This window comes from Dermacentor silvarum, chromosome 9 (assembly GCF_013339745.2).
Source record: "Dermacentor silvarum isolate Dsil-2018 chromosome 9, BIME_Dsil_1.4, whole genome shotgun sequence".
In the NCBI taxonomy this organism is placed as follows: Eukaryota; Metazoa; Arthropoda; class Arachnida; order Ixodida; family Ixodidae; genus Dermacentor; species Dermacentor silvarum.
In genome coordinates this window covers 103,147,855-103,292,033 of record NC_051162.1, presented here as the reverse complement: position 1 = coordinate 103,292,033, position 144,179 = coordinate 103,147,855, and the positions used below count along the sequence as shown (strand labels likewise).

The 144,179-nt window shown below is 44.1% G+C and overlaps 1 protein-coding gene across 3 annotated transcripts; it reads right to left on the bottom strand.

Annotated features, from left to right (window-relative positions):
* Positions 1-30,642: 30,642 nt before the first annotated feature.
* On the bottom strand, positions 30,643-127,549 carry LOC119463441 (uncharacterized). 3 transcript variants are annotated; one of them, XM_049655759.1, is made up of 6 exons: positions 127,161-127,549; positions 40,598-40,692; positions 38,091-38,361; positions 36,156-36,380; positions 34,047-35,546; positions 30,643-30,828 (listed from the first exon to the last, which is right to left on the bottom strand). In XM_049655759.1, the coding sequence occupies exons 2-6, from the start codon at positions 40,665-40,667 to the stop codon at positions 30,804-30,806; spliced, it is 2,091 nt and encodes a 696-aa protein (XP_049511716.1). In that variant the 5' UTR covers positions 40,668-40,692; positions 127,161-127,549; the 3' UTR covers positions 30,643-30,803. The 3 variants fall into 3 exon arrangements, with proteins under 3 accessions (XP_049511716.1, XP_049511714.1, XP_037580217.1); XM_049655757.1 differs by having other exon boundaries at positions 30,643-35,546; XM_037724289.2 differs by having other exon boundaries at positions 30,643-35,546; positions 38,097-38,361.
* Positions 127,550-144,179: the final 16,630 nt, after the last annotated feature.

Here is a 144,179-nt window from a genome sequence, read left to right as displayed (position 1 = left end):
GCCACTCCAGAGCTCACGACCGGCTGCTCCCGGCGATGAAAACGGTGATAAAAGCATGTCGCAGGGTATGCCCAGATGCGTTTGACCACGAGAAGTGTCAAAGCATATTGTGACAAAAAATACCGTAATAAAAAAAGTGAAACCGTAATAGACACTGTTTAGTATGGATTGCGGTTTGACGTCACGGCCTCTATAGAGAAGCCACGTAGCCTTATCTCAGTTCCCTTCCGCCCGTGAAGTGGGTAGACCACGTGCGGTGATGACTGCGGAAGAACAACGCATCTACGAAGAAAACGCTCGTGAACAGAAGCGGGCATGTGCACGGCGAAGGCAGGCGGCACGTAATACGGACGAAGATCGTGCCGCAAACGCCAAGCGTATGCCCCTTTTGTTTCCCCCCTACCGACTCCACTCTCACCGAAATTGTAGACGATTTCAACATAGACGTGTCTCGGCCAGATGGGAAGTGGTTCATGGCGTTTCTCTTGCAAAGGTTCGACATTCAATGTTACACAAACATCCGTGTGCCCACGACGCGTCTTTGGTCGTGTATAACCCTCACATACAGCTCCGCTGGTCATCCACCTTGACAGACTGGAATGAGTTTTATTTAAAAAAAAACAGGCCTGCGCGGCACACGCAGCATAGTCACAGCGTAAGCTGGTGGAGCGGCTCAAGAGTAGCTCCAATTCGGGCCCCACGCCCAACAGGGTCTTCGCGGCAGTCTGTTCGCCTCGTTTTGACGAGAACAACCTGAACTGTCCTCCCGGCGTCAAGGGCGAGCTGCGGCTTGTAATGCTCTCGGCATAGCAGTCTGCTGAGCCCGATCAAGCCTTACAACTGCAACTTACATGTCGGGCACGATGCGTTTGCAGACATCTTAATTAGATGACGCCACCATTCTGGAGGAGGCTGGCGATCCCGTTTTTTTTATTCCACACCTCGTCTGAATGGCATCAGGTCATCTGCGCCTGAACTCGATGCGTTTGCAGGCGCCTTAACTAGATGGCGCCACCATACTGAAGGAGGCTCGGATCGTCTGCGCCTGCTTTAAAGGTTTTTTTCAGGCACGCGATAGCAAGCGCTTGCGTGGCTCAGTGGTAGAGTATGTGGCTCCCACGCAGCGCGCGGAGGTTCGATCCCGGCGGCAACCGTATACTTTTTTCGCATTTCCAGCGATAGCGGTTACGTTTGCCGGACGCGGTCGGCGGAGGCGGCAGACATCATCGCGAACCGAAATGGCTATTAGAATGAGCCCATAACAGCTTACGCTGTAAAGAAATATTTCTTCTTGTTCAAGGGGGTTTCAGATGGAGGGCTTGATGAGCTAGGGTTGCGCTAACGCATTCATCGGTAAATAAATTTTAATTTGACAAGAAGGCGCACAGGTTCAGGCTTCTTGAGAACAATCAAGGAAAAAGACAATCAGCGTATTTAATTTCAAACTTTCTTCAAAGCCTTTTTTACTGCATACACTGATAGCGATTTGCTTTCTATAAACGCTTAGTAACATCTTCACTACCCCGCTGGCATCCCTGGAATATTGTGTTACATTGTGCTACAAATTATTCGACAATGCATTCGTAGACGCGTTATATTATCCCAGCATGCAAAAATAGTAATAAGGTTCCTTTCGGCTGTCGTAGTTACCAGGTTGTTTTGAGACTGCTGAGAACTTCGAACATCTATTGTGTCACTGCGATCAATTTCACCCGGAAAGACAAACATTATCGAACGCATTGCGATGACTTGACGATCGGCCGTTGTCCGCGCAGGCGCTCCTTGAAGACCGTCCCCATCACTCGTCGGCCTGCAAAGCTGTGAAGGCACTGTTGTGTTTCTTGAGGGCGACTGGCTTATGTGAACGCTATTGAATTGCTCAGGCCCTCCGCGTGCGTGCGCGAGCTCACCGTGTCCTTTCTCCCCCCTCCTCTCTCTATCTCATTTTTCTATTCCCTCTTTCCCGTCCCTCACAGTGGGGTAGCCAACCAGACGCATTTCTGGTTAACATCCCTGCCTTCTCTCCTCCTCCTCCTCCTTAGTCGCTGAAATCTCGCACGCAATACAAAGTTCTCTAACATATTATATGACTGCAGATATTAAAATGTATTACCTACCAGATGCATTTCTCCCCCTGGGTACGACGCTTAATTTATCTGGGGTTCGTTGATCCATATGCTGGCGTGTATTCGCTATAACGTGAAAGTTTGTTATTCGCATACCGTGTTCAAAAGGCACCATCCCTGTTCCGTAAATATAAACAACAAATGATGATATAACTTCTAAATCAACAGAGTCATTCACTAAGGGGGACTGCGTCCCATTCCCTGAAGACGCACATTTTACGATTAGACGTTCTCTGGGCGCTTTTTATTTCTTACGTAGCAGTTCAAAACTAGCGCATATTCAGTTTTTTTTTGTATGATGATCACTTTTTTGTAAGGAACCCTCTTTAACATTTTATTTTCTAATAGTAAACTTGTAATACAAGCCCTGGTTTGCGTATCTACCGTAACCCTACTTAACACTCCTGGAAGAAAATTAGGTAGTCTGAGATGTGCCTTTGAATGGACACTAAATATATGAATTGTTTTGGTTGTGTTACTATGTCATCGTTCTATTGGCGCCAGAAATGCCACAATTACCACGGATAGAAGCTTGATGTGCCAGAGAGATGCAAAAAGTAAAAGCAGGTGAAGACGACGCCTATCTGTTGCCGCACCATCTCATCGTGCGGTCACCGATTGTGATGGTGTCTCCTCGCACCTAGTAATTTATTTATTGGTAAAGATGGGGCTACATTGTATTATAATTCAGCCATACGCTGAATTAGGCACGATTCGGGAACTTTTACTCATCTCCACCGCTCAAGTTCTAAAAAAAGGGCTGAAATCCGTGAAATAATATTAACTTACGGTGAGGATATTTCACCGCAATATTGAGAAAACTGAACATTAACCAGGATTAATCTTATAATCAACATATTTCACAATAATAACAAAAATTGAGTTTTAAAACAATACTTAAACAGTCTAAACTGTTTAAGTGTTTCTTTTTAGTGCCCTTTGCAGCCTTTCCTGTTAGATAAGCTGTGGCTTCATCAAATCCGCACGCAATTTTATTTGCCTCAAGATTCTACAAGGTGAAACTTTACTAAGTGCATCGAGTAGCCAAGCATGCGATGATAACTTGATATATTTAACAAAAATGGTAGTAACAATTCGAGTAAACTGATCACTTGATACTCTTGATATACAGCGCCGCAATCGCATAGGAGCGCTAGTAGAACTTAGAAACTAAACTAAGGTCACGATATACACGACACGGAAATACGTTAGAATGATTGCAAATTGAAACCCTCATGTACCATAATGATCGCAATATATTTACCTTGGAATGTTTTTTGTCATTTTGCGCTGTCTCCGAAATGATGCCCTTTTGGTTCTTTCCCACTAAATAGAGTGTATCAGTGCTTTCGTGATTCTCCGAATACATCATCCGGCAGCAGCGAGCTTATCCACCGATGCACTAAGCTCCAGCTAGTCATTGAATACTGTAGCTTTTGGAAAAATGAAGGTCTTGCAGCTGCTGGAATGCATAGCATCACAATTCCGGTCGTGCACGTCGTGATGCCTGAATTCTGGCAGATGAAACTTTCGAGTCAAATTCATCTCGCACCGCAATGGCTATAAAATAGGTGTACGGAAATAAAGCTTTTCATTAATATGGGTCTATAGGGACCCTATGGCTAATGATGCTTCAAAGGACACCTCGAAGTAAATTGTTTGCACACACCTATAACAAGATGACAGTGCTTATATTGTAGGCCAGAACCTTATAACAAGAAAACAAAACATATTACGATGCGACACTAGAACGCCATAAACGTTACACAAGATCATTAGCAGTAGCGATTAGGCAATGACCAAGTGACGTGTGATATGCCAAATAAAAGCAATAAGAAAAAAGAAAAGTGGCGTACGCCTCAAAAATGTTTTACAAAGCTTCACACCATTTGCTAACCACCTTCACTATCTCAATTCAGTTTCTCGCATGAGTTGTTTTTTTTTTTCGTTTCCACAATAAGCAGTAGTACAAATGTACAACTTCTATGACACTCTCACTGCAATGTGAGCTAAAGCGCAAGTAAACAGGGACACAAAACATGCCTTCCGCCGATAAAAAAAAGGCTGTTCTATTTGCGAAAAAGGCATGCGAATAAGGACACCTACCTTCCGCGGATTCTCCATTTCGAGCACCTCCAGTGATGTCACAAATCCTTCGCCCTCCAAGTATCCACCGGCCTTTCCGGCTTCGAGCATGACGACACCATTGCGGGCGCTCTCCGTATGAGAGGCGTTGTTCTTGAAGACGAACACAGCTTGCCAGTGTTTGAGAAAATCAAGGTCGAACAACTGCGTGCCTTCTGTCCCCTCAGATGATGAAGATAAGGTTGGAGATGGAGATAAAGCTCTCTGTACAGTGCCACAGTATTCCGAGTAAGACAGAGGTCGGATGTACAGGTACACGTCGCAGTCGTATTCGACTTCCGGATTGGCCAATTGCACGCAGGGGTACATGCTCGCTGGCACAAAACCAGAAGCCGGACTCGCTCCAACCGTTGATGAAGTATTTCGGCATCTACGTTTCGTTAGATCTCCAGCAGAGGAACCTTTTCGGCCGCTTGAATAGGCCGGCGTAGAAGAAAGGCATTGCTGAAGAGAGAAAAACGAGCCCTGTCTTGTGAAAAAAGGAACTGAATGTAAAAGAAACGACTCACTTGTAAAAAAAAAGTCACACTGAGAACACACTGAGAGAATAAGATACAAGCTGACGGCGCGTGATAAGTAAACGACAAGATATCCTTCGTACGTGCCGAAGGGCTTGATCTGACGAGCGTTGCTAGCCAGTTAACACTCGACTTTCGAGAGGAAATGATAATCCTTTATCTATGTGGATGTTTTCTGCTATTCTTAGTGCTCCCAGAGCACCCTCCTTGAACAGCAGTATAAAAGGAAGCTCTAGCCCGAAACGTCAGAAAGTTGAGCACTCTTCCTTGACATAAATTTTTATTGCTCAAGACGCGATGAGAGGCATTCAGGCCAGCAAATGCAACTTGAATCGGAGACAAGGAAATCTGCTTTGCATGCCGTTAAACCTTCGTCGACGTATCGAGAGTGGCGTAAAAGGGCGAGATTATTATACTAGTGCGCACACATCCAAAACCGGCTACTTCGCATGCCAAATCATACGAGTGGTTGACAATTTACATTTTCGCAATACCTCTACGGAAAGTACAATCAGATTACCACCTGAAACTTACTTCCATTAGCTCAGGATTTAAGTACGGCATTTCATGGTGCCAGTATCCCGAGGGCATGGTAGTTAAAGAAGTAATAAAACAAAAACTTGCTTCCGCTCATCGAAAAACCAAAGAAAAAGCGAGAGAATTAGCGAACTCCTGCGATTCGGGTACATGCGCCTGAAGTATGCGCATCAACCACTGTTCCCAGAAGTAAAAAAGAAATAGTAGCGCATTTAGTATTGCAAAATCAGTAGGATTCAGCTGATTCTTTTTTTTTTGCACATGGGTTCTTCTTTCTGGGGTTTTACGTGCCAAAACCAGTTCTGGTTATGAGGCACGCCGTAGTGGAGGGCTCCGGAATAGTTTTGACCAGCTGGAGTTCTTTACCGTGCACTACGACGCAAGATCGCGGACGTTTTCGCATTTCGACTCCATCGAAATGCGGCCGCCGCGGCAGGGATACGATCCCCCTACCTCGTGCTCAGCAGCGCAACACCTTAGCTGACTGAGCCACCCAAGTAGATGGAATATATCATACCTGGAATGTCATACCTGGAACATGATATAAAAACGCACATTGTTCAAACCTTCAGACGAGTTTTCGAAGGGGCTCGCGTGAAGGCTGGAACCTGAAGTCTGAAGTGGTGAGTGTGATTTGAACTATACGGTTAAGCCTATATTAAAACAGGCAAATATTTCTCTGTGTACAGTAAATGTTGGTCGCCCTTTAATTATCTAATAAAAATACTTCTGAAAAAAAAAACGAAAATTTCACAAGTTGGTAGTGTATCTTGCTATTGTTTTTTCTGGAAGACGCCCAAAAATCTGGTAAAAGTTGGAAGATAACCTGTGTCCTTAGCGATAAATCAGTAACTGTGACACCACTATCATCAAATGCTGGGCGAATAAGGGGAACCACAAGTTATAGCCAACGTATCGGCTGATGAACTTATCTCTATCAGTACCAAGGTAAGTCTGTGACAAGTAATTTGCTCTGACGGAAACAATACCCTTGTCTGAACGTTGGCTCCAGGCTCAGGCATCTCTCGTGCGGCCAATATTTAGCATGCCCATGAACTCCCTTGTCTTATTTTGGATTCCAGTGTATGTATGAGATGAACTGCATTTATAAACTATGCAGTTCGCAGCGTACTCCAGGATGATCAAGGGAACCGAATTACGAAAACCTTAACGTGCTGTCAAGTAGATGGGGTCGAAAGCATTGCGTCTATGACATGTTTCCGGCTCCCGAATCACTTTCGACATAGGCTGCGAGCAAAAGCACAGCCTCCGCGATGAGTTTCTGTTATCCAGAGAATGCCATTATTGGGGCGTGTGCGTGGACACCACCTACTCCTAAAAGAAATGCTTCACGTAGTTTCCCGGTGTCTTCACATGTTTCAGATCACTTGTACGGAGACCTGCGTTTTTGTTTGGAAATATTAAGTGGCTTTTCGCGTGGCGCTGCTGCATTCTCGCTCGAATTTCTCATCAAGGTCGTATTTTATGGCCCGTATCCTTCAGCATACAGCTTGACAGTGTAATTTTCATGTTCGAAACACTGACTTTGAATTAGCCTTCGTCTGCAGCTGCCTTAGCATCCCTCCCGCGATTACTTAAGATCTAATCTCGAAGGCCATGCTTTGCCGCTCTTCATACGAGGAAACGGTCATGACCCCCAGGTTCTAAACATCATTCGCTGCCAACGCAAGGACCAGGGCTAATTCGCATTTTATTCCTCACAAAACGTGCATGTAACTCTGATAAAAGCTATAATGAACGATATGGACAGTAAAATGCAATTATTCTGCGAACTTTGAGCAAGAACAAAGCTGCAATTAGCGCGAAATCTATTTTTAACGTAAATTCAGTCGTCTTCGAACAAACTATCTAGTAAAACATTTTGGGGATTTCGATAGACATATCTACATTGCTCAATATTCACTCGTTAATTGCGTTTATTTGGCACTATGAGCATAAATTGGTTATAACCTTTTTTTAATTATGGGGTTTTGCGTGCCATAACCACTATCTGATTATGAGGCATGCCGTAGTGGGGGACTCCGGAAATATGGACCGCCTGGGGCTCTTCAACGTGCACCTAAATCTATGTACATGGGTGCTTTCGCTTGATGCCCCCATCGAAATGCGGCCGCCGTGGCCGGGATTCTATCCCGCGACCTCGTGCTCATCACTCCAACACCATGATTATAACTGTCACGTCGCCCTCCTGGTTCGGTCTCTCTTTATGAAGGAATAGAAATACAACTAGAACACTGTATGAATGCTTGCTTAGAAATGTTCGCATGTGCACACAACTTTCTTCGCGTATAGTTTTTAAGCCTTTGAATTTGTACCGCGAAACGCGTAACGGACTAATTTTTTCTCGCGCATTCGAAATACACTACGATGCTATCATGTCTGCAGGTTCTGTGTAGGTCGTACTATACACATCTTTTTTAGACGCATATTAGTTTGAGATGTTCAATTGGTTCAATAGCGCAGTTGCGTTAGGCGGAGGGCCTACAAGAATGCGGATGCATGCTGTGATAGCGGTACTCCACCTAGCAACCGTGTCCACTCAGACAGACCTCAAATGGCAGCTGAAAAAGGTCTTCGTCTGCCCAGTTTCCGTGTAACCGATTTATGTTTTAATAATAATCGGATACTATCATGTCTGCAGCAATTTACTTTTAACCATTAATATGTTGACTAAGGCATTTGCGCTTGGCGTACTGCCTAGAAAAAAAGATCACGTATGCGGCACTTCCTCACACGTGCGCCTGACCACCGTCGTTTTCGGTGGTGCTGCTTGTGTAACGTCGTTTAACGTCCGCACCAGCTCCGCTGTACATTCACTTTCACAGATTGGAAGTGTGGCGATTTTTTATTCTTATTACTTGCTGGCCCGTTGCGTGCACGAATTCAAGGAAGTTGCTTTCGCAAAAGCCACGATGCCATATTTGGGCCCTTATCGTACAATCACTTAATTCTTGATGCGGAAGTGTCTCCACAGCTTTACCGCTTTAAGTAGGAAGAATTGCTAAACTTCATTTCTGGGGTTTTACGTGCCATAACCAAGATCCGATTATAAGGCGCGCCGTAGTGGGAGACTTCGGACTAATTTTGACCACTTGGGGTTCTTTAACGTGCCCCCAATGCAGGGAACACGCATGTTTACGTAAAATGAGGGCATGCCGGAGGTTGCGTAACCCGCAACCTCCGACATGCCCCCATACATGTAAAACTTCTAGCTTATAAAACGCTCGTCAGACCTAAGCTCGAGTACGCATCCGCCATTTGGAGCCCACGCCCGTCTTACCTTGCCACTTCTCGAGAAGCAGTTCAAAACCGCGCTGCTAGATTAATCCATTCCGCTTATCAGTACCACGTTAGTGTATATCATCTTTAAAAGCAGAATCCGGCTTATCAGATCTCTATCTTCGCTGTCGCATTGCCACGCTGTTTTTGTTCCACAAATTCTTTTACAGTTCTCTCGGCCATCCACCTTACATCGCACCGCCTGCTCGCATACACCTTCGCGTCGGCCATGAACTTAAAGTGTCCCGCCAACATGCCCACACCGTTGCATTTTCATCTTCATTTTTTCCGCGTGCAGCATAAGAATGGAACGGCCTTTCCCACCAAATTGCAGCAATCGCTTGTCCATCAACTTTCTTGAAGGATGTAACCGATTTTATTCGTAAGTTACGTCATGTGGCTATGTTGTAAACACACCCCTCATGTAATACCCCCTAGAGGGGTCTTTAAGGAAATAAAGATGAACGCACTCATGGACAGTGGAGCGTCTGTGTCCATCATTAACCAGAAAAGAATAGACACCAGCCGTCTCCACAGTGGGAGGACCCTACGTGTCCAGGGTTACGATGGGGCAGTAAGCTCCCATAATGAGTGGGCGTCTGTAGTGATTGAATTTCAAGGACATTGCGTAAAGAGCGATGTGCTGGCAATACCTGACGTCATCTATGACATCCTTTTATCTCGCCCTGACATGAAAAAGCTCAAGATAAACCTTTATTGGGATGACAGGGTATTGGTTGAATAAAATGCTAAACTGACGAAAAGCGGAGAGACACCAAGCCCTCTAAGATTAGTTCACTGTGAAGAACACATCAGAGCAAAGTATCCAGAGCTCGTATGCATAGAAAACTATCCTCCGCCGATGAAGTTACATGCAGTTCCCTTTGAACTCGCAGACAAAACAGTGGTTCGGAAAGCCCCATATAATATGTCAAGAGAGAAAAAAGGCTTGGTTGAAAAAGGAGCTGCAAGCAATGTTAGACGCCGACATCATCCGATCATCAATTTCACCGTTTGCTTCACCTATAACAATCGCTCCTAAAGACGATGGCACTTTTCGTCTTTGTACCGATTATAAGATTCTAAATCGCCAAACAGAATTGATACCTTTCCCGATGCCAAAAATTGATGCAATTATCGATGAAACTGGTGGTTGCCACTGTTTTCACGGATCGATCTCTGCAAAGTTTTTTGGCAGATTCCCTTGACCGAGGAGACCAAAAAGTACACCGCATTTGTTACGCCATTCGACTTGTTCGAATATAATCGATTGCCTTTCGGATGGAAGAATTCCCCAGCGTGGTTTCAAAAGATCATGAATGACATCCTGAAACCATACTTGGGCACCTTTTGCAATGTTTATATAGACGACATAATCGTTTTCTCGAAGTCAAAAGATCACAAAAGTCACATTTCCTTAGTTCTCTATGCGCTCAGCTTTGCACATCTGAAAGTAAACATTAAGAAAAGTGCATTCTTCCAAGAAAAAGTGGTATTTCTAGGCAGGGAATTTGACGGCTGTACCAAAAGCACAAAGCAGGAATCCGTTGAAAGAATTTTTAAGTTGGTGAAACCTTACGACGTACATTCCCTTCGTGTCTTCCTGGACCTCTCTGGACACTTTAGGGCCTTTATAAGACACTATGCAGTCAAGACACGATGCCCCACACGATTGATGCAAAAAGACGTACCATTCCTGTGGAATGACGAGTGTGAAGGTGCCTACCGTGAGCTAATAAGGCTTATATCATCCGACCCTATTCTCCGTATTCCTGATTTCTCGCTACCCTTTGTGTTCAACACTGATGTATCGCATTATGCAACTGGGGCAGTGCTCTATCAAACTCTCAAACGAACCTGACCACCAAAGACATCATGTGGTGGGATACTACAGCTATACATTGAAGCCTGCAGAAGTGAACTACACCACCACCGAAAAGGAAGCACTGGCCGTCTTGAAAGCTGTTCAGTATTTCCGGAGATACCTAGAAGGAGCGTAATTCACACTTTTCACTGACCATCAGGCATTGACACACCTTCTTGATATGGCACAACCACGAGGACGAATTGCAAGGTGGGTTAACTACCTGCAACAATTTGACTTCGTCGTTTCGCATCGCCCTGGTCCGCTGCTCACCGATGCAGATGCCTTGTCCAGATTGCTCATCTATGAAACAAGCCAACAGCCGGAACAGAGAAATTACGTGAATCTGTGGGAAGGCACAGAAGAAATGAAAGAGATCGATGGAAAGTACCACGTGCCACCGACAATGGTTCCGAAGATCCTTCACCTTTACCACGATACTCCAGAGTCAGGTGGGCATGATGGGTTTTCGCGCACATATAACAAGCTACTGAAGCAGTTTACATGGCCAAGTATGAAAGCAGAGATCAGCAACTATGTACGGACATGTCACACATGTCAAGTAAACGAAGTGAAGTACAGACAGGTGACAGACGTCATGATAATCCCGCAGCATTCGCGAGTCCCCTTTGAAGTCGTTCACTTGGATTTTGCAGAGCTAAAGAAAGCGGGTGAAGGTGTCAGGAACGCAGGCGTTTCTACTTTGCATAGAAGAATGCACCAGAATGATTACGGCTAAGGCAGGAAAGGAAGATGCCCACAGCGTCATTGCTCTTCTTCAAGCCGAATGTTTTAGACACATGAAGACCATAGCGTGTGACAATGGGCCTGCCTTCCGTAGTGCTAAACTAGCGAAGTGGACTCGAGATCACGGCATGACTATCAAATTTTGCTCGCCCTACCACCCCGCCGCAAACGGCCTTGCAGAGCGTGCCATCCGAGATGTGAAGCAATTTATAAGGATGTACCGAAAGTTTACAAGTGGGTGGAAATGCTGCCTAGAGGCTGCTGTGAGGCACCATAATCGGTCATACACCCGTGGCTTGGGGTGCAGCCCACTTTTTGCCGCCTCAGGAGTCACGCCGACACTTCCTGCGGATCGCAAACTGGGTATGCTTGGTGAGCTTCAACTTACCGAAACAAAGAAAAGCGCGCAGGTGGAGGATATCTACAAACAACGCATGAAGAGAAAAGTTGACAGAAGACGCAACAACGAAATGCCACACATAGAGGTTGATGACAAGGTCCTAATAAGAAAAGGCGTTGGGACTTCAAATGTGAAATTTCATGGACCCTTTTCTGTGGTTAACACGGCGTCACAGCACGGCATCCTGAAGACAATATGGTATCTGGGAGCCTCTGGTAAAGAAGAGTGTGCCTCCATCGGAAATGTTTTCAAGTACCACACCAGGAGGTGTGAACAAAGACAGCCAGGGAGGGTGAAGCGTGCCGAATTTAGGCCACGAAAGAAGAGGAAGAACAAAGGGGACGAAGGAAGAGGAGGACGAGGAGGGCAGTTTCAGTTAGAATAAAGTGGCGGAAACCATCCGTCAGTATTAAGCTATGTGTTCCTTTAGTTGTGTTTACTAGGAACGCTACAATGATTAAGTTGTGCAAACATTTCTTGGTACCCGCAGCCCTGACTAGATGACAGTAACGTAGATCAGGAGAGAAGAGAGCGTTATATAACGCAAGCTTCTGCGGCTCTAGCAATATGCGCTGACATTTCCGCAGGATACCTATGGTTTCGCTCAGTTTACTGTAATTCTCATTTAGTCGGCGTGGTATTCTCAGGACTTGTACTGGTGAAACACAACACTCAGTGTCCTTGCAGACGCCGAAACTTCTATTCTGACATTATTTAAACATAGGGAAGTAAACATTGTGCATGATGTAGATTAGGCCAGGAAAAGGGCAGCTATTGTTTTAGCGCAGTTAATTCATAGTCAATTCTTTACTGTCCAAGTCTGTAGTCTCCTTAATGCGTCATTTGCCGATGCTATGATGGTATCAGCATTCGTTAGTGAAAAGAATAAACTCGTATCGTCTGCTTAAATTACGTGTTGTACTGAGCTGTGTATACTTACAATATCATTTATGAAAATAATAAACAGAAGTGGACCGAATATGTTGCCCTGTGGTACAACATATCTATTTTTTTCTTCTGTCGCAGACAGTTCTTTCTTTATGGACGCACTTTCAATTAATCAAGTATTCAAAACTTTCAATTAATCCTAAGACAAGTCTATGCACTTGATGAGTTTTATGCACTGCACTGCATGAAGATCTCATCTGTAGAATGTGCCTAAAAATAACAGCAATCTCTGATTTATTTTTCAGTTCTGCTAACATGAAATAGGCAAGGAATTCACTAATGGATGATATGCCGAAGAACTGGCTATTATTTATGGGTGATGCTATGCAAGCATATAACGATACTTTACAGGTACACACACTGTGCAAGTTACAATTTACTTTTAAATGAGGTACAGGCATCAGAAAAAAAAATGTTTATATTCGCGGATAGAGTGGTGCGCAGAGTGTTTTTCCAGTGTGAACCGTTCTTCATTTTTAAAGAATACATTGTAGCACAGCATTCTGTTTTGTGTACTGTGTTTCATGCAGAAGTGACATCCTTGTTTCACTCAATGGCGGCACATTGCCATGACATCGATGCTCAGTGGAGATGTTTTACTTACAAAATAAATGTGACTGGCGGAATTCACCTGATTGGTGTAAGCAAAATGCACTAATCGGCCAATCAAGCTGTGATTGCTATGGTTAACATCCGGAAAAACTACCTGTGCATCACTTTATACGACAATATATTCTTTCTTTCTCCTATGTCCTTTGCCTTATTTAAAATAATCTGTAACTGTCGATGCACCTTGTGTTACTGTAACCGCTGCCAAAAAATTTCAGCGAATCTCTATTAAACGTCTTCAATTATTCTTGTTAAGGATGTCCGTTAGCCTACTCTTAGCGTAACGTTAGCAGGACTTACTGGAAAACTTCTAGACGTCGATGGCTACGAAATGTATTTATCAAGACCGCTACTAGACTTTAGAGTTATTCGTTCAAGACATCTTTTAGACACCAAATAAATGCTTCTGTGCTTCGTGGGTTGTACTGGCACTGTCATTAGTTGGATTATCATCGCAGTAGATCATCTGACATGGTATAATGAGAAGTACCAGCGTGTAATCTGCCACAACAGTACGTGGCGTCGCCTCTCTCATCCTGCCCAAATTCATTTCTCCTACCTATATACGGTATGCCCCACGAAATTCTGGTTGATCGTTTCCATAGGCTCCTCTCCGACGTTGTGCAGTCGCTCCTTTCAGAATGCTGTCCTATTCACCGCATCACAACGACTGATCATCCACATTGCAATCATCCGCTGGCCGACGGCTTTACAGAAAAATTTCTTCGAACTTCCATTGTTTATTGCTTACGACTACTCAAATCTCGTTCCTCCGTTTGTCACTTGCCTAACACCGCCTCACAATCGATTACCGGATAATAACCGTTCTTTCCGCTTTCTCAAATGTTCCTTCGTTAGCCTTCCAGGATTTTGAAACGAATCACCCGAACCGTGCTGATTCGGCTGACTACTCACCTGTTTCGGCGGAGGGTCAAGACACCGAGAAGTGCGGACGACTCGCCCGCTCTTTGACATCCTGTGCTCAGGGCCGCCTAAAACAGTGTCACGATGTCAGCTCACGTGCTCGATTTTACTCTGTTGATTCGCGTGTGGCAGTGGGTCCCACCTATACTGCCTTCTCGCTTATGCTCCCTGAAGTGTGTTTTTCTCGAACGGGGTCCCCACTTAAATACGTGGATGAACCTGTAACGCCTTCTTCAGAGCTCCGTAAGTACAGCCGCTAGAATTTGCGCGCTTATAACCTAAAGCCCTATAAAATTTCCCTTCCTCGTTCTCCCATTAGGTCCTCTACGCCGGGGGCTATGGTAAGGTAGTATTGAGAGGGCTAGCGAGTCACGTCCCCATCACGTGGTTCGGAGCCAGTTCGGCTAGCTTGGAAGACTTGCTTCTGCTGCTGCATCTTATTGCCAATTCATGAGCTGAACAAACTCATTTACATCCGCTTTTTGGGCTGATATCGAAGTATGGTATCGGATGCGAATTATGCTGCAGCGATATAAATTTAGTACTCCAAGCGCGGCTGATTGTGCCACCTTAATTGGCATTCGTATGGTAGCTGATTGCGAAATTCAGCAAAACTCCGCACTCCATGTCAATCTGACCTCTCTTCAATGCATTCTGTCCACTGTAAAAATATTTCCTTAGAGAAACACATATTTTCTGACAACTCCCTTGTCAGGAAGTGTATGTAAGGATGTGTTTTATAATTTAGATTTTTCTGTTATTTAATAAGGTCCTTCTGTTTTACTTTATTAGAAATTGTGTGTTTGAAAACAGTCGACTGTTTTGTATTAGAGAAAAGTTACGTTTCCTGTTTAAAATGTTGTGCTATTTTAGTATTATTTTCTTTTTCATTTAAGAAAAATGTATGTTTGAAACAATTTTTCATATTGAGCAAAAGAAAAAGTTCCGCTATCTGTCTATTTTTCTATTATTTCACAGTTTTTTTTCTGTTCCACTGTACAGAAATGTGATGTGTAAGGATACTTTGTATCGTGATGAATAGTGAGCAAACCAGGAATGTCGCTGAATCCAAAGTTTCAGCAAGGGCATTTCTCTTCATGAGGGCAGTTGCCGCCCTGACGAAGAAAATTTCACTTGTGGGAACATTGGCAACAGCTCACATTCCTTAGTTGACCACAGTTTATCACTTGTAGCCTCCACCTTCCTGTGAACTTCTGTGCGGTTCGAATTTTCTATCGCGCGCCACAGAATCATTACAAGATAACATATATTCTCTAAACATGCAGTATTTCTCAAAACGACAATTAGCCCAACTGGTAACAGCTGAAAATGTTTAACGGTAGCCCAAAAGGCAAGTGTCACAAGTAGCGATAGTGTGTGTCACCGCTATTTCGAGTTTACTAAGAGTTTTGTGTTGCTGCTAACTATGGTCAGCACTTTTTTCTTTCAGAGGCTGTAGGAAAGAATTTGTAATTGAGGTCATGGTAGAAGATAAGGATTTCGTTTTTCTATTTACAGCAAGATATCCTTGGACAGTTAAATATGAAAACAGGAAAATAATGGAGCTGCTTATGCGCACTAGGTTCAGAAAACAAATACCAGTTTTTCTTCATTTGTTATAACAGCTGAAAACTCATTCTCCCAGGCTATAGATAAGCTTGCGCACGTATGCATATAGAGGAAGAACTGGAAAAAAGTACATGCCCTTTCAAAGCAAGCTAAGCGAAGTAAATAAATACGCACATATTTGTGCTTAATAGGCACTGATACACAATTTACTGAGCTCTCCCAACCTTGATAGTAAAAGTTTTTTTAATTATTGACCTCGTGTATTCATGCACAATTTCGCGACACACTAGCATCAAGCTGGATGTGCAGGGTGTGCAGGCATCATGCTAGGGGGGCAGTGTATATTATGCCACAGTGTCCAGATAATGTGGAGCGCACATTGAAGAGATGTGCACATTTTCAAAATGTGAACTTAATCGAACGTTTTTTGGATGTAAAGGGAAACTGTTGTGGAAAGCGAGACATTGATTTAAGTCTATCCTCACTCAATGGAAAATAGCAAGACTGTTCTCACCAGAAAATTGTTTATATATTCTTATTTTAACGCTTTTTTTCTATAAACCAAGGCACTAGATAATCCATGAAGGCACGCATGATAAAAGAGCAGGTGGCAGCTCTAACACTGTAGTAAGTGATGCTACAAAGAAGCGCCAGGGTACAGTTGGTTTCGTACAATAATAGAAAAGTGTTTTATTTATGGCTAGATAAAACACATGGAAACAAAACACAACAGCGAACTTCTTCTTACTGCATCAAGCCATTATTGTACTGAAACTATACTCAAAGTGGCCTCAGCATTACGTTGCTGAAGACTTGCTTTCAAACTCAATCTCGAAGACACCTGAATATCGAGACAGCTTTCGGCGTAAGGTCGTGCTGCTTGCTTGGGTGATGCGCCTAGGTTACTCCCTCAGGATGGCAGGTGCGACTGACCTGAAGAACAACTGCGGTGCTTTATTATACATATGGCAGCAACATGATTGTACAGAGCTTATTGAGGCACTCTAGCGCAACATTCTTTTTGTGATGAATAGTCAACAAAGCCATGCTGTTTGTGCGTATGTGAGTACCGTGTGCGAAGCCACTTACAAATATTTTCATTAAACCGGCCAGATGGCTGCTTATTTTGAGGTAACTGCAGAATATTAGTACGTGACCAGTCAGTGGCACCGTATACACTTTGAAGCAAACAGCGCTCGCCATGGGCCAAAATGTACACGCACCCACACGCACACACACACACACACGCACAACACATACAAAACACACGTGTAGACACACATCAAAAATACAAAACACATGCACGCAAAAAACACACACAAGGACATTACTCCTTGTTCGTTTCAAAAATGTTGAAGCCTATACAGAACTTTGCACTGGCAATCATCATTTCATTGTTCTCAGTATGCATTAAGAGAGGTGACATGATGAATCTCAGGGTAATTTGGGCATCTGTGGTTTTATTTTTGAAGTAGTGCTAAGCATACAAAAAAGGCACATTCAGAATGACTATTGCTTCATTTCAAAGGCGCTAACCGTCAATGAAGACAATGAAAGCAAAACATTCCATGTGGCGTTGCACCGTTCAGCTGTAGGTATATCTTACACCCTCCCACTGTGTTTTCTTACTTTTGTGTCATAGAATGTCCCTTATTCATGACAATATTAACAAACCGCGTGTGCCACTATGGTAAAGCATTTTTGAAACCATTCAGCCAGTTTTATTGTCATTTTAAGAACGAATATCTCCATCTTCTCATGACTACTTTTCTTGTAACTCTTTTAACTATCTTACGATTCACTTTAGGGCACATTTTGAAATTGCGGAACTAAAGCAGATCAGTGCAAAGTGATGCTTCTTTGGCGAAAATAGTAAATCTAGCACCACTTTCGAGATGATGATGATGATCCATCATTCCCAGCAATACGATTATCAACCTATTTACGTCAAGTGCAGGACGAAGGCCTTTCCCAGCGGTCTCTCATTACACCTGTCGTGCACCAGGTGACCCGTCTTATTTCTTTCGAGGCTATTGGGATGTCCCACCTTCAAAGAAGCAATAACATGTATGGGCACTCCAGCTTGTAGCTTCCAGAATGCATGCACGAAACCGTTCAGCATGAGTTGAACTAACGCTCCACTGCATATTCTAGCAAACTTTGGAGACAAATGTCTCGAAAGTGATGCTGTCTCTATAGTCTTGGAATTTCTGCTGCGGAGCAATCGCTTGATTACTGCTCGACCTCAATTTGCAAATTGGACCATATGCCGTAAAGAGAATATCTTAGCCCTAAAGAGAATCTAGCGGCGCTGCGGATGACGTCATCGGCGCAGCTGGCGCGGTGCCAACTCGCGCAGGTAGCCAGGCAGGCGTGTAGCGGATATATCATCAGTGCCCGACATAAGTCGTTACTAGGAGATACGCATAATCATATAAGATAAACAATTATACAAACACGAACAGAATAACTACATAGACAATGACGGCAGTAATGAGAGAAAGTACGCTCACGCGAAATACGGGTTAACTTCGTGAAACGAGGGTCGTTCTTTTTTTCTCGCAGCCACTGCAAGAACAACCTTTCCGAAAAGCTGAGAATAGACAATAAGCATTTCTCAAGCACACTGGCTAGTCCTTACGTGTGCTAAAACAAAAAAGTACAGCTAAATTTAAAAGCCAGATCAGACATGCTATCAGAAAGCCCAACGTACACTGGAATGTCAGAACACGTAGTTTCTAACTTTTATCACTGTCCGCCTGAATTTTTTTGCGGACATTGCGGGCTTGTTCGCTCATGAACAAGCGGAAAGTATCGGGTAAATGAACACTTCATGCACTTTTTATGAAGCACTTGAAAAGAAAACCGCTTACCGCTTAATACTGGCGAAAGAAGAAACGGAGCAGGGAAGCCTTGCTTTGACTCGAGGGACAGCCATCTTGAATATTACGCGGGCCATCAAAGCAGTGCCGAAGACAGCGCGTTGTACATGATTACGCAAAATATAAACGCCGTGCACATAAGGGAAATATTTCTAAAATGTTATTTTAGAGTTATTTATGTATTTCCACTATTTCATAACGCTTATGTTTAAAACTCGTTTTGAGTCGATATACAGGCTGGAGATCGAAAACTACAGAAACTTTAAGTTAGTGTTTTTAACAAGTTTCTCAGAGCAATCACCGAATTTTTTGGCGGCACAGGAATTATCTGTAAATATTCTTTGAAAGCACAGCAATTTTTTTACAGTGTACGCTTCTTATGTTACCCCAACGAGTGCGGAAAATGACTTCCCGATGGCCGAGCGAAGTCGGCGATCGTCGACAACCGGATCAGCGAATCAAGCTCGTCGGCTTTTACACATTCATGACTCGTCGAAGGTTCTAGCCTCATCACTGGTACCTGCGTGCTTTCCGGAAAGTGCTACACAATTCGGGTCACGCATACAACGTTGTTACACAAGGTTCGTTGTCAACAGACAACGGATAGAACCATCGGTAACATTCGAGAAACTTCCGGTACATGCAGGCGCAGGCGCGTCCTGAGCCGTTTAACATTTGTTAGTCGGTGAAAAAATGGTCACCGAAGAAAGTACACGTGTCAATTCGCCCCCTGCCTAAAACCATTGTCACGATGCTAATACCAAACACAAAATCGAATAACCAATGTACCCTCGATAAAAACAACAACAACAAAGCAACAAAGTCCCGAAGTTCGTCAGCGGACGTAGAAACCTTTAAGACGCACCACGTGGACGATTTCAGGCCATGCGCGGTGCCGCTGTGATTGCGATTTGCCGCCTTTCACGACCTAGTAGTCCCGTGCGGCAGTATTTCGGATGATTTTGTAGGGTTCAATATAGCGTCTCAGTAGTTTCTCACTAAGTCCTAGTCAGCGTATCGGGGTATAAACGCAAACATGGTAGCCGGGCTGCTGTTCCACATAGCGTCGTCGAAGATTGTGATGTCGGTTGTCCGTCCTTTTTCGCTGAGTCATTGCCATGCTTGCTGAGTCATGGCCATGACTATGACTTCTACCACCATCCTTTAACGTTTCCTCCACTTAGTACCTGCGTCCGAGCCCATTTCAGTGGTTTTTGAGCGTTAAGCTTTCTTCACTGAGTCAGTATCATTTTCGCTGACTCATGCTCCTGAGTATGACTTCTACCATCATCCTTTAGTGTTTCCTTCACTCAGTGCACGTTAAAGAACCCCAGGTGGTCAAAATTGATCCGGAGCCCTCCACTACGGCGTGCCTCATATTCAGAACTGGTTTTGGCACGTAAAACCCCAGAAAGAACATTAGTGCACACGTCCGAACGCATGCCACTGGTTTTTGAGTGTTAATCGTTGTTAGCTGAGTCTAGCTTGTTCTCAGAAAATTAAATTAAAAAGTTTTGTTTTCACTCGTTTCATGAGCGTTCAGCTTTTTCAGAAGCTCGAAGCTCGTGCCAAATACTGGCACTACCTCCCAATTACAGCCGCATGTTCATAACTTTGTCTTTGTCCTCCCACCAGCAATTCCTGTCACAGGCGTGATCACAAAAATCAAGCCATTGCTGGGCACTTCCTGTGTACGACCAGTCGTAGACCTCAGGCCTGACAAATTGTGTAGGTGTCTTGCTCATTTGCGGAAAGTTTGCTTGCAGCATGAAATTCAATAGTTGCTGCTGAAGCTCACATTTCGTCTCTTGCAGCTTCAATATATCGTGCATCAGCGCGCTTACACGGTGACCCTCTAAGTCACGGTTATGAGAGGTTACTTCCGCTTTCGTTAAGACGGGATTTGTTGCGCTGGAACCGCGAAACTCGCAAGAACGCGCGAAGTCTGTGTCATGTTGAGGATCGCTCATGGTAATCTTGAAAGCCCTGGCCCTGGCCAGCGTTCTACTTCAGGGAGTCAATCTTACAGTATAGTAAAAGTTACGTATGATCAGTGCTCACGCGAACAGAAACGCTCTTCACCGTCAACTCAACGTGCGACGTTCACAGGCTTATCGCGCACAAATGTAATGTCGGTGCACATTGTCCAAGGAAAGTGGGAGTGGCTCAGGCGAGTAGCACTAGGTTCCGTATCCGACTGCGCCACATTTGTAACAGAACAAGTGACCAGACCAACAAGCCGGCCATCATTCTTTATTGCTGTTGCTAAAGAGCCCCCAAATTTTCGTCACAAGGAGCACCTTTCCCGCTTCTTCTTCCTTGGCCAAGTTACACTATTTCTCTTTGCCAAACTCGCACACCTTTCGTAACTATATAGGATTGGTCAACCATCACGACAACACGCATGTCCGGATGAGTTCTTGGACCTGTTCAGGCGCGGTGTTACCAAGCATTAGTGATCGCATTGCGAAGGCGCAATTGTTTGAGCCCTGTTCGCGGGATATTGGACATAAAGACAATTGCTACTAAAGTGCTTTGTTCGCAGTTTATTCATCATCATCAGCCTATTTATGTCCACTGCAGGGCGAAGGCCTCTACCTGCGATCTCCAATTACACCTGTCTTGCGCTAGCTGATTCCAACTTGCGCCTGCAAATTTTCTAAATTCATCACCCCACCTAGTTTTCTTCCTTCCTCGACTGCGCTTCCCTTTTCTTGGTATCCATTCTGTAACGCTATTGGTCCACCGGTTAAGCTCCTAGTTCCTGTCCGATATATTAGCACCGGTTGATTGCAATGATTATACACTTTTCTTTTCACCGATAGTGGTAAGCTCCCAGTCAGGATTTGGCAATGCCTGCCCTACACACTCCAACCCAATTTTATTCGTCTGTGGGTTTTCTTCGCATGATCAGGATCCCCTGTGATTAATTGACCTCGATAAATGTACTCTTTTATGCACTCTAGAGGCTGTCTGGCGATCCTGTACAGGTCACTATAAAATTATTCCACTGCTTTAACTATGTCGTCTAAATTGCTGATGATATCACCCTGCCTATCTTTCAGTGCATACATCTTGCCTTGTCCTATGTCAAGTTTTATTCACACTGATTTCATGCTGCGTCCATATTTTACGGCTTCCTCAATCTTTCCCATGTTATAATTTTGAATATCCCTTACTTTCTTCTTGTTGATCAGTTTTTGACAGTTCCGCGAATTCTGTCTGATCTCTTGAGTTTGACACTTTTATGCTTTGTAGTTTGTTTATTAGGTCCTTTGTTACTTGGGAGAGCTTACCTACTGGTTGCCTTGGTGCCTTACCTCCCACTTCAATTGCTGCTTCTGAGATCACCCTAGTAACGGTTTCATTCATTACCTCTATGTTATCCTCGTCTTTGTGTTCTGAAGCTGCATATTTGTTCGCGAGCACCAGCCTGAATTGGTCCGCTTTTACCCTCACTGTGCCTAGGTTGGCCTGTTTCTTCCAGACTAATTTTACTCTTTCTCTCTTAAAGTTGAGCAAAATCCTAGACCTCACAAACCTGTGGTCACTGCACTTTACCCTACCTAACACTTCTACATCTTTGCGCAATCGCAGAAAGTATGAAATCTATTTCATTGCTTGTTTCTCCTTAGGTCTTTTCCAGCTCCACTTACTGTTGCTGCGTTTCCTGAAGAAGGTGTTCATTGTTCGGAACGTATTCTTTTCCGTGAATTTTACCAATATCTATCGTCTAGTGTTTCTAGAATCAATGCCGTAGTTTCCAATTGCTTGCTCACCAGTCTGCTTTTCCCTCACTTTTGCAATAAGGTCGCCCATGACTACAGTGTACTAAATTGCGCCTTTCTCATCGCTAATTCGATTTCTTCATAGAACCGTTCTATTTGTTCATCATCGTAACAGGAGATGGGGGCGTAGGCTTGTACTACTCTGATTCTATACAATTACGACGACTACTACTCACTAATTAATGTTGTAGAATTCATCAATCTTGGCCCCTATGTCCTTATGGACTAGAAATCCTTCTTCTTTATGAGGTTTCACGTCCCAAAACCAGTTATGATTATGAGGCACGCCGTATTGGAGGGCTCTGGATTAATTTTGACCACCTGGTATTCTTTAACGTGCACTACAACGCAAGAACATAGACGTTTTTGCATTTCGCCTCCATCGAAATGCGGCCTCCGCGGCCGGGATTCAATCCCGCTACCTCGTGCTCAGCATCGCAACGCCTTAGCTGACTGAGCCACCCCGGCGGGTGACTAGAAATCCTACCCCCATTTCTCTCTTATCTGGAAGACCTCTGTAGAAGAGGACGTGGCCGTTAGTCAGCAGTGTATAAGCCTCACCAATTCTTCTAACCTCACTACGGCCAATAATACCCCAGACAATGCCAGATAATTCCTCAAATAGCCCTGCTAAGCTAGCCTCACTCGAGAGGGTGCGCGTGTTGAGCGTTGCCAGGTTCTGTTTCCAGTGGTGGCCTGTCTGGACCCAGAGATGCTTAGCACCCTCTGCCACGCGTCACACGTCTGACCGCCGTCTTGGTCACGTGGTCCGCAGCCGCTGCGGACTGAGGGCCACGGGTTAATTGCAGGAGTCATGAGGGAAGTAACGGCCGAATACTGCACCAGGGAGGTAAATTCCTGTTCTGGTGAGGGGGTGACTTGCCTATATAATTTCGTTGCAGCTGGACTACATATAACCCATTAGCAAAATGCAGAAACAGCGCGACACAGGACAAGTAAAGAGCACAGAGCGTCCTGTGTCGCGCTGTTTCTTTATTTTTCTAATGATGAACCAACCAGCCCCTTTGAACACGCTGTTAGTATAGCCAGGGTCTTCAATACTTTTCTCGAAGAAAGCATTGAAGGACCCTGGTATAGCCCAACTAGATCTCGGCAATTTTTTGTGGTGTCAGGCGCCACTCGATGCCTGAAAATGTAGGGGGCTGAAGGAGGATTCCAACTTCCGACCTTCAGATTTGAAGCCCGATGTTCCATCTCTGCTCCACGCCACCAGTTCTACAAAATGCAATCGATTGCAAAGCTTTCTGAACCAGCCGCCTAGGCACGTGGCGTTAGATTTACCACACCTAGTGGCGCGTGTGTCCTCGAACCTTGGGGGATTCTGAAAACATTCAGACACAACTCAAACAACCATTCAAACGATGTAGCGGGCGCGTGGTCATGTGAGGAGCTATTATGCATTTAGTGATATCATGGACACGCCGCATGCGATGTCGGTTGCCAAAATTCCAGAACTATCTCGAGAAATTCAGTAACTCAGAAGAACGGCGCCATGGGTGGGCTTGAAGGAGGGGAGTAGCATGAAGCGCCGCATTTTGGCATTCCGCTTTGCTGTGTGATATCAAATGGACTACGCATTATGTGCGACTGCACTGTACAGGGCCATTAGCAAGCACGACCTCGCAATATCTTGAACCAGTGGAAGTTTGGAAACTAAAATTTCGGGTGAGCGACGCCACGCATGACGTGCAAGAAGAACACGAGAAGACCGTCTGAGCTTCGCAAATACAAAACAAGATAACAAGAGCGAAAAGATATCGCCTCCCTCAGTGACGGCTTGTGTGACTGCATGCAAACATTAGTATGTATTCATATCTGCCCATGGCTATGTACAGGAGGCACGATGCCTCAAAAATTTGACAGTTAATTATCCTTACGTGATTTGAATGCGAAAGCATTATGACATTTCTATTTAAGTGGATACGTCCACCATACGTGACGTCATAAATTGCCACCTGTCCTTGACAACTGTACTTTAATTCACCTTAATGCACCCAGCTCTAATTTGTACCAAGCTTAATGCACCTTGCTCTAATTTGTTCAAATCTTAGTCCACCTTAATCCACTTTAATTCACCTTCATTCACTTTAGTTCACCTCAATTCGCTTTACTCTCTTTTGGTTGCCTTAATCTAACTTGTTCTAACATTAACTCACTTTATGTCTGTCTAATTCACCCTAATTCGATTTAATTTATTTTCATTCACATGTATTACGCATAAGTAATACTAATTAACGTTGTTATACCATTTACTGTCTTTTGTATTACTACTGACGTCATGCAAGATTGTGATTACGTCACATCGATTTTTGGTACCACTCGTTGCGGACAACGCTGGCTTTACGGCGTCTGCTTTCCGATTAAAAGATAGAGAGCACAAGTACCGGAACTTTTTGATGGCTAAGGGGTTATGCCAGAGAGACCGAAGGAGTGTGAGAGCTATCGCTTTGGGTGATTGGTGCACTAGCCGCAAAAAAATGACATCTTTTATCACTTTTGACGCCATTGTAATGCAATATCTGTATAAGCACAAAAGGGCAAAGGATTACTAAAGCGTTAAAATAATGAATAATCCTCGCTCTTCCATACCGTCCATCATGTGCGTGCTCTAGAAGTGGTTGATTGGTTTCTTTTTTGTGTTTCAACATTCTCGATGACCAAAGTTTTAGTTTCATAATGTTGAAAAGCGTGCGGCATTTCAGTGGAGTGGTGAAACGATGATGATGACATTTATTGGCATCTCTTTTGAAACTGGGCGGTGAGGAAGAGTCACCTTGCCAGCTGGATTTATTAGGTATGCTAGATATGTTTTTCATTCTAGTATTTCAACGCAATAACGTTAAGGGCCCCAAGTCGCAGAAAAGCCGGCGTCGGCGTCGGTCTCGGCGTGCGGCGTCCATGGACAAGAAAATCACGCTTCATAAAAATCGTAAATCGCGATGTAACCACAACCTACAGGCATTATAGCGCCTGATTGTAATTTTAATATGCGAGAAAACATAATTCTGTTATGTGGAAACTAAAATACAAACCTTTTTTCCAGCATTTATACCCCTCATTTCCAGCATTTCTATCCGCACGCCCCGGTCGGTGTACCTTGCAAAAATACCATCCAGATGGCGCTCTCTTCCTTGGCAGCCCACAACGGCGCTGCATGTAGGCTGCCTACGGTATCCGCATGCGGAGGCGAAGTTGGAGAAAAAAGAAAGTTGCAGTTGCCGGGAAGCCAGACAAACAGTCAGGGATTTTTTAATACTATCTCGTTCCACTCTTAAAGGTGAAGCTTAAGCGTCCTCCAAATTTTTCGCATACTTCTCCTTAATCTTTTTTCCCCCTTCAAAACTTGTGTTCCTGCAAAACTTCAAAAAAAAAAAACTATACCTATGTCTGTAACATAACCGGTCGTATCAATCTCTTCCCTGCTTTTTTTCCACCCATACTCCAAACGTCTCTTGCTTATCTCGACTGCTGACCGGTTGATGCTTCCGTATACTTTAAATCCAAACGCTTCTGGAAGGTGTACGTTACCTACGGGTCTTGGTGGGTGACTCACTTAGCATTCCATTAAGATGTGCTGTGCTGAAACGGTACATATATTACCGCGCCACTCAGCGGATGGTGTTACCAGCGTCTGAGACCATCCCTTGGCTTTACAAGCCATCTTCATGAAACTATTCATCATTGCATTGAATATTTTCGGAACGCAATGGAATTTGTAGGCGTGCTAAAATGGAATATGGGGCGAAATGAGTGGAAATGCCACGGTTTGTTTCCATCTTTTGAATATTTCCCATGTTTTCTTATGTTTTACTTTTTTTGCCTTATAATTAAAACGTCGCAAGCGTAGTGCATAGCGCGGGCATTGATCCCAGTCTCAGCCAGAGTAGAGGCAGCAGGAGTGGCAGACTATCTGATAGTCGTTCGCTACAGCCGCCTGATTCTGCATGACTTCCGGTTCGAACAAATGACAGGATGCTCGGGCTCAGCCAACGAACTTCTATCCAAACGCATTTGGTGACGGCGGTAGACCAAGGGAGCAAAGACGGTTGGACCAACTGTTTGGTTCCACTTTACTAGTGCTCATTACATTGAACTGAAACAGGACATTCTGTTTGTCGAATACTAATAAATTTTAGAGGATATCAACGTACCCAAAGGCAGTTGCTGGGATTGTATCTCTTCCCGTGAATATTGATCATGTGCGCTCACATCATAAATATATCTATGGATGTGGCGGCGAGCTTGTTCCGTCCACTCATTCGCACGTTTACGGCTGTGTTATCAAAGGTCATACTACATTGGGGATATTTCCCCTCTGTCTTTTTTCCGTCGACGTGAAAACCGGCAGCCCAGACTGGCTCAGCCTATAATAATAATTTAAAATAGTTGTGCAGCTGTGCTAATAAGTTAACTAACTTCCATATCAGTAGACAGTCAATTAAGCTTATGATAATTCAGCTTCTTGAGAATAAGACCATGCGTGGTTTCTTATAGTAAAGTTAAGACGAATCGGCTTGGATCTTCGACAATTCAGGCTTACTTGGGACGAAAGCGTAGCAGTAGTGACGTTGCTTTGATGTAACAACTCTTACGATATCTTTTTAATTCGGGCCCTCCTTATGCAACAAAATGGGAATACGCAGTTGTCAAGCTTTTTTCTTGGTTTCTTTGACAAGCAATGCTTGCTTTTCATTTGTCAACAAGCGATTTAGTAGCTTCTATCAGAGTTTCACAAATTCTGATATAGGGAGTGCTACAAATGGAATATGATGTACTCTTGGCCGCTTTTCTTGGTAAATTCCGCGCTGGCGTAACCTATTTCTCCTCGCCCGTACTCCTCCTCCTCCCCTTTCCTTCTGCTGTACCCTCCACCGCCGAGGCGCGGCGTATCTAAGGCAATGGTGGTAGAATAGAAGAGGTGGCCAAACGAGCGCCGCAAGCGCGTCGCGCCACCTATCGAGTTTCAACAGCGGTCGCCAGGGGGCGACAGGGGTTTTATGGGCTGAAAGACGCGCGTCGCAAGCTTTCGCTCTGCTGTAAAAGGTATCTTATTACCGCAAATTTTGTGGCTTTAAAACGTTGCTTATGTTTTTAATAGCTTGTAGAGGCTGTCTGCCGGCCTTGCCCTCAAAAACAGGTGTGCCAGGCTCTATGGAGCGTTAAAATTTCTAATCGGCGCTGGTAATCTCGACAAGGCTGACACTGAGCGCCGATCGCAAGGGACGCGCGTGTATTTTTCTCTAAGCGTGAAAATTCCTTACCGGCGAGTGTACAGCGTAAAAAAAAGTTCGGTTTTCACGTCATCGTGGGTTGCTTTCAGCTTATGGACGTAGTTGATTTATGATCGCCTGGCTGTAACGAAATTTCACTCTTGCGCGGACACCAATTGTTTAATTGTTGCTCAGCTCCCTGCTAGTAGCATCAGATGACAAGTGCGAACATACATGTGCCTACGAAATGTTGCAGACTGCAAACGACGGGAGTATACGCCGTTCTGTGTAGACATAGTAGCGCCACCGCGCCTTCGTGCTCGCCATCGACGACTCTGAGCAACAACAAACAGAAACGGCGTGAAACACGCAGTAAGTGAATCCGCGGTGACCGCTGTAGACGCGGCGCAGTGGACTTTGCTTGGATGCACACTGCAGACAGATTGCGCACGCTGAAGCTTCTACAATGAGTATCACGGTATTGCTGAAAGCGTCGATGAACGTTGCTTTTTAAATCATCCGGTCATCCCAGTGATTTCATCTTTCAATAACGTGATAACGTGCTCAGAAACTGACAATTTCTCGACACTTACGTTGTTCATTAATAATACTAGTAACAATGATATATATATATATATATATATATATATATATATATATATATTGTGAGACGATAGGACCGATCCGACGCCGTTATTTCCGAGCTGCCGCCCGAGGCAGAGACGAAGCACCGCACGAGACAACAGATGATGAGTCGTATGTACAGATGACGACGATATGCCCAAAATGCACTCACACTATATATATATATATATATATATATATATAAACAATACAGTTAATACTGTTTCTACATAGTCGTACATGCTAATAAAGGATTAATATTTGAATGAGGAAGAAGAAACAGGTGTACTTGATTGTGAACATATCCAAAAGATATTCGTTTCAAACGTGGTTCATTTGGCAATGACGCGTTTGTCACCGTACAGTTCTCAGAATCAATCTGTATCCAACGAAATAAGGAAATAAAACAATAAAATAAACAAGGATTAAACGATGCCTCTGAATTAGGTCACGCTGCAAGCGTAAATCCACGCGAAAAGTCTATTTTAGGCGACGTTAACCATCGAGTGTTATTGAAGACCTCTCTGGTGTGCGACACAGCGACGCCAAACTCTTTCTCAGACATAAAAATACTGCTTAAATGCTCGCGACGCCCCCATGCGTGTCCCAGCGCGTGTCCCCGCACCTCGGCGGTGGAGGGTACAGGAAAAAGAAAAGAGAGGAAGAGCAGTACGGGCGAGGAGAAATGGGTTACGCCAGCGAGAAATTTACCATTTCTTTTGCCTTTTCTAACATTTGCACTAGCCAGCCAGGCTGCTTCGGAGTATAAGATTGTCGTATATAGCATTTGAAAAAAAAAAAAAATCCGAGACTGCACTCTTGGTTCATGTAACGTTTGTTTCTGGTGTCACTGAGACATTTTGTTTATGCATTACGGCTGTCATACATGTACTATAAGTAGATATTGAAAACTACAGCCTTTGAACAGGAAACATATATTCAATTTTCAAGTCGAGCTACTTACATCTCCATGTCGATGACCACGGCTATAAGTAAGCTCTGGAGTTAGAACGGGCAATGACCAGCAGAAGGTGAACACCCGAGGTATCAGCATGGTCCGAACGTACACAGGGCGAGCTGCTGCGTCCTTTGGTTCTTTACCAAAACGTTTGCTCCGTGCTGAGGCTTCCCCTGTTAATACACTGTTGATGAATTCCAGTGCTCCATCTTCCAGTGAACCCTTTCTCTTCTTCGCATTGAGACGGTAGGTGTTGCTTGTGTATAAACCTTCATGATAGTAGTTCAAGTATCGGATAGTTACGTTTCTACATTAAAAGCCGCAATGTCCACACTTTTGACGGCCGACCAGGAATGTGGTTGGCTTGATTCGCTTGTATAAGAATGCGAGCCACTCCACAATGCCGTATTGTTATGTTTTTTTCATGCCAGTGCATTTCGCGCAATATGATGTACGCAAGTGCGTGCATGTGAGCTTTATTTCTTTATTATTCAATTCGGAACTTTTTATAATTTACTGCACTTGGTCTGATGTCACCCAAGTAGCTAGGCTAATTTCTACATTTAGCATTACAATTTCTTGCACTCGAATCAATGCGGAATGAGTACTCCGCCGATTACAAGGCAGCTTACCTATGAACTGCAAAATTAACTTTTATCGAACTGGGACTTCGTTCACAGTCATTCAACTTGCTCAAACAGCAACAAGACACTTGGTGCGCGTCAGTCAGAGGTCCAAGGTTAATTTAGTTACCTTCAGATCGTCATCTTAACTCCTGAAATCCTCAAGCATTTTCTTTATTTCTTTTCATCTAAACGAGTACAATTTCAGTGGAGTCTGCTCAAATTGCAGTTGTCCGCCTTCTTGAAGAAGTTTCTTATTCGATTGGTTTCTCTATAGCATGAGCTTTTTCAAAATGAACGACCTGTAGCACCGTATGTGGTATTGTAAGAAAATCTCGATCCTACAGTCGATGGTTCATGTTTGTATGTCTGTCCCTACTTTATCACAGGTTATTCGCACCAGCTAGTAGGTAATCCATGTTGAGGCAACTACAGCTCAGAAGCCGACGAACGATGAATTACGAGGAGCAGGCGCAAGCGGTAACTACTACGGAGGATTTATTGCAAGTTTCACGGATAATACAGAGAAATTCAAGAACACTTGACCACCACTCGTAAAACCTATAGCGCGATGCTCGTCACGTAATTTTTACGTGGTAAACAAACCAACCGACAATGATGGGATTCTAATTATAGTCAAGTGACAGATGGTTAGGTGTTCAAAAATGCGTGTATATTTATCTCTTAAGCTAAAAATAAACAGTTAGTTGGAATACACCACTTTAATCTGTCCCCTGTTATTCCTCGTACGTCGGATTCAGCGCTGAAGTTGTTTGAACGTGAGTTGTAGTCAATTTCATTTGATCAGGTGCCTCTAGAGATTGCTAAATAAAGAGAAGAGCCGAAAGAATGACACAAGTTATTCCAGTTCTAAACATTGTTTTTTTTTATTTTCGTGCGTTTTGCTTGGTCGTCCAGTTGAGATTGTCAACGTCCTCTTTTTTTATTTCGCACGGTCGTACAGCCTCCTTCGGTATTTTCATGCATGTAGCGATCCGTTCGGGCACTTCTTAGCCAGAAGACGCTTGAGTGAGGCTGTAAATGTGGCCCGTTGTCAATAAATAGCAAATAAATTAAATAAATAGGCGCGACTCCACTTTTGTAGAGATGAACCTGAGCGCGAATGAAATAAATAGCAGATGATGAACAAAGTGGCGCAATATCTTTAAACACAGGACTCATAAAAACGTGTCATCACACAAACAGCTTATCATTACCTCTTGAAGAAACTATTTCATTCAGGTATAACTGAAATGGGTCATTTCTCAGTGAGGTATTCAGTATAATATAGATAAAAATCTTCATAAACGACATCACGTGGCCAACTAAATGCACCATATTGATTCTTGTCTCTGAGGGTGAAAGCACATGCAGTGGTTTTGTTTGCGGCTGTAGCTAGAGCCTACAATAGACATTCAGAGGAAGCTCAAGCTATGGGTCAGCTGTGGTGATCGTCGCCCATACATGAAATAATGCACTGCACTCTTCAAACGCTAACCCGACTTCTGTGAAACTGTTCTATAATTAAAGAAAAGCAAGAAAATTGTTGGTATGGACACAGAACATTCGTATAGGCAATCAAATGTTTAATAAATCGCGCTCATAGCGCAAAGTTTAGGCTTATAAATCATAGTTTTTAGCTGTTTATTTTGAAAGCTAAAGCTGATATGGTTAACATATAATGCGCCCCTGATGAAGAACTTGAAGAGTTCAAATAAGAAAGTTCCAATTAGGTGCAAATATTGCCAACGTTACAATAGTTCGGAAACACTTCATCGAACTGAAAACCAACTAGTTTCTCTGAACAGACTCTATATGTGGTTTGTAGAATTGCGGTTTCTGTATTTCTCGCAATCTTAAAGACTTTAAAAGCTGATGTTAATTTCTATGTTTAGTATTTTCGAATAAAATCTAACTCCCTCAACAAGTCGGCTGAGCATCTAACTCAAAGAACTGCGATTATCACTCACGAGGGTTTCACATTTAGTTGTTTCTCGAAAGGACATTTGAGTAAACGCTGTTTGATGGGTAAATAACTTGTATCTCTTGGGATTTCCATGAAATATAATTGCAAAACATGAGTTGTGCCCGATCTGAACGTATACTTCTAAATGAAGACAGAACACAACTATACAATGAACTACATGTCTATAGTGCTTCAGAGCAGAAAATGATAGTCAGCCAAACACGGACTGCACTTCTAAACACAGTCGTAACATCCTAAGAGAACATTTAGCGTTTCAACAGGACAACTATGAAATAACAACATGCCCTGAACAAAACATTTTCTTCGTCCATGACGTAAAACAGGTAAATTGAAAGAGACTTTGCAATCACTTAGTACCAGAAGATGGCCCATAAATGTGTCGACATTCCAAGACGTGCTGTACACCACTGCATTCAACGACGCATGTGCAGTTCACATCAAAGGCGAGCAGCAGAGGTCAAATATGAGTCAAACTATGCGTATTTTGGACATTATGAAAAGTTATCTTTCTCCAAAAGACGCAAGATTCAAACGAAGATTTGCTTCGTGTCTTGAAAGATACGTCGATGCACCGGTTCAGAAGCGAAGCCGATGGAAATCAATGAGGATGCGAATTGTGAATTGATATAACAGCAAACCATAGCAGCAAAGAAACCGGCGAAGTTTTTCGTTGCTGCCAAATATGAAACAACGATACAGAAGCACCACAAAAACATATTGTGTTGCATTACCCAAACTCTGGAAATGAATATTTAGCTTTCAGACCTACCATTCGCATTTGTGAAAGCCTTGTTCTATAAAGCAACACCTAAAAGAGGCTTGTTTCCGGTCAGCAAGCAAACACATGTCTTCTATCGCAGCTTTTTGCAAACTTCGAGTAGCGTTGAAGTTTGTAGCCATAAACAACAATAAATACGTCGCGTTCTGTGCTCACACGAGGTAGCTTAGTTATCTCTATGCCTCTTCCATTACCTTCAATAATATAATAGTTTTGCGTAAGTATAATCGGCGGTAATTCCCTTGCGACATATCAGGACCAATAACGAAGGTTTCACAAGAGCACGAAAACCAACAACGTGGAAAGGTCGAACAACAACATCCCAACAGCTTCAACTATATTAGTAATACCACAAGTTGTAATAGGCCTAACGTAGGCGTCAGTACATCGCAATATTCACAATGAATAATCCTGCATTCGTGTCACACAGACACCGCTCAATGCCCGGCTCTTAGATTAATAAATATAGTTTTATAGCAGATGACACGGGAAATGAGTGCATACACATTTTTTTCATGCGTGCGCAACAACGATCACAATTACTTCAGTTTGGGACAGGACATGGAAAAAGGACAGAGTAAATGGAGTTCAAACATCTACAATGAATGCTTCATTTTCGTTAAGAATCCGTATAGCTGACAGTATCAGGCGCCCAGAGTGGTATCACAGTTTGCTTCGAGATCAGGGAGCACTGGTAGTGTCGTCTTTTCGTATTCGAAAAAAGAGGATGCTATAGGAGGCATACGATAGGAGCCAGGGTGCTAACAATCATCATGTATCCTTGTTGCCACACAAGATTGAGAAGGTGGCAGCTGAATTTGTGCTTTAAGTGCTGTAAACTACAGTTACTTCCAGCACGGGGTGTCCGAAGAACCATCAAGTGGGCATGCATACGAGTGGACGTGGATTCCATTCCTGGAATTTGGTTTCACTCTCGTAAATATTTGGTATAGTCACTGAATAAAACCACTAAACGCCAACTTAAAGACGTGTAGTTGTCACCCTGCTTATCTCTCCTTATGAAGCTAACAAGGAAAGAAGACAAGCTAATGATGAACAAGCACGCTATACGCATACCACGAAACGACATTGATAGAAATCGATAATTGCTACAGACAACCATTGAGTGGCGAGCTACCAACAGAAAACTCCAGAAAAGGCGCTCAGGTTCCTCTTCACCCAGATCTTCACCCGCGATGTGAAAGAAAAAGAAATGCAGACAGCTGCCAAAGAAAGACCGCTGTTTAGAGCAGAGCCTAACGGGAAGAATGCCAGCAGAAGAAAGGTGTTTTTCTTTGCCACGGCTCAGAATCGTGAAGTGCGAAACAAACTCAGCCAAAGTGCAGGAACACGTTGCGAGATTGGCCCTTGGGCATCATCTCGGCACCATGTTCTCCACTGTAAAGTGCGCGGAATAACCTGTCGCTCCGGCTGGGTCGACTGAGCATGCGCGGAAATGCGTTCCCGTAAACTTGCGCGGCCACGTACGCATGAGGTAGGTGCAGTGGCCCGGACAGGCCCGAGTGACCCATGGTGATTCGGTCTGCGTAGCCGTCTTCACCCATCAGCTCGCCCATCATCTGGGCAAGGGTATCGTCGATGTAGTCGCTCGCTTCTGGAGGGGTAGCGGATCGCTTCTTCCTGACGATCTTCTGAGTCTCGGGCTGACCGCGACCTCCCGTAACTTTTGATGAATCATCTTCGTACACGTCCTCTGCCAAGAAAAGAGGGTCGGCAGCGACGTCGGTGCCATCGTAGCTGGCACCGTCGTCCCTTTTGCCAAAGTGGAGGATTCGATGCGCTCTCTTGCTGGCTCCAGAGAGAGACGTCCCTGCGGCTGCTTCGTTTCCGTAATCCAAAGCGGTGGGCGCCGGTGCGACATTTGGCCCTGGAAGCCTTTTGCCGAAGTGCATGATCCTGTTCCCCGCGCGCTTGTCAATGGGAAGCTGTCGCCCGGCTTGGAAATCCTCGTCGCCAGCCCCCAATCGTTTGCCAAAATGCATGATTCGGTTGCGCTTGTCACCGCCCATGATAGATTCGAGCTCGCCATCGCGTTTACCAAAGTGCATAATTGAGTGCTTTAGCCTCTTGTCCTTCATGGCTGCGACGGCCGATCCCGCGCTGTCCGCGTAAAATGGGTAGCTCGCTCGCTTGCCGAAGTGCATAATTCTGTTTCCCAAGCGCTTCTGCTGGTAGTAGCTGTTAGACCTCTGCTGAGGCTCCCGTTTGCCGAAGTGCAGAATGCGGTTTCGCTTCTTCCATTCCTGGAACTGCCTCTGAAATTGCCTGCCGATGCCCATGGCGGACTGCAGCTGGTCGGGTGGTCCGGAGTACTTGCTTCGTGCCGAAGCCGACCTCTTAACAGCGGCGGAAGATGATTCGTCCGTTGAGGACAGCGGCATTCCCGAAGAGTCATCCTGCTCGCGCTTTCCGAAGTGCATGATGCGGTTCCCTCGTTTGTCTTTTTCTGCTTCGTCAGCGTCACCGTCAGCCTCAGTGCTGTCTGGGCTCCCAGCACTAGGCCTCTTGCCAAAATGGAGGATCCTGTTCGGAGCCCTTTTATCAGCAGATACCAAGTCAAACTCTGGTTCAGCTTCGAGTCCGATTGAAATTCCGTATTCGGGATCCCTCTTGCCGAAGTGCATAATGCGATTTCCGGCGCGCTTTCCTAAAGCACCGTCCATGGTAGAATAGGCGTTATCCAAGGCGGCGGCCACATCTTGATCATTAATGCGTTTACCAAAGTGCATTATGCTGTTGTGGGATGCTCGTTTGACACCGTCGAAGTCTCCAGCCGCTGAAGACACTTGAAGACGTTTGCCGAAGTGCATGATACGGTTAGAAGACCGCTTAGCCTTCGACGCCAGGACAAGGTTCTCCGAGTCAGCCGGCTCAGATTGTTTGTTGTGCAGCTCGAAGTCTTCCGTCCCGGTGTTCGGCGCCTGATCCGTTTCGAGACCTTTGGCCTCTTGGACACTTCGTCTGAACCTGCGCAGAGTGATATCATTGTCAATATTCATTTAATATTTCTTGTGAATTTCGAAGCAAATGTTCGAAAGACGCGTGATAAGAAGGACAAACTGTTGCTTTATATTTATTGACTTAATTTAGACGATTATGGGGATAAAATGATAACCATATAGATCGAGAAATCATTACTGCAATCGCATTCTATATTTCGCGTCCTTTGCAGTGATGGCTCATGCCGTCCTTCGTAGGCACTCCCTTTTTGCAATCTTCCGCGACAGCAGCTCTGTGCCTATGGCACAGTATCGCGAAGCATATGGTAGTTGGTTTGATAGACGCCCACGGCAGCCGTATTACAATGGAGGTGAAATTTAGAAATGAGTTCTTTCCAAAATACTTGTGCGCATTAGGAAGCAGACGTGCTATCTAAAAAGCAGTCATTGAGTTAACAAAATAATGAGTCAATCAATGAGTGAATCCTTCTGTTGCTACAATACAGAAGTATTTCGTCTCATTAGCGGCCGGAAATAACTAACACTCGATACTACAATTCAATGCACGAAGCAAGAGGACACACTATAAACACAACAAACATCTCTCTCTTTCAGGAGGTGGTCTGCAGACTCTCACCTAAGTCGTTCTCCATTGCTTCCATCCTCTTCCGGTTCCCTCTTGCCGAAGTGCAGGAAGCTGTTGGGACCCTCTCGAAGTGTCCTCTTGGCCCATCGCAAGGCAGCCGCCTCCGGGCCCTCCTGGGACGCAGCGGCCTCGTCGTTGTCGTCGTCGTCTTCTCCCCCACTCCACTCTGCCTCTCCCTCGCCCGAGGCTGTGTCTTCGAAGTTTAGGACCGGAGACCTGTAGCAGCGTGATTGCATTGCGGAGTTAAGCTAACGAGCAACTTGCCACTTCAGAGTGATTGTGTTTGGCATCGTAATAGAACTAAGACCACTGTGGTTACTTCGTGGCACAAAGGAGAAAACAAAGTACAAAGGAGAAGAAATCTTCTCAACACTCAGGACTGAAAGGTTCATTAGGAAATGAGTAAAACGAGAAAGTAATTTTGAAGAATGCGTTTAAGACAAAATATCTAACAAAATATCTTCAACGACGTTGTAGTTCCTAGTTTTGTAGTTTATAATTTCAGCTTCTTCCATTATACAATCACGCATATAACATTGCAAGGCAAAAGAATGAACCAACTTCATTCTATTGCTGTAACAGTAGATCTTGACACCTGTATTGTTTGCTAACAAAGTATTTGTGACTAAAAGGTACTCAGATCTAAAACAACTCAACTTCCATTAATATAAAACAGCCAAGTCAGCTAAAATAGGGTGAGGGAAACCAGCATGTTACGACGAACTAAGAATATCAATTTAAAATACTAGTCGAAGTAGCTTCCAGTTACAGCTTTTCAGTAGCCGTTGTAATGCGTAATGTAGGTAAAGGCGCTGTATTCTCAGAAACCAATTAATGCTTTTCTGAAAGCAAGCAAGTGTAATTTTTAAAAGAACATCGTCAAACATATAGCAGAAAAAAATGATAACTCCACATTCACTCGAAATAATGGTAGTCCTGGCGTATTGTACTCATTTGTAGACGGAGGGCTATTCTCTAACATTGCTTAACATGATTGGCTGATTCTTTGTCGGAAAGTAGTCAGCAAGTCTCTCTTCGAACATGACTGAGAAACTATAGCGCTTTTATTCTACAATGCTGTGTGATCATGTGCGCCAAGTAATACACCACATTGTTAACATTGCCCGCATAGAATGGTTTCAAAAATGGAGCCCTTTGATACGATGTCTCGTAGCTGAAATCACATTTTAAAAAGCGTAACTCCACCAATTCACTCGCCAAGCAATCGATCACTCATTCAACAGATTGACTGATGAACCAATCAGTCCATCGCTTTTTGCGGTTTGGTTGACGGATTGGTTGACGAAAGCTTTTAGCAACAGCTTTGACGGTTGACGAAAGCATTTTGTATTCCGAGACTGTCCTCTCCATTTCCTGTTACAATAGCGGGTAGCGCTTTATTTGTTGCCAAGATAGCTGGTCGTCTTTTCTCGAGACGTGCAAAAGTCATATTAATATATCAGGTGTAAAAAAGCGACAGGTAAATAATTTCTACTCTACAATGACGCATGCCTGTTGACACCTATTAAACTTATCCACTTAAACAGCAGTTCACACAGATATCATAGAATCTGCCCAAATACGGTGTTTGTATCCTAAAACTGAGCGATTCTGAAACTTCTGTAGGCTGACAAAAGATGTATCTCGCAATGCTTAGCCGCCGCGGTGCATCAGTGGTTATTGCGTTCTGTTACTTATAGCACGAGGTCACGGCTTCGCTCCTCACCACGCTGGCCGCATTCCAATGAGGGCCGACTAAACATTGGTGTGCTGGGCTTTGGATGCACGGTGAAGTACCCCTGATGTTCAAAACTGGTCCGCAGCCCACCAGCACGGCGTCCTTCACCACCCACTTACGCCATTTACGTACGTGCCATTTACGTACGTTAATCAGCCCGCAATTTAATTGAAATCGCCAGTGCTTACCCGTACCTTTTGCGTCCAAAATGGAGGAACCGGTGTCGCCGAGGTCCGGTCACGGCCGCTCGGAGCACTGCGTACTCATCGACGGGGCCACTGGAATCATCGAAGGCACCCGCCGCCCTCGATACCCGGTTCAGGGCTCCGGGTCTTTCCGCCGCATGCCGCGGTGATGCCCCGTCCCTTGCGTGACTGGCGCCCTCAGCGACACGGTGCGAATCTCCCGGCTGTGCTGGCGCTTCTGAACTCCCCTCCGGTTTCGACAGCACCTTGGCATCTGGATATTTTACGAATAAGAGGAGATAAATTGAGCCAGTAGTTTAAAATAAACACGGTTCACCGTTAATCGCGTTCAACGTAGCTTCTAGAAAGTAAGTGGAACATGTATGCAAAAATGTTTCACTCGCTGGGTGACTGCGGTACCACACCAGGTACCGGTTCAGATCCCTGCCATGGATTCTGCATTTTTGTGGCGTGCAAATGCGAACATAATCATTGTATGGAGCTTTGAGATCACGCTAAAGAACATCAGGTGGTCAAAATGGATTCGGAGTTCCCGATTACGGCTCGCCTGATAATCAGATTGTGATTATCGTAAGTAAAACCGTAGAACGTTTATTTGTAAATTTAAAGTAGGGCTGTATTCATTGTGTTTTTCTTTTTCCCTTTGACTTCTCTCACCGTCCCCTACGCTTCAGTTTATTCTCCTACTCTTCACTTGAGAGCTGGAAAGAGTGTGCTAGGCACGAATAAACGCCGACAGAGAACGGAAATCAACATCCTGAGAAATGTTTCAAAAATATGCCTGTAAGTTATACAACGTTTTACAAAGAATTGGCCAGACGAAGAACTGAGATGCGAATAAATGTACGTTCAGTTATCTTACATAGTTATTCACAAACTCCTCTTACGACTCACGTTGCTGTCAACGAAGGAAATAAATTGAATTCTGGGGCTTTTCATGCCGAAACCACGAATTTATTGATAAGGCACGCCATACTGGAGGACTCCGGATTGATTTAGACCACTAGGGGATCTTTGACGTTCCTCCGATGCAGAGAAACGGGCGTTCTTTTTTTTGCATTTGGCCCCCATCGAAATGCAGCCGCCATGACCGGGATTTGATCCCGCCACCTCGTGATTAGTACCGCAACACCATAGCCGCTTAGCCCCCGTGACGGGTAACGAAGGAAGTAAAAACGAAGTAAGTATAAGAGACAGACAGCCAGTGCTGGTATCTAAACAACGCAGTAAAATATCAGTGTTATGTTTCACTGAAGCAAATACGAATGCAACCAATCGGCTCATAATATTTCCTGACGCGAATCATAATGTCTCCAGCGTATTTCTCGGTCAGATGTGCAATACTGCAGCCCGGCAGTTAGAAAGTGCGGAAGCGGAGTGTCATCCCGAATGCGCCACAAAATGAACTAAAGAAAATGAAGGTTCACTGCTTTAATGGAGCAAACCAGAGTCAGTTCGGCAGCTAATACTTGCAGACAAAAGCGGCACACCAGAGTAATTTGCCTCAGAAATAGGCGAAAGCAATGAATAATGATGCGGGCTCTGCTACTTCTATGGGCCACCGCAGAAATACGCCACGTGGAGAGTCACCCACCACTCGGCTGTTTGTTTTACTTTTAACTAAGAAGTATTCATTTGTAGAGTCGCAAGGAATCATTAAAGTGTGTAGGTTGTAAAGAAGGAACGTATCTCTGCAAGCAGTATCAGAACGCTGCTGCGCTCACTAAGTGCTGTGAACCCCTTCTGAGTGGTATGGTGTGCCTTGAAAACACCGGTGATGTCATCGCTGTACTGCAATTATAAAATTCTGCAATGTCTTGGTGACATTTACATGCTATCGGAGCAACATTTCGAAACGGCAGGAGTAGGGGCTTTTTTTCTTGCCAGAAATGTGCGAAGGATAGTCAACTGCAAGCTAATAAAATTATCACACGATTCTATATTTGGTTGCCGCTCTGAGACATTAAGGTGACAGTGAATCTTATTCTTTCTTCTGTATTTCTAGATATATTTCCTTTGTTTTTGTTTTACTTTCGAAATTGTGAACCTTATGCGAATTTTTTATGTCAGCAATTACTGCTGTAGAATTGCAAAACTGCCAGGAGGCGATACCCGCTAAAGTTCCACATTCCCTGTGGGATTTCTGCCTTTACCATTTCCAGTTTTTGCCATCTCCCGGAAAATATGACTGTGAGCTACCATGTTATTTAGCAATGTTCATATATTTATTCGTTCAATCATTCCCTGTGACATTCATCTACATGGCAGTTATATTAGCATATGTTTGGTGGGTTTTTATTTAACATTAGGTATTCCGATGGGGAGAGTGCGCGCGATATCAAAATGGAGGCGCTGGTAGGTGAAAAACATTAATTTATTTTTTTCTTCTTCGCCCCTCCGCTTTTTTTTTTCGAGCTTTCCGGTAAATGAGCCAACACCAACTCACACTACATTCAATATCTTTGACGAAATGGGGTTTCGCAACATACCTTCAGCGGCACAGACCAAAAGCGGGCCACGATACCAGCCCACGATGCATAGAAGCAGGGCTATCTTCATGCTCCCACAGTCTCCGTTGAGTTCTCTGCAAGAATAGAAAAGAAAAAAAAACGGCGATAAGATCAAGTTTACCAACTACGAAACAATCTAAAAGCACAGCATAGCAAACACATACGAAAGTGCAATACCGCCAATAGTGAAAGCAAAAGCTTTTTGAAGAAAAAGTGCGTGAGTGTGTGAAGCAAACGTTTGTTGATGACGAATCAGAAGGTCCACAGGAAGAGAGTGAGAAAACGCATAGTGGCACTGTATTCTTCTAATTCAAGCCCTTTGTTGCCGTTTAAAAAAAAAGAACGCGCAAATACAGCTTTGCGCCCTAACAGTTCAGAGTGCATTTTTTGGCATACCTGGAACCGAAGCAATAGATTAATTGCCAGAAAATATTAAACTGGTTTGTTAATGCAGGAAATGAAAGTCAAAACAAAGGTTCCACTTCAAGCACAACAGGAAAACAGCTTAGTCTAAATCAGCATCAACTATATCCAGAAAGTCGGGGTTGCGGGCGTCCTACGTTTGATAAGGCCGCGCTGAGCCAAGATATTTGTTTATGTCAACGTCATTCAGACGGCACCCACTTTGAATGCAGGTGACTGCAACGAGCAAGAACTTGCAGGAAAAACGAATCAACCGGGCAACGTTGCGCACGATTCGCGAGTACTATCAATCATGTAAAACATGTACAAACAGCACCAAGAGAGAAAGACAAGGAGGAGAACAATTGCCTCCTAAAAGGGACACCACTCCCACCCGCCTAAAGTGGAGTGAAGAATGAGAGAGAGAGAGAGAACAAAAAGGAAAGAGAGAAGATGAAGGCACACCACAACACGTCGCATCACACGCCGCGTACGAGCAATACAGACGAAGACACAACGCCCGTGGTTTACGAGAATTCCAGCATGTATAGGTGATCATGAAAGTGCGAGAAATTACAGGCAAGAAGAAATTATGAAGCGCAGTTCGCGAGCAAGTTGACCTTCCCGCGACTTGATCAGTAGCAAACAGTGACAACTGCTGAAAGTTGAGCATTTTATCAGAAAGTGAGCGAGCGCTCCTCTTAGTTTCCACAAACCGGGCACAAAAGGCTGGTTGCACGGAGCTGTCAGGCTAAATGAAACGCACATTTTTTTATTCTGGTGTCCTGAGAGGGCCACGGTTGCAACTTAACGCCGAGAATTTATATATATATATATATATATATATATATATATATATATATAATCAAGAGGAATTCAGCAAATTAAGCCAATGGAATACTTCGCTTTCATAAGTCAAACATTATGGGCGTTTGGTTTTGGTGTGAAATAATTACTTCGAAGCAAGCAGCCAATCCCAGCTACAATGTTACTTACAAAAACGGAAAAACATAAATATTTCTATACTCTTTGGAAGCATTATCAGCCAAAAGCTTCCAGGCGCCCAGGAAGTGCAACGGTCGTAATAGGCTACACCACCAACTACGACAAAGTTAGTTATCTTTGCAAGTGTGGTGAAGAAAAACAGAGAATATATTTTGTTTTCCCCTTCTGATAAAGAAATAGTCTTTCGCCTCTCCGAAACGGTCGAATACGTACCGGTAATAGTATACTTTACCCGAGGAAGCCTATTATCGGATAGGGAAAGTCCCCTTCAAGAGCTTCTGATTATGGAAGAGGTCATTGCTGCTTTTCTGGAGCATATATTTGTTGTTCACTGCACAGTGCAGCATCAAGGGAGCTCGAGAGTATCTTATGACCATAGAAGTGGTGTGTGAAGGAAATACACTGGGATTTAGTGCCTTTTCTTCTTGTTCCCCTCAAACTCAGAGGGCTTGTATGTGCACAAGTAATAAGTATACAGTGTAGTTTAATTTTATCAGTAGAAAAAAAATGAGAAGTTTAGGAATCTGTTTGAGCAAACAAGATAGCTGCATCTGATAATATGTATGACTGGGAAATAGAACTAACAGGACAAAAAAAAGAACAACAGCTCAAGAAGAAATTCTGAATTAGTGCAGCTAGAACGACGCTTTAGAGAAGCGGGGTAATGTTCATGAGTTCATCATGCTTATCATATGTTATGCTCAAACTTATGTAGCTATAATTATTAAACACACGTGGTCAAACTGAATCTGGCACCCTCTTCTATTTGGTCTATCGCATCCTACAGCAGTGTGTCTTATTGCGTTAAAAAAACTGATCATAAAGAACATCGTTCCAAAGGAGGATCATGTTGCTCCTTAAAAAAATTGTTATGAAAATGGAGCGGATAACTTGACACTGCATTTCTATAAATATTTTGCTTTAATCTTTTCTTTGCCGCGAAATCGGCACAATCACGCGGAAGTTATTGGAGCATCTGACAAAAGAAACTTCAGCCGTACCACCAGCTCATGCTCACAACCTTCTCAAAAGTCAAAGTACTGAATGCGTTAGCAAAAAATACTGTATATACCCTGGAATCCATAGGTCGCAACAATTCATAATAAAGAAAAGATTATATATAAAGTACGCATGATCGTACAATGTATAACAAGCAGTGTTCCTTGCTTTTTTTTTTCGTGGCGTGCGGCAGGAGCATACGTAGACCAGACTTTTCGGTATGTTGCTTATGCGTGACACGTTTCAATATAATCGAAACACCTTTATAATGCAAGATTGGGTAAATATTTTGATAAAAAAGTTTGGTATGAATTTATATTGTGACATTGTTCGATTAACGAAGATATCATGCGTAAAAGTGTGTTCAAAGTTATTCGCAAGCAAGGCAACCATAGATAAAACAAGATGGCTACCGAAACCGATCACAGCTGAACACGTCACGTTGTCTTCTTTTTTCAGAATAAACATCGTTTTGGGCACCACTCTTTTTGCTCCGTAACAATATTTTATACATTAACACCCAGGCACACTGCTGTCTTGAATGCATTCATTTGACTTAGCCAGCACAAAAGAAAATAAGCTTCGAAAGGACTGTCAACAACAACAAAAATAAAACACGCTAGTGAACTGGGGCGATAGCAAACAATATCTCGAATTTACAGTTTTGTTTGCCAGCCATACGATTCTACTCTTCCGTACCTTCTTCACTCTTTCTAAATATAGGGCCGCAACATGGCAATCTCCAGAAGGTGTTGATCATGTGGAAGCCAGCGCCTATAAGCAGTACATCAAAATGTAGGTATGTTTAAATTTAGTTTTGTGCGCGTTTCAGCAAATTATCTAAGTAACTTTTACCGATCCTCTGAAATATAAAGCTAGGGTTTAAAGCCCGGGCTCATACAGCTGGCGAAACCTTTAATGCACGTCCTAAGAGAATAAAGTGTTGGCTCACTGATCTTTGTCATGGCGCTATGGTGACGGTGGCTGTGCAATAATTTTTGCGATCAGCATGATGTCTTTAATTGTTGCATGCCGGTATAGTACGTGTTCAATAACAGCCGACAAAATCATTCTCTATATTTCGGTGTTCGCATTGAGATCAAATAAATCTTGACATTGGTTCATTGCACCACCATAAATAGCATTATTTTACGATCTAAAAGCTAGTAGTAATAGGCAGTGTAACCTTCTATTGCTTTATCGTGGTTATTGAAAACACATATCAATACTTTTGAAGCAGATTGCACTCTTAAGCGTTGCGTGCAAATAAGGATGACTTGCCTGTCGGAATTCTCTGTATTTGAAAAGAGTCGTCGTTAACTTGATGCCGGGCGCCAGGTGTTCGACGTCTTGAATGCAATGAAATTTCAATGTCATGCGTATTGCGAAGCCGCAACAAGGAAATATTTTCTTTTATAGCTTCCCTTGGAACCCTAACAGTAAACAACCGCACACAGCTACAAAAGGTTCTTGCACGCCGCAATCTGCAAACCGTATGTGTTCGGCGCTATTTCTTGCTGAGCACCACTCGAACAGTTACGAGTCAAGGAGGGAAAACCTTCGAGAGATATTCCAATGGCGCCTGAGAGAAGATATGATTGCTCTGTGCGCAACCGCGAGAAACGCCGCAGCTGCCTGATATCGGCTGTTCCTTGACGTATCCGGTGTTCTCTTTGTATAGTTTGCCATCCTCCGAGCTCACCTTCCATCTTTGTGTCTTCTACTCGTGGGCTCACTCGTACATGACGAGCAGCAAAAAATATTTTCCCAATAACCGGAAGCTTACCCGATAAGTATTGTCGCACATTTGATATGGAGATGGTCGTCTTACACCCCTTGACATTGTCATCATCACGGAAGTACAAATTCGCTCCACAATATTTTCATTACCGCCGGTGCTATTAACCTCGGAGCAGCTCGCCGTTGTTGTTTTTTCTTTGTTTTAGCTCAGGGCAGTTTGGGGGGGGGGGGGGGGGGGGTTCAAGCGTGATCAAAAGTGTTGGATTAGTCGATACTGTTGGTTAAGACGGTCTTCGCTGCCTATGACTTCTTTTTTTATAGACATAAAGCTTCAGGTTCTACATCATTAACGCTTACTGGAGAATGCATTCGAGCCATTAAGGTAAAATCAATGCAATGAGTTGGTTATTGGCTATTCAAAACTTTCGAATTTTTGGCAAATTTAAACTTCTGAGTGTCACCTCAAAAGAACTAGACGCCAGCTGTGCCTGTTCTCATTAGCTGAACCTATATTTAAATTTCAGTGTACCGTATTGGACTACGAAGGAAGGGTCTAGTAGGCTCCAATGCGTGTCTATAAATATATTACAAATAAGTGGAACGAGCATTTCATGCCACACTCCGTACTTGCATTCTTCCGGGCGTTTTGTTAATATTTGTTCAAACGCTGCAAATTGACGCCGAGCGTTGCCGCTCACGTCCATATAACAAAAGCAGACAGCCGCCGTCGGGACAATGAGAGGGCGAGCTTCAAGCTCAGCGTAATCAGGAATAAATAACTTGAACAGAAGCGTGCCAGTTCTATCTCCGTCCGTCTCTTCTTATCGCACTCATTCGCAAGATATCAACAGTAAGGCCTTTCGCGAAGCGTGAGGCAATGCCTCTTCCTTGGGTTATGCGTGAGAAAACGTGGTACTCCCGATATCTATTAAGTTGTCAGAAAGGATGGGCTATGGCAGCATACCTGGAACTGGGAAATCTGTAATCTCGTTGGTCACGAGACACTTGCAAGGACATCAGTACGTGATAAGAAGCTATGCACTTTTAATAGAGAAAGAAAGCTTTTTTTTTTCAACTGATTATCGCAGCGGCAAGTCGCCACGCGTTTTTACTTTTTCTTTTCAAATGGCGACCAGGCAGCGTCTGACAGAGGGGGAGGCTTCAGCTTATCTGCCATCCACGCCCTGTGAATGTTTACCAGAGGACCTAGTTTTGTTTTGATTTGTTAGCGGCGGCTTCTGGAAACCCGCGCTGGAAATAGCGACACAATGCTTCGTTCTTCACCGAAGCGCAAACACGTTGGCGCGTGCACTGTAGGCACGCCATTATCGCGCGGTTCGGGTGTGTTTACGCTGACAACACAAGGCGCTGCGCTGTCTATACGCTTAGACAAGCTTCGAAATTGCAGTTTTCACAGCGCACTATTTCTGGGTGACGACCATGAAAAGACATTTTGATAGTCTAAGATTTTCACTTGTCTTTTTACAGAACGATTTCCTTTCAAGTTCTCTCTTCTTCAGTAGAAGGCTATACACCGTCTATAAAGGCAGTCGGCGAGAAGTCTAATTTTATTGCTCCTTATTGCTCCAGATACGCCCGAAGTGCATTCTTCATACAAAGGTTGCATAAATTCGTAGAAAGAGAGGGAGAGAAACGAAACAAATGAGAAAATAGGAAAGATTAGCCAGAACGCAAAATCAGTTACGCTGCCCTGCACTTGGAAACTGTAAGAAGGAGTACAGAGATATTCGAAAAAAAATATTAGAATGCGGCTACGCAACGCATTGTCTGCATTAACTGTCCACATAGCTGTCTGCATTAACTGTCCAAAGAGGAAAACTTACCTTGCATTGTAAGAATAATTTATGAACAGAAGCAAAACTGACAGCACGCGGGATTACAGCCTCCCTTTAAAATTTGGTTTTCGCACATTGCACCCGCCTACTTCCGTTGTGTAGAAAGACGTGGTTCCTTTGTTTACATCTTCGGTGTTCTGTACAACACCACAAGCTCCCAAAAAGAGCACTGATAGAAGGCGTGCAATTCTAAAGCTAACGTGTGTTGTTCATATTAGACACGCGCTGCGGTGCTGTGAAACCTTTACCCTAACTTTTCAAATCAGCATAGCGGAGGTGTAAAAATGTTGTGCACGCAATTTGCTCCTCAGCGAAACTAAAAAAAGAACAAGAATAAAAGGAAAATAAAAACTTCGCCATGCGCTATATTTATATATATATATATATATATATATATATAATTGGTTAGTTAGTTATGTAAGGTTTTGTGGCGCAAAAGCAACTAAGGCTATGATGCGCCATGCACAGGATGAAATATATATATATATATATGTATAATTTGGTGCAAGTGCTTCAAGCAACAAAATTTACTTGAAAGTTTGTTTAAGAACCCTGTTTCATTTAAGAACTTAAAAACATTGTCTAAAGATACAAGTGCGTTTTCAGCTAGGATCAGAGAAGGATGAAGTGGTATATATATATATATATAGCAGCCTATAACCGCGGCGAAGGCGTCAGTGTGCCGCATATGAAATAAGGCAGGACTCGCTTATTTTCTTCTTCACATTGCAAATGTGATTGATATACTTTGAGCGCTAAGAACTTTATAATCAAGGCGACGCTTAAAATTCTGCTTCAGCGTAAGCCTGAAGCTCTTTTGACAGATCATATACGACCAAACAAGGCGCCTCATCACTTACCTGTGTGCATTTCTAAAATGTTTCCCTCGCTAGATTTTTTTTTTTTGCTCGTTTATGCTGCAAGTTCTCTGTTGAACGTATGCTGCAGCTGGTGGCGCCGACGTGTCCTTATATATTCAGTGGGAGTGCCTCCTATGTCGGCCTTCGTGTTTTGTTGCGAATCAAACTGAACAGTGCGAGTATATTCTGGAACTTCGACGTGCGCCGCAAACGACGTGGGTCCTTCGAGAATGCGAAGTGGAAATTTTTGAGCTGTTCACAAATCTCCAATTTATCGTTAGAAAGGTAAAAGCTCACCAAACAATCGCCGATGTGTGCATGTTAAAAAGGTGAAGCTTGTAACATCTCACTCGGCGCACCGAAGCCAAAGGAGCATAAAGAAGGGTGACGCTAAAGGAGGGCCAAGCTAAAGCTATAGACAAGAAAGTTTCCGGGACACAATGAGACCTATTGGACCCGCATACAGTCTTATGGTCTTCCCACATAAGCTTTGTCCCACAAAGTATGTGGAACATTTATGGTATTATGTTCAACTTCGTTTGTGTAACCTACGTTGAACAAGATTAGGATGTTCTACTTCCGAACCTTGTGTGGAATGATAGCGGGAGTGAAGTACATCCAGAGCGGCAAGAACGTCGAGCGAAGAAAGAGTCGACAATCAGTTACATTCGTTGCACATGGGTGGCACTTAGTAAAGAAGCATTTTTGCTAATATGCTCCACTTACTTATTGGACCTTATGTAGGACGATATTAGGTCTGTAGCACGTCCTCAATAACACTCGGGCCAAAGAGTGGTTGAGACGAGGCACAGACTCAGGACGCATGGCGTCTGGAGCTTGTTGCGCCACCTGTGGGCGCTGGCGAAATTGAGCTGATGCTACGCAACCATGGACCTTTCTGACGCATTATAACTGCGTTTCGTCCCTCAGCGATCACTCAGCGCCGCCCGGTGTCACAAGAAGCATCTGCCGCCATGAGGTCCAATTATCGCGTTTCAATCGCTGAGCACTGTACAACGCTTCTTCGATTACGCGAACTCCGCCGCTTAGTGACGTTAAGATAAACACGTGTCACGAGAACAGCTTCAAACATGGCTCGTTAAACCTTATTAAACTAACTTTTGCGCCGAGCAGAACAGTGAGCAAGAACTAAGCAAAACAAACGACTCGATCAGAGGAGGTGCAATATGTCGACCCGTGACATCATAATCGTTGAACATTTTTCCTTTTGCCTTAATTATCAGAACGCTTCACCGGCTACTACCGCAGGGATGGGTCTGTGACGTTAAGGTATACGCGTGACCTGAAGAAACCGCACGTGGCCACTTCAGGCACACCTTAAAGCAAAACAGTGCGAAGGCAAGAAAAGCGACAACTCTTTGACGAAGGGTGCTGTTGTCTCACTCTTTGACCGCTCTTTCTAAGAAGCGTCAAGACACCTTATGCCTTCGCTGGCGTCCTGCTTTACCCTCTAGCCTTTTATCTTCCCCGAGCTCCTTGTTGCCGTTGCCGAAGTCGCTACGTAATGAAAGTGCGCACCGGACTGTGCAAACCTGGGGGCCTAGAGTGCCGCAACTAATGCAATAACATCACGCCCACCGGCTTCCTCGCGAAGGATGCGCAACATGTCCAACGGTGGCCCCTACTCTCATGGGCAAGGCAGCCACGCCTTCGCTGTCACTTAGGAATTCTGTGCAGAGCTAGGAAGGCTGATGAGGGCTCTCGCTTGGCCCTCTTGAAGTATAATCTTGCGTGCATTGGGGCTACATGATGATTGATTTAGTTTGACGATGTTGCAAACATTGGTGGCAAATACGCTATATCCCTGCTCTCCACAAGAATGAATGATTGAATGGATGAAGCCGAATTACGGGGCTTCATGAATCGCTACAGCAATAAAATGGTAAAAAATAGTGACAGTGGCATGGGTCCCCCGGGACCGTGCTGGAGTTGAGGAATCAAATGATTCTGCACTTCACTTGTGGTTCAGTCCTTCAGCTAACAAATAAAATTTTACGGCACGTTAGGGCATTGCATGTAACGCAATTACTGATTATTGTTGAACTTGGAGATAACGCTGACAAATTATTCCGGAAGATATGGACTACGTGCAAAGTCCCAGTGACTTCGCGTCGTAACAAATTATGGTACTACCAAACGTCTGACCTGCAGATTTACTGTCCGAGCCTAGTTTTGAATTCAAGATTCTGCGTGCAACTCTGACACATCAAAGACAGGGAATGAACGTTAATTTGTCCTTGCTATTTTCAAAATTGCGCTAAAGGTGGGGAAGCCGCATAGGAAGGCGTTTTACGCCACACGATTGTAGACAACCCCCAATATGATAGTGTATTTAGGCGCGACTAGTTTATTACTTAGTGAGAAATTTGTTTATTGCGAAGTAGTTGCAATATGCCAGAGAAAAAAACAAGAAAGGCGAGAAGTGTCACCTACATGTATCTCCAGCGCGATATGGGTCTCTCGAATACTGCAAGGAGTCTGTTCCGAGAGGGTCATCTTGTCTTATACAGTTTCAGCGCAGTTGGAAGTGAATGAGGCGTTGTCGAATGCCGCGCCCTACCATAGTCAAATCGGAAGAGTCGAATCTCTATGAGGCACTGTTCACGTGAACTTAATGTAAGCCTTTCCCTTTTCCCTAATGTACCTCAAAAGTAGATTGGCAGGCAACACCACGAAATTCAATATTACACAAGCCCAGCAACCATTAGAGTAGCGCATGCCGCAGGATAGTTAAGATGCTCGCACTGAACGAGCCAGCTGCGCTACCGCAGTCCAAAGATATATTCGAGCATGTCTTAAGTACGATTCATTTCATTCGTACATTGTCTGACGGGGCTCAAAGCTGTCCACAATGCAGAGTATCGAAGTGGACATTGACTATTGCGAGCAATTGAAGTGAGCTTGAATGTTTCCCCGCTCTGTGACTTCCGTGCTGACATTGGCGACATCGAACATTTTTTTGGCTATGCCCGCAGTTTGACACAGAATGAAAAGCGATGGTCGACAGCATGCAAAAGAGCGGTCTTGTGCACTAGACCTTTGAAGACGTCCCTTTCCCCGGAGGGCCCGCGGCAATTAGGAAGAGACCGCAACGACTGCTGATAGCCTTCCTGCAAGAGACGGGGCTCCTCGACACCTGGTGACAGACCCCTGATCTCCACTCAAAGGAGGATCAGGCGGAAGAATTGCCGGCTATGTATGCTAGGCTAACCCCGCCTGCTTCAACATAATCACCACCACCGCTTTCCTCTTATTTCATGTTTCTTGAAGTTATAACAGTATAGTCTCATCATTTTACATTCTACACCCCGGATTAAAGCGGTATTTTCCTCTTACTCGCTTCTTCTGTGCATTTCAGTGTCGTTATAACTCTTTCTTGGAACGGTTCGTCCAATATCTCTATTCACTTTGGAGTTTTCTTTCTTCTTTTACTGCTTTCTTTTTCTGTCATAACGTTTTGCCGTTTCTTCGTTACTGCACCGGCTCCCATTAATTGTTATCTCTTTCTTTCTTCTTTTCACTCTTACTTCATCGTAGCTTTTTTATTCTACTCCAAATTTTCCAACACAATTGCTGCTTTCGGTCCTCATGGCCATTTTATTCCCCTCTTTCCATTTCTTTTTTTCTATTGCAAATTTTCTTCATTCTTTATTTATCCTTTTGCGACGTTCTCCCCTCTTTTCTTATTTCCTCAAATCTGACACGTCGTATGGTTCTCTCTGAATGCAGATCTAGGGCCATCCGCGGAGGTTTGTAAATTGTAGCACGTACCTTAAGATAAATCGGCACACTTCGCTTCTAGCGAGCGTATTGATCTTGTTAGCGCTTACGTATGAAAGGCTCGAAATTCGCAAGCGTAGCAAACGATTTCAAATAGCAGTCGTTTCTCCGAGCCACGTGAATGGCCCGAATGAGAGCCTACGGCTAGAATTACACGTGCCTTTCGGAAGATCGAGCAGAGGAGCATGCCAACGTGACTGAGTGCACATCCGAGCGAATGGCACCTCCAAGCCATATTCCTAGCGAATTAGAGCAGTCAATTTCATATGGCACACAGCGTAGCTATAACGTACAAAATTTAAGGACGAATATTTACGGTAGAAGTACAAGTTATTACGGCATGTCTCGGATCCGCTTCCTCGTATGAGGTGGTGTCGTTTCCGATCAATGCCCATCGCATGCAGAATACACTGGTGAAAAATGGCGTTTGAAAATATTTCCAGTTGACTGTGTTCAAGGGCTATTTTCTTTTCTACAATGACTCAAATTTGATTTTACGTACCATTATCAGAGAAAAAGTCCAGCTTGCGGAGAACAGGGAGATGCAGCATTTTTGGTAACATCGAAAAACTGTTCAATCGGTTGCAACATTTGCATAATCCGCCTTCGGGCACACTTCACCCATGTCCTCTGCATTTATGTTCGACGCAGTATGTGAGAGGAACTGCGAGGTCCGTAAGCTATGCAGCATTACACCAATCTGGCAGCTGTTATTTGATATAAGTCACGTTCGTCTACTCACTTTTGCTGCAATCGAGTAACCGCCGATTCCTGAAATACACATTTGCTTTGCTCAATCTAGGCGCCTCAAGTTCCGTGTAAAGGGCTCGTGTGCATATACACTTTCGTGTTGAATGCTGTCTTAGCACATTCTTTTCCTATTGATCGAGTGAACTGAAGGAAAGTAGAAACGTGCGTATTAGAGAATACTTTAACCGTATTTCCAGGAAAAAGTAAGGAAACGGTAGCGATAATGAAATTTCGCAGGGACAGGCAAGTGAAAGCGATCTGGTAGTTTAACAGACAGCAACGTCGTTGTGGGGATGTTTGCTTTCACATTTTTGTTTTCTTCTGCTGACAGCAGCTCTTGTACTATGGAGTCGCAGAAACTACGTTTTCCAAATTCAACGCTTATTCTAGGATTTGTCCAGAATCTCGAATAAAAAAAATCCCGATTCGCAACATAACCATGTTACAAAAATATTTTTCCAATATTCGGACCTGATCAGACTAGTAGTTGGATTTCCGCGATTACCCAAGTCTGTCTCCGGGCAAACTTTGCCTAGCTCACACGTTCCATTGCCGTTACTTTGGCGTTATGAACACATGCAGGTGCTGTCCAATGTCTTTATTTGTGTATTATAGCGGGATAGACGGCTATCGTGATCTAGCCAATATGACAACGTGTTTCGAAGCAGGTTATCCGGAGTGAAATATTGTGAAAAAAAGGAAAGGAAAGTAAGGAGGTAAGCCAGAGATTTATCCCGTTTGCTACCCTCAGTGGACGAAAGGTAAGTGGAAATTAGAAGGCAAACTAAAGTATAAAATAATCTCTTATTTAAGAACAGCACTTGGCTCGTTAAAGGTAGGAAATTGGGCCCACGTTTTGCAGTGTAGCCTCTCATATGGGCTACCATTTCATTTCTATTAAATCACCGGAGGCATTAGTTTTTGGCGTGAAGAAGCTTTTCACCGTTCATCGGAGTTTGCGGCAAGTGTTGAAACTACGTCGCATGCCCCACAGTGTAGGATGTTATTAACTCTCTTTTCACGTACATCTTTAATTTTCAACGAACTACTTTGTGCGTTCCTGTCAACAACGCCTTAATGTTTACGTTGACTTTTACTTCCACGAGATATGCACTGCCAGCGCGTGTGTCACTGCCGCTGGCTGCACGCCTGCGAAATGGTACCAATGGGTTGGGTGAAGAGAAAAGAAGCGATGGCATCGCTAATGCACCTCTCTTCTTTCATCACCTGTCAGGTTTTGTTTTTATGTAAGGCGTAAAAGAAACCCTGACTTCATTCGCATAAAGAGAAAGCCTGGAAACCTCAGCCCGTCTTCCACAACCTGCGCCCGGCGTCGAGTGAGACCCTCACTCTCCTGCCACCCTTCTAAAGAAAAAAAAAAATAACACTGAACGCGTTGAAGGTTGACGCACTGAGTGCGAGATATGAATTCTCGTTCCAGGAGAAGCGCGACAGCTTTTTCCTGTCTCCGAGATATTGCTTTTAATTTAGAGTTCAGACTGGTTTACGCGCCTTTTCTTCGAGGCGCGCATCGCAGCTAGGCCTGACACCTGGCGACACCGAGGCGCGTTCTTTGCGTACTTCCGATCGGCTTCCTGCGCCGTCATTCATGAATGACAGCTCTAGGAGAGCTGCTCTTTTCGTTGTTTTTATTTCGAAGCATTGGTTTATGAGTTCGCTGTGCTTTTGCCTGCTTGCTTGAGCAAGCGTGTGTAAGAGCATCTGCACTCGCATGTGTGCAATTCGCAGCTGCTAGAGAAGCTCCTGGCATGTCGTTGCGATCAGTCGCTATACGCAAAGCGCTGGTTTTCGGAGAAATCAAGGTGACCCCCAGCGTTGGAAAGATTTTACGGTGAGTAAATGAAGAAGGGTCTTTGACGCCTAACTGCCGCCTCCTCTCCTTCGCAGCTTACCCGCCTCCGCCATACTTCGGAAGAACCTAGGAAACTGTCTGGGCTTTGCGACATGTGGTGCGTAAACTTCAAAAAAAAAACATAAAAAGAAGCACGTTTACAAAATGAAGGCATGGGTGACAGGAGGTTTTCATTAATTTTTATAGCGGCACCGCATCTTTATTATCGTGATGTTTTCCCATCAGTATGCACGGCCTAATTTCATACTGTCGTCACGAATATCTGGCATTTAATTTTCTTCTAATCCCGTTCAGCACTTGTGTAATACATATGCCACACATCTTCATCAGCTAGATGTTTTGCAAAAGCAGGCATTACGATGAATTGTATTCCAATCGCATACATCTCCCTCTGCTCCCACATATTCCGTTCCCTAAATTTCTTACCTTTGCGCACGTTATTCAATAAAAAGCTGGTACTACTTATGTTTCCTCTTATAAATACCAAGTGAGATATCCTAGGTTTTACTCGCTCTAGCCTTATCAATAATAACAACGCAAGATTTTCAGTACGAGATTTTCAGCGCAAGATATTCAGCAGCAAGAACTAATGGGAAATTTACCATCGTGTTTTCAGGCATTTCTGTTTAGAATTCAATACCATCTGATATGAACTCATCTACATTATTATCATTCAAGCTTAGAACGAAGGATCATTTCATGAACACTTTATGTGACACATAGTACCATTTAACGAACATAGAATTTATTATATTTTGTGCAGCTATACCATTATGCAATGTACTGTACAAAATACTGAGTCATTGAATTTTGCCTATAATTGATACTAGTCCTCGTTCTTAGTTTTACGTGCCATTTATCCCCGTTTGAATTTCTGTGAGTGATTTTTGATATTTCTTCTATTTTTTTCCTTCATACTTTCTTTTTAACTGTGTGATTATCATTGTCATTTTTTTTCACTTATATTTTTCTCTTACCCTTTGCTTCCGGTGATGAAGTAGAAATTGTATAATATATGATATGACTCACTGTTTGCCACGATCCTACCAACCCCCTTTTTATGTCTTGTTAGGAGGCCCCCCGACAGTTGTTACTTCGGGACCTCCGAATGTGTACTTACATCACTCTAATATTTGATTTCGTCGTTGTGAAATAAATATTGATTGATTGTTGAAGAGCGAAACGAAGAAACAAGCAATTGCCAGATGCTTGAGTCACAGTACCGCTGCGTTAATTGGAATGGGCCTTCCGTCTTGACTCGTTCGCATTACGTCATCCAATGCAGTTCGCATTGCCTCATCATAACGCAGAAGGGAAATATCGGCGATAAAATGCACTCATGCGCGAATACTTTAACCGGTGGTGGGTGGAATCACATGTGAGCGAGTTCGTAGGGCTGCTACATGTCATGCGGTTTGTGCAATAAGATTACGCAAAGTTGTGTTTGATGAGACACTTATCACTTAATTTATTATTAACAAGTTATTACTTAACTCGTTCCACTGCGCAATTCATTGTGCTGTTGAAGGATTTCCGCAGTGAAGAACAATTTTGGAATAGTGCACATGCCATAGAATATTTTGGGGGGAAGGGGACAGGGGGTTGAGAGGGGCTCAACGCGATTTCTCGCTGTCCCGTTCTTAATCTCATCATGACAAATCTAATTAAATAATTAGTGGCTGTGCTTTCTCGAATCGGGCGTATCGGACGACAACCAGGAAAGTGGAAAGAGTAACCGCAGTACCGATAAGCTTCTTAGAAAGAAGTCACGCAGGCATCACGTTTACTACGAAAACAAAATAAAGTCGGCATGGGGAAGGCACTGACTTACCAACGTCAAAAAAGGAGTTAGTGCTACTGAAAAATTGAAAAATTTAGGCTATCTGAGTTGCACAATAATTCGCACTTGTTTTCGGACACATGTGTCTCGGTGCTGGCTACCTTAAACCTGTGTAGTTGTGTGCAGAATTGCCAAAGTTGTCGGCCGTCCGGAAATGAATTATCTTTGAGTACCACAATTATGAACACCGCGCGCAACTGACCAGTGATGTTTATACCCGTGCAGTTACTCAGTGGAGTTTTTCGTTCTCTCGTCGTCTACAAAAATATCACAGCAGCTAGTTTTAGGAACACGACATGGCACAATCGGGCAAGTTGCATTGTGCATACCACGGTAAATCGCGCCGACGGGAAAAGAAACGGCTCGTCTCTGCGTACTCCTGTCTTGGCCTGCGTAGTTCAAGCTGGTTATAATAACAGTTGACTCTCGAGGGACAATGCAACACAGAGCACTCAAGCCCGTGTCGGCATCTATCTCTCTGATTGGAATTACATATGCGTCATCGTATGCCTTTTGTGGCAGCGTCCACAATTGGCGAAGCTGCGGTGATGTACATAGTTAGCATTTCGTACGGCCCACGTATCCCGGGATGAATGCATGACGCACATCGTTTGCCACCGCAAAGGCGTTCATAATTCAGCCGCGCACGCTCGCCTGTGCGAGACATCGCGTCCATGTCCAGTGTCGTCGAGGGGCACGTCATCCTCGGTGGACAAGCGAGCCTCGGCTGCCCTACTCCTGTCTCCTGCCATCGGCTCATGGCTCGTCCACCACTCAGCGTATTTCTTTAGCTTCATATCCTTTCACTGTATGCTAAATATTATATTTCCCCTCTTTCACTATATCCCGCTCTCATGCACACGCGTCTCTACGCCGGCCTTATACCCTCCCAAATTTAGCCTAAATATGCAGCGTTGGTGAAGGCTCACTGTCGCCGATTTATGCGTCGGGGAATGTTTCGTTAATGGCTCCCTAACGACGGGCAGTGTCCGTCGTCGTCGGCTTGGTGCAAACACCAAGTATAAACAGAGCGGACTAAAATAAAGAACAGGGTTTGCAGGATGTATCGACATTCTTCTACGTTCTTCATTTGAAGGAATGATGGAACGTTCGGAAAAGGGTTGTTGCCTTACATGTGCAAGACCTCCGGGCTGACAATTTTGCTGGCCTTCTCTCGGGTGATCATAGTAGGGCGCGAGCAAGCGTTTGCGCTGGCCGGATTGCTTTGATGATATCCGGCCCAAATAGCAGAAATATTGGCGCGTTGAATAAAAATACAAGGTTTGTCGGACGAAAAGGTGAACATTTTGAAAAATGAAATAGCATACTTCGAGTAATCAGACTGCATTCTAAGTGCAATGATGTCATTAATTGATCTCTTTCTGCTCCTCAGACAGAGTAAACATAAAGGACAACCCACAGAGAACAGTTACAGGAGTGAAACGAGGCAGTATTTTTATACATCCAAATTCTTCACGGTACTCGGCTGACCAACTTTTCGTATGTACTTCTCAACCAAAGTCTGTGCAAAAGTGAACAGTTGTCAAGTTTCTAACGAAGTCTTCAAGGATTGTTCTCAACTAAAGCAATTAGTTACTATCTTCAGATATTTGCGGTAATGGTTGCCGCAAACAATACGCTATTCCTTTTCATCTCTTGCATTCCGATTTGTGGTTGCTTTCGACTCCGTCACATTCAGAAGACGACGGTACGCGTCGTCAATTCACTACCGGAGAGCGCCAGTTCCACAGTGATCACTCGAACAAGAGGCGTCATTTAATAGTTTCCTTTTTTATTTTGATTTTCTGGCTGTATAACAGGTGTTAAGAAGACGTGGCAATTTTAGTTTGGTAAGGTTTACACAATTTGTCTGTGATTGAGAATTCCGTCTTGAATGGGACTAGAGAGCTATAAGTTCCAGAATTAAGCTCTCTAATACCAAGGAGTGTTACAGCTCGTGACGCTCGTATAGTCCAACACGCAGAATTCCATTGTTCCGGCTCAGCGTAAAACAACGCTGATGTGCAGCAACAAGCCACTTCGGTTGGTTGCATTCCTTTCGCATGTAATGAACCGTTCACCGCGTCGCCAATTTTGGTTGTAAAGGTCCCCTCCCCACGCTTAGAAATTCTAAACAGATGTACTTAGTGCTCTTGTTACGCACTGACAATCGGGGATACACGTTAACACCGTCATGTGCCCTTCGATAACAGCCGTGTGGCAGTCATTGCTTTTGAAAAAAAGCGTCGCTTCCCGATACAAAGACAGCGCGATACCGAAGACGGCTATACGTCACACCGAATGCCTGCAAGATTATCGATTGTGGCAAGTGACTTTTGTATATCAGACAATGCAGAACGTTCGTAAGCATCACTCGATGTGCGGTGCAGTGCAAAACAAGAAGAAAACAAGAAAAAAAAGGCGAGGGGGGGGGGGGGAAGCGTTACCGGAAGCAATTATTAACGTGACACGGCCCTTCACCTACGGTATAGAAGCACAGCGGGAAATAATCTCGGGCCAGATTCACAAAGCTTTTCTTTCGTAAGTTCGCTTTGCCATTTGCCGGCCGCCTTCGCTAATGATATGTCTGGCATCCGGATTGGTTAAATTTCTTGCTTACGAAAAATTCTAGCGTAAGAAGTTGTTATGAATCGGGGTTCTCGTTTGCCGTTGCCAGTCGAGGCAAAGGAGAGAGCGTGTTGGCAGTGAAACTAGCCTCCTAGCAGCGTGCCCCCTCACCCTCCCCGACGCGGCGTTTCAATTTCTCTGATAATAACCAATATGAAGAATTCTTGTGCCAAACGGCTTCCTAGACGACGTTTTGCAACTTCCATTTGATAATCAAGGTTTACGATGGTGCCTGGAGAGGGATAGTTTAACGTCGGCTGAGTGCAAATAGGAAAAAAAAAAGAAATGTGATAGAACCGTTCTATTATTCCAGCCCTTAATTGAAGTGATTGTTGTGAGGTTCTTTCGTGAGCTCAAGCGAGAATTTACGGCGTTTTTCTCAATCTTATGTCACGCCTGATTGTTTACATGAGTGATAAGCGATATAGATTGGACCTGAAATTGCTGTGGCGCTGTCCGACCCGGCCCTATTTACGTTATTCTGTTAGTTGTGGGCCTGGAAAGCAAAGGCTACCCCAGTCGAAGCAACACGACAGATTACGCAAAAAATGTGAAGGGTTACATGTATTTGACTCCACCGTGCTGAGATCTGACCCTGCCATGCGGGTCGCATTGATGAAGTCTCTTGGCTCGGTGACACCAGATGAAGTACGATACCAACCAGGCTTTTATTTTCGTGAGCCTTTTCGGCCCAGGAAAACGAATCAGCCTCGTAATTCAAGGCACATGGCAATAAACGGTGGCTGTAAATCAGTATGTTGCGTCATCATCGGCCTATATTTATGTCCATTGCCGGACGAAGGCCTCTCCCTGAGATATCCAATTGCCCCTGTCTTACGCTGATTCCAACTTGCGCCTACGAATTTCCTAACTTCAGCACTCCACCTAGTTTTCTGCCGTCCTCGACTGCACTTCCTTTCGTATTTTGCATAACCATTTACAATATAAGATAACGCATGCAAGTAACAGAGTGAGCTCTGAGAAAGGGCTCCTAAGTGGCGCATTTTCCTTCCTTTACAGCCACTACGTCTTGCTTTAGGTGAAGGGACGATTTAACTCTGTTCTACTCAACCGTAACCGGTTGAGAGGCTAAACATGCTGTTTGGTCTGGGAGTCTGAGGACTCTGAGGTTCAAGCGGCATCACTGCCTGAAAAGTCTACTAACAACCTTCTGCATCCAAATTAATTTCTTAAAACGTTGCAGCCCGCAAAGTAGTTCTTCGTAGGTCAGTAACACAGTGACTAAACTTGAATTTTCTCATGACCGTGTCATAGGGTTTCAACCGGCCAAAGATATGCGGCACTTTCCCTCTCGAATCTTACGAAAAAGCCTCGAGCCTTGAATCAACCCTCCTGAAAAAGCGTTTACCTTACACACGGGGCTGGTTCACACTCGCGGCACATTTCCCCTGACGAGCGCAACTGTTGCACCACAATGGCGGACAAAGGATAGTTTCAAAAAAAAAACAGCCACGATGATTACAGGTGTTCTTTGCAGTGAGTTCAGTTCGTCTGCGCGCAAGGCAACGTTTCAGAGAAGAGAGCATTTGCTGTCGCGATGAGGTGGCAGAGATACGAAAAAAAAATCAATTACTACTTGTGAAACATGCTAAGGTATAGAGCCTAAGGTGTAACGAGAACCTGTCATTTAAAAAAAAAGAAAATTTCAAGCTCATTCGAGGGGTTTCAAATAAGAGTTGGCAGCACTACCGCGTCTTTGAATAAGGCTTCTGCCAAAGCCTTCATTTCTGGTTAGTTGGTTGTTATCAAGAGGAAAAAGAGAAAGAATGAGCACACATTAAATAAAATGGCAAGAAACGAAAAAAAAAGCTCTCGGTCCAGTCGCGACCCCAAAACCCCCGTACGTGCGCCAACGCCGTTTCTTCGTAACGTTTGCGCACTCAGACGGAGCACCTTTCTTACAGAAATCTAAATGACCTGCCTCAACATAACCACTCGTACACTCCTGCAGCGCATATTTCATTTTCATGTTTTCTTCTTTGGTTTTCCACGAAACAACTATGCGTTCTTTTCGTGTGTACTGTTAAGGTTAGAGCTACTGCACCCGCTCACGCGCTCTTAACGAGTCTGCTCGTTCCTCCTTGCATAGCGCGCCACAATCACGGAACCACGCAGGCACACAAAGGCAGCTACCACGTGGTAATCACTCACAGGGTGCGAGCCGCACACGGCAACTTTTACCCACACACTTATATAGGACGCCTCTTCAATCAAATGAGCTTTGAGTAAACATGCACGGGTTTACGAATTAAGCAGAGACGAGTATTTTCGTTTTGCAATGCACGCAACTACGGCGGACGTTTCCTTACAGTTTTCGCTTTCTGTATCAGCTTTTATGACTCTGCACCTCGTTACGCAGGTTCCCCAAGTTGGTATTTCGTAGAAATGCATGCAGCAGGCTTGTTCTTGGGCACCTACCCATGCGGATTCCTAGTGGAAGACAGAAACGGGACACTTCACCCGCGGCCATTTTTAAGGCACTAACAAATGATTTCTTCCCCAATTGAGGCTAGGTTTGATATAAAAAAGTCGATAATAGGTTTTAATTGATAATCTTCAACGAGAACCTGAGTTACATCATGCACTTTTTTATATAAATGTGAATAAAGCTTGTACTCATGCATAGCAACTCATTTTGTTGGGCCATACTTCCTGTGGTTGTACTCGTATATGTCATTTGATCGCTTGATTGCTTTTTTTATGTATTTACACGTTCGAAAGCCTTTGTAGCTCTACTGATTCGTGACATTGTTTTCTCATGTCCCTGTGCCAATGAATAGTTATATCCATATGGGATGCGCTACTCCTGCCTTCACTACAAATACCAGCTGGCAGTATTGAAAAACCACTTGGACATAAAAACAAAGAAATTAATAATCTACAAATGCGTTTTATATTAAGCGTTCTTCAATACTAATCGCTGGTCTGCTTTGTCAGTTGAAGATTTTGTACGTGCAGTCACCACAAGTAACACGCCTGAGGATACGACGCATCGAAGGCTGCTTTTTGAAAAGTATTAAAGCTAGCTATATCTGCCCGCAAAAGCGACTCAGTAAGGACATTGCACTTAATGCAACCAACCAGAGAAGATAGGCAATTTTCCTTCAATATCTGACACAAGAACAACTGTTTTGTGAAAGTACATCTGAATAAACAATCAAAGTTACACATGACCTAGAAGAGATCCTTCGCTCAAAAATCCTTCACAAAAATACAGAGTCGTATTCATAGCAGGTATATACCGGGTGTTCAAAATGAAGCTTTACGGAATTTTTTAAAATTGCCCGCCTGTGGCAGGTAGCATAATTCTTATTGTCGAGCTGGAATATTCGCAGAGGTGGACATTAGTAGCAAAATAAATCGAAACACATATTCAACTAAATAACAAAAATTGACTAATGAACTTCTTAGTTAATTACTTCACGACACATATTGCAATTTACGAATTGTAGCTGGTGTGTTTGCAAAACGCATCCACTTGAAATGAATTTCCAGGGTGACACCAGTTTCATCATATTATTTCCCAATGTGTGGGACAAAATGCATGGGCGTTGCCGTCACTCTTGTGTTTCAATGTATAAAACAGCCTTTTGGTAACAGAGTAAGTGGAACAACAGTGAATTTTTACGGCGAGTTTGATGGTGCATATCTCCAAACTGGTGTAATTCTGGAAATTCATTCCAAGTGCATACACCTGACAAGCTCAGCGGCTACAATTCGTAAATTGCATGTGTCGTAAAGTAATTAACTAAGAAGTTAATCAGTGAATTTTTGATAATTCATTGAATATGCGTTTTGATTTATCGTGCTACTAATGTCCACCTCATTGAATAATCCAGTCCAATGATAAGAATTATGCACCTGCCACAGGCGATTTCTAAAAATTCCGTAAAACATAAAAATGAACACCCTGTATATAATCGCTGTCACCCAAGAGAGGGCACTAAGGGAATATATTTTCGTATGACATGATTACGACACCGTCGTCTGTGTTTGCAAGTTTATTGTCACCGTATTTCTTCATTCAGGACTAACACTGCGTTTTAGATATGTCAGTATGTATGTCATTTCTTGTTTTATTTTGTATGCGATAACGTTTCTCTATAGTGTTTCATTATTATAGTGGCACATATTATCGTTACGACATTGGCGTGGCCACGACGGCCTGACGAAAGTGCACTATGATGAAACTGGAATGACGACAATGGAACCACCAGAATGGTATCACGACCATTGCTTGACGAGAGTCGAATGACAAAGCTGGAATGGCGACGATGAAACGACCAGGACGGCATCATGACCACGAGCACGCACCTAGTGGCCCAAGCTGGTAGATAACTTGGCCCACTGGGTTGGCGCACCAGGGCTAGACAGACAAGACGGACAGCCAGATAGATTCATGGACAGATAGATAGGCTCAAATGCCTGAAGTAGCACCTATTGCTATAGCAAAATACTGCTTCCCTAGTATTCCCTATTTCATCGCTGCAAAGTATGACTCGCTGAATGCATTTCGGTCTTGTACCTTGTGATGTTCTTCTTTACGTCGTTGGTCTACTCGCCACACAGCAACCTTGAGTAACTGCTCCTGTTTTCAGTTTCGGAACGCTGCACTGATTTAGAGAGACGCTGGCCCTGCTCATTCTTCGCTCTACGACGGGAAACTTCCTTGGGAGCAACGTTAATAAAGAAGTCGTTTTACGGCATCGTATATTTATTTCTCCTCCTTTTTTAACATTTTACTCTACGATGGACATTGCCGTAAGAAGGCTTCACGGTTTCAGCATCATTACGAGGCAGGAAAGTAGTCGTTTGGATCTTCTTGCAAGGTTGTCGACGGCTGTAACTATGCAGACAGGCTTTCCGGGTTTATAGGCTGGTGAATGCTTTGACCCAGAAAGCAAGCCCGTTTAAGGAAGCGCTAAATACCTCTTGCTTGGTGGAGGTTCTTTGAGGCCTTGTGTTGGCTAGGAAGTTTGAATAAATTTTGTTCTTTTGGAACATACGTCCATAAAATTAAAATAAAGACAGGAAAGGGACCCTCAGGAAGGAGACAAAACATTAAAGACTGATCCCCCCCAAAAAAGAAGAGAAAAATAAGCATAAACCGTCACATTACCAAATTTACTATGAAAAAGTGCAGCCGGGAGAATACGCTTTCTCTATTGCAGAATATGCTGTGTGAGAAACCTGCCCTTTAGATTTTGTTGTTTCATTTTCTGCCAGCTTATATGCATAATTTACAAGATTATACAAGGATAACGCATGTTTTAGCTGCCGCAGTTTTGTAGCTGCAACTTCTTCAATATCTTCAGAATGCCGCGGCGAAGAATTTTACAAACAAACATTCTAAATGGAAGAAAAACTAGCACGTGCGATTGTATTTAGGTTGCATCAGCTATCGCCGATCGTCATGCTCTGAATCGATTCACTGCAACTACACTGTAAATCAGCGGAATTGTCTAAAAGACGTAGTAATAATAACTGGTTGTTCTGGAAAGCAGTTCTTCTTATTCTCCCATGCATACTCCTTCAACATATTTTTTAATTCTTTTCATGCAAGCAACTCAAATAGTCCCTTCGCCGGAGGAATCACTCAGTACTCGCGTGACGTCAAATGCAGCAATTTGCACGCCGCTGCATCCTATACCTTTTATGTTGAACCAAACAAAACCTACCTTGAAAAAACAAATTTCATTTAATGTAGAGATTTAAAAAAAAACTATCTAGTAAGACAGCTTCATTTAGTTGTGCTTCCGTGCAGACGCGGCTATTTCATGCTTACGTGGTATTCGTACCAAAGATACTCAGTGAGTTCCTTCGAAGTGTGTATGAAAGACGAAAATACGAATACATCCGTTGCAAGTCATCACAATGCGCCAAGTAAATGTGACTCTAACTAAACGCCACCGTCGTAGTCCTCCAACAGGTATTTACCCCTCTACCTCGTCTTCATTTCAGTGCATGGGTATTAACCTCAAGGCAAAGCCTGCACAATATCGCGGGCTTTGTCTGCCAATTTCCATTCTTGCAATTCTGGTCGAGTCAGTTCCATTGAAATTAAGGACGTTGTACTGCTTACAAGGGGAAGCCTATCTTGCCGCAGCACCCAGGCTTTCTTCAAGCTAGATTTCAGGTTGATGTGAGACCAACGTCGAGAAGGAAAATCATTTATTACCTTATTTCCAAACAGTCGAGTGTGTGGGCAAAAGAACGTCAAAATCTTAATCAGCTCAGACGTATTCCCGGGCGAAAGTCCTTCATCCCTTACTTTCATCTTGCAGCGCTTGATCCGCGGAATTTCCGCTAGAATCCTTTTCAACTAAAACAAAGCTTTCTTCAAAGGATTTTAGCTTTCTTGGAGGAGCCGCTTTGTCAACTTACCATCGGCAAAACTTTCCGTTAAGAGAATTTCTGGAGCACTGAACTACACCGAAGAGATATCCGGGATATCTAACGTATTGACGGTGTTAGTGTCCGTCGGCTAAGCGGATTAAGGTGCGGTATTGTGGCTGCGATGACAGCGCATAGGGCGTCAAACTATACGACTGCTGCCTTTTATTGTTCACAAGAAATTTGACCACGCACCTATGGATTTGCAAATAACTAAGTAGCCTAAAGCGTATCTTGACCAGTGGGTGGGGGTATACTAAATATTCCTAAAACTAAATGTTTTACATGCCAAAACCTCAATCTGATTATGAAGCACGCTTTAAAACTCCAGATTATATATGGCCCCTTCGGCTTCTTTCACGTGCATCTAAATGTTCTCCCTTGCTCATGTGGATATCCGGAGAAACGAAAGTTTTCGAGTCTAAACTACCCTGAAAAGTTGTAATGCAACGTAGTAAATAATAAATTCTGGGGTTTGGCGGGCCAAAATCAATGGTATGATTATGAGGCACGTAGTAGTGGGGGACTCCGGAATAATATTGAACATCTGGGGTTCTTGAACGTGCGCCAGAGGCACAGTAACCCCCCCCCCCCCACCCTCCCCATCGAAATGCAGCATTCCGTGCTCTCGGGCGTAGCAGTACAACGCCCAAGTCATTACGCCACCCCGGCAAGTGCGCTGCCAAGCCGTGTCACTAAAATGTCCGGGAGATGGAACACATAAATGATGACTCTGCGTCAATAAAGCGATTTGTTTTAAGCCTTTAGTGGTCAACGGTATGCGTCGCTTTTTTGTTACACCTGAATAAATATATGATACAGTTTACTCGCCTTACACATATTGTTTCCTACCCTGCTTCCAGATGTATGCAGGTATGTATTTATATACCACATTTTCTCACGTAATAAAATATATAACAAAATTTAAGTAACTACAATAATAATTAAATAACCAGAGGCGACAATAATCTTAGGCGTTTCGCAGAAAACCTGAACAAATTAATTCGCACGTGATGGCGTCTTGCCCGTTTGCCTGATAACGCACGCACGATGATTCGACAATAAAATTGCTTTACGCTGTCAGACGCTGTCTATTCAAGCTAACTCGTTTCCCTACGAAATAATAAATAAAGGCAGTAAATATGCTCACTGAATGGCAAGAAAGACGGGAATACTAGAGAAGAACTGCTCATTTATTTTGAAGTTTTTTTTTTCACGTTTCTCCTTTCCCTGCTGTTCACTGTATAGTGTAGTTGTTCTCCGATATTTACTTGTATTATTGCGATAGCAATTATATGGACACTTCAACCGGATTTCTGCCGTCGCCGTCGCCGTGCGGTTCCGTATAGATAAAATCGTCGCCGCGCGCCGTATGCCCGAGCGGAAGCGTGCGGGGACGGGCGCTAACACGGAGAGCGAACGCACTCAATCTCCAACGCGCAAGTAAGGAAGCGGGCAGCCAGCGCCGGAAGCAGCGGAAGGGGGGGGGGGCGCACTTCTACTCTGCCCACAACCGCGTCGTCACTCGCCCGCACCGTCTCTTATCTCCACACGGCTCTGACCTTTCTATGCGCTGTGCATTCGCCGCTCAGTTTCCGTTGAAGCGATAGACCGCACGCAATTTCGCCTAAAGCTTTACCTTCGCCCGCTGCGGCGTATGCGCTTTCTGCAAGCGTTTTGACAGTCATTGTCTGCAGTCATTCAGTGTGATCTATTCATGTTTGTTTGTGCGCGCTCACACCACGCTTGTTCATTCAGTTAGTAATAGTCGGGCCACATTTTCCAACGCACGCTACACATGTCATGCTGCCCGGTTCGGCAGTGCAGCGCTAGAGGCGTGTCCCCTCGCACGCGCTGCCCACGGGACGCGCTTCTCATCAACACCACCGTTTCACACGCGCCTTCTCGTGGTCATCGAGTCTCTCTTCATGTCGGTCTACTTACGCCGCAGCACACCTTCTTACTTAATCAGCTCATGTTTACTACAATTCATATTCTACCAAAGCCGCTCACCTTACTTCGTATGACAATTCTGTGTTGCTATCGCATTCATTGCTTCGCCCTTAGGGCGAAACTGTGACATTTTTATTAGGCACAACCAATTCGTGCATCTTTTCATGCAGCAAAGAACCAGCTATTTGAATAGAAAGCAATGATGCGGGTGTTATGGAGCATGGAATATCTATGTACCTGCCATCGAATCAGTTGAAAAGAGGTTTCGTTTGTGAGTAAACTTCACGTAGTTGAGAAACTTACTGATGAAATAACAGTAACATGCACACATGCTTGGAATCGGGAGTTTGTTATCGCTGCAGCCACCATGCACGCACTCTCTTGGAACAACACGTGTACAAGCAACAAGCGAGGCCTGGTGAATGCATGTCGCAATATCCAGTCGTCACCTACACAAAGAGCCTGTAAGAAGTATACGAGGCTTAGCACCCCAAGAGCGGTGAAGGAGCAACTTCGTACCGTGAGTGCTATGCTCCGGCAACATCTGGAATCATATAACCAGGAATGCCCAGATTTCTTTTTTCTTCTTCCTTTCGCGTGACGCCCAGTTATTAATATCTTGGCCGACCTCGGTGGCATCCGGTCGAGACAACCGGATATCTATTGCGTGTCCAATCAGACGGAAGCGGAAAGCTGGGTCATTCCCAGTTATAGCAATTCGGGCGGTCCCAGCGTCATGATATCTGTTACACTAAGCAAGAAAGACACATGGTCTAAGCTAACTCAGCAAGAGATCAGAGAAAACATCATAAAGAACGATACGGGTAGGTTCCATGCGTCATTCGTAGGATGGGCTGATCCGTGATAGTTTCTCAGAAGCATGGACCAACGGATGCGGCGGCGTACCTGCATTTTTCTTTTAGTCGAAGTGGCCGGTATTGCCGTTTCCGTGTTATAAATGTTGATAATAACGTTCGTGCGTGGCCATTGTTGGTATAGCGACAGCGAAATCAAGGGACATTACAGCTAAGCATGCCACCCCACTGATACACCCCACCACGCCTGCAAGTTAAGCATAATAGACCAATACACCAGCAAATGCAAATGCATTCTTGACCAAGAATTGTGCTTTTGAAATGCAGGCGAAGCCTTGAAGACCTGTATTTAGAAAAAAACTTGTGAGTTATACATCGCAACCTTACGTTTCATGCATTCGTGCTGAAAGCAAAGCACGAAGTTAGAAGAGCGCAAGAATAGAACACAAGAAACATTCGAATGCCAAGAACCACCTGAGAAGTAATCATTTGATTGCACCTTTGATCTTCGCACAGAAAAACGATAAAATACGTGGCTATTTCACAGTGTCGTCAGCTTCGCTCAATAATAATGTTGAGCTGCCAAGCCAATTACGAAGAGTATAAGGGCTCTAACTTTACAAATAAATAGTGTATAGCCCGCAGCCACATTTTGTACACTCGGACACTAAGCATTATGGTGACATTACGCGCGAAGATCTCATATTTTTGTGTTTCCTCGACACTAAAAGAAAAGCGCTTTGTGTTCTTTGTGGAGAACTTCGCTTTTTAAACAATACGATCAAATGCACTTTTAATGTATCGTCCTCTATGCAGTAATACCTAATTAAACTTGGGAGGCAAGATAGAGGAACTTTTTTTAACATACACCAGATTTAACACAGAAAGAAGCCCGGTTGCCTAATGATAATTATCGACTACGCTATCTTTTGAAGAATGTTTTATTGCAGCTATCCTGAAGCGGTATAGTGCTTTACATTTAGAATTGGAGCCCGCGAGAGCGCACTGTCAAACTTCAGGTATATGGGGTGACCATCTGTGCGCTCTAGTAAATTTAAAAATCGCCTGTGGCAGATCGTATCATTCTTGTCCTTGAAGTGCATTATTCAAAGAGGCGGACATCAGTAGCGAGAAAAATCGAAACAAATATTTAACTAATTAAAAAATTACTAATTACCTCCTGAATTACTTTAAGGCACATATTGGCAATTTACGAATTGTAGCCAGTGAGTTTGCCAGACGTATTCACTTGAAATGAATTTCTAGGATGACGCCAGTTTCAAGATAATATTTCCCAAATTGTGGGACGAAATACACGGGCATTCCAGTTAATTTTTATTGCAATACATAAAGCAACGCTTTCAAAAAGCTGAACACTACATTCTTTACGGCGAGTTTGATGCCGCATATCTGTACCTCTCTAACAGGTGTCATCCTGGAAATTCATTCCAAGTGGATATTCTTTGAAAATTCACGGGCTACAATTCGTAAATTACAATATGTGCCATAAAGTAATTATTTCAGATGATGATTAGTGAATTATTCTTAATTAGTTGAACAAGTGCTCCACTTTTCGTGCAATTATTGTCCGCCTCTCCGAATTATCCACATGAACGACTAGCATTATGTTATCTGCAACAAGCTATTTTAAAAATTTCGCAAAACTTAAAAATGATCACCCCAATAACAAGCCAAACGGTAACCGCAAAGCTAAATGCATTCAGTGCACTTTAAAGGACGTATACTTTTTTAGTCATTTCTTATGTCGTTTAAGGACATTCATACTACAGAAGCACGTTATGAAAAGAAACAAACACAACATAAAATGAAAAAAAGGAAACCAGATAGAAGCTATCCGAGGTCACGCAGCGCTCGTTTTGGGCGTACAGACTTTTGCTGTACTTTATTTTTGCTCATTCCCGAAGCGCTCTTGTTACTTCCGGTCAAAGGAAGTGAAATCAACGCACAAGTAAAATCCCCGCACCTGTAGTGTAAGGAAGAATGAAAACAAGCCGTCTCAGTTTTCGGAAGTCCTATACTCAGCAAAGCTACTCATCTCCTCTATGAGTTGTCCTACAGAAGGTGAAAAGACCGAAATGAAACGGCAGTTATAGAGCCGACGAAACAGGCAAACTTCGTAGGAGCAACTTCAGAAACACATCGGTCTTTCCAGGTCGTCAATCTTTTTTTCTTTTCCATAAGATACAGTTCACTGTAAGGGAATCTTCATTTTTGTTTTAATTTTCCTTCCGTGTCGGCGCCTCAATCTCAGAGACCGGTACGACAAGAGTCCAATTTCGACGATCTTGGTATCGACGCTTGACGTACCCTCTTTTCGCGTGCTTCCTGTTCGTCTTTTTTTTTTCTTTCACTCGACAAAGCTTTGCCACCAAATCCGTTTTCTCAATTCCGTGCAGGATCTATTGGAAGGCAGTTCATAATCACGACTCTGCCACTGGGATTTGACGTGTGTTATCCTGCTGCTGAAGTGCCTTAATCTCTAGAATTTGAGGGAAACCCGTCGCGAGCAAAATTTTTGGCTAGCGTCGCTGCTTCGCTGCAATAAGAGAATATGATGACGCTGGACGTTCTGTTATATTGAATTCGTGCGTTAGGTTCGAACTTATTTTTGGCAACCGTTTTTGGACGGGGACTGAATTTAGCGCACGTGTGACAAAACCGGGTCTAAAGGAAATTGGAAACAGATTCATAATATTCAAAAGCAATATGCCTAAGAAGGGCGTTGATGAAACCACCGCTTCCTGCAGTTGCTTCTGTTGAGACGCGGTTGCGCAAACCGAATTTGTAGGTGCTCTAATCTTCGTTTTCTGCACTGAATTGTTTAGACGAAAAAAAAGTGAAGCTATAAAAATCGATATTTCTGCACAAATGGTCCAACTGACGCTGTTGGGGGGGGGGGGGGGCGATATTGCTTTTATTTCAGCTATATATAGGAATTCTGTTCTGTATATAGGAATCCTGTTCCGTGGAATGTGGTCACATTCTGAAAGAACGCAAGAACAAACGTGAAAACGCCCAGCCACTTCTTATCGCATGCTTGGCGACAACGTTCGCTCGCAACAGCTAAGTCGTCAGCTGTCCTGTCCTCAGAGGAGGAGGAGAAGGAGGAAAAACATTTATTACGTGAAAAAAAAGCAAGCAGGCGTCTCCTGCTTGTGTTGGGAGGTTCCCTCAGTCCAGGGCTCCTGCGGCTCTTGCTGTCTCCCGGGCCCGCCGCACCAGTTGTTGCTGGTCACGAGGGTCCGAGCTAGTCAGCACGGCCTCCCACTGCTCGGGTGTGGGGTTGGGTATATGCGGGGCTACCTGTATTTTGGGGCATGCCCATGTGGTGTGATATAGGGAAGCGTAGTCGTTACAAAGGGGGCATTTGTATACGAGTACAGTGCAGGGTGTATTGCGTGTAATCAGCTTAAATGGGGGTATGTGTTGGTTTGTAATTGTCGCCATGCTACTGCGTCTTCGCGTGAGAGGGTCTTGTGAGGGGGTGGGTATTGTCGTCTGTTCAATCTGTGGTGTTCTAATATGGCGTGGTATTGTAAAGGTACAGGCTCCATAGATGCGGCCGTATCCCTCTCTCTTGGCGCCCCGGTGGCATGCGCTCGGGCTATAGCGTGCGCCCGCTGATTGACACGGAGGGACTCGTGTCCTGGAGTGCATACTATTTCAACGTAGGGTAATTGAGAGGCTTTTTTGAGGAGTCGGGTGGCGATGTAACATATTCTGCCTCTGGCATAGCTACGATAAGCTGCTTGAGAGTAGGCAATAATTGTAGCGTGTTCTTTGGTTTGACTAGAGGCGATGGCTAAGGCGATGGCTGTCTCCTCCGCTTCGAGGGTGTTGGCAGTGCGGACCATCATCGAGACCACGTTTTGAAGGTTATGGTCGACAACACTGACTGCCATGGCTGCTTTTCGGGGGTACTGCGCGGCATCTGTGTATAGTATGTTGGGGAGGTTACCGTACCTTCTTTGAAGAGTCCTTGCGCGAGCTTTGCGACGACCGGCATGATGTTCCGGGTGCATGCTTCTGGGGATGGCGGCTACCTTGATATGCTCCCGGATGTTGGGGGCCAGATAGATTGATTTTTCGTGACCTCGGCCCTGTGTTGGGTAGCCTAGGCGCGCTAGGAGCGTCTTGCCTGTTGGTGTGAGGGCTAGACGTTCTCGTTGGCTTGTGAGGTGGGCGTCTATGATTTCTCTTACTGTGTTATGCACTCCTAGGGCTTCGAGCTTGAGTGTGGCTGTTCCCGGTGGTAGGCCGAGCGCTTGCTTGTATGCTTTTCGTATAAGTATGTCTATTTGATCTTTCTCCTTGGGAGTGAGGGGAAGGTACGGGGCAGCGTAGGCGCGATGCGGCTGATTATCAGGGCCTGGACGAGCTGGGTCACGTCGTCTTCTTTCAGGCCGTGTTGTTTGGTGGTGATGCGGCTGACCATTCGCATGACTTGGAAAGTGGTATGCTTAAGACGTTGGATGGTGTAGGCGCCTCCGCCGTCCTGTTGTATGTGGAGGCCGAGGATGCGGACGCGATTTACTGTGGGTATTTCTTAGCCGTCGAGGGTGAGTGTAATGTGGGGTATTTCATTGAGTTTTCTACAGGATGTCTGTCGAACGACTAATAGTTCCGACTTCTCGGGGGAACATCGGAGACCGCTGCTTCTTGCATAATGCTGGACGACGTCAGTCGCTTGTTGGAGTGTGCCTTGTTTTTCTCCTTCAGAACCAGTGGTGGTCCAGATAGTGATATCATCGGCGTATATTGCGTGCCTGATTCCTGGTATTGCATTGAGTTTATCAGGTAGCTTCATCATAGCAATGTTGAAAAGGGTGGGTGATAGAACGGCACCTTGGGGGGTTCCGTTGTTGCGAGTAGGTAATGTCGGGGTTCTGAGTGAGCCAATGCCTACTGTGGCAGTGCGGTTGGTTAGAAAGGCGTGTACGTAGTTTTCAGTATTACGACCACAGTTGGTAAGACTTAGGTTTGTAAGAATGGTACTGTGAGCCACATTGTCGAAAGCGCCTTTAAGGTCTAGTGCTAAGATCACTCCGGTGTTGGGTGGCGAAATGTGTTCAAGGACTTGTTCCTTCAGTTGATAACGTCATGGCTAGAAAGGTGGGGCCGGAATCCGAACAGTTTCGCGCAGCAAGTCACTGGAATCTAGGTAAGGTTGAAGTCGGTTCAGAATGACGTGCTCCAGAAGCTTACCTAGGCATGAAGTCAGTGATATTGGTCTGAGATTTTCTAAGCTGGAGGGTTTGCCTGGCTTTGGAATGAGGATGATGTCCGCGTGCTTCCAATCCGCTGGTAGCGTACCCGCCTCCCAATGATGATTAAATAGGTCACTAAGAGATTGAATGGTGCCGTCATCCAGATTGCGCAGGAGCTTGTTATTTAATTTGTCCTTGCCTGGGGTGGTGTTTCGCGTGAGTGCATGAATTGCTTGTTGCACCTCAGAGATGGTGATCGGCTTGTCCAGGTCGTGGTTGTCGCCTCCGCTGTACGTGGGAGGTTGTCCCAGTGTAGGTTTGAAATCTCCTAGGTACCGCACCCTCAACTTTTCCAGGATGTCGTCGTCAGAACCCGGATGGTTGTGGAGGAGACGTTGAATTGTTTGCTGGCTGACTGCGAGTGATGTCGAGACCAAATGCGCCCCCTCTAAACAGGTTTCCGAGACTAACAGATTCGGGTCTATAAACGAACCGTTTTTCGCAATCCACGAAGTGATATGATCAATCGAATCACTTGAATGAAATCTCTGGTTTGCCACCGTAAGCATCTTACATCTCGAATCAATGTTTACGTCGACATTCTCCATCAAATTTTGCTCCGTAATGTTCTTTGACTGTGATGTGAACAACCAAACAACAATATCTTGAGAACTACCCCCATAAAAACACTAAAAATAGCAGAAACAGAGGTGCAACAGCGGTACGATGACGAAAATGACGCGAAGGCTATAACGGCGCTACGACTACAAGCAACGAAGAAGGCATTTCTTCTTCTTTCTGGGGGTTTTACGTGCCAAAACCAGTTCTGATTATGGCGTAGTGGAGGGCTCCGGATTTATTTCGACCACCTCGGGTTCTTTAACGAAGAACGAAGGCATGCTGATTGACTCACTGCTGACCCATGTTTGAATCATGGGTGTAGAGAAATAAAGTGTGATTACACGTGACGTCTTGTGAAGGAAACATTGCTATCAAAATGTTTACAATGTACCTGCTATAGCGTCACTTTCGGTTTGACTGTAACTGCCATACGCCTGAACATAGGCGCAGCTTTCAGGCATGACTGTAGCATTGAAAGGAGTTCATGTTTGCTGCAGTTACGTTTTCCTAATTACTTTGGTAATTACGAAACTATCCTTACCTTTACCATAATTCAGAACGATACTTGCTGTATGAGGTGCACTGCCAATTATGTGTGACAATGGCCATCCACTAGCTTCCGTTATTGGCCGAATACTTTTTTGTGTGTGCTGTCTTTTCGTATTAATCGAATGAATATTGCGTGAAGTACAAATACATAAAGAAAGAACTTCTACCCTATCGATCACACGTAAATTGCCAGCAGCTTACACCATTCGAAATGGCCAGATTAGAATTAATATGAGACATCTGTCAACACAGTCACAGTACGAGTTTTTCGGACCGTGGTTCCTAGGAAAACATTAAATTTTGGAACAGTTTGTGAGTGTAGCCGATAATTCCCTGAAACACTATGTGGTAAGGACTCAAAATCTCAACACCAGGTGGCATGCCTAAGCCAGAAGAATAGCCATTACGGGCATTGGTAGCGATACAAGGTAGATAGAGAAGTTTTGAGGAAAAACAAAGATAATTCAGATGTATACAAAAATGCTACAATTAAAAACATGTCCAGCATGCCTGATTATATCACGCAGGCTAAGTAACTACTTGACCCTGCCCCGTTTCAAAGGGAATGCAAATAAATCATCATCATAATCAACATCTTCATCGTGAATATTAGGCATCTCCTTTTTTCAGATCCCATTGTGCGCAAAGTTTTGACGCTATGTATATTTTGAGTCAGTTTGGAAGATCAAGTATACTGAAAGAACAGCAGCGTTATGAGAATTAGATTATTGTTCCTCTGAATGAGACGCTTCGATGGAAACGCTGTCAGAGCTATGAATACACGTCGAGAACATATGTGGAAAAAACGCTCAAATGCGTAAGTTGAATTAACCGGGCACTCTTGGGGAACTGAAAGGTTTGACAAGGTTTTGCGTGGGAGAAGCATCCAGAAGAAAGCGGTCGCAGCCTAATTGAAAAAGCCGGACAGGCGTTGTTGACACCGCCGCAATTTACTCGGCGTTCTTTCTCACATTTTAATGCCTTTTCTCAATGGGCCGGCGTTCAAGTAATGAGGGTGCAAGCGGCGATTTAATGGAAAACGGAATGCTTGTGGCACACATTGCTAGCTTTCCCTTTGGTGGCTGTTATAAACGACTCGCTGTCTCCGGCAGCTTGAGGCGTTCCGATGGACGAAAGAGCGAGCGCGTCGCCAACTTCGATTTCAGCTGTGTGGCAATTAATCTGCAGAATTTGCCCGCGCCGCACCGTTCGAAAGCCGCGTTCCCGTTTTGTTTTGCATGACGCGAACAGGCCGTCACTGTGCCGCGATCGATTTCTTCATTTCGTCACGCTTTTCGTGAACCACTTCGAGTGGAATCCGTTATCCCCTTGTGGAGTACTCCACGTGAGGAAAGAAACTGGTCTTCGCGCACACCGTCCCGTATTCGCGATCTTTTGCCCCAGTTCAAGAAATGCCGTTTGGAGGGCAGGTATAGTGTAATTGGCGCGCGAGAATCATGAGGGATCTTTTTTTTAGGTGATACCTAATTTGAAGCTGTATTACATGGTCCGTATCCCTAATGCATTCTAATACCTTGGTGAAAAATTTGGCTCACCTTAGCATGACTGCGTGTTTTTACGCGTACAACTAAATAATTTTAGAGTTATAGCGCCATCCTTAAGCCCATTACAGTTTACGGAACCGCGAAGAAGGCTAAGCCCGCGGCACCAGTGCTGGTGGCGCCGTCATGTGGCGCTTTCTTGAACCACAAGTCAATTAGACGCGTTCGTGTGTTGCTTCATTGTTCTCGTATAAGGCTTTAAATATAATAAGTTCGTCATACGTCAACGATCCTCGCTGCCTTTGTTGTGCTTATCATATTCATCACCTAACCACTGGAGCCGCAATCCACGTGATCAACCAGACTGACATGTTCAGCTTATTAAGGCGAAAGCATTATATCTCACATCGTTCAGGCGACATTGCCGCGCGACTGGCCGCTCGATGAACTTCGCGTGCATTCGCGGCTTCTCTCTTGCTCGGAAAAACACTTTTATGTAGCACGTATGGTAAGCAACAGAAAGCTGTATCGGGAGCTTTACAGCGAAGCTGTATGTGGCTAGCTGATTCGTCTGTCTGTCGCCTCTACGCCGAAAACTATCATGATCAGCGGTGGCTCGAGCATGGTAGTCTTCTTCCACAGCGGGCTCGTATTGCGCAACCGCGCGAACGCGCTCATACCACTGCTCCCGCGTTCGTCGTCGTTGTCTTCTTCCTCGGCTGGCTGCGTTGCCGCTCATCATTCCAGCGTAAAATTTCACTCCTCTTCTGTCGTCGTAATGGGGAGGCCACGTTTACGGTGGTATGAGCCATTCTTTGTCTTACGTGAGGGACAGATTTAATTTTGAAGTAATTTCAGTTTGAAAAATCGCAAGCGGCAATGCAAGAACGCTGGACTGGTGGCATATACCCGTCGGTGACGCCGTTCTCTTTGTCGCCGCCGAACCTGTGTGCAACCTCATTAAGAAACGCAAAGACGTAACCAATATTTGAGAAAGACCTAAATGAACCGCCGGAATTAACCCAGTGAAAAACACCGGGGGCACGCACGTTCCAGCTTCGCTGGTTAACCATCTGTACGGAGTGCTTGGGCGGGGATTTTTCATGTTGCTCTACAATATTCTCATTGACACTTTTCATCTTTGTATAATATTTGAGAAGATGAATAATAATTAAGACTAATTGTATAGTTAGGTGGAATGCAAAAAAAATAATCAGAGAATCTACAAGCTACGGCAAACAACATTACCTTGCTGCTGCCCACCTACGTGGCATTTGCATACATTTAATATTGGTGCATGATAGTTGGGGCACCCTGTTTATTGTGATTGGCATCGATGGCTGTTTGCTACTGAAAGCTCCGTTTCAGTGTAATTTCAACCAATGTACTTTCCAATGGCTTTGTGAATGAACAGGGTGTAGACAAGATATATTACGAACAGTGCGCTGCCCCGAACGACATTTTCCTTAAATTCGCGCACCAGCAATATGAGCATACTTTCGTTTAGTCATCACACCAGTTGTTTTTTTCTCAACTGTGAAATCTCAACAACCGTTTCGGTTTCCTTTACATGTGCTAAAATCCTCCTCTACCAACTCGATTTTCTTGTTAACGCACACGCAGCAACCAAGGTCGATGACACCTTTCTTCGTAATCTGGGCTTCAGTACAGAGGCCAGACACGGCGCGTTCATTTTTTTTTTGCACAAGTTGTTCTTGCAATGAAAGAAACAGTCGGTTTCTGCGTCACTCCCTCTATACGCGTGCCACTTCTGTATCGTGAACCTACTCCGGTCTTCGATCTCAGTGAATCGCTGGTACGCCAAGCGCAAACAAACTCGGCTACGGGAGTTGTTCGCGGGGTCACCGTCTCTTCACAACAACAATTGTTTCCACTCGACACTTTGCTACAGCAAAGCGTCACTGCGTTATAGGCGTGAAGGTAAGTGACCCCGCTCTGTGTTTCGACGTCTGGATGCGCGTGTCCAGCTTTGTTCAAGCGTATTAAGCCAACGTGCTTTTCAGTGGGTTTTAAGGTATTATCGCGTGAACATGGAAGGATCAGTGCCCTTCAATGAAGCAAGCACTTGTCAGGGAGAGGTCAGGGCCGGGTTAGTGAAAATTTGAGTTCACGCATGAAGACAAGCTTGCGAGATGCACGTGGGGATCTTTGGTGTTAAGAACCATATAATCATAATACTGCTCGCTTGGCTCCGCCGCCTACCCCACTGAACCGCGCAAATAGGTGCGCTCGGCCATACATTGTGGGTAAAATCCAATGGGATGACGAACTTCATTGTACTGTCACTATTCCTTTCTCAACTTTCAAATCAAATCCTGTTGCTTTTTTTTGACAACAAATGCCGCAAAACGCAGTCAAAAGCCTACAACCGGCTTGAGAAGAGATTGTGCCCCCTAAATATGGGGTGTGGGAATGCGTATCGTTTTGAGTGCTTGTGTAACAACGTAGCCCGCCGTTGTGGTAGCCTCGGCGTTGTGCTGTTAAGCGCGAGGGCGCGGGATCAAATCCCGGGCGTGGAGGCCGCACTTCGATGTGGGCGAAATTCACAAATGCCCGTGCACCGTACATTGGGTGTGCGTTAAATAACCCCAGGTGGTCAAAATAAATTCGAAGTCGCTCGCTACGTCATGCCTCATAATAATATCGTTGTGTTGGCGCATAAAACCACATAATTTCATAATTTAATTTTTAGCCTATAGCAACGTACATACGCATCAGCGGGTTCACGTGCACGGGCATTGTATCAAAAGAGAAAGGAGCTAGCACAACGCGAAAGACGAAGCACGTAACTGACACACTAATACAACGCGCAAGACAAAGCACGTAACTGAATCGTCACCGAGTCAAATCAGCGCGTACAGCGCGTCGTAATTGCAGCCTCCGCGATCAACTTCAGAAACATTTTCAGAGCTAATTGCGGAGGCCACGCTCCGCTGTGCTGAGTACGGTGAACGCCACCTAGGTGGCGTTGGTAGTGTTTCTTGATGCCAGCGTCCCTTCGAATGCTGGCATCGAGGCGTCGTAGTGTTGAGAGCACCGAAGCGTTCACTGTCGGTGCGCGTTAGTGTCATAATGCAGTACTTCTCTTTTCTGCTCGTAGGCGGCGGCACCGCCCCGAGCAAGAGCGCGGGTACACGGAGGAGTGTTAGATATATAAGGCGCGTCTGTGTAGCTCTCTGCAAATGCGTTTGTGGCGCAATGGGTTAAACGCTCGGCGATCTATCGTCGCGGACCGAGAGGTCGTGGGTTCGATTTCCAAATTTTGCATGTTTGTGGAACTTTTTCTTCTGGTTTCTTTCTTTGTATTATGTTCTATGACGTATTTCCGTGACAGAAATACGTCAGTGAAGTCTTGGTGGACCCCGGCATAAAACACTTTCGTGTTAAAAATAAAGGAAAATGAAGCAACGTTAGCACTGCGAAGATTGACTATCTTTGTGAGCCGAGTAATCGTTTACTGGCATGAAAGCCTGCGTTAGTTCACGCTAGTCTTGTTTCTGTAAATGGATGTTGCCGTCAGCGCTGGTTTAATAGGAGTTATAGCGATGCGTCAGCTAGTGATTCATCGCGTCTCGAAGGCTAATGTCCTCTTTCGCATCAATGAAGTGCGAGATTTGCAAAAGAGCATTACGTAATAACGTTTTAATCCATCTCGAAAGACATCGGTGTCACAACCACCATGTGACAGTACGCGTGCTTTTCTTATTTACACTTCCCACGTCCCCTTTCTTACGCATGTGAGGCCGAGATGTTCTTACTATGCAGAGATAAACAGATCGTTCGTACCTTGAAGTGGCGCCGGGTACCTCTTATCGCTACTTGAAGTAATAATGAAATCAAAGAACGCCGGAAGAACACTTGAAAAAAACAGAGGTGGTAATACTGTATTGAGTGAAAGTGTATTTATGCCACTTTCGCACCAGAAAAAAAAGCGGCTATCTTCTTTTAGCGCTCCCATGATGCCGGGAATAATGACAGGTGCTGTATTGGCCGAACGCACATACACACCGGATAAAAAGTAGGTACAGGGTTGTATATGTTTGATATATTGCTTCTGGATTACAAGAAAACGTCCACGGCGCCGGTTGCGAGACCATTAGCGATATACTAGAACCACTGCCTTCGGAAACTAGAAGCCTTCTGTTAGCTGCCTGTCACTTAAATTATGTTCGTGTTTCCCTGAAAGCCCCTATATCTAGTAACATGGGACAGGCTTGGACGTTGAAATGTTTGTGATGTACTCATAGCAAAGTACTTTGGCCAGAAAAGTACAGAGAATTCACTGGGGAAGAACCCGGTTTTCAGCCGTACTCCTGCGCAAAGAATAAACCTTATAATCTTTCGCCACAGAAATCCTATGTCGGCAGATTTAATGGTCTGGATTAGTTACATTACAATTTTTACGTGGGATAGAACCGGCGCACCACGCATTAGATCGTTAATGAGGTAACATTTTTTTTGACGTGATAAAAGTGTATGAGTGCTGTAGATGCTAGAAATGGCTTGATTTAGTAGTTCAAACCAGCTAAGTTGATGCCGCCTGCTTTATTTCAACAGTTCCAAATGGCGAAACTTATGTTGCGCGCTTTCTCGCATTCAAAACATCCCAGCGCTTTCAGACATCTCCTCCCAGAACAAGGACTTGTGTTTTCTTTTTTTGCTGATAAGAACGTCTCAAGTAATGTTTGCAGCCCAATCCGGGATAAAACTTGTGTGTGCTTTTGATTTGCACCACCGCTTTTTGCTAAAACGTCGCGACGCAATTCCGAGATCAAGAAAGGATGAAGCTTGGCATGGGCCTTCAGAACGGTCTGGAGAAGCGCAAACTTTGATGCTTCATGGTCGAGCAGCAAATAAATGTTTTTCTTTAAGGACTGACGAAAGAAGAACGATAGGGAAAAAAATACGGCGCAATACCTGCGCAAACACTTACACTAAGCATTGCTATGTCCCTGTTTGGAACTGACCGGCAATCTTTACGCTATTTATAAGTTGCACTCATTGAGACGGATAACGAAACAACGCCATGCTTTTTTAAGTAAACTAAAACTTTCTTCCCGTTTCGAATACCGCATTTGCGCAACGTGGTTATGCTATACGTGAAGAAGTTCACGGTCAATGGTTGCATAATTGAGCTAAAAACAGTGGCAAAGTATCGAGCTCTGCTGTATATGAAACCAAGAAACGTTTGTTAAAACTCGCGCGATGGCTGATTGGTAGCGTTCTGCTGCTAAGCACAAGCGCCAGAAATATGAATCGTGGCCTCGGCAGCCATACAATGACTGCAACAGATTGTTGGAATGCCTTAGCAAGGAGTCTTGAAGCCAATCACTAAATTAATATTTGAGTCCAATCATCAATAACAGCAAACAATGACTTATTTAATTTCTTTTGCATCGTATAGAAACTCCGACAAATGAAGACACTAGGGAAGACATTGGACATGCAATTTGACGTCTCCCTTATTTTTGTCTTTCAATAATGAATGTCCTGGCACAAAAGTTGGCTGTGTCAATAAAGTACTGGGGAAGTATGATCATCTGGACACGAGCGCATATGTTTTTTGATGATGATGCTGAGCAGGCAGTAGAGGATACTACGCCATTCCCATATATTTGGTAATCACGTCACACTCCGTGCAAGGTTGAATTTTTAGACGGTGCTACCAGGAAGTGAACTTTGAGAGTCCAGAGATGGGTCTATGCTCTCTGCATCACACAGGTATTATATTGAGCGGTTTCTACGAAATTATACCAAACAGTTTCCAGTCTCTACACCAGAAACTTGCGTTAAGCGCTAAATTTGATGGCCTAAATTTATTACAAAAGTACCCTAGCTCACAACGCCTACGTGTAACCTGGCACTGCGAGGCGGAGTAGCATACTCCCTGCAACGACGCTCTTTGGCAAACTACGTTTCAGCCATGTGATCGCGGAAATTATTGAACGGTACTAAGAAATGGTCTCCTAAAATTTTTAATCAATCCACGAGCCAGTGGGTCTTTGGAGAACGCCTGATCTAGCCGGCTTGAAAGGTCTCGCTGCGTAGGACAAACCACCTTGCGCGCTATACTTTGCCTAATGTCCCCACAACAGCGAACCGAGGGACGGACCTTTAGTCAACCTCCGTAATTGCGTGCAGCAGTTCGCTTTCCGAAACAGTGGTTGTTTGTGTGGAAAAGGGAGTGATGTTATGTCACCGTGTCGCCCTGCCGTAGCACATGGAAGGCCCTAGAGTGGTCAACATATTTCGTTTTCTGGTCAAAAGGGACACAGGAGCTCTGTGGTGATATTTCAGTTCAGCCAAAGCCAATTTCACATGCTCCCCGAGGCCTGAGAAAGCCGTTGTGAAATGGGGCTATAGGGAACGGCGGTCCACTTTCCACCATTTATAGGAACAACAGGTGTGCGTGCCGCACTGCGTTGAGCGCTGCGCGCAACTAGCTACAAGGTGAAGAGAATTTCCGCTTGACGGCCGGTAAATTAGGACGGTCGTAAAGGAGCGATGTCTCGCGTCTGACCGGGACGCAACCTGGCGGACGTAAAGGGAGAAAGAACACTCCGGCATAGTGAAAGAGTGAGAGAGGCCGTAGATGTAAGGATCGTTGTGAATGGCCCGTTTTACGAGCAATCAGGATTCGGCATGATTCCCCCGAGCGTGCCATTTTCCTGTCCTGCTGGACTGAGGTGCGTCTGCCTAAAAGATGCTGCACGTGGCGTACAGATTTATGCTCTCACCGAACGACGCGGGCAAGAATCTGTCCCGTGTATCTATGCACAGGCGTCGCAACAGGAAACCTGTATGGTGCTATACAGCTCTCGAGACGAGGTCACGATGGCCGTAAAGGTCCCTGAGGAGAGGAGAGAAAGTTGTTTCACTTTTGTTTTTGTTTGTTGCGATTCCCTGGCCTGTCCCACCTGTATTATTCGTTGGTCCATTCTAAAAGGACAATGTCTTTATCTAGGGTGGTCACAACGTGCGCCTCCGTCACCATGTGTGCGAGCAGGTTACGTTTGTGATGGGAAGTTAGGTTAAAGTTTAGTTTTAATTAAAGGCGAATTTACCCAAGCGCACAAGACGATTGAATCGTTGACTACCTTGTTACCCTCGTTTTTCTTTCTTTAGAGGTATCATGACATTTGTGTGCTACTCTCCTCAAAGAGGTTTATCACGTAACACCACATTAATTCGATAACGTTTGCGCTGCTTGAAACTCCCCTCAGACAAAGTGTACTGGAATATATGCATTGGATTATTTATTTTGTTTACAAAAGCACCGATAGCGTCTTCGATAGGCTACACGTATGGGCTTTGTATATTTCTCATTTTACACGTCCTACTGCGAGAATGACATGCTTTGAAAGGCTTAAACTAAACAGTTGAATAGATAATAAATACTACTGAGAAGTACTAATGAATTGCACGGTTGAATTTCCCAAGCAGCCTTATGGGCTAAGTACGACATACGCAGTTCGCGGTAAATCCTGACCACCTGCGATTATCTAACGTATACCGAGATCATGGTGCGCGAGCGTTACTTTATCTTTTGCTGCATTCCGCAAGTTTGATAATACGGACAGCGCCGCCGGGAGTTTAAATGATGACCTAGTTCCCAGCAACCGAACCTATACCCAGTGAGCCAACATGGCAAGTGATGAGGAACATCCCCTTTACACGGACTACATGCAAACAAATCCCCAACGAAGAATTTATTAAAAATACACAGCTTTGTTATTTAGGTAGGCCCTCATTCTTTCAACAATCAAGTCTTCTTCCCACTTTCTGGACAGCCAAACAGCATACGCGATTGAGGGATAAGAGCTTGCAACTTGAAAAACTTCGTCGCGCTGTTGTTCGACAATGAGATGGCTTAGGTAACGAATTGATAAAGCTATGGAATTATTCGGATTTCTACACCGCGCTTCGTTTGTTTTGCTATCACAGTAACGTTGACATTGGCGGGATCACTCCCCGAGAGCAGCAAGCGATCTAGGCAAGGACGTCCAGTACCCCGCTTTCAATCTCCTTGCTGATTGTTTTCGTTAGATACCTTCTAGAGTGGCTTTACGGCATGATAAGGCCAGTTGCAAGTTTTTTTGAAATTTATTTCGGTAACAATGCCATCATCAAGCATCTACGTTCATTTTCTTTAATCGTAATTATATGTAAAATATGTAATAATTTTTATATTAATAAACATTTGAAATATAAAAAGTACCTCATCTTATTTATGACAAGATTTCCGCCCGGAAACTGCTTTGAAAGCAGCATTTGGGGAAGATGTTTGGAAATTATAGTTTTCGTTAAGGTTTCGGTCGGCCAAGAAGTCCGAACAGGAGAAAGAATTATCTTAAAGATTTCAGAACACGTGACCTTACTTAAAGACCAAAAACTCGCTTTCTGAAACGCTCGTTTTCGGAGCGGTAACGCTATTTCCCTTAACTCCGCTATTACACTAACAGTATACGAAAATTGTCCAATATGTTAAGTACGCCCTACATAGACTTCTACTATCATGGGTTATTTGAAGCTGAAACGTTACGTACGTTTAATGCGAAGCATTATATCTCCCATGAGGCGCAAAATCCGGCGTGATCAAGCACTGGCACAAAAAATCCTGCGCTTGTGTAGTTCAAACCCTGCTCAAGTCCTGCGCTCAATGTAGCTCCAATCCTGCTCAAATTCTGTGCTTGTGTAGTTCAAACCCAGCCATAATGCAGCTCCACTAACGTGAAACCTGGGGAAGTGCGAAGCAGCGTTGCGCCGGTGTTTTCCTTGTGTTATTCTTGTGCTATTGTTGCACAAGTGAGGAGGCATCCAGCGCAATTGTGGGGTGGTGGCGCCCTCTCTTGCCCTGTGCTTGTACGATACTGGCGTTTCGGACGCAATTTTCACGAGTTTTAGCTAATTCCCGCATATCCCTGGCTCATACCCCCATTCCAATGCGGGTATGCGCCACACGTGATTTTATTATCGTTAATCGTGACGTAACTGACGAGCATGTGATGTCATTAATATCATGACCTATCAGCCATGTTAGTCATGCATTTGTAATCTTCCAGGCCAATTTGCACGTATACCAAGTGAACGAGATGTGAGTTTTCGGCACATCTTGTTTTTACGCGTGATCACGACGACATGACATCACATTAGATGCCGACAGCCCGAGCCCCTAAAGTGCTTCGCACTAAAACAAAGGTAGGTTCTGGTTGCTTGATATGGAATGCAGAAAATAAACAGTCATACTTGTACTTAGATTTTTTGTAGTCTGTGAGTGAGTGAGCATCATAATGGTCTTTTCACTGGTGAAGTAGGTTTACCAAAACAGCCTATATTACAACCAGCCTTTTAAAACGCGCGAGAATTGCCATCCTTTATTACAAATTAGGTAATCACTCACGGGTGGAGAGGCGGGGAAAGTTGAATCGTGAATGTACCCAGCTTTAATAGCACTTTAGAGAGGTAGGCACACATGTAACAATATAGAAATGGTCATTATAAACCAACAACAGCAATAACAACAAAAGTACGCTGCTGCGTACATTTTACTTTGTGAGGTATATACTCATGCATTCTACATCAGTCTTTTGCCCCGTCGCTCTACTAGTAGTGGTTGGTAACAGCATTATTTTCAAGCTCTTTTACGCTTAACTTTCACAACATTCATTAGGACGTGTCCTATGGTCAGCTCACAATTTGCCTTTTGTACTGTTCAGTTGAGTTCATTATCGAAAACACGGCGCCCTTATTCTCATCGCTTTCCTCACTCAAAAGTAAGACGTGCTCTGAGGATTATACTGATATTGGTATCAGGGTACTTGTAATATACCTTCTTCAGCACAAGTTTTTTTTTCTCCCATGAGATGTGTTCAGAGGCGATGTAAGAAACATTAAGATTTGTTACATAGCAGTCTGGCCACGTTTCATTGTTACAATGCTTGATGCAATTGTATCGTCAGTTTCGTCTCTTTTTCTCTGCAAGTAGTGCTGCTGCCAGATAATTAGAAAGGGCCTCCGGAAGTGTCATTTGAAATATGTCCAAATGGAGAATATGAGCTTGCATTTTGAAGCACTTGATTTTTTAACTCCTCACTTCTTTCATTTTCTTTTTGTTGAGAAGGTTCTTATCCCTGTTCGTTTCATGTTTCATTTACGGTGGAGTCTCTGTACTACTTTTTCATTTCAAGGTGCATGCTACCTGTTTATTGGTAAATGCTGCACCATGACGCAAAAAAGGCGCTTTTTACTCGTATTTTTTGCCGGAAATAGTCGTTTCCTATAAAAGAAAGTATCGAATAAGTTTATTTTATGCACCTTTTCTCGTTGGTAGCACCGGTGCCTAAACTGAGTTGTTTACAATTAACAGCAGTGCCACGATTTCCCAAGTAAACAAGTAAATGCTGTAAATGTCTGTATGCTCGAATACCTTACCCGTCTCGACCAACTCCATTTTCGACCTTTCTCTTACTTTCATACGATGTACGGTTTTGGCTCTCTGATAATTCGTGAAAATGAAAGAAAATGTGGTCAGGAAGTAACACCCTAAAAGAATGTGTCCCGACTATTTGTTTTGAAAATTGCCAAGAATGTTTGGCTTAGTGAGGCCTTGTGCAGTTTCATTCGTCGCGTTTTTGCTTTTTTTTTTCTCGGGTAGCGCTTAGAAAAGTGGCGCAATGTCTATAGGCAATTCCTGCTCATTATATATATATATATATATATATATATATATATATATTAACTTTTACCACTAGCTTTCCTTCCACTCCCTCTTTGGACTTTCTCTGCCAGTGCGTCTAAGTATGTTTTTCTTGCATTTTCTTTGGTTTTCTCATTGCTTAACTTCTCTTTTTTTGCCTCGCAATGCTTTCTACACAGCTAGTGTACGCGCAAAGCACCGGAACACCTTGGGGAAATCAACTCTTCCTGACCTTCACTGCATTACAAACTCGCTGCAAGTTCTTAGACAAAACTTCACGAACTTTTACCCTGCGGCATGCTGGTAATTCGGAACGTTTTCCTCGGAGCACATTGGCGCATCCAACATTGCGCCTTGTTAACACGAAACTGCATCAAGGTACGTTATTTTGTTACATCGAAAGTGAAAACACAACCACTTGAATGCCTCTGAAACGGGAACAGCGTGAACCCAGGCGAGCCACAGCGTATACACGAGAGTTCGAGGTCATATTGTGATAGTACATGGCAAAAAGAACGACTTTCACCGCTCGAGTGGGTGACGCATTTTGGGTGCTTTGAAATGCCCCTTTATAACATCAAACTTATGTAACGCCTCATATCATGGACGCAATTGTCACTGCGTGCTGAAGATGAAAACAATCATGGCCAGGCTGACTGCTTCGACTGTACCGCGGCGTGAAGTTCGGAGTTTTCAGAACACGCACTCAACTCCTTCTCCACAACGTTCAACTTTTCATTTCGCAAGCTCGCTGTAAGCCTCTTGTTTTCCACACGAGGCCCACGAGCTACCATTTGCTCGTCCCCTACGGCTCATTTCCATGCGCGTTCCGCGGTTTCTTGAACTTCTCGAGGCCCACGCCCCCTCTACGCGGTGTACAAAACCACCGCGGAATCGAGATGCTGCCGGCAACGTATTGACTTTCCCCGGGCCCCTCGGTCAGATCTCCCCTCTCGTCGCGTTTTCACGCCTGAACGCGTTCAGGAGTGTTCCGGCGCAGTATCACGAATACGCCCGGCGACGGGTCCTCTCCCCGCGCTGGCGCCCCTTATACTCAACTCTGCACACGCTCTGGCGCAAAAACCAGGGCAAATATTGTCTTCTTCGAGTCCCGTCTTTTTACGCGCCGTATAACTTCCCATGGCCGGAGCCGACGCAAATAGAGCGAGCCCCTTGCGGCACGTGGATACAGTTGCTCGGATACGGTTCGGCCACGTCGAAGAGGCACAGCTCGCTAGAGGGCGTCGTTTTCGCGTAGGCTTGTGTTAGGTAGCGCCGCCGAGCGGCGTCTTTCTCAGCCTCATAAGGTGTCGTCTGCATTGATCGACCGCTTTGTTTCTTTTTGGTTTCTTTTTGTCTTACATATGTGCTCGTCTCTCAACACACTCTGCCTGACAGTCTGCTCGAGCGGACAAGATCACTGACAGCGTCTGAAACTCCAAACGTCAGCAGCGGAAGAGAGTCCTTGACGTCCGTGTACATAAGGTGTCTGCGCCTGCCTCGAGTCGCCTGCTTCTCTGACGACGACACAGCTAACTCGCTTGCGGAGGCGGCAGTCCATTGCGCCGAGAGCTCTTCACTTCCAGTGTGAGCTGCTAGTAGTGAAGGAACTGCAGTTCCGCTCTTGGCGGTCGTTACTAGACATTGCACTCAGTCTTGGCGTTGACTAACCCTTTAGGCGTAAAGTCATAGCGGGTAACACAGATGATGTAGGCGTGTTGGTTACGGCGATCTTTGCTGCAGAAAGCGCAGTACTGCACGTTTCTCAGTTCTCGTTCTGGGGCCTGGGACTCGAATTACCATAAATCGTTTCATACTTGGCGTGTAATGCTGTAGAAGCTACGTGAAAAAAAATGGTAATCAATATTCTTCACTCCACGTGTTTTGTGGCTAAGATTCGTGGTCGTACATCTTAAGTCCCTATGTGACGTTACCGGTACAGGCCGAAAATGAAAAACCCGAAAAGGAAAAGAACAAAAAGAAAGATAATCTGAAACAACGTACGGCCAGCCGTATAGTACAGATTACTCATTTTTACAGATTACGTGTTTCTGTATTCTACCTAATGCTGAAGCAAAATAATAACAAAGAATTTCGCACAATTATTATATTACACCAAACCATTTCATTGTGCTAACGCAGCAACTGCAAGAGGCCTGTCTAGCTTCTATGACATTGCATTGATAATTTGTGATGAATTCAGTTCATTGCCGATAAAAAACAATATTCTGTATTACGCCTTGGTCTGTTGAGGGAAAAGATGAGCAAAGTTCCTCTCAAGTCGGCAAGGCACCAGCATGTATGTGAGTGCGCTACGACCTACGCCATTCCTAGCGACCGATTGTTTAGTGGTATTATGTTGCACTAATGTGATTGCTCAAAAAGGGTGTTTTGCCTGGGCTTCACCCGTTTCTGTGTCATATCTCCAGGAACAGTCATTCATTACCACGATACTGCTACATGTCTGTACTTTTCATTCGGATTCGGGTTTATTGAGTGGTGTCAGTGTTGTCATTTGCGTCAGTGTGTCAATGTATCAAACATGCACTGGTACCATAGTATTACTGCTGAGTCACGAGTGCTGATGCCATCACGGGAAAGCCAGGCCATTCTTACCAGATTGTGCGCAACGTGATAAAGTAGTTTCAGAACTATCATGGCGATCACTACTTTGTATAAGTTGTGCTTCATTTCTTGCCACCATTGACACCAATCTAGTTGGATTTACAGCTAAGAAAAGTATGTGCGAGCCCCATGTATTAGCAGAACACATTTGCCATGATGCGATGATGCCATCAGTTAGGGCATGCCTTGCCCTTACCTTGGCTGTAAACACTTCTGGCGCTTAAGATATACCTGTACCTCTGGAAACGCAATGACCCGAACCTCCCACAGTCACCTCAGTAAGTGAAATGCTATGCGTGCTGAAGGGAGGTAACTCCAAATGTTCATCATCTTCTGTGGTAATGCGAAAGACTCAAGACAATACGGGTAAAATACCGGCCTCAGGAAGTGAGGTCACTTGAGGACTGGGTTCTAGCTTGGCCAGATGTGAAAGAGATACAGTTATTAGATGCTCCCTTTTTAAGTTGCTTAAACATGAGATACAGCAGTAAACCGCGCAAAGAAACATTAACGAACATTGCACCAAATAGAAAGATGACATAACATTTTTCCAATTTTCAACGCGTACGCTTTATGTCTTGGATGCTTCTAGAATTACTGAAGTCACTCACTCTAACTGGCTACATTAATAAATATCTTTATAGTTTCACATGAACAAAGTGATAACTGAATTTTGTCGCACTTGACTTATTTATAATCAGTGTTGTTATTGCGCTCAATTGATTCAGTAAAATTCATCATCACACTAAGTTCATTATTTTCGAGTGGGTATGCATTCCTTTAAGTTGAGTTGCTTCAATTTCTCACCTCGATGTGCTAAATTATCGTGTTATAAAATATGCATACGCGATCGCCAGCTGGACCAGCAGCCTTCGCTATTTATGACGGTATTCACTTATTTCTGCCACTTTTGTAACGAAGTAACAACTCTATAGATAAACTTCAACTTGAAGCCACAGACACACACGCGCATGCCTCTAAGAACGCCCGCACACACACAAAATATTTACGCACACAAACACGTTAACATACACGTGGCTACGAGTCTCTGCCTTGAAGTTGAATTTAAATGAAGTAACGATTGCATAAAGCTGGCACAATTGTTTCGTCGCTAGCCGGCCAAACAAAACATGAAAGTTGTTCTGCGGCTTGAAGAGCCTGAAATTCAATTCCCACAGGCGAGACAGTTTTGAAAGAAAAACGATTTTGTCTATTCCATTTGGGATCTTGCTCCAAGTTCGCCTTTCAATTTTCGAACCTTCATGCCATGAACGAAGCGTTGGCATGCAACGTTGTTTCCGGAAGTTTTCGCGTCGAAAGGGGCGTCATTATTTTGAACTTTCAGAAAAACAATATTGCGACACAGCGATCGAACGGTTTCTGTCGTTGTCTCATGGGACTTTTAAGCGAGAAACATTGATGAGAATGGTCTGTGGTGTGTCTACACTACCGTGTGCTCTTGTTTCTCTTGGAATAATAATAAAGCGAGACAAACGCAAGGCCGAGTTAAGACTATAGGCAGTGCAAAACAATGAAAAAGCGGAGTCATGTGTTTGCTTGCCTCTATCGACAAGGTCCCCAAGGTTGTCCAGAAGGCAAAGTGTACAAAACTTTATCTTACAGCCGGAGGGCCTTTGGAAAGTTTCGTTGCCTCTAAACGCAGCATGTGCAGAGTGAAAAACGTTTGTGTTCGATATTTAGTTCACTGAAAGGATGTTTATTCTAGAGCTTTGTGTGCGAAGAGACTTCTCGTGCGATTGCTTCGACGAAGGTCTGTTTGACTTGCGAGTCGAGCATGTGCCAGACCTGGTGTGATACGTGGTGAATATTGTTTGTGCTACGAACGCCATGCGGCTTCTCATAAAATTATTAATTCTTGTTAAAGGAGAACATGAATTTTACCATCAGCAACATAGATCCCAAGAGTGCAAAGAGATATTAGCTGGTTGCAGAAAGCTCAAAGTACCACGCTTGGTGTGGCTTTGCTTGCAGTGAGAAATTTCCTTAACCCCTGATGTACTTTCTGCTTCTTGCTTTGCGAATTTTCACCTACTGATCATAAATACGTGAAACATGGGAGTTGAGTACATATATCACAAAGGTTTGTAGTTCTAAGTCTCAAACTGAATAATTCGAAAGCTTGAGTACATTGGAAATTGTTTCTCTTATTGACTAGTTTCGCACTCGCAATCCTACGCAGCTTATAAATATTTGTAACGGACTTTGTTTGAATAGCTTTTCACTTCACAGGAACAGCGCTGTCATATGCAAAAACATGTAGGGTATTTCTGTTACCAGTCGATACGAAAGGTAAGCAGTTGCGTAAATGCGCTTTGAGCATTCGGTTCTTCCTTGTGTGCTATTCTATACATTGTCGAACTTGCGCCATCGTGTCAAATTTTCGTATGTTGCCATTTTCAGCCAATCAGAGAGCCCGTAGCTGCCCTTTGAGCCAATCAGAACTAACAAGATGGTGAACTCGACGTAATGGGAGATTGGGACAATGTATACAATAGCACTTCCAGTTTTTCCTCTTACATTCCGCTTATCTTCGGCTGCCTTCTAGTGAGCAATAAGAATCTTCGAGTTGGTTTTGTTGCGCCAAAAAAAGGAAAACAATTCACGACAAGATGGAGGCTTGAAGTGATGAAAGAAGGTTAAAGCAAGAATGTCGGTGGAGCCAACGTTTATTTCGGCAGGGCGACTTGTCATTGTCAGCGCATTGCCGAAGCTTTTGGCGCTTCCATTACTTTTTCACCATCCAATAATATGAATTAGCATTGTCAGCAGTTTACAGGAAGCGAATGCGCAGATGTCCTTACTGGCCATACGCAAACATTTTAGAACGACGAAAGAAAATCTTCACACTTAGTGCCTATTTTAAACTTGGAGATGCGTTTTACTGTGCTCATTTTATTTATTTTTCTCGTTGAGCAATTTACGCACATCGTTACATAAAATATATCAGCGGACTTTCACCTGTGTCATACTCAACTGCATAGTTTTGTTAGAATTCTACGGCGACGTATGCCAGCCCTGCGCTTGCCGTATTTTGCATACATAGTGGTCTCTGAAAAAAGCATCGATACCTCTAACTTTCATTACAGCCCCGACAACTGATTTGTGGCGTACCTCGTTTATTGGATAAATTATCGATAAATTTACTTGTTTGACTAAAATCGTTGTTTTTAGTTTTTACTAGCGCGAATGATGAATGGAGACAGGCATGTACTCTTTTTGTGTTAAACTTTAAACCACCCCTCGTGCGTGGGTATCGTGCATTTCTTTAAATATAATTGTATTGAGGCTGGTAGTACTAAATTCCTTCTGGAGACAGCAAACCGACGCAGTCATGCTATTTTAGTCCGTATAGTTTTCTCAATTAGTAGACCTGTTAAATCATCATATTCTACTTCAACAGTAATTAGAGGGCTCCCCAAACTCATTTTAAACTTCCTAGTTTTGTCTTTCTCCTTTGCTATGGTTGCTTTCATCTTAGTTTTAAATATTAAGGGGACTTAAACAACAGAAAAAGTGTAATGGATGAACAACAATGCAGTGCAGTCGCCGAATATGCACTGAATATATTGTTTTGCATTTTAGTGCAGTGTACCTCAATGTGTACAATGACTCTTTGAAGATCCTGTGTTTTGCCGAAGGATACAACACTTGCAGTGATTGGAGCACGGAACGTAGAAGAATATCATCAAAACTATATAAACACTGTAATTTATTTATGCAAACTCAGGTAGCAGCAAGTGCATCTAATGTTAATTACTGAATAAAAGATGTGGTTTTATGATTGACTTCAGTTCAGGGTCTTGTGCGTGTGCGTTGGACTCCAGCACTGCACGTTGTGGGTGCGCACGCTGAAAAAGTATGCAATGTTCTGGCAGTTGCTTTTGTATTCTACTTCCAGCTTAATTTCTTTGTTCGATATGTTTTGCAATTAGAAGTATTTTGACGCTGCCTCTGATCATTATATTGGGTCAAAATGTTTCCAAGGTCGGCTTGATATTCGAAATTAGGTTGTACTTAGGTAATTTGGTGTTAAGGCTTGCTATACATTATTCTATTAGGCGCAGCGCTCGCAATGCCAAAGAAATCTTGCGCATGTCTGTCTATTCTATTTCTCTGTTTTATGCTATACTTGCGTTGCGCACAGCAAAATAATGTAAAGGTTTTATGTTCATTTTCGTTGTGCGAAGCAGAGCAGAACGGATAAAATATTTTTCGCCGTAATTGCTAGACCTGCAGTTCTGCGGATAAAAATAAGCATGAATGCCTCCCTTGGATGTGTTTTAGTGTTTTGAGCACTGGAGACAACCAATACTCTTATGTCTATGCAGCCTCCCACATGAAGATACATCAATTATCTTCAACTTGCGGAATGATTTATCTGTATTCGAAAATGCGTCGCGCAACAACATCGTTATCGCAAACAACAGAAGCCGAAACACAATATTTTGGTCAACATACGGAAACGAGCAAACTTTATCGCTCGTGAAAACGCGCTGGCAATGCGTACTTTTACGCCCACGTATTCATCGTGCTCTTACAGCGCTTAGTCATTCGACCAAACATCGTTCTTTCGGACCTGTGGCGTTTGCCTAAAGCTGCGAGCGAATGTTCGAAATGCCCCAATTACAACGTTCCCCGTGTGACGCCGTAGCATCGCGTCGTGTTTAACGACCCGAGTCTCCAACGCCGCCTCGGGCAACCTGTTGGTATCTCGGTTGTGCAAGGGCCTCCGTCTGGGATGCTTCGTTACTGGAGGCACCTAGGAGACGTTTCAAAGATTACGGTTGAGCTACAGGGGCGGTACATAGCCTCCATCACTGAGGCATTGTCGTAAAGGATTTTTCACAGGCGGCCTTTTCGGGAGACAACGAAAACAAATAAACCAAGCAACGTCTTGAACACTCATGCTCTGCTCTGTTTTTGTGGCGCCATCACGCGACTCATAAAAGCTGCTCCCGCTCGGCACCTCTTGTCTGTAGCGATAGCCATTGAGGATGCAATGAAAACTGCCATCTGGCTAGCTCTTAAACTCGCTTTTTGAGGAAGTTTACGCCTGTCGTCTTCTGTGCATGTTATACGGTGAATGTGCCCCTTCTCACTGCGAGGCCCTCAGTGAATTTGGACGTAAACATGCTGCGTCTCGGTGATGTCGCCCTGCATTTTAGCATGGAGATAAAACAATCCCTGCTTTGTAAACAGAAGTAATGCCGGTGCGATTTCTCGTGGAGGATGCGACAGCGACTACGCGCATGTTTTAATGTGGGTGCGTGGAACGCTGAACCGCCTTCGCATCGGATTGGTTATTTCGCGTCCCGCCCGGTTATTGACCATTGCGTATCATTGGCGTAAATCAAAACGCGAACATGAAAAAAAAAAAGCTGATCAGAATGCCAGTTGTCAACCTATCTCAATGCCACATGCTATCTCTCTTTTGCCCGATTTCAAGCATGATGTGTTCTCACATGTAGGTTTTTCAACGTCAATTGACCCAATGTTAAAAATTGACGCAAACAAACTCAAAGACCTATCCTAGCTGTTATCTGCTAGATCACGTTTTAAAGTTACGCTGACAGTAAGCCGCTATACACAAATATGTAGCCGGCACTTAGAACAAGAAAAAAAACAGAAAGCAATTACCGTGATAGGTATAGACGATGTTTGTTCCTTATGATAAGGAAAACTGGGCGGGTAAGTACAGTTTTGATCTAGAACTAGCAGCGCTGCAAAGAGGAAGAACGTTATCGACACAAGAGAAGCGCTCATCTTTACAGTGTGTTCAATTGACTCATTTTGCTGAGCCATCCACTTCTTGATAAAATCTTGTTGTCGGTAAGCGACATAGTTTAGGGGTCGTCATCTTCACACTCATTGCGGCATTCACCACCGCCACATCGTTGTCGTCATCATCACAATCATCATCATCATCACTGCAATGATTGTGTTTGATCATTTGCTTTCCTACTCATTTTAACCCTGCTATTAATTTTGCCGCGTCTGCAACGCGGTTGCTAGCGTGACTTGTTGACAGGATGACGTAATACGGCAAACAGCGAAGAAATTTCACGAAGACTATGGACAAACCGTGTTCCCCTTGCTGTCAGCGAACGTGTATTTGTATTTTGTAGTCTGAGTTCAGTATTTGGGTACTGTCGCAATACATGTTTGCCACGAAGTTTGTTCGCTGTACAGGTATAACTGAGCACATTACCGACATATAGCCTTACACGACAGACACGTGTCTGACATAGTTCGGTCTTGATTGCACGTGGCGCGATTGTTTTTTGGAGTTTCGAGCAAGAAATAGTTCGTATTATTGACGATCATTACGTTCCTGCAATGGTGGGCGTTCTTACGAAAAGGTGTTGTCTCAGTCATGAACGAAGCATGGAGCGCTCGTTAGACAGCGAACAACCTATGCCTCTCTGCCATCTTTGACACAAAAGGCTTACATCTTCCGCAGCTAGGTGCCGTTCTGCGCATGAAGGCTTCCGTTGTTTGCCGAGAGCACAATCGAGTTACGCTCGCTTCGTAAGACGCTAAATGCTTCACATCGCAACACGGAGAAGGTACATGACGCGGAAGTACCTTCACAAAGGTTCACTTCTACTCGAGAACGCGAACAAAAGCTTGCCGATCAGAAACACGCAGACGCTATCTGAAGCACCTTTGTAAAGCGCGTCTGGAGAAGGTGTTGTGCGTATCAGCGGGTCAGCGTCATCTGGCGGGCTGTTGTTTGCCTCACCTAGGTTGCGTCTATTAGGCGTATGCAGTGTTGACGAAACCTGCGGTTTCGAAATAGTCAAGGAAATGCATGCCGACGGCGTTCAAGCGTCATAGTGTTTCGCGAAATGCAATAGCCCCTAGTATAGTATAGATATCGTTAACCTGCCGCACACATGCTGATATTACGGCATGATAGTGACGTCAAGAAGCAGCATGGCACTACAAGTAACATGAAGATGGCTTGTGAGGTTTATTTACAATGTAATAAACGGCTTACGTATCGAGGTAATCATAAACTACGAACCAAAGCGAAATTACGCGCCTCTTCAGAACTTATAGAGCTAACTTACCGGAAGGTAGCACGGCCGCATTAAAATATCAGTTTCGCAAAATTTACTTGATAGCAGCTACAGCCGGTGTCATCCCGACCCCTGCAGCTGCCTACCACTTATCCCCGTGATCACAATACGGCTACCGTATTATGTGTATGTGTATAGCGAAGACACGCATCAAATAAGGCAGAATTGCGGATCTCCCTTGCGTCCTTCCATCGTTTCGAATTCCGGTGTGCGTTGGCGCAAGTGGCTTTAGACTGCGCAAGAGCGTGCGATATAAGTGTTAAGAAGTGCGGAGATCCTTAACAGTTGTCAAACACTCGGCAGATCGTGTGAGGCGCAACCTCCTGACAGCTGTACTTCTCAGCCGGGATCGCTGTCATGCTAGGCATAACCACAGTGTATTAATATCACTGTCTTAATAAGATCGAAAATGCTGGTGGGAAAAGCACCTGTATACGATCTGACTGCCTTGTTAACGAAGTATATCATAGAGAGAATATCCACCTACATGAAAAAGAAGATAGATCAGGCTAATGAGCATTGCTCTAAGCTTCCTTGCCAAGGGGGGGAGGGCGCACCGGAGGGAACAGGGACAATGGCTCAACGAATAGTATGATGACTGACAAATCGCACAATAGAGCCGTTAACTTATGCTAGACGCAGTGCATACGCGTAACGGGTTCCAGGCAGCTTTTGTAGTAGGTATGTCATAGGCCTAATTTGTTTTTCCTGGTCCCATAAGTCCACCATAATGAGTCCCATTGTGTATTCGCCCGTCTGCGTAATAAACGCTGTCAGGTCACATTGTAAATGAGATTTGCGCCGCCGTTTTTGCATCGTTTCTGCGCGCAATTACCTATCTGTATAATATCCCTCATACACAAGAATCCGGGTTCGTTTTTGCATTGATCGACTGCTTTTTTTTTCATAACGCGTAGGGCTTTGTAAGAATGCGCACGTAACGAGCGGAAGGTGCCCTGGTTTGACGGTTACAAAACCAGGCAAAGAAGGAGAGGAAAACCACCTTCTCTTCAAATATAGGTACCACCATTTGTTGCCTTCGCATCCTGCGGGAGCGCTCGAGTGCCCAAACAAAGGAACCACCATGAAAGGAGTACGCATTGTTTGAGAGGGTACGGCATCGAGCTCCACTCGGAACTCCCCCGCTGGGCGGCGCGGTAATCGCTGCTTGTCTGTTTCCCACTGAGTGTTGAGCGTGTGGGCGGGATCTCCTTCGCGAAAGGCGACGTCGGCCTGGGCTTCAACGCTCGGAGTAATAACCACGTGTTCCCTCTTTGCGCCACAATGGTATGGCTATTATACACGTCTTTGTACGAGGCCGGGCAGGTCAGGCTCAAAAAGGTGGGAAAGCATAAAAAAATGTGGGCCAACAAGTGCTGCCGCTATGCCATCTTTCTCGGCTTGATTTGCATGGTTGTATTTGCTTGCTCGGCGACCATTAGTCCTGCTTCTTTGCAGGGTAAAGATGATGCGGGGACCGTGCTTGCCGTATGCCATGCTCAGCGTGCCATAACGGCTGAGAGAGAGAGAGAAAGAGAGGCAGGTTTATCTGTGCTTATTGTTGTCTGCTCATCTGGAGCTGAGTGCTGAATTAGCGTTTCGTAAGCGCATCTGGCGGTGACGACCGCAGCTGACGTCACCGTCGAGTTCGCAGTAACGCCGGTTGAGATATTGACTCCTCACGCTTAGGGGCGTTGCGCTCGCGACTTTAGGAGGAAATGCTGAAAAAGCTATGGAATATATGCTAGTGCCCTCGTAGCAATATTCCAGTTTCACATTTAGTAAGGGATAACTTGGTGCTCTTGTTTCTGCCTCTATTAGAGGAATAATGGGTTCTTGCCCTAGCAATTTGTCATTTTGGGAACTTTCTATAAAACCACTGTTTCCTGCATGTTGGCGAGGATCACACTGTGAAGACAATGGTAACATTATTGGAGGTCAGTGACTCCACGTTAGAGGGAGGCACTGTAAGCTTAAGCAGATTGTTTTCTGAAATGCTTATTCAACGAAATATGAATAAAACTCTTCTAAATCACAACTCCACTATAGGAGTAAACTCTCTTTCTCTTGCTAACAGGGTGTTTTGTTGAAACGTTTTATGTCAGGAAGGCAGTCTAGCGATCGTGATAACCTTGTCGTAAAACCCTAGTCACTGTCAAACCCATACATGTTTTCTACTGGAACATCCAACAAACGGTTGTAAATGTAGACATGCACGTAGATATAGTTCGCCATGTCAGTGATGGCATGTCGGTTGATACTACAAAGCTCTGTTCATTTTGTCTGCCGTCTAGACAGCGTCTAGACAGCCAACCTTCTGTTTAATTCCTGGGTTCCTTCAACGCAATGGACACAAGCAAGTATCCATATTCTGACTTTAGTGCGAATGTGCAATGTTCAAATTGCTCGTCAAGTGCATTCTTCCGAAATGAAAACGCACGTGAGGGGGCACAAGAGGTGCATTCTTTTTATGTTAACCTATACTCTACTTGTCTTGATTCGTTAACATATCCAAAGTAACCGAGTATATAAAATGATATTGCTATGTTCCACATGTAAACAAATAAATGAGAATGACACTTGCATTCATCATTGCTTATATCGTTAGATGATCATCACTGAACCAGTCGTCAAGTATCACTTTTTTTTCAACCTGGTTATCCTCAAGAAACCCATTAACTCTCACCTCTTATCGAATTCAGTAGGTATTCTTTGTTTAAGGAAATAAAGTTAAATTAACTATGCAACGCACAAATGATGACATCAATTATCTAACTCAGGCCAAGAAGAAATGGTGTGTGCAGGAGCACACATTTGAATTGCAAAAAATATCCTTTTTGAAACACCGCAAACGGTACGGAAGCAGAAAGTACACAAAACGTGCGGTGCTTCCTGTGTGAGCTTCTTCTTTTCCTTTTTGTATCGTTTGCGTTGTTTCAGATATGAATGTTAGCCAAATCGCCCATTTTGTCCATTTTGTTATTGACAAAGATGTCAACTTGATAGCATTAGATTGGTAGTGTAACGAAGTTTTCTGTGCCCTTGCACTTGGGAAGGTAACGGTGCGACCGGTTGTTTCATTGTGTGAAGAAAGATAAGGGTGTCTTGTGGTGGTGCCGGATTTTGATTACCTATGAAGGAGCTCCACAAACCCGCCGTAGAACTTGGCTAACTGGAAGATAGGTATTTATCTTTGACGACAAATGAACACATCTCTAAAGTCACTAGCGCAACCAAATTTCTGATGGATGTGTCAAGTCTCAACCAAGTTGCTTTTTTGTTTGTGACACTTCCATGCGTATTTGGCGCAGTGTCCATGACATAGGTCACCAAAATAAATAAGCTTCAGTCAGACTCACCATATAATATATATCGGGCCTATTCATAGGTGACGCTGATTCATCAACCCACTGCCGGCGTTGAGGCTTCCTTTGAACGTTGGCAGAGCAAGTTGTAGAGATTTTTGTTTCATTTTTGCAGTGTCGGCTGCATGTAATTAGACTAGGGTACATAATCATCCTCACGTTTTACTGTTACCCACAGCGTATTTGACCAGGGCATTTTGTGTCGCCTGCAACAATTTTGGTACTGCCGTTTTCACCAAATGGTACTTTTTATCATTCCAGGGGTTGCTAGGGCATCTAGAACTTGTCCTCAATGGAAGAGCCCTTCCAAATTTACGACGTTAGAATGAAGCGAATCCGTCCAATCCAGATCCCGTGAGTGGCTTTACAAACATGATCATTCTGTGGAGCAATGTCAACAAACCTAGCCGTTACCTATATTGGTATCGCTGAACGGAATATAACAGCGAGAACAGAAAAAAAATCTGTTCAGCCGGTTGTCATCCGTTTATACTAAAGTTCGGTGGGGTATAAAGAGGGCGACTGGCCGAACCAAGCTTCGCAAACACAAAGCGTAGCCTTTTGAACAGCTGCGGGCCATGTTTCGCTTGAAAGCGCTAGCCTAGAATCCAGGCCTGCTTCGCTCTCTGCTTAAGCACAAAAAAGGGGACGCTCGATTGGGGCTCACTAGTTCCAACAGTGTCCCACGCATCGCTTTACTTGAGCAATTTGCTCTTTTTCCTTCGCTTTCGTTCTCTCCCCCCCCCCCCCCCCCCCCCGGCCGTTAAAGCGCCGCACGATTCGCTGCCGACTGGACGCAACCCCTCGTGGGCGAGCACTTAACAAACGAGTCGGTAACATCCTTCGGAGCTACGGCAAGCGCGGAGTGGCAGCAAAGGGAATGCCGCCTGCGCTGGGAATAGCATTCACGGCTAACGCCGAAGCTGCTTAGCTGAGTTCTCTCTCTTACGCTCTCTCTCATTCAAACAGGCATGAGTTGAGCTTGGCAAGGGCCCGGTGTAGAATGAGAAAGAAAAAGAATTATGCACATGCGAGGTGCGGTTCGGTGGTGTTTTAACTAATTGCGACCTGTTCGCAAAATTTCCCCCCTCGATTCAACGGCTTCAGTGTGTACTTTGCTTTGCAATGGCCTCTCGTTCCACCTGAACTTCCACCACGCAAACTGCTACTCTTAACTGTTGCACGCAAGCGCGTTTTTTTTTCTGCTCTTTAACCTTGCGCGTGCACCCCGTGCTAAACGCTTTTTTCAATCACCCGGACAGTTTAAAGGAACAGAAAAAGCAACCTAATGAAAAACCCCAACGAGTGAAACGAGGTATTAAGAGAGAGAGAGAGAGACAGAGAGAGAGAGAGAAATGAGGTAAACGAAAGGACACGGAGTTTGTTTGAGAGCGAGTTTTAGAGTGTGCTGACAAAAAATAACAAGAGAAATTAAACAGGAGCCTTTCCCGAAATGAGAACACGTGGCGTGTAGGCTCCCACCAGTTTCAGTTACGAAGACCAACGCTTGCAACGAGCATTATACTTGTCTCTGAAGCAGTGTTCTGCGTTTGTGCGTGTTCAAAGAACGTGCTGGGAACGGCTTTTACAAATGCAAAACTTGAAACAGACCTCGCGTGGCTCGGCTTCATTGATGCCGAGTTTTATACCCCAGCTTATTTTGTAGCGACAGCTAGCTTGGCGGACTAATTACCTTGTACAGTCAGCGCTTATTTATTTTTGTAAACTGTGCTATAAAAAGGTTCTACTTGGGCGGAAATGCACGTGTCGAGTCGAGAGGGAAAGCGTAGAGCATTCACGATTATGAATGGGCCAACTCATTTGCTTTATTTGCCAGAGTTGCGCATTGGAAACACTGCAGTAGGCATCGTCGTAGCCCCTAGACGCGGAATACGAAGAACATTGGTTATCCGGTTATAGCTGTTTCTAATCGTTTGTAGAGCGAAAGTAATTTCAGCTTGATCTATTTCGCCGTCACAAACAACCAGTCACCCACACGATCCGCAGATTTCTGCGATCCTCTAGCTTGCTAGACACATCTGTTTGTTTAAGTGGTTAGGAGAGTCGCACATATAAGGCATTTGGTTCTGCGCGCTCAATTATGTGTCGCGCATGCTACAGACTGCCACTAATCCCACGTTTGCGTCTGGTTTCTGATAGCCTAATAGATCCTACCCAGGGCAAGGTTATTTGACTTGTTATAACATTGACTGAGGTTATTATGTTGACTGAGGTTATTAGACTTGTTATAACATTTGACTACCTTCTCTGGGAAGAAGCCGATTAAGTGTAAGATAAAGAGACGTATACCTGGAGCACAGTAGCATTATCAGCATGTTAGCAATAGGATTGTTGTACTCCCTGTAACAGTTTGATTAACCAATTTTCAGAGTAACGTACACAGGTCAACAAGAGAGGCAAATCAATAACGAGCAGATGACCTCAGTATTGACTGAACGTTAGAGAAGGAAGTGGTGCTATTTATTGTCGTAATCACCCTTGCTCAATTTAGCTTTTAATGGCGAAGAAACTTAGCACGATACTATAACAAAATTCTCACCGTTTGCGAATGTCAGTGGAGGAAAGGTTACTTGGTTTATATCGCGGTCCCTCAAAATGAGCTCTCGAAAACACATTTGCGAGGTGATGTACAGCTCGGGTAAAGACGACAGCTGGATGACTCGGAGTTTGTTTGCTGAGTGATACCCGGCAGAGTTGAGCATGCCTCAGGGGAAGAACTTCCATTCCATAAAATAAACAACGTAAGCTACGGCATCAAACTTGGCACTGTAGGTCGAGGGGCACTAGTCAAAGTAACTTGTAAGAAGTGCGAAAGTCTGTGAAAAGAAAAAAAGAAAGAAGCCTGCGTTAGATGGCACAACCTTCTTGCTTATATTGCTCTGACGCCCTACGTTTCAAGGCTTTAGAAATTTCGTCAGAATGGTCCGACAGACGAAATTAATATGCAGGCTCTAAACGACGTTAAGCCTTTACTTTTCTGACGTGCAGAGGGAAGCAATGGCGAGGATATAATATATAGAGGTGTAGAACTTTATGTAAGTTTATAAAGGAGATTGCTCAGTCATGCGCGCATGAAGTAAACGTCAGCAGGAAAAAGTAAATGCCTCACCCGTATGGACATTTACTTCAAAAAAAAAAAACTTACTTTCAGCGTTCGAGCTTGCTTTTCTTCACCGTAAGCGACAATTTAGGTGCGTGAAAAAAGAAAGTGAAACAACAGTTTCTCATTTCGGTGGAGGCAAAATGCAAAAACACCCGTGTGTTTGTGTTTGCCCTTCACTACGGCGTGTCTCATAATCAGAGCTGGTTTCGGCTTGTAAAGCCCCAGAAAGAAGAAGAATTTTCGGCACTGAGCGGGTGGACGACGAGCAGTCACCTGGTTTCATGTGGTGCGCAGAAACTCTATCACTCCAGATAAGGTTAAAGGGCTGCACTAGCAAAACGTAAAATGCGTCTTAAGTATACATTAAAGCCGTGTTGCGGGAGGCTGTGAACATATAAATGCAATCGTCCTATGAATAAATACCTCAGTTGTTTCTCCCTCGTCCACACACACACACACAAAGACGTAGCTCAAAGCTTAGTGCTTTATAATAAGCATGTAACCGGTTATATGTACATTGCGCATTGGATCATTGAATAATCTACAGCGAAAATTGGCGGTGGGAAGCAGAAACTCTGCGTCAGTAGAACACGTCCGTAGAGACCGTAAACGATAATTCATGTTTACGCACAAGTTCGTGAAGACACTATAAGATACATCTAAGAATGCCTTCCATTGGTTTGTTAGTGTTTTAATAAATGACATTTTTACTATACGCGATATATTTAGGTTCATCATTATTCATAGAAGCACAGAACCATCACAGACGACTATGGCTGAAAGGTTGTTCCACATCCACTGCCATTGCCATGAATGACGCTGGCTAACGCTCCCAGGACGTGATTTAGTACACTGGTAACTACAGAAGAAACTTGACGAAGAGACAGTCGTCACCATAGCTTAGTTAGTCCGGCATAGTACGCGTATTGCATAAGGTGTGGGTTCGGCTCATACCTATGTCGAGTTGTCTTTTCATCCTATTTACCCGATAATTATTGTTCCTATATTTCATTTAAAAGTATCAGTTCATTTCCCTGTATGGTTTCATGGACCTTTTTATGTGTTCGCTTCGTGTGATTGTAACTAGGAAAAAAATTGAGCGCCGCAGTTTCTCTTACTATTCGTGCTTACCGAGAAAGTGAAGCAGGATATATATATTTCTCTACACAGGTATGAGCATATTTTTCACAGTAGCTTTATATGACTGTCTCGCTTCTCGAACATCTGTAAATTAGCAAAATGTCCATTATGTATCGCACGTGAGAGCACGTCAAGGTGCTGGTATGACTGCTTTTTGTCTCTGACACGCTCAAGGGCGCTATAACGTAAAATGATTCTAAACTGTTTTGATCCCAATTTCTGCAATCAGCCTCCACGATTGGTCAAAACATTTTCGGGCCACCACCAACTTTGCCTGTCTGTCACGCGACGCAACGAAATCCGCAATAGCTCCCCATCTGATATAACCTGTACACACTGATTGTGCATAATTAAACCGCACCAAAGAAAAATAATCATTCCTGATTCGATGCCTTTTCACCATTAGCCCACTGCTATTGGTTCAATATTTTAGGTTCAAAATATTTCTTAATAGCCACAGACTGCCCCGTTCCGAAAGGAATAGAAGATGGCTGCTCGCCGATCACTCAGGCCCTCGCTACTCGCACCTGCCGGTGAGCATGCATTTATTTGCGCATGATGAACCTTTTTGCGTGGTAGTAAAACGTTATCGAGCCCTTTCGGCATGCATACGACATTGTTATGCCAAATCTTCCTTTCTGAGGATCTGTTTTATCGGCATTTTTATCCTTCCGTTCCATGCCGCCGCGATTTTCGACCAGCCACTGCAAGCTAAGTAAAGCGGAGCGGACCAATCGGAGAAGCCGGGACCACCCTCTTCACGCCGTTATCTATTTTCACTGTGCTGGCTCGGCCCCATCGAAACCCTCTTCACTAGAGCGTGCTTCTTGCCTCTTGTCAGCCAATTAGATAAGAAAAACCGCTGAATGTAGACGATGTTATTCGTTTTTAAAGCGAACAAAGGTGACCTCCTATAAACGAGTAAAGTGTTTTATTGGGTTGTTCACACAACGCTGCTGGTCATCGCCCTATGCTTGCGTCGGTGGTTACGTAAATTTGACGTCAGGATTTTGGAATCAAAACAGTTTGGAACCATTTTACGTTATAGCGCCCCAAGTCGATAGAAAAAGAAACCTGGAGGACGCTTCAGCATCGCCAGTGGAACGCGATAGCGTTATCGGGAGCTATTGATGCCGAATCCGACACCGGATTTTCTGCGACACGGAGCCCGATAGAAAACAATGTCGGGCCGATACCAGCGACAGTGCAGGGCATACCAATGGCTCATACCGTGTGAGGCAGAAGCTAGAAGCAGTGACTCTTCAATAGTTCATACCCCCTCTAAGCAGAAAAAAATAAAAAAATGGTGCCCGTGTTTAAGTTTCCGCGTAACAGAATGATGTTTGCTCGTATATTCAAATTACTTTCTCGTGTATTGAAATTACAATCCGATGCTATCATGTTTGTAGGTTGTGCGTAAATCGGACTTTCCCAATTTTCTTAAGCCTTATAATTTGGGAAATTCAATTAGTTCAGTACCACCTCGGCACCACGCGAAGGGCTTGCAATAGTGGTTCGGGATGATTTTTTCTCACGGAACACGCCACCGGGGGCGGACGCCAACACCGCATTTTCTGCGACACGAGGCCCTTAACGCTGTCGCGTCTGCCGCGGTAAATGAAGTAACTTGAAGGAAATTGCATTGAAGTGAATTTTCTTTCCAACGAGACTCCAGGCCCAGCGGCTTGTAAAAAGGCAAAGAATGTAGACAGAAAGACGAGAAAGGCACAGTGCGAGACGTCACGTCACAGAGCCCCGTATTTGAGAATAACTGTAAGACACCTTTTGTAAGGCTTAATAAAAATGTAAAACTCGACATTTTGGGAATAATAAGTCACTCAGTGCAGTTCCAGAAAGATTGAGCTGCTGCTATACTTGCTGAGCAACCGAAAGCGACCATTGTTGAAAGTTGGACTTTGTAAAACAAATGCTCGGAAAGAGCAGAAACCAACCGTCTGGCAAGCCACCGCCAATATCTTGTTCGTCCCAACGTTCTGCCGCCGCGGCGCCCCAAAGTAATCCTTTGAACAAGCCGATCTAAAGGCATAACTTGACGGGGCAAGGTGTACGCTCCTGCCCTAATCATTGCCATAGCGTTGTCATTACCATATTCAACGTTGCTTTGTAACGATTATAGGTTAGATTTCCATTTGACCAAGCTCATCTTCGCGTAATTCTTTTTAATCGATTTGCTTTCTCGCAACACCCGACGAAACGAAAAGATTCAGTTATCACGCGACTGGCTAAATGGACTCTGAATAATCTGCCTGAATTCTATAGGTGCATTTTTTTAACCTATACAATATCAATAATCGGCTGTGAAGGCCTCCGGCATGTCAGATTTTCTAATGGCATAGATTTCTTGGTTAATTTCGTCTACTACTTCAATCCTAATCAATTGTTCTCTTTCAACGTGTTCCTTTTCTTTGCAATTGGAGATACTGTATTTATTTATATATTTTCGTTAGTCACGGATGAATAGGCAGAACGCTTTTATTAATGTCTTTCTGTCTATCTATGCCTCCTACAAAAGCTTTTCCATTTCCTGAGAGACACGGCGAGCGTGAATTTTGCATCATGACCTTATCCCAGGGGATTTTCGATGAACTTGACGCAAAGCGTCCGTTTTCCTAATAAGCACAGTCACCCTTGGCTTCATTTCCTAGAAGTCAATGGATTTCGTATTGGATGTTTCTTTCCGACAAAGAAAGTTTTTATTGTATTGTTTTTTCCCCATAATATACTGTTATGACAGTGAGTGCTGTATTGAAAAGGACAGGGCCTTCCGGTGTCTTTCTCTCGCTTATATCAGAAGAACTGCACCGTGATTTATTCGAGAGGCTCAGTACTGGAGTTAGCCGGCTTCAGGCTGAAGTCAGCACTGCTATCACCAGGCTTCGTGATTCCTTTTGCGTTTGTCAATGCAATAATACGCTCGTAAGAAGAGCGCGCTCTTCCTGCCGCGTAGATGACTCGCCGTTGCTGTAAAAGCAAACTGGCGGAAGCCGACGTATAACTCGGCAGGGGCGCCCTCAAAGCCGCTAGCGTCGCTTCGCTAGCATGAAAATATGAGCTAGCATGAAAATATAAATGCTGAGGGGCGCCTTTTACCCACAGATACTTACATAGGCCGACCAGCTCATTCGTTTGTCGACTCTAGCCGACTAACTCAGACGCATTCAGACTCGCACCGACCGGTGAGTCTGAGTGCGTCCGGCTGAGCCTGCTTTTCGCGAGCTTGAGCAAGAGTGAGACTCGCTATGTCAAAATTTGATGAGTCTGTGTCCGAGCGAGCCCAAGTAATATGATTTCTTGTGCATCTGCACTCTGAATAAGCCCTGCTGCTTGTGCTTTTAGTGCGCCAGGGTTCATGTGGCGCTCGAAAATCCTGATTTTTGTGGATCTGAGTCCGAATGAACCTAACACGTGGAATTTTTCGCGAGCCTGAGTCCTGATTGAACGGGATATTTGCAAGTCTGAGTCCGAGTGACGTGTAAGGATAATGTAATTATATATTTAGTGAGCCTGCGTGAGTTCTTATTTTTTTGCTTACCTACGCGTACTTCTTCAAGAAAAATCAGTTAGGTGAGCTGGTTCAACATTCTTAAGGAAGAGATTCTGAGGAAGAGATTCTCCTCGTCGGCCTAATGTGACCAGTCCCCTGTCCACCTGGAAGCAATATGTCTTTTCCATCATCCTTTTCCGTACTTGGGATTCATTTCTTGGGAAGAAATATTCGTTCTCGACGTCAATGTAATAACGCTCAGCTTCTACTGAAACACTGTGGCACAACGATAACGTGTAGGTGTATTGTAGGTGTAGGTTTACACGTAGTGCATTTTAAGAGATGCGAATGCACAAAACTCTACGCTCCTACGATAACATATTCGGAAAGGTGTGGTTTCCGGGTAAAAAAAAGAATGTCGCCTTGCTAATGCATCTGCCGAATTAATGGCAGCATTTTTGCGAACTCGCCCAAGACAAAACCACATTCGATGCTTAAATTCATCAACTATTCAGTAGCGCTGAAATTAACTTTTCCCAAGTCTCTCAGGTAGTAAAAAGTGTTGTGGTGCGATGTGCAAACGGGACCATAAGTGAGAAAAGAATATAGTCTCGCCTACTGCTGACCTTAACTCTCTGTAATGTGTAAGTATATTGCGGTTTTGGAAAGTACGGGCAAGCTTATTTTGCTGGCTTACGTAGCAGATTGTCTGGGTTTAGGTTTAAAAGTTTGGTAACTCAGAATTCGCGCTTCACCTGAATTTGATTGTAGATGTATGGAAATACTCGTTCTAATGTAAGAGCAAAGGTAAGGGCCAATTGTAAATTGAACCCGCAACACACAGCCTATTATAGATGGGTGCCCTCTGTAAGAGATTCTCGTGAGTTCGCAGCGATACCACTAAGGAAAGGGTCGTCATAGTGCCGATTGCAGAAATGTCAGTGTTCTCTGTATGCGAGATGGGCTATTTCCAAACTGCTGAAGATTTGCAGCTGAGCTAGGTTAGAGCTTAAGACCCTGGAAGTTCCTCACATGACATTCAGAAGACATATGCAGCAGCGCCGAATCTAGAAAGTAAAACAGGCACGTATGTAGCTTACTTATGTCAGTATGGAGGAATTTTCACCTCTATCACTTCATTTAGAGCACTCGCCTCTGTTACTCTTGACCTGAATAGACAGACGATCCAACAAAATAACTTGAATGGGTAATCTACGTAAGCTTTAGGCTTTAGTGTTGGCTTCATTAGAGAGAGTGGAGCAATATACACAGAATACCGCCAAATCCAATTGAGGAAGAAACTTTTTCACATTCTGGACAGCGTCTTGTACTATTGTGTTTTCTCCTTAATTTACCACATTGACTAGCGATTGGCATGGACCGTGAATGCCGAATGCCACTTTCATAGTACGAATGCCTTTTAGAGCAAGCGTAGCAAATGCCCCAAGAGAGTATGGACTTTGAGATCAAATATATCGGAAGTGCAACCACTCCAACTGACAGCAAATCAATCCACATAAAGGCAGCTGTATTTTGCGATCACCATGAACACTGCAATTAAATCGAGGAAAGCCGTAAGCTAAGGCACTCTTTCGGTGCTAACTTAGAACACAGATTCTAATAAAACAATAAAGTACAAATGACATTCCCTGAGCAAAAGCACCAGGACAACGAATTCGCGTTATGTTTGGTCAAGGTACTGTGAGGGGCGCCTTTTACCCTCAGTACCCTTCATTTCTTTCATGAAAATAAGATGATATTTGGTTGTATTGTATTCCATTGTATTGTAGTCTGCTATGAATAAGACAACCAAAGCACCAAGTAGTTGCTGCTTGTAGTGGTAAACAAAAATGCCGGGCTTTTATATTGCTGCTGATCGAAACGGGCACAGTGTACATTTTAACATGCCACTGTTCCAGGCGACACCATATGTCGGGTTTCTTCTTTGTTTGGTATATAGTGTAAAATATTTAGCGTATTTTCCAAGGGATATTCTCTTTCTGCCATTTTTTTCGATACATCCTCGTTCTCAAGCACAAAACCGCGTCACTGCTGCCGCTGGCATGTGTCACTTGGAGGAATAGTCAATAAATAAACCGTAAAATATGAGGACACGAATCTTAAGAAAATTGGCATGGCTCCCTTAGCTGTGATTTAGACAGATCGTTCGACATTGCTTGCCAGTTTATTACGTACGAAGAGAGAATGGAGAAAGCTCTTGCGAATGTAGGAGACCCAGTAATAATTTATCTTCGCTCAAAAGTGTTGGACTGTATGGTATTTATGCGCCGTGCACTAAACCTTCGTTGTCTTCGTAGCAATCAGAGCAGTCCTTCGTTGTATCGAAGCGCAGAGCAGGATGTACGATGCTTTTAGTGGAAGTGGAAAATTCATAATCTATTAATGTCACTTTTTTTGCGAAATAGCCGTCGCACAAGAGTGCCCTAAAATTTGCCTTATAGGTGCTTCAAAAACGGCTTTATAAAAGCTATATGGTCATTCATTATAAGAGATTTCGCATGCTGATACAAAGATATAGAAAAAATGTTATCCTTATGTTAGACGAAAAAATATTAAAACAACGAAAAACGTACACATAATTTGCATCCTAATAAAGAAACTGTTAGGGTGCACAGCAACTACTTCTGCGTAATGTGTGATATACTGGATGAAAATATTACCTCCATCCAGGTAGCGCTAATAAATAATGCACACCTTCCGTCCGGCTTTGAAGATATTCGCTTAAATAGAAATAAGTGGTATGCAGGAGGGTAAAGACGAATTTATCGATATTTTCATAATTGTATCTTTAGAATCATTTAAGGTTGCACGCTAAGCGAAAGAAGCCCCGTTTGAACCTGTTTCAATTTGACGCAACTGCCGACAACGGATTTACTACGTCATGTGCTGGCTATGCGAACTTTTACTGTCTACACAATCGTGTTGGTTTGCATTGCATTAACTTATGCATAATAAAAGTACCTTCCTTATACTTGACTGCAAGTTTCTTAGCGCAAGAGGTTGCAGCAGTCAAAAAAAAATAGAGTAGAGCGCATGCTTATCAAAGTACCCCCGTAACAGTCGCTCAAAAATATTATTCAATCACTAACCGCGCGCTATGATTTTAGTGCAAAACTACTTATGAGCACACTCTCCAAGCTATGTTTCTCAGCATGCAACGCAATATCAATAAAGAAAGTGAGCAACATAGAAAGCTAAATGAATTATGTATTATGCATATGTTGGAAAGTTTGGCACCATGTGTGATGTAGGCAATTCTTCCTCGCTTAGCCAAACGATACATATGAAACATAAAAGCCCAAACAAGCAAGGAATTCTAACAGAAAATTTGCATAAATGTTGGATTACGCGCATTCACTCTTCAAAGAAAGTTCAAGTAGGCACTATGCATAAAAAACAAACGCATAAAGCAAAGAACGTAATCACAGCAGTCCTAAATAAACGTATTATACTTGACATCATACCAGTCAAGTGCTCAAATGTAGAAAATTGCAGAATAATGAGGGGAGGAGGGAGAGAAACTGAAAAAAAAATTCTGGTCTTCTTTTTGGTCAAAGTATCAGCAAAATGAAGAAATTTCGAAGTTTCTATGCGTCTTGAACACCTTAAAGTGGAGCATTAGCGTTCAATGCCTCACTGTAACCCGACCTTCTTTTGTTAGTTACATTTCACGGAATTGGTGTTGAAGTTCTCGGGAAAAAATAACATGCTTTTTTCCGCGTAATAACTTCTCGAGAGCAATTCTCACCAAGCATAAACAGGGTTTGAAAACCTGCGTCTGAAAACAAACGAAACTCGATGCTCTTGGCCGTTGCACCGCATGCCTCATTTGTGACGGCACACCTCCCATAATGCTGGAGAAGAAAACGGCTGTCCAAAGCGCTGACCGCGCTGAGTGCCACGTGCAATCAATATTGTGCGTGTCGAACCACAAAGGCGCTGTTCTTATTAAAGCATGCTTTAATGACGAGTCTTATTATGGAGGACCATGACCACACGGTAAAAAAAAGAAAAAAAATTGACAATGAGCAAAAGTGTGCGAAAAAATTAAAGAGGGCCCTTCGACACGTGGCTGTGTATCTAGTTAAAAAGAGTGTATCGATTAAAAAAAAGATATATAAATCTCTATCGGCGCGTAACTTCCTAATCCTGGTCACAAATACAAAAGAACGCTTAGCAGATCACGTGGGCGCCCACGTCACTGTGTTAGCGTCACCTTTCTGACGAAGGGCAGACTCACGTGAAAGAACTGGCAATTAAATGTTGGTACACTTGTGTAACCTTAAAAAACACGTGTCGAGTTTGACCTCAAAAAAACAATAAAATGTATTCGTTAGCAAAGTGAGAGCGACACCTCGGGGTAAATGGGGACGGATTCTTTACACACTGGCATCGTACTGTCAGACTGATGATCGTGGCCGACTAACAAAGGTCACACGATGCCAATGAACTATTCAATAAACGGCAATAAATACACCAATAAAAACCGCAGAGAAAGAATCAAAGTATAAAGGAAGCGGTACTTTCACCCGTTTCTAATGGCACGTCGTTAAATTAATGGGACATGACGACGGATCTGGGCGTTGTTGCCTGACGATCATTAACGCATTGCGTCACTGCAGCTGAAATTTCAGTTTCGTGCTTCAGCCTGTGGCCAATAATTACTTAGTCGTAAGCGAACCTTCAATGCCTTTTCTTTTCTTTCTAAGAAGGGAAATGTCAGTGTATTCCGGTATCCTGCATTGAGCTTCAGGGATCGCCTCCATAAGCTTTAAGCCTTCGATTCTGTTCACTATACATCCTTGCTACGTTTCTGGCCGAAAGCGAAAATTAACTGTTTTAATGGCTTCTAATTGCCATGTGCTGGCCACAAAATATCTGAGACATTTTATGGTGAATAACAGTAGAGATAAAAAGTTGTCGCAGTTTCACCTAAAAGGCGAAGCATCAATTGCGATAGCAAATTTGTAGAGAGCTATACAGAGTAATGATATTAGCTTTATCAGCTTTATAAACTTGGACATGCAGCAGCACCGGCAACACGCAGAACTGTTGTCGACGCCGTCGGCGTTTTGCCCGCGTTCGCTCAAAATGCGTGCGGCGTTGGTGACTGTTGCCGGAGCCTCTGATATAAATAGGCACTTGGTGCCGCAGCTAAGCGTCGCCTCCCTTCCCTGCCCCTCCCCCCCTCCCCCACAGCCTTTCGCGCGTCGGAAGAAGGTACGTTTACTCTACATATATATTGATTGTAGAGGAGGAAAGAGACGCCTACTTCTGCAGCCCTTAAGGGAGCACAGCGCAGAACGCGCGTTTGTTCTCCGCCGTGCGTTCACTCCCCGTGAAAGCGCGCGTCCCTCGCGCCCTTTCACTCGCACATACAGCGTTCGGCGGCGCGCGGCGACGATTTCATCTCCATTGACGTCATACGGAACCTCACGGCGACGGCGACGCCGACGGCAGAAATCTGCTTTTGAGTGTCCATATAATTGCTATCGCAATAAAATTTGCAACTTTCAACGAAAAAGTTGAAGTACAAGAACGCACTTACGCACTGTTCAACATGAATTCAGCCAACACGACGGTTTAAAACGTTTTCTCTGAAATATATGGTATCAAAACAGGTGAAATGGGGGGAGGGGGGGTGCCGGCTATACCACGCCTGTGGTATGTGTTATGTACCAGGCACTTGAACATGCTTGTGGCGCTGGTGCTCGTATGATCACACAATTTGTGTGCTTGTGACTTGTGTTTGTGTCTGTGTCCTTGTTGATATTTTTGTTTTTCTTGCCTTCTATTTATTCCTTCTTGGCTGAGTAATGTAGCGAGAATGTTAAAATTGCTGCACCCAAAAAGACCCGCATTTGCCGTTTGCTACATAAAAAAAAGTTGAAACGGGTGGCTGTTATACCATACTAGACTGCGCATCATTTTTGCGTCAGAGCGTTAAGTGGTATTATCAAAAACTCAAAAATGCTTCCCACGTTACGATGTATTCGTTTCTTTGTCCAAGATATCCAGCTTAGCTGCTGATTCCAGATTGTTTGTTTCCAGAAGACCAAACATTGATAAAAAAAATCTACGCATAGTGCAACTCAGGAAACACGCCCTCTTACTTCATTCTGGCAGCCCTCAATCAGCTTTCACTAGGCACATAGTAGAAACAGTAGGGGCACGCAAGAACATCTAGAGAACTCAGCGTACTGAAAGCGCCATTAGCAAAACTTTCGTTGACGCCGGCAAACGTCGATGTAATGGAATTCGCCAATGAAAGGAATCGCTGTCTCTTGTTGAGGTCTTCTTTGTCTCGTTTTCTTTTATAGCGTTCCACTTAATAGGCAGTACAATGTTACTTCGGGCACGTAGCCTAGCGCGAAACACAAGGTGGTATGGGTGATGAATAAACATAAGGGGGGGGGGGGAGGGGCTAGGAAATGCTGTGCACACACACGCAGCCTACAAAGACGGATCCCCTCCAAATTACATGCACGTGACGGGAATGATGGGCGACTCGGGACGGTAATTTAAAAGCGCATTCATAGTTGGTCTGAAGGTTGCCAACGTCTATAGATGCTTTCAACACAATGTAGGTTATTGCTGCATTCCGCATATACAGGAACATCGGTGGTCATGACGGGAAGTGCAATGTAACTTTCAGAAGTCACATAGGCCTAATACGTTTATTAGGTGTTCAAACTTACACGCCGCACAGGAATGTGGCGCCGGGTATAATAGCTCTCATCATTTACTTGATTCTTGTTAAGCATGAAGAGAGAAACTACACCGCGAACGGGACGCGTCTTTAATACACAAGCGGACAAGTGGATTAGCTGCTTGTGATTGAAGTTTGATGTAATTTACCATGAAGTCACAATGAACAGGCCCATTAAACCTATCAAGCTAGTCTATATTCTGCCTACAGCTTGTGTCTTCGCGCTGAAAGCACAATGGCATCTTTAAGTGACAACACGACCCAAGAGAGCTGACCCGTCTCTTTCAGAGGAAATTCAGTAGAGCTGCAGATATTGCAGACGAGATAATAACCCCTAGCAGTTGTTGGAAAAGTGTCAATTCCTCATTTCCAACACTGACAGACTGTGTCGTCTAACCCTGTGTACTGGATAAGAGGCCTTTTCTTGAAGGCCACTTTCTGAAGGGCCCAGAATTATTTCAAGGCAACAATACTTTCGCTTCGTGTACGGAAAATTTATTGCGTAATACTGTAAATCCTAACCTAAGGAATCACAAATCCTGCAAGGTATAGGTGTCACTGATGCTCAATATCAAGAAAGCCTCCCCCCACCCCTTCCTCCCGCTCTCGTTTCATTTCGTGTTAAAGCTCTAAAATAGCTTTCTCGCCCGTGGTAAACAACTCTATTACGTATTAAAAATGGAACCCTGGGAGTGCCATTCATTTTTCAAAATGTGGAAGTGCCATGTCACCCATGAAGGGCTAGACAAAAAACCATAAGGTCGTCTAAACCATCTCGTATGTTTTTTCTTTGTTCTATTACGTGAACAGTGCCAATATTGAATCCTATATGACAGCCCAAGAAGGAGTTCCGTCTGCAGTTTGTGGCTTAATCACAGCTCCCACAAAAGTGTGGCTATTGGCGCGTCCGTTTATCACCGATGAGAGCAGACGCAGTGACTGCCAACAATGCAATCAAGAAAGCAACGAGCACCGAACGGCCGGCGTTTCGCGCTCACACGTTCACGTCAGGCTCGTTAATTTCCAATGAGACGCGGTCGCTTTATCTCTGCTGCTCTGTACAGCGAGTGAGTTGTTTTGCAGAGCCCTCTCGAATCGGCAAAGAGTCGGCAAGCGAGTGATTAACTGTGAGTGCTCGAAAAGCCAGTGCATTTCTGAGCGATTGAAAGAGAGTGAAGGAGTCAGAGAGACGGAGTGTGTGTGTGTGCTTACGTGCGTGAGTGCCTCATTGTGCGTGCTATTATGTTTTAGCGTGGAAGAGCGTGCGAGCGTGGGTACGCATGATAACCTTCGGAGAAATGGGGAAAACCCAATTGCACCAATTGCTGGCTTCGCAGACTCGCCGCAGTTACTGTTGATAGGAATACACCCGAAAAAGAAAGATTATTTCCTTTCCTTCGGCCGAGTTGAATTAGTATGAGCATGTTTTAATGTCCAACATGCTTTCTTAGGCCTATTTTCGTTATTAGAATGGCCTCATAATGGCAAGAAGGCATCAGTACGTTGCCATTCATGTGTGGGAAAGCTGGAATATACAGGAACGTATAAGGCTCAATTTGTGCCATTTGGCATAGCGTATTATGAAAAATAAGAGTCGCAATTGAAACTAAGCAGCTCACATCTTATGGTAATAGAATTTGGGAAATAAGAGTCCCTCAATCTGGGGCACTTTTCGACTTTAGGTGTCCAGGGTCAGATGCCCGCTATGCGAAAGATATACAAAGAACTCTCGCTGCTTACACACAAGGAGCAGTGAGAAGCAGGGATAGAAACCTGAGGTATATTGACCTACAGATATCTGCGCAAAGTTTGCTTAGTGGCACTTAGACGTAGAGCTTTGCGGAGTTGCTTCGCAATCGATATCTAATAATTAAACGCACGCACTAAGAAATTTCCACACGAATGCCAGTTCACTCTTTTGTGTTGCTATTCCTTCCTCCGATAAACTCACGTGTTCATATCATATTGCGCCTCTTGATACTGCGAGGGAGGAAATGGACTTGCCCATGCTTTTCGCGATATCTGAGAGAGAAATGGTCTGTATCAAGCAGAAAAAAAATCTCATGTACTCTAATATTTCTTTCAGAGCCTTGTGATGTTCTGTGACGTTCCATAATAAAGACAACTTCGAGCAGCCTTTCCTTTTTTCTTCTTCTTTGAGAAACAGTATTATTCTGTTGTCTCTCTGTTTTTCAACTTGCCGAACTACGCGAGAGTGTCCCAGTGAAGTAGAAGAGAAGCTAGTCATCAGGGAACGAATGGGAACAATAGCGAAGATGGCAAGAACATATTTTTGTATAAATAATTACCCCACGCATGCTGTAATTATAACTTTCCAATCTACAGTAGACAAGATAGACTGTGGCAAAAAAGCAGAGCGCGCTCAGGGCACCCCTCTCTAGCGAGAAACACGTTATTAATTATTCAAGCTAGTAGGACTACCGCGTTATAACTTATTCTGAAAAACTGTCCAAAATTAAGCCTGGGATCGGTAATGTATTACCACAAGGTTAATCTGCAGCGCCTGAACCTAATTTACGCTCTTGAACCTAATTTAAAATGACAAGCATAACATGCGAGCTACTGCATAGAACGAAGCTGCGCAATCATATAAAATAACGAATCCAACACAGAACGAGTTGGCTCATAAGCTGTTCTCACAGGATTGCCGTTGTTTTGGTGCCACAATTTGTTTGAAATGCGGAATGTATATTCCGAGTCAACTGAAAGGAGAAAAGCATGCACAAGCTAAACCACACATTCTTTGTCTGCGCTGGCTGGAGCAGTGTGACACTTGAAGGGTTTGTTCTGTGCAGGCTACAGTTAGGAAGTGGCAGGAGATTAGTTTTGGAATATGAGAAGCCACAACACCACAAATTCATGTATTGCAGAGTAAGAAGTTTTCCAGTCTCGTTTTCCGTATTGGCAATTTAATTTATGCTTGTCGTGCTTGCTCCCTGCTTCAGAGGTGCACTTGTGCGGAAATAAGCGGGCGTGTAGCGGAAATATGGTTTCTCCGACTATAGCTATAGCCAATGTAGGAGGAAATAAGTGGGCGACATTAAACGGGGTACAAGACGACTTGTCGTTTGTTGTGACACCGACTTACGCTTGGTCGAGTTTTCAATTTTTAAGTTTCGCAAGAATGAAAGAGAGCTGAAGGGTCCTGGGGGTCAAGTCTCTGTACATACGTAAAAAAGCATCACTAAATAATGATCTCTTTTCTTTTCTGCTTCTGAAGAGCCATAGACAATTTGTGCGTAAGACGTTTACTGCACTCAGATGTCCGATTGTTACCGCTTTGACTAAGGTCGACGCGAACCACCACCCCCATATTTGGCAGTGTACTTGCAGGTTTTGCGAACTGCAGCAACCACGCTGCTGTTTTTTGCAGCTCTTGAGGCTGTCGCTGCTGAAATTAGGTCTGGGGATACGGCTGATGGTTCGAACTGACTTTTTCCCCAAGACGGCTTGCTAATTATTATTTATTATGGTCAACAAGACGTCTGCAATGCAGGCATAAGGTCAGGAGTTGTAACATGCGCTCGCAGCAGTCCAACAGAAACCGCCGACTGTGCACTGAACACAATAGTACCTCCTATCACGCCCGGAGTCGTGAAGCGTGACTCGGTGTGGCCGCCAGAGATAAGCGTCACGCCCACGTTCGCAACATATGCAGTGCTACTCCTGGCGTTCGCTTTGGCTAGTCGAGGACTCGGGAATCCGAAACCTCTTTGCAGTCCCAAGGGTAGCTACGACGCACTCAGTGTTTCCACCGGACAGCAAAGTCAAACAAGAAAGAAAGCTAAGAGAAAGTACACGAAGAATCCAGCTCATTTCGTCGGTGAGGTTCCCAGAGTCGACTGTATTTGCTTGCTTCGAAATTTTCATTCCTTTTTTTTTACTTTCTTTTTCTCAGAGCCACGTGTAATACGAACAGGATAAACCATAAACAGGCGAGCCATCTGTGTGTGCTTTTGAAGCCCCTGATAGCATTCGCAGCTGTATCGAGTTCCCGCATTTTGCAGTCTTGTTCAAGTCACTTTACAACACGTTTTCATAACAGTGGGTTGCTGTTTCCGTTGTTGTCTTTCTAATGTCCTGAAACTGCCCTCAATTTCGCTGTTTCGGATTAAGTTTCATGAAACTGCAACCTGGAACAAAATTTTAGGTTGCATTTATTGCGTACCCTTTGTCTTCTCCGCTACTTGCTGAGTAAAACTTGTGTGTCCCTTGCTGCGAAAGCCGAGAACCTGCTAGGACGTTGATATTGATCACATTTCAGACGATACATTTCCGCCACCTCTTCTTGCTGATAGAATGACGGCTAAAATGACGTCGCGGTAAAAGAAACTTCCGCTATTTTGACGCAGGATGGCCGACGTGTAAGGAAGGTGCCAAGCCCAGTAGATGCCTGTTCGCAAGAGAATGTTTTTATATGTTCGTGTCTAAGCCAATGCTTGGAAATGTACCTACATCTACCACAGTCATATAATAAGAAGCCAACTAAGACACCAAGGACAGCATAGAGGAAATTACTTGTACTTATTAAATGAATAAAAGAAATGATAAATTAATGGAAATGACCGTGGATGAAAAAACAATTGGCCGCAGGTGGGGCACGAACCCACGTCGTCTGGCGAACCCACCCACTTTCTATGGTATTTATGATTACCTGCTAAAACTAATCCTAGGAGGGTAAGCCAGCGCTACATCTACAACAGCTCATACTTGTGTTTTCCAAGTTTTTCCTATGTCGCTACGTAAAGCTATGTGTATTTCTTGTGGTCCCACTATCTGCAAAAGTGTGAACTTCAGTACATGTTCTTATGCGCCTTTGTTTCCTCGTGTGCGGAACTTTGCATGCGTTCACGTTCTTAAACCGCCTTCTATTATTCCTTGGGTTTTTCTGTGTTCGTAAATTTTTTTGTACGCCATACGATGAACATTATAGCAGGCGACGCACTGAAGGCTTCAATCCATTCCTTAATATAATAACAACAAAAAATAAATAATAAATGAACAGCGGGAGTAGACAGTATGTGACGTGCAATGAAGCGGTTGAGTATGTATATATATATATATATATAGAAGAAACGGAGGCCGACGAATTCTTTAGACATATAGACACTAATCTTGCACATTTAGAGTAATTCATCTCGGCGACTTCGAGAAAAGTTTCACCTGTCAAGTCCGCTATTTTCTGCCAAAACATTTAATGCAGCTTGGAGAGTGATGCTTCGCTACAACTAATTATCGCATATATCAATTGCAGAATTTTTTCGAGCACAGCGGAGCACTTGAAACGTGGCGAAAAGCTATTCTTGAAGCCATTTTCAACTGCCAATTTGAATCAAGCGTCATCACCCCTTTTCAATTTGAGCAGCCTCTTGATTTAGCCTATAGTGTACACAAGTATAATACGCTGATATAACGGTAAACCTATTCATCTTTGTGTATTAAACCTGTGAGTAGTTAAACCTGTTCCCTGCATGACTCCGTGTTCACGGGGTATAAAAGTATTGAAGAAGTGTGGAAATGTCTTGATATTCGCGAGTGGCTACAACAATAATCGCACTGGAAAAACTGATCGCAAGACACAATTCGGCTGAACTTTCTCCGTCTGCTGAGTATGACCAATGTGCATATTACCAACATCAGCTGCATACGTGGCCAATTATCCCACATACATGCAGCGCGAAAATTACAAGATCGAGCATAGTGCTAGCAACAGCAGCTTTGTGAACGCTGCCTCTCTTCTCGTTTACGCCTCGACTCTCGAGTATTCACGTTGTATGTACGACTTGCAATGTCCCGCGAAGAAACCCAACGAAACGTGTTCATTCCTAGCTATACATCATTAACAAACATAAGTGAGAGACTGCACAAAGAGTCGAAAAACAGCATTCCGGTGCATTTCTTAAGAGGTTACAATTTCGCACGCGTCGCGCTTCGTGTTGAAACAACTCCGCAACAAATCGATGATTCGGTGGAATCAAAGCGAACCAGGCCAGCGACAATCACAAACAGCGCAGATGTGCAACCTAAGTTTGCGAAGAAAGCAGCAAACTTTCCGCGCCCGCCTGCCCCGGCCTCACACATTCTACGCATGGCGTCAAAAAAAAAATATACAGAACGAAGAATAAATTGTTAGGACTTAAGGCGCTGGGACAACCGAGAGCCGGTAGATTGGGTTAGAATAACTTGATTTAGGCCATTGTTATGAACAGCGGGACGGTGGGTTCATGGCGCTCCGCCCGGACACTCACTGTTTATGCGTGCCACGCCGTGAACATGCCGTAACGCATGGGACATGCGACAACGGATCTCTCGCAATGTGTCTGTTGCATCATTCCGGGCAGTGGGCTGTAGCGAGACAGCAGCATGTAGAGCGTGCAAAGTGCGGGGTGTCACAGTGCTGTCGCTTGTTTGCGGGCATTTTGCTCTTTCTCTCTCTCAAGCAAACACGCGCTCAGGCGAACAGACGCACACATACGCGCACGCGAACACAGGCACAGACACACATACATCTACACACGCGCACACATACACACACATACACAAAGGTATACATGCACGCGCAAAAAAAAACACACACATAAGGAGTGCATGCAGTATTGATGACAACCTAGCCCAGGGCCACTTTCATCGTTCCCTCCTCGCAGAGCCAGCCCTTAATCCACGTTATCTCGACATTTCATTGTGCGCTTAAGCAGTGTCGAGTATAGGGAGACAAATACGAAACTACCTTCTCCTGCTCTTTATCCTGTATATCTCGGGGCAGCACCGTGGTCTTAGCCGCAAAATCTGTGTGCTTTAGTGTGAGCGTGCGATCTGTGGCCGACAGTGTTCTCGTTTCCTGCGCTTTCGTGCACATTCCACCGCACGAATGCCATTCTTGTGCAACACGTAATCCGCTCAATTTCAGCAAGTCCGCGTCACCTGACAATAGCCCTCTTCGAAGTGCCGGGTGCTTGAGAGAGGCTAAACGTCTAATGTTACTGTCTTTGAGAAATGTAGGATTGTTAGATTTCAACTTTTCTTTAAATTTTTCTTCGCTTACACCCAGGGCCAGCACTCAGTAAAAAGTACTTACGATAGAACTTGTTCGTAAGGCCTCGATGACAACGAATCGTAACTTAGGACATATCTTTAGCAAAGGATAAGTAGTAAAGGATTTTCGTTTTTAATTGCAAGCAGCAATTAAAAACGAAAATCTGTGTAAATTTGGCCCTAGTTTCCTGCTACAACACTGGCTATAAATATTCCACATACCGTCGCGAATGCTTTTGTCATATAGAAGAACACAAGGGACTTAACATAACATCTGGATAAGAAGAACGATATTGTTAATTTTTACTATTTCGATCTCCTATTGTAGCTGTAACAAGCCGCCACTTCATCTCACGGTGTTGTTTTTGAGAAAGGTGCAGAAAAATGACGTAACGTTCTTTACGCCTAAGATCGCTTGGACCAAAAATATAGAAAATTATAGAAGAAAGCTCTTCAGCTTTAACCTTTGTGAGTTTTATTGACTCAAAGGACCATATGTGGTGTACTTACAAGTTCACAAAAATCGCTTAAACAGCTGGACAGCTTTTGTTTAGCTGTCTTGGAGCATTGAGATACGCTCCGTTGTTGTGCTAAAGATACATGTGAAATAGTTGCCTCTTTTTTTACCAATAGGTACGTCAGGTAATTTATTGGCTCACAGAGGTATGTACTGATTCATAAAAAATAACATGAAATGTTGGCAGCCTCATTGGATAATTCAATTCGGAAATATTTTCTCTGCCTGCGTTATGATGAATAGTATAATGGCTGTATTTATCCATGGTATTTCAATACGAATTGCTAAGCAAAGTGCAATTTCCAGGTAATTTAATCAAGGTACTCTAGTTATAACAGGTACGTCTGTCAAGGATTGAACAATAAATTGGGAGTTACGAAAAGAGCAAACACAGAGCAAACGCGAATCACAAGTAAAGCAGCAATGGTGGCATTCTATGTTCACATACAGGGCATCTAGTGGGTAAGATACATTTGTGTTTAGGTGTATTTCTTTATGTGTAGAGTTATCATACTCGAGGTGTTCGTTGCAAGATAGTTGTGGTTCGTGGTTTGTCTGAGTTCGGAAAATGAATTAAAAAAAGAACAATATCTAGGAGACGAGATATAGGCACTGGATCCAAAGTTATATTCCTTAAGGGCGACCCGCAAAGCGCATGCACATCAAATAACCGAGTGCCCGCAGGTGAAGACGAATAATGAACCCCGCGAGAGATATTTTAACAAGGCCGACGAATTTCAATTTTTGCCGCTGAATGACATTGTGCTTCGCGCAATAACGTTGCAACTTTTGTGTAAAATATTTCTTGACCCCGCTCAAAGTATGCCCACAAAGCTTTATACGTAAAATTTTGCAGCGCACTAGGAATTAGGATCCATTGTAATATGGAAAACTTGGGTCATGGAAAGCACTCCCGGGCGTATAAAAGTTACAAAATTGTGAAAGAAGTGGGTTATCCTTTGAAACCTAATTCATTAGACATGGTCTTAGCCATACCGCTTCCCAAAGAAGAAACTAAAGGAAAGTAACGCCTAGAAAAAGCAAAAGAAATGCCACATAATATACCAGGCTGTGTTTAATATTTACCACTCACCATCGACTTTAATCCTTCGCGTTTTACGGAGCTGGAAGCCGGTGCGCTCATCCTTTCAAAGTAACCGCGCACGGTCCATCAGGGGGGATTAGAATTGATCATCTTACTCGAGCACTCAAAAAGATGGGCAAAGGTAGCTTAGTAATTAGCCAGTGCCTGTGAGGCGAAAGGGTGGCTAGAATGGGATTATACTGACGCACAAAGAAGAATGAACAAGGAGATTCGAGTGGCACTAAGTTCCCTTTTTTTTCTTTTAGCACGAGGAAACAAAAGGAATGCCTAAGTTTTAAGCTTCTTGGTAATCTCGCGGGATACATTTTCTAATCCATGCGGCACCATGTGCTACGGTTCAGGTCCGGCACTGTACCTTTTGATCATGGTCGCTTCCTCTCGGCATGCTTTATCCTTCCACGCTTGTAATCCAATGGGATCTCTGTTACTGAAGGTCGGTGACAGTAGTAATTCGGACATGGCTGCAGAAGTTCATGCTCTTCAAGTCCATTTGAGCATATGCAAAATATACTAGGTAATCTTTCGATAAGACGATTGTACTAACGAGATTTTTTATTTACTTCACTTAACGTGACACAAAAGAAACACGACAAAAATTATGCAAGTAAGATAAAAACCGCCTCGTTGAAGCATGGGTCTTATGTCGGCATGCTACGGTCCGTATGCGGGCCAGTCTCAAAAGGCAAGAAAGAGGACGACTAAGGGCTAGTGTTGGTCGCCTTTTTTAACCGTAAGGATCTACATCTACATACCGTTCTGCCTTCTATCATCTTTTACATGTACATAAGCCCACTAGAGCGGGCTGCAGTCGAACTCACCTGACCGATCATGGAAATGAAGATGAAATGAGCTTATCTTTATTATGGATATGTGATAACATTCAAGCGACACTTGGAGTTCACTATACATATACGCGTATAGTGGTCACAACTAAAAAAAAATAACGTGGTAGTATTAGTCTTAGCTTTCAAAATCGCCATTACTTCACTGGCAAGGAAGGCTGCGCATTATTCGTATATATTTTATCCGAGTGAGTTTATGCATGAAAATACGTCGAAAAAAGAAAGACCAACAGCACAGCAATGCGAAAAGAGGCAATGATTTTGTTTGGTTTATGGCTAAGTGGCTTCAATGAACTGCGATGCAACTTCCTCGAGCGGTGAATACGAGTTCGCAGGTTTGATTCTCGCGCGTGACCTTCTGCTTCGTTACTGGCTTAACGTGGTCGTTCTGTGTCACTGCTTGCGCCATCGTGGGAATTTTGAGAATTAGAGCTGGACGCTAAGCCGCGTGGTGCCGACGCTTCACTCAACTGTCCCTGCAACCTTAGCCTCGTTTAAAATATGTTTCACTTACTGAGTAGAACCTATGTGGAACAAGATTAGGAGTGTAATTACTGAATATGGCTCGTGGTACACGGACGCACACACGCGCACGCCCTCTCACTCACATTCACGCGCACACCCAAGCACTTGTGGCGATCCAGGTCGGTTTCCTACCCGCCATGCCTAATTTACAGCCTCGGACAAATATCCAGGCTCAAGCACTGGCCCGCGGTCCGTTCGGAACGCAAATAGCACGACACCACACGGCGCGCAGTCGCCTCGCCCTTTTTCCGTGATTTATGAGCCCCGACTTCGCTCGACGAGCCGCTCGCGGGCAAACGCTCGGTTAATTAAAGCGGCCGACTCGAACGCTCTGTCAACAGCTCGCCGCGCAGCCAAGGCTGATGGATTGGCGACGGATAAGAGACGGGCGAGGCTTTCTCGCTCGTTGAGTCTTGCGTCGCTCTCACTCTATTTATTTTGGCTATGTTTCAGTGCTGTGGATGTTTTTGGTTGTTTGTTTGCTTGTTTTAATTTAACTGACACGGAAGCACGGAAGGCAATTAAGGGGCTCGGGAAAAGCACTAACCACAAGGACGCTGAGAAGAGACGAAGACGTAGCACTGTCTTCCTGCTAATATATATATATATATATATATATATATATATATATATATATATATCTTAATAGTGGACGCATATTATACCTTGGAGGGACGACAACGTAGAAGCAATCATGTACGAAAGACGCACATACACACATGTGAAGCAGAACCGTGAAAACCAGATATGCACCATATTTCGCGTAATTGAACGCGACACGTCCCCTGAAGCAGTCACATATCGTACCGTCCTTATCTCGAATATTATGCGTCCCTCTAGAGGTACACTATTTCAACTCACCCAAATAGATAAGATGTTAACCAATGCGTATAGAAGACTCCGTTAGCGTCGTTAAATGTGTACCTCCAGCAAGTTGTATCTTTAGCGAAATTGTAATATGTAGTACCTTATTCAAATAAGCACTACAAAAAATAAACAAAAATAACACATGTCTCATATGTGTCAAATCTCATGATGTCATTTGAACGTACATTGTTTTTTTTTTCACGTGTCACCTCACACGATCATACAAGATGACTGTAATTGTGCTATATGAGGCACATAAAATTTATTTGATAATTTGAAATTCACTAATAACTAAATTTTATCACACTGCCGCAAACTATACACATAAAAGCTACGAAGCAACATAATAGTTACTGCACCCGCGAAACCTTAAGAGAAGCTTATGCTAAACTTTACATAATGATGTACGCACTAAACATGTCCAGCTCTATGTTCCGACTAAATATCGAGCAAGTGTGCGCCTCATTATAAAAAAATGTACAATGCTGTGTTATCACTGACTAGTCGATTGTTGGGAGCCGCGTTAGGACTTGCTCTTCCTCAAAATCATCCCCCTTGTTGTGATTTGATTGAGTTGTTGATATCGTTGTCGATTAGCGTCATTTGTGAAATATGTTTCTGGGGGCCTAAAAGGCAAACTGACAGCGGTGCGATAGTTTTAACAAAAACATAACACAGCAATCAATAGTGTGTATGTGTGTGTGCGTGTGTGTGTGGGGGGGGGGCGGATAATCCTCAAGTCAATCACCGTCGGCATGAAATGTTATAATTGACGCCCTCTTCATCTTACAGTATGTGTGAGACGTTCATTCATGTTTAATATGCTTATCAGACGACGCAGAAAAACATCGTGTAATGACTCTTCATGAGCCGTTTATAGATTCGCACTATGTGTATCTATTGCTGCGCATGCAGGTTTTCCTGCCCTGCGAGAATTCTAAATGCAGGTGTAGCGTTTTTTATTGCTTGATGTGAGTGGACGAGCGAAACGAAGCTTGTTAGATAGGTTACTATCATTTGGCTGCAAGCTTGTTTCATGAATTGGCATTGCTGTGCAGGTGCTAGTGCTTTGAATGCTCGGCCTAGCTGCTAACGATACATTAATATCAAAAAATTTGCAAAAGAAACTTGGATTTACACCGATGCTCTCATATACATATCAGAGACTCCATCGCCATCTATAATATTGATGTTGTTTAACTTTCTTGTGTACATGGGTCGAACCAAACTGTACCAACTCTATGGAATGAAAATTTATCGTCCTTGTGTCATCTTTCTGTAACCTATTTATAATCCCATATTCAGCTAATATATATTGCGGTGCTGTTCTAAATGCTACAGAACCAAGATTGATAGATTGTTTCTGAGCATTGTAAAAAAAACGCCTATTTCTGAGGCTATAAGCTGCAACAGCAACCCCGTTTCCTAAAATTAGTAACATATAAAACTACTCTTACTTCTGTCTGCTGACACTGGCACTCATTTTCACACGCCTGCTGCTTTATTTTATTAAATTTATTCTCAACATTTCTACTCTTCATACTACACATACTTCAACTTTGCTCAGGTATTCGTTCCTTGCAATTTGTCGTTTTGTTTCCTTTTCCGCCAGATGTGTTTTATAAAATTTATAAGAAAACTTGTCTTTTCTACAAATCTTGTATATTGCTCTACCTGTTTTAAGTGAAGAAATATCACCTTGCTTTTGTCACTCGACGTCTGTACATATTATCATATCATCTGACTTGTACGGGCGAAATGTGCCGTGACATTTGCAACGAAGGAGAAAAGGTTCATCCACGTTACTAAAAAAACGCTGATTAGTTTATCGATTGAATAGCTTTACCAATTATTGCTATTTACAGTCTGCACGCTAGGCTCCTGAAATTTACAGCTGTGCTACGCAGAGCATTGGGAGTGACAAAAAATGAAAGCGATCTCAAAACCGAAAAGCTTATTTCGTTGTTTTATATCGCATGCACATATATAATCTCGGAGTCCGGTTGAGGAATGAGATTGATCCGGGTATAGATTTCATAGGGCGGAACAACAAAACTTACTCGGAAATGGCGCTGTCTCATTATTAGACTGCTCTTGACTTGCTGACGTCGCTCATAGGCTGGCCAATTTATAAACGTAAACGTTTTTCGGCCTTCAATTTTCGTTCACGATACCGTTTTCTTCCGCCACATCTAATCAAGCGCGTTTTCAGTGCCACAGAAACTTTCGCTACCACAGGAATATAAGAACAAAAATGTGCCCAACATTGATCGTTATACTACAATGAAATGAGGATGCCACGAAATGTGTTTATACTTTTTTTTTCTTCGCGGCGACGACAGAGGTTCCTTTTTCCAATCAGGACGCACCATCCATGCATTCAAATTTGAATGAGCTTAGTCGGCAGATGACGTAAAAAAATGTCACAACTGCGTCGAAGGTAAATGCAAAGGGAATAAAAAATGAAAGAAAAAAACTGCAGACTCACCGATTCTTGAGGATGATAGTATGAACGTGGGCCTGACACTTTTCTCGTGAAGCCAGAAGCAGAAGATAACGAGGTAGCGAGAAAGGAGATAACAAAGATTTCGAGATCCTTCTCTGTTTAGTTTGGAACTCCTGTTTAAACTGGAAGTTCACGACGGCAATAAATAACGTTCAGCAACACAACAAGAACATTCACTCTTTCTGCAGCAGCTTTGTCGCGTCTCTGCTTCTCTCTTTCTCTACGATTAGGTCCTTCTTCTCACAATTTCCAGTTTGAGAACGCAGCTTCCTAATGTAGATGCGATTCGAGACGTCTTCGTTGGTGGCCTATCTTGGCTAAAACCTTTTGAAGAGGTGATAAATGCGCTCGCTTCCCGCGTCTCTTAATGGGTTCCCAACGGCGCGCGAGCGCCAGAAGCTTTGAGGAGGGTATCTCTCAAGCCCGCCCTTTTGAATGGAGCGGTAGAACTTGCGAACGGGTAACGTAACGCGTGTCGTAACGGCTATTCAAGGGGCACTGCGTTCCCCCAGGCCTCGACGCAGGCGCTCTCCGATTGGTAGCAACAGTCGCCGCGACGTCAGTCGCAACGCCGGAAATGACGCGCGCACCCTATCGGCAAGCACGGGGTATGAGAAGGTGTAATCGGCCGGTACGGTGAAAGTTTCAAGCAGGCACGACATGGGGTACGAGAAGGGCAAAGAAAGGGGCAAGATTAAGTGCTATTTACGGGCCTTATATGGCTAAAAAAAGAAGCCCGCGAGTAAGTGATAATTCTCGTGCCATGATTGGACAGTGGCGCGGACGCACGTCTATTCGGCGTTGTAGCGAATAAGACGCGTGGCACCAACCGTTACAGGGAACGTAGACGCGCCCACCTCGAGCACGCAGGAGCATGCCGACGATAACGGAATAGGAGTGGCTTCACAAGAGAACACCGGCTGTATGGACGCCATCATTTCTTGTCGTTGCGGTAACCCATGAAATCGCAACCGGTGTGCTTAATTATATGGGCAATGAAAAGCGGAAGAAAGCGAGCGCAGCCAATCAGGGTTGTAAAACAATTGCGCAATTTTTTTCTTCGTGCTTACCTATCACATTCCGTAATGTTCGCTGTCTGACGCTATTATTTGTCCCCTCCTTCTCCATGGGGATTGCTTGCTAGGCAAATGCACTATGCACCTCTCTGCAGGGTATTTGTTCCGCGTTGAGGGCTCTGCATAAGACACAAAGCTACGCAAAAATAGAAAGCACAGATCATTTCACCAAGTTCTTTGTACCTTTGTACTGCTGTCACTACCGCCCTTTCATTCTGACAGCCTTGAAGTTCACTGTGAATTAGCTTATAAATAAGTGGTTACCGGCCGAAAGCCTTTTTTTTTTGTTGCCAATCTCTGTGGCTATGAGGAATGCCCGAACTGGTGCTCTCAATGCTTCTTTTCTTTAGAACAGTCTTCGTGTTTGTTTCAATGGCACGTAATTACCGTATACGTAACAGCGAGTATAAGAATATAAAGCTTCACCAAAGACAAAGACAGCACATTTAAAGAAAGTTACAGATTTATGAAAACATCCCATGACTACATAGTGCAAAGTTCCTTAGAACACCAAGCGGCCCATTAAAAATCTTGAAAACGCTGCGACAACAAACATTCCTAAACTAGAACTCTTCGTAAGATCAAAACCACGAAGCAATGATGATGTTTAACATAACCTCAGCGAACATATCTGGCCAAAGGCATATAGCTCATACGAAAAAAACACGTCTTGTTTTGGGCCCATGAACTGCTTTTAAATCGTAGAATAATCGGGACTCAATTGACATTGTTCTTGATACATTCACTCAGTAAAACAGATTGAATAGGAACATCACTAGAAAATAACTTTTGATGAACTTCAAGAAGTGGTATCAGGAATTCGACGAACAAGAAATGATGAAAACATCAACACTGATTATGCTTTGAGTGGTTCCTTCAAACTCTTTTAAATAAAGATTAGAAGGTAGCATCCTTGTATTTACATTGAGAGCTTGCTTTACAAAATATTGTCAGTAAAACACACGTTTCACTTCAATTAGATACATTTTATTTTCTGGCTGGTGCGTACCCCTCCCAGTTTTTTTTTCTACAGTCAATTGTCATAAGTGGCATATAACATGCCCACCTGATTTCTAGGAACATAACAGGTACGTGGGCGGTAAAACTGCGCTCACAAATTATTTTCCTTCCTGAAACATATCTTGTAGCTGTGTAGAAGACAAAAAGTTTGAAAAGAGAAAAAAAAAAGACCGCAGTTTATAGGTCTGTAAAATCACCGGTGGCCTTGCTTTCTCCCGATATTATCTGTGTGCATCCCTAATATCCGTCAGGGCGTTGCAGTCATAAATGTAACTATTTATAGAACAATAGAAACAGAGGACATCCTTTCAATCTGTGCCACATTGACCCGTTTCGCGTATGATTGACATTCTTCTAGCATCCTAGGAAACTCTTTATTTTTTGGCAGGCACTCGCCGGAAGAATTAGTTGAGCTAAATTATGTGTTCTTATGGAGGCCTTAATGCGTTCATACGCTAAGGCCCCGATCGAATAAGAAAAAAAATTATCATGGCAAACTCTTTATCAGAGGCATGTGAGAGATGCGGCCTACACATTCGAAAAATAATACAGCATTACTTGTAAAAAAGAAACAGTGTAATGCGCAACAGTACAGTTATCATGGTCTTAAAACATAGCAGACATGTTATGATCTGTCTTAAACAGTCGTGTTCTACGAATGAATTCTGCGAACACTACTGAGGAGTGATAGAATAAATTTTTCAAGAAAGCTATGAATTCTTGGATTCCATCTGCGCCGTAGAACACACAGGACGCATATTACAGTGGTTCTCTACAAAGTGTCTTCAGGAACAGTAACTAAGGGCATGTTCATTTCACTTTCTTTAATTCAGTTGGTACATCCTGGAGTTGCATGCCAGAAGTAATGTACGCAAGTACGGCATTGTGGCGAGTGCACGCTGCTCTATGACTGTTGAAGAGAAGCGTTAAGGCGTCTAACAGACTTTCGGATACACTGCAAGGTACCTTAGACATGTTGCCAAGAGTTTTTCCCTCTTCGGCAACGTAATCGAAGGAGGATTGCGTCGGGCTCGTTACGGACAACATGTTGACACACCCCGATGGCTGTAATTGTGCTCATCAATACTTCAACAACGCCTCACTTTGTTGAGTGACCGGTAATAATACCTTGCATGCAGCTCATATTAAATATATAAACTTAGGGGCACATTGGTCACATAGTGTCTAAACCGGCAGCCTTGCTGCTAAACCTAACGCCGCAACAGTTATGTCACACCCTCTTTTCTGAAAAACAGTTATGTACAACTTCACATTTGCCTCTAATCACCTAATTGTGTATTGCTATTGGCGCAACTCTCAAATAATATAATAAATGTTCATCCCCTGTTCAATGCAGTTCAGTGGAAATAAAACAAAGAACAAAAGACTGCACATCTGCAGGGCCCATGGGGTCAAGTCTAATGTTTATGGTGTTTGGTTTGTTTGCGCTGCAATACCTTCCTAAGTATCAACCAACTACTCCAAGAACAAGTTATTTTCACGTTTGCACCAACGAAGAAATATATTGCAAGTGCATGAAAATTGATACGGGTAATTTTCTGCACTTCCTAAATGGCGATTTCCACTTGCCGGTCGAAAAGTTCCAGAACCGATCTGCTTTGGCAATCTAAAATTTCAAGTCTTTGACGTGTGCAGGTTGTGATTGTTATTAATACCCCGACGAATATCCAAACTGCAGACACGTGATGGTACGACACGGCTTTGGATAAGATGTGCGACGTGTCTGAATGAACGCAGCAATTGTTTGAAATTGATGGGTCTTGTCCGAAACGTATTGAATCCGGCTGTTGGTACGGAAGATTACAATGTACGCCAAATCGGACACTGCGTTGGACCGTGTGTCTTTCGGTTAACGCCCACAATTATTTTCACCATCCCCGAAGTGCTATATTTAAAGCCCTTATTAATTCGAAAGTATTAGGTGCCCAATTGCGCGAAAATTCTTCGTAGTCGGCGTGACCGAAAGATGGTACCAAAAATGTCCGATATCTCAAAAGAGTAAGAACATGTCAAAACGCCCTCGGATTAACGTCAACTTTCTCAGGGAGTTTTCTGCTAACAATTTAAATTAATGTCCTTGAAAATAAAATTCGGTAGATTTCGGTCTCGGTTTCCGCCATGCCACTGTGCATCCACGGTTCTGGCTGACTAAAAGTGTGCATAGTGCGTGCGTCATTGCACACGTGACGTCGCAGCACCACGCTGACTAAGGGTGTGGCCCTAGTGCTTGCGTCATTGGGCACGTGACGGTGCAGTCAATGGGTAAAAGGTGGCGCCATGCCAAGAGTGTATAAAATGAGGGCCTTCTTGACGTTCCAAGGTCTACGAACGGTATAATGCTTTGGCATTCCCACACGTAAGCAGTCTTAAGTGTCTGCCGAATTTTTTGGGGTATGTGGGCATAACCTACCTGGCCGGCCTTTGCATGTTTTCCACTATTGCCAGATCCGACTACTCCAACTTATTTATTTCATCTTCCTATTGACGTTTTGTTCAAGCACAGCCTTTTATGAGCTTATCCCTTGTGTGCAGACTGCTTTTTCGAGGTCCACTCTTGCAGTTGGCTGTAAATCGATCGAAGAGTCAGACATTCCACTGCTCTGTGCATTATTATTTCACGTTGACCATACTCTCGCGCCTACCCGGGACGTTTGTTTTTATGTACCGCGAGTGGCAGTATCACTGGTGCACGAATGTTACTTTAATCAACTTTATATGGACAATGGTTGGAAGCATTTTTGCGTCAAAAGCTCTGCGCGAAGCCTCATATGTAACCATCTCCACAACTCCGGACCCGTGCACGAGTATGTGTTATTGTAGTGGTCGTCCTACATATATGCGCCCAATATTTCTCACAATGGACGCTTTTTAATGGCGCCAATGGTGTGCCTTGATATTATTCGTATTCATTTTTGAGTACGAGTTTATCCCAAACGGAATGCTTGCGTATCCTCAACTTTGTCATTGTGACTGCTATCCGAAAGGCTCATAGTGTCGCCCGGTAACGAATGACGCAGATGTTCTCCGGCGTTGCGCCAACAAGGTGTTCTCAACAGTTGCAGAACCAATGCCTTCCGGACACAGATAAAGAGGGACTGCACTAAGGAAAGTGGACACAGGGGCTATACGAAAGTGAGGAGTGAGAGAAAGCACAGTCTCGCGCGCATTTGAAGGTATGCACGGAGTCTATAAATGATCGCCGAGACCTGTAGACTTGAAATGCTGAAATAACGCTTTCGTGGCTTTTGGTGCTAACGACGCACTAGACCATGGCCCAAATCTTCATTCACGGAAGCGGTCCAAAGTCCTGCCGGTTTTGTGCCGTGCGAAGAGCTTCACGGTTGAAGTCGTACAAGAAACAGAGACACAAAGGATGTTCAATAGTTTCTGTTCTTTTACAAGAGCCGCACATGGGCGGATCCCTCTTTACGACGTGGGGCATAGTAGGCTATTGTGTATGCCACCCCGAGCCAGAGGTGGCACAACAATGTCGCCTCAGAGCGGGAAACGTTTGATGACACTTGTAGCTTCAGAAATGAATTAAGTGTATGAAAGTGGTAGTTCGGGGGTTGGGAGAAGACCAACATGTGTGTCACATGTTCAGCAATGAAATTAAGTTTTCTTGCAGTGTCGATTCTGCACAACGGGACTAAACTGGTCGAGCTCCTTTATGGGCGGACGGGCCGACCTCGTCGGTGACCAATGCTGGTATGTGCAGGCATCCATGGCAATGTTATTTCATGCTCTTCATCGATGGCTTGGTGCTGGTACTCGCTCATCCCGTAAGGCAGTGGAAAACCAAATGCATGTTCAGTTTGCAACCCTGTGCAATACGTTCTATCTAGAATAAATAAACGGCGATCGTATCGCTTAATTTCCCTTGAGTAGCTATACTTCTAAAATATGCTTCAAAAGAAGAAGACAGGAACGTTTGATTTTGATTTGTGATGTCGCAAAGATTTCATAATTCGAAAACTTTAAAGCTTGTTGTCCTAGTCTTGACACTCGTCGTAGGAATCCCTGGTCGAGATTGCGAGAAAAATACGAAAGATGACGGAATTCTAGCAACGCCATGCGGTTTACGCACGTCGACAGGAAGAAGAAAAATATAGGCCGAGAAAAAAAAACATTTCTTCACCTGCGACATGCACGCTCCAGCGCTGTGTCGCAAAAGTCGTAAGCTCTTGCTGCCATAAAACGTTGAATAAAGCACATTTTCTGGCTGACATGCCTCGTGCTTGTACCACTTGAGTATGTCCTTTCCTCGCGGGGGCAGCCTGCTTTCACCCGACTTTCCCACGGAAAGGCCCACGTATCGCATCTTTGTCGCCCGGTTATCTGCTCTGCGGACTGGAAAGGCACGCGACCGCGATAAAGCACTCTGTGTCGATTCGTAAACACAATGCTATCGCGATAACGACACTTGAAGAATGTGTTCCGGCGGGGCGTGATCCGCAGTCGGGAATTACAAAGGCGACGTCAAAGAATCCTGTTCTCCGTAACTAAAGTGTTCACACGCAATGCCTTGCCGTGCGTGAAGCACTTCAGGAGTGCGAAACTCAACACTGTTAATGCACTTCATTCCTTTGACCGCACCCGGATATGTCAACCTCATACATATATATATATATATATATATATATATATATATATATATATATATATATATATATATATATATATATACGAGAGAAAGTAAGCACGAGGTGATTCTTTCCCAGTTGTTTCAAGGAGCCGCTCATCCGCCGCGATAGCCAAGCGCCTATGGTGTTGTGCTTCTGAGCTTCAGCTCACAGATTTCATTGCGTGCTTGAAGGGCGTATTTCGAAAGATGTGAAACGTAAGAACCGGCGCGCACTTATATTTAGTTGCAAATGAAACAGCCCCAAGTTGTCAAAAATTGTTCGTGAGTCGTCCAGTACTGCATGCCTCTTAATCAGATCGCGGTGTTACAACCTAAAACTCCCGAATTTATTTTCTATACAGCAGCTTTATGCCGCATACCACACGTGAATCAGTGTTGCTTGGTTCATGAAGTTTAGCGTCGCAAAGTGACACTGAGACTACAATGGACGCTGTAGTGGATGAAGCGCACCTAAATCGTGCATTTAGGTGCATACGTGCCCCTGAATTTGAGTGCGAGAGTGATTTTTGCAATTCGTCGCTATCGAAATGCGGCCACTGCGGCCGCGAATCGAACTCTGGACCTCTGCCGCCTCAACTGCAGAATGCTATGGCTATTAATAGCACCACCACTGCGGGTTTCGTATTGCCACGCTGTTGCGACACCCGGAAAAGCAACAGATCACATTTATTTATTTGTATTTTCAGCTGTAGTACGTTTTCCCATAGGTCCACGAGACGTGAATGGAAGGGTGTCAGACGGAAGTGGCCTAACACAAGGCCGCTGCTGTGTCAGCAAAAAAGATATGCGACACGGAGCCGCGAAAGAAAGACGCGATGGAGAAACCCACCACGTGTTCTCAAAAACACTCGACGCTGCGCATACGGCTGCCGGACGGTTGCAAGCCGATGGTCAATGCAACGGCAACCCTCTAATCCGGGGCTCTTCGGCGTCGGCGCGTATAAGAACACGATTTTGCTAACGGCCCCATATCTCCGCTTTATCGTCCATCCCCCATACCGATGTCGCGAATCGCTTTGGCCCAGCCTTGGCTCCGTCATTGGTATCGGCACGGCGCACTGGGCAGATGGCGTTGCCGACGCTTCAGCTTCCTACGACTGCTGCCAACGCCAGCCGTGCCCAGTAGGACGGAGATTATATGACACTCTCAACAGCAACATACGCAAGCTGATTTCGTGTCTTCCTTAAGCTTCATAATCGAAGACTTGTTCGATCCACGACAATGTTGGCACGCATAAACTATCCGTCTCCATCGCAATTTCCTTCAGTCATGCAAGTCATGCACGGTTGTAGTAGTCTCCCAGTGCGTGAAATCTTGTGTCTCAGAATGGTCGATAACCAGAGGGCATCATGAACGCGTAACGTTGCCTTCAAGATATGCTTCTTTGGCTTACTTGGCTATCTGGAGTGGTGTTGCTGTCAGTAATTACAGCTTGAGTGGACGCTTGCTATCGTCTTCCCTATCGTTCGCGGTAGGCTACGCTCAGACCAATGTATTCTAACAATTTTCCAGCAGTCGCGTAGCAGAATCGCTAGTGTGTATACGCGCAGAGCTCGTTCCGGCAGCGGAACGTAGAAAGCTACAGAGCCGATTCAGCGGAGCATTATGCTGGGTTCACTTTGTTTCTTGGTCGTTCCGCAGACAAGCTGACTGCGCGTAGATCGTGGAGACGCGCTTACGAAAAACGCGGAACCGACGAAATCCTCCGCATTGCCTCAGCGCCTCAAATCTGAGAAGAGTGGAGCGTGAGCGACGCTTAACTAAAATTGCCTAACACCGCCTGCACGTTGCCTCTACGCGGTGAGCCTAGTATAGGTGAAACTACGTAGTGCAGATGATGTCGACAATACGTAAAGCTGTCCTCTCCCCCTGTCCTCTTGATCCACTAATCCTTACCCCTCTGCTGACCGCAGTTAAGCTGCGCGCCGCTCGAGCTGCATGTTTCCAGTATAGTGCTGCCAGCAAAAGTTTTTTTTTTCCTTCCTCTTCCTTAGATAGTTTATTAAGTATTCGTATTTTATAGCAATTCAATACACGTTCATGCTGTCATCGGTCATGAGCCATCACAGATCCCTGGTGTACCCACAAGAATATGCCGAAACAGCAGCTTCGTCGTGATCGTCGAAAAAAAGAATAGAGTCTGCAAAACCTCGTTTGATGATCTCATGCCTAGCAATTCAGACAAAGCATTTTTTTTTCTTGACGCCGCTTCACCTTGTTCTTACTTGCTACGCAGTACGGATTCAGGGTGGGTTGAAAAGTGACAGAATATCTCTGCTTGAGGTAGAGGTTGAACGTGACGTTACTCGGCAGCACCCAATCGCGTCGCAAGAAGCTCATGTGTGGCGCCCTTTGCACGGCGAAATTCATTCCCACTGGGCACATGCGTGTGCCAACGGAATCAGTGATGTTATAAGCACCATAAGCGCAGCGCAAGTATGCATAATAAAGGCAGGATTATCATTTTCTGTTATTTTTTCTTGCCTTCTTTCTTTCCTTCTTTTTGAGTGAGCTCTCCCTTTTCAATTGCCGCTTCGATATATCACATAAACCATAACGTTATTCATTTCGGTACTATTTGCGCGGCAATGTGCAAGATCTACGCAGCTCTAAACGAGAAAAAATTTTGATGAGCTCCGGCACCAGGTGCCGGACTGCAACCTGATTATTCAAGGAGATAAATGATTGTTAATTGTACAGTATGTGTTCTCGTTAAACTTCAGGAAAGCTAGGAAAATTAAAAATATAAATATAACTCGCCTACAGCTTCACGTGTGATAAAAAAAGAATATAAGCTAACATGCCATGAGTAACGAAAATGTTTGCATGTATGTACTCTTCCCACGTACACACCATTAACAGGGTCACTACAACAAATGCATTTCCTTTTTTCTCTTCATTATTATTATTATTATTATTATTATTATTATTAGTAGTAGTAGTAGTAGTAGTAGTAGTAATATTATTATTATTAGTGCGTTCCTTCAACATGTTTTTTCAACGGAAGTTATTCTGTTTATTTTATCTGGTCCCAGGTGTTGTATATGAAACATATAGAGCTACTATTTTTCTTATGTGCTCTTCTATCCTCCGAGCAATCCTTCATTCATATCCTGATAATCCTATAAACCCATACCTCTGCTGGCTGCACATAAGGAGCGAGCCGCTCGAGCTAGACGTTTCTATAGTGCTGATAGCAGCAATTTTACTTCCTTCCTATTCAGTGCATAGTTTAATAAACAGGCATTTTCTACTATAAAGCGCTGCTGTCTCGACTGCACCATTTGTTCTCGCAACGGGGGTCGTTCTGGTCCTTTTTGCTATCATAGCTTTCCTCTATCCACGTTACTTGTTGCTGTCGTGAATATTTGCTGCTTTATTTGTAATGCTTCGAAACGCCATGCAGTGACCATATCGCCACTGCGCACGCTTTCCCGCATGGCGTGCACCGTCTTGAAACGGAAAACTTCATCCATCTGACTGCAGCACAAAGCTATGAAGGAAACCCGCGCTGGTCTTCGCTTCAAGAAATCTTCGCAGCTGAAGCAAAATTCGTGCTCGTCCGGGGATTGAACTCGTGGAGACGCGCTTGTGAAGACCACAACACGTGAAGACCAAAACTCTTACGAGGTAGTCGCTCTACCACTAAGCTAAAGAGGACGCTAGCAGATCGCCGAGTGAGGCCCGATTCAATCGATAACTCGAAGCGCAGGGACGTCGTCTTCTGCGACACTTGTAGACGTCTATATTCTTCAGTTATTGGGCACGTCTTTCACACTGCACCCCTTTGTTGCAGCCATGATTCGCGGAATATAAAACCTCCTATCGCACACATAAACACGCTGTTGCCCAACTGGCTTGAAAGGCCATTGGCGGCTCATTCAACTTGCCGCTGTTTAACGTCACTCGAGTTCGTCTCTTGAAGGTGCAGCTGATGCGGCTGTAGCTGCTCCTCAAGTGTATCCGACAGCCCGGCATTTATCGCTTCGTCCGTTTTTATGTTCTGTAAAGGAGGTGTTGGTACGGGGGAACGTATGAGTGCTTGTATATTTGACACAGGCCTGTTCGTTTCTCCTTTTGCGATCAGCTCACTCCTGCAGAAGTATTTACTTATCGGATGCCTTGGGTCGAGTGCTATTACACCGAAAAAGGCTCTTCACCCGGTCTAAAGGTCTACAATATTTTTTTATATTTGTTTAGTACAATGTTCCTACTTTCTCAAAGAAGGGCCGCGTCACTGTTTAGGTAATGTTCACAAAGAAGGATATCGATGTGTTTGACATCCTCCAACGATTGTATTATGTGTGATCTTGTGCCAACGAACAACACAGCAAACTCTCCAAGGTTAGCGATGCTTTTAGTGACGGACGTCCTTTATTGCGTCTCCACGCTGCCTCCGTTCTGGAGCACTAATGTTTGATCCGCATTTTGGGCAGGCGTCGTGTTTTATCCTCTGAAAATATCCGGTGAAGAAATAAATCATTTAAAATGGAAATGTGTTGTTACGCCAGGCCTTTGTTGCTGCAGCTACCTGAGGCCTGGCACTCTCTGCACGTTATCTAATTATTTCTATACTACATGTGTCACCTAAATTTAGTTGAGGTTTTAAAGCATTCGACTGTGCTATAGAAAGATGCGACTGAAACCATGATAAAGCAATTCATGAACTATTTCGCGCGTAGAACTCCGAAAGTGGTCAATTTAGGGAAAAAGGTTTTTTTTTTGCCTAAGCGGTAGAACATTCTATGAAACGTCCAAGTCAGACATATTTAACTTGGTACGTATAACGCAATCGCTTTGACCTCGTTATAAACAAGCCGCGCGAAATCAGAAAGTACCCACGTGTCTAGCATTCCCGCATATAGAGATTACGTGGGTTTTCTTTATGAGGAAAAAAAAGTGATTCCGTAACAGGCACACAAATGCAAACATTGCTGAATCGGCCGTTTCCTGGAACATTCTATGATTTCCTCAAGGAAATCTTGTTTGTTAAAAATATGTCTTGCGAAGTTCATTAGTTCTTCCTGAATGATAATGAAATGATAATAAAAAAAGTGTTAGAATGCCCCCATAGAGTGGCCGACAACATTCTTTAGTCGCGCCCGCCTACAGGCTACACAAATATCTGAAAACCGCATCCAAAGCTAGCGGGGACATCCTGTATGTCTAGTAATCCGCTAGCAGTGCCTTGTGCACACTTTTCATGTACTCCATAGGTAAGTGGATAGAAACGCAATGTAGCTGCATAGATTCCACGCTTTTTGAAGCTACGGCGCCTGCAGAACATATATATTTGCTGGTTCTGTACGCACAAGCATTGTGCGTACAGAACTACTATTTCATGTCAGATTTCGTGTTTCTCGAAGTTGTGGTGAAGCAGAATCTCTGCATTAAGAGCAGTAGCGTCGTCGTCGTCGCCATATCGTTTTAACGCGATAGTGTTAAGGGCCCCATGTCGCAAAAAAATTTAAATCCAGCGTCGGTGTCGGCGTGCAACGTCCGCGGCCAAAAAAATCATCCTGAATCACCCCTCCGCGTGGTGCAGACGCGCTGGTAAAATAATTGAATTTCTCAGAGTAAAATGCGTCAAAAAAATCGTAAAATACAACTTAACCACAACCTACAGGCATGATAGCGTCGGATTGTAATTTGAATATACGAGAAAACACAATTATGCTCCGCGGAAACTCAATCACAAACGAATTTTTCCGCATTTCTACCATTATTACAGCGGCGAGCCCCAGTCGGTGGTCCTTGCACAAACGACATCAAGATGGCGCTCAGCTCCTCAGGTGCGGTGCAGAAAAAAGAAAGCTGCACTTGCCGGGAAGCCATGCAAACAGTCAGGGATTTTTGAACGCTATCGCGGCCCACTCTTACAGGCGAAGCTAAAGCGTCCTCCAAATTTTTATGCCGAAGGCATTTTCAAGTGAGCTCTAATTTTCACCTGCCTTGCATAAGCCCACTCCGTCCCATGCTTGTAAATTTAAACATTGCTAGCTTCAGATGCAAGGGCTGTCCTGTCCGAATAAGGTTGGTAGCTCCCTGTTCAGTGCACTGTGTTTCACCACCTTCTTCGCCGGGAGTTAAGCAGTGGCTACTACCCGAGGGCCAATGATTAGCAGTGCCATATTTGGTGGTTTATTTAGTAAGTAGAAGTGGAGTACTGGATGGCGATATCGGTGGTCACCAGCTCTTATGTGGAATTCGCTTGAGGATTGATTGATTGATTCAATAACTGTTATTTTTTCAGTCCTGCACAACGCGTATTAGCACGTCGCGGGCCGCTCCCGCGTCGGGACCGACAGGCCTAGCCTGCCGGCCGCATCGTGGGCCTGCTGGACAGCCCAACGTTGCTCAGCCAGAAGTGGGTTGCGGAGAGCCGCCTCCAACCTATAGCTGAGCAGAGGTCAGGGCTTGCTGTGAAGATACATCCCCAGAGCATGTGCGAAAGTGTTGATCTATCTCCGCATGCAGGGCACGCATCATCAGTGTGAATCTCTGGATATATCGCATGTAACGTGAACGGATTGGGATAGGTCTCTGTCTGCAAAAGTCTGAATCTCAGTGCCTGAGGCCTGGTGGGCTTGGGGTGAGGAGGAGGGTATCGTCGCCGCGTGAGATAGAAGTGTTGAGGAGGATTTTTTTTATAGAATAACAAAATTTTTTGACGGTGTACTTGCAACAAACTATATCAGGCGTTTCACCCAAGTGGTGCCAAGTCTTTAAACAATACAGAAATACAGGAGAATGCCACCAACTTAGTATGATTCACTGTCTTGCTGAGCAACTACAACTATACTGTGAGCGTCATTCATTATAACAGAAATAAATAATAAACAAACCTACACAATGTTGCTTTAGACGAAAAAGAAACATCAATAAATAAGATATAGAGCATATTGAGAATATTCCTTTATAAGAAGAGAGCTGACATGCATTTTGTACATTTTTACAGGCTCCATCAAAAACGCGTGAAATATGAAAAAGTACCACGTGACTAGGCTTTCGCGCCAACGAACATACTTCCAACGCGCTTCTAACGAGCGTTGGAGACTGCCCGCCGACATAAAATATGAGTAAGCCTTAAGGACAGGAGATGGATTTAAAACAATGGTCACGGCTTCCCCATTTGTCAAGCTATCTCTTCTGAGTGATAAAGCAAATGAAGCCGTGTGATACAGCGATAAGTATAACGTGGTAGCTCCTAAAACTCTGCCAGCGTGTTTTGTCTTTGACAGACTGCGTGAAGGGCGAGAAGGTTTGGGCGATGCAAGGCGATCCATCTCAACGACAAGCGGGAAATTCGAACTGCAGGAGACACACTTGAAAACACTCGTTGGGAAGACCCATCCAGGGTAGGTTCGGAACCAGCATTTTCTATTTTTTTTCTCGTGTCAAAGTAAGTGCACCTGAAGACGAAGTGATTGGCCTCACCCATCTCGCCACGTAAGGCATGATTTGAGGAATCCGGCCATCGTGTTTTAAATAACTAAACTTTTGTGCTGGTGAAGTAAGATTCAACGCGATACACAAGAGTAGCCTCTACACGTCTAAGTACCCGACTGTATATATATATGCGTAAGTTGGAATCCCGTCACCATAACTGTGATTGCAAGAAAATCCAAGAAAATGGGAAGTAAAATTACCTATACCTCATTAGCAACCTTCCGGGGCAACATAGCTTGTCACCCTTGATGGCGATGGAAGCAACTGCTCTCTTGTATCTGAAACTACATGTTTTACGTGGCCGTATTAATCAGGCTAGGACAAGTTGGGTCGTTCGCGCGCAGGTTTAACCTGGCACGAATCTATAAACGCCGCATTATGCGCGCACATCATGAAGTCGGGAAGTTGGCAATTGCCAGTTAGCGCAGTAAATGGCGACGACCCTCATCCGAGCAGGGCCATGCGAGGGAACCGTTAATTCCAATCGCCCACCCACCCGGCCGCGATGTGAACGCATAACACACAGTGCGCCTTGTTATGCATGTCGGCGAAACTGCTTTCGAGGCTGGCGGTGAAGACACAGACCAGGAGGCGCTGTTTCGTCGAAGCCGCGGGCAACGTCGTTCGTTCCATGAGCGGGGAAGGGGAGGAGCTTGTAATCTTGATTAATTAATTGCGTGCAGTAATGTGCAAGCATGTAGTCAGTCCTGTCCATTCAGGACTCGGAGAAGACGCTTAGCATTTGAGTCACGCAATCACTTGACCTGTGCTTCTTGCCGTGCCTGCATGTGCAGCATCCTCGCCCTAAGTCCTTATTGTCACTTTCATCGTACTTCTCATTTACCTCGGCATGAACCGTTGTCTTTGACCCTATAAACGAGACTAGATAATTTTCATCGTGGCTCAGCGTAGCGCGCGTGGAAGTGTCCCTGCTTGAGCAGTGAGCTGCACCGAATTTGAGGGATAGTTGATGATCGTTGGCGGTGTTGCGCGAAACGCGGGAATATTGTCCGCCTCTTCGGTGCTCATAACCGGAGCTTCCCTTGGTTACGGGTTTGAGGGTGTAATGACCCGGCACGCATGCAACGTAGGTGTTGCGAGCCTTGTTCGCACGAACACTGCAGGGAGTTTTGCGCGGTAACTATGCAACGTACGTGCGATACAAAATGGTTAGTAAGCATAGTTTGGTGCTTGTTTCTAGGCTGCAGTGGTGTGAACGTTTGTTACCATGGTTAGTGCGCTGGTGAGCGAGTGACTTTAGTAAATTTGATCGATTTTACGTCGGCGGACACAGTCCCCCGAGACTATGTAAGCGCAGGTAATGTGCGCACCAATATGCCACGCTGGATGTAGGTGAGTTTGTTTTGCGATAATTGGACAATGTTTATGCAAAAGGGAGAACAGAAGCTAGGACTTCGGTTCCATCAAAAGTGTTTTGCAAAACCATATAACGAAATTAATCAACTCGAAATAACGCTTTTTGGGAATTTACTAATATGCATTGTTACTTTTGAAATAAAATACACATGTTTTGGATCATGTATGCCATCCAGTGTATTTATCAGGCAGTTGAGGATGAATTATTGAATCGAGCAATTCGCCTAAGTGTGCTCATAACATTATTCGAGATAAAAACTTTTTTATTTGAATTTAGTGCAACATGCCAAAACGTTTCTTTTGATTCTTGTGATGACCTGCTATAAAGGACAACCAGGAAAAAAAGCGAATATAAAGCTACACTATCACGAAAGTAAGGTACAAAATTAGTCGTACAATTTTATCATACCTATCATCACCTTTAGCCTATATTTATGTCCACTGCAGGACGAAGACTTCCCCCAGCGATCACAATAAAAAAATGCTACAGTCTTTAGTGGGTGCGTAAAAAAGTAATTATTGCTATTTGGTATTCAGTTAGGCTCAATGACCGTTTTCAATATGAATTTTTCACATGCAGACTAAATCATGTCACTTTGTTGGGTGACAGATAGAATACGTTAATCAAATGACTAAATGTACGGCCTATTTGTAGCTATTTGGATGATCATTATATATGAAGGGAAAGAGTTAAACCATGAAAAAAGTGAATCACGAAATCACGAAAGTAAGGTATAAAATTAAATATAAATAAATTAAATTTATATATCCCATTTTGTTGCACAAAAGAATGCACCACACCACAGTTACGACAACCCGGAGTAGACAAATACCGCAGAAATTGTGATGAATTAGTATAGAATATTATAAATTGTGATCTTGTAAATCTGTTTGTAAATGAACGCCTTTCCTCTGAACTGATTGGCAAATCTCTACTCTTAGTTGAGCAGGAAAGCGCACAACTATGCCTTTTTGTTGGCCATCTTATTTCAAGGATGGCAATACCAGCATTCGAGCGTTTTTGAGTAGACGAAAAATCCCAATTTCACAGAAAGGAGGGGAAAACAGCAAAGGGGAACAGCTATGCTGCATAACGCAAGCAAAGAACACAGCTCCGCCGTGTGAGCAGCAAAGGCTGGGACCTCATAGAGGACAAAATTGCTATGACCAGGCCTATCACTGCGCTAAAGTTTTGGAAACAGCCTACCTCGCAAGTTCCGATAAAGAATATGATGCAATAAATAAAGAAGAAAACTCTATTTGGCACGAGAGCGAAATTCTCTCGGAACGTTGTTGCCAAGCATATGGATTGGAATTTTCAAAAGAGAGCGAATGGGCAACGTGCCTTATATGTATACGTGTGCGACGCGGTATATTGGGTCAGCCAGTCCAAGTGAACTTCACAAAAAGAG

Excerpts from the sequence above, each read along its gene's own strand:
- LOC119463441 (XM_049655757.1), bottom strand. The coding sequence starts at position 40,667 with ATGAAGATAGCCCTGCTTCTATGCATCGTGGGCTGGTATCGTGGCCCG. Across the intron at positions 36,381-38,090 it reads TTTGGACGCAAAAGGTACGG|GTCTCCGGTCCTAAACTTCG; the intron begins GTAAGCACTGGC and ends ACGCTGCTACAG. Across the intron at positions 35,547-36,155 it reads AGCAATGGAGAACGACTTAG|GTTCAGACGAAGTGTCCAAG; the intron begins GTGAGAGTCTGC and ends CACTCTGCGCAG.